This window comes from Gossypium arboreum, chromosome 12 (assembly GCF_025698485.1).
Source record: "Gossypium arboreum isolate Shixiya-1 chromosome 12, ASM2569848v2, whole genome shotgun sequence".
Taxonomy (NCBI): domain Eukaryota; kingdom Viridiplantae; phylum Streptophyta; class Magnoliopsida; order Malvales; family Malvaceae; genus Gossypium; species Gossypium arboreum.
In genome coordinates, this window is record NC_069081.1 from 60710865 (window position 1) to 60855043 (window position 144179).

The window sequence follows — 144179 nt, forward strand, 5'->3', positions numbered from 1 at the left end:
CTAACTTTAATTCCATTAAGACTCGCAGGAGGGATCTCAACCTCAATAGGTAACACGACTTCCATTCCGTAAGCCGAGAGAAAGGAGTTGCTCCGTAGATGTTCGCGGATGTGCGATATGCAAACAAAGCAAATGGAAGCTTCTCGTGCCAATCTTTATATGTCTCGCTTATTTTCCCAATGATCCTCTTAATATTTTTATTGGTCGCTTCAATGACCCGTTCATCTTTAGGCGATAGGGCGAGGAGTTATGATGCTTTATTTGGAACTGCTCACACACTTCTTTCATCATCTTATTGTTCAAATTCGTGGCATTATCTGAAATGATTCTTTCAGGCAAACCATACCGGCAAATGATTTCCTTTTTCAAAAACCTGCAAACTGCAGTCCTCGTCACATTGGCAAACGAAGCGGCATCTATCCATTTTGTGAAGTAATCAATGACCACAAAAACGAATCGATGTCCATTTGATGCTTTTGGAGAAATTGGCCCTATGACATCCATGCCCCACATAGAAAAAGGCCACGGAGAAGTCATGACATGAAGGGGTGAAGGGCTACATGAATTTTATCGCCATAGATTTGACATTTGTGGCATTTTCGCAAAATTGATTCGGTCATTTTCCATTGTCGACCAATAATAACCGAGTCTCATGATCTTTCGGCCATATTGAAACCATTGGCATGCGTTTATAAATTCCCTCATGGACCTCTTCAAGTATTTTTCGGCTTCAACATCATCCACACATCTCAAAAGCATCGATCCTTTCCTCTTTTATCTGAGATATCCCCATCAAGAACAAATCCATTGCCATTCTTCTAATTGTTTTTTATCGTTCTCATTCGCTTGTTCGGGATACCTTTGATTCTTGATATATTCTAAGATATCATGGAACCAAGGCCGTCCGTCTACTTCTTTCTCAATGCTACAACAATTGTGCGGGGACCTCGTATATGCTCATTTTGAGGGCATTATTTCGCTTCTCTACTTGCTTTGAACATTGAAGCCAAAGTGGCGGGGCATCACCGATTGGTTCTCTTCTCGTGGGAAGTAATGAAAAGCTATTTCTTTGAATTCCTTGATCAATCCAACCACTAAATCATTGTACTTAATCAATTTTGAGTCCCTCACTTCCCACTCTCCACGGATTTGGTAAATCACTAGGGTGAGTCCCGTACACCTCCAAGATCTTGATGTTTCGTTCGATAGTCGCACGAAGACCCATGATCTGAGCCTCATATTCTGCGATATTATTGGTACGAAGAAGTTCGATCTTGTGGTGAGCGGATAATGATTCCCGTCTGGTGATACCAGGATTGCTCCAATTCCATGCCCTAAAGCATTTGACGCACCATCAAAGCACATCTTCCATGACTTCTCTTTGATGACTCAGATTCTATTTCTGTGATGCATATTAAGTTTTCGTCTGGGAAATCGAATCTTAAAGGCTCATATTCCTCTGTCGTTCGAGTTGCTAAGAAGTCAGCTATTGTGCTCCCTTTTATCGACTTTTGACTTACATAGGCAATGTCATATTCCGAAAGGAGGATCTGCCATCGTGCCATTCTTCCTGATAGTGCCGGCGATTCCATCACGTATTTTATTGGGTCCAGCTTTGAAATTAGCCATGTCGTGTGATACAACATATATTGTCTGAGTCTCCGAGCTACCCAAACCAGAGTGCAACAATATTTCTCAATGGACGAATATTTTGCCTCATATTCAGTGAACTTTTTGCTGAGGTAGTAGATCGCTTTTTCTTTCTTTCCTGACTTGTCGTGTTGCCCCAGTACGTAACCCATTGAACTTTAGAACACAGTCAAATACAATATCAATGGTCTTCCAGGAGTTGGCGGTACTAGCACTGGAGGACTGGACAAATATTGTTTTATCTTATCAAAGGCTACCTGGCATTCCTCGTTCCATTCTTCCGGGTTATGTTTTGGAAGAAGCAGAAAGATTGGGTCGCATTGGTTGGTAAGTTGAGCAATAAATCGGGCGATGTAGTTTAATCTCCCTAAAAATCCTCTAACTTCCTTTTGCGTCTTGTGGAGGTGGTAATTCTTGGATGGCTTTTATTTTATCTGGATCAACTTGATACCTCTTTCACTGACAATGAAGCCTAGCAACTTTCCCGAGGTAGCCCCAAACGTACATTTGGCCGGATTGAGCCTTAGCTGGAACTTTCTCATTTTGTCGAACAATTTCTTCAGGTTCACTACATGCTCTTCCTCCCCTCGGGATTTAGCAATCATATCGTAGACGTAGACCTCTATTTCCTTATGCATCATGTCATGGAATAACGTTACCATAGCCCTCGATATGTTGCTCCAAAGATTCTTTAACCCAAATGGCATCACCTTGTAGCGAATGTTCCCCACATTGTTACGAAGGTAGTTTTCTCCATATCCTCAGGGGCCATCTTGATCTGATTATACCCCGAGAATCCGTCCATGAAAGAAAACAATGAATGTTTTGCTGTGTTATCCACCAACATATCAATGAGTGGTAAGGGAAAATTATGTTTAGGACTTGCTCGATTCAGGTCACGATAATCCACGCACATTCGTACTTTGCCATCTTTCTTTGGTATCGGGACTATGTTAGCCACCCATTCTGGATATTTGGAGGCTTGTAGGAAGCCAGCATCAAATTGCTTCTTGACTTCCACTTTTATCTTCAACAACATCTCAAACCTCATCCGTCTTAGCTTTTGTTGAATGGGCTTGCATTCTGGCTTTAATGGGAGCTTATGGACCGCTATATCTTCATCCAATCCTGGCATGTCCTGATATGACCATAAGAATACATATTTGTATTCGCGGAGCAAAACAATCAAATTATGCCTAGTGCCCCTTGAAATAGAAGTCCCAATCTTCACTTCTTGCCTCCTTTCTTCAGTTCCCAGATTTATTATTTCAACAGATTCTTGATGAGGCAAAATCTGTTCATCCTCTTGTTCCACCATTCTTAGCAAATCAGGAGACGAGACATAGTCTTCAGCGTTTTCTTCGGCTTCGAATTCTCCTAAACAAACAGCCTTCTCAAAATCAATTTCGTGTCTCAGAACGGGTTTGTTCATGCTGTTGACATCTGAGCACCTGAAAGTTGAATGGAAAAGGGAACTATAGAGGGGCATCCAAGTATTGAAACCAACAAACGAAATGTTATGGCATAGGATGAGGCAAATGTAAGGATTGGCTATGACATGAGAAAATGATTATGAAATTAGTGATAATGTGAAAGATTATGACGAAATGCATCTTCATTGATATTCATTTGAATGATAAAGAGCGAATGCAGGCTCTTACAAAAGAATTCTATTATATCTAAGGACATAACAGAATGTTAACGTTTGAGCATTACTCTGAAGACTTATAAACTACAAGAAGGTCCTCGGTAGTCTAATTGTTCAACATGAAACCAGGAGGACAAGGGCGTATCCTCGAGGCGTCTTTACTCACATCACCCCTTTGTCAATAACATTTATATCGACATTTTGAAGACCCTTTTCAATTAACCATAGCGTGTTTCGTGGACTATCTTGTCCAGGGTACATCATTCCCGCAGATGTAAATGTTTTTGACAAAGGAGGGTACTCTATTGGTTCCCATTCTGGTTCTCGGCCCAAAGTTCTTGCAATCCTTCTTTCCTGATTTTTTTCACTGTCTTCTTCTTTGGCGCATGTCATTTGGAACCCCAAACCGTATCGGGCCTGTGGTGCATCGGCTTTAAAGCCCGACTATTCCTTGCGATATCTCCTAAACCTCTTCTCGCCGAGCTCCCTTCCCTCATCAATTTGACACCCATTCTAGTATTTCTCGGCGCTTTGGTACCGAATTGCTTTCCCTCAACGACAAAAGTGGCATTGACAAATTCAAGGGATCGGAAGGAACATTCCAATGCGTCTTTGTTCACTTCAAGCACGGTGCATCAGCGAGAGACAGATCTGACGGTGTCTTCTTCTCCCTCGACAGTGACCAAACAACCGTCCATGATAAATTTCACCTTTTGATGGAGGGATGATGGGACTGCTCCAGCAGAATGGATCCAAGGTCTTCCCAAGAGAAAATTGTATGATGGTGTAATGTCCATGACTTGAAACTCAACATCGTATATGTAGGGACCCACTTCTAGAGGGATCTCGATTTTTTCCCATAACTTCTTGTCTTGTTCCATCGAATGCCCTTCTGTAGAATGGCAGGGCTTTAGATAGGACAAATCTATCGGCATCCTGGAAAGTGTGGCCAATGGCATAACATTTAACACTGACCCATTATCGATGAGCACGTTCGGTATTATGTAGCCCTTGCAGCGAGTCGTGATATGCAGCGCTTTCACTGAGCCTCTACCATTGGGCGATATTTCATCATCACTAAAAGAAATGAAATTATCCGCATTCAAGTTGTTCATCCATCTAGCCGCTTTTTCAACGGATACATTGTTTGCCACATAAGCTTGATTTAACACTTTCAGCAGAGCGTTTGGTGTGGTTTCGAATTCAACAGAGAGATATCTGAGATTCGTGACCGGTCGCTTACTCAATTATTCTACCACTATGCTTGATAAATTTTAAGAATTCACATGCTTCCTCCTCGTCCACGTGATTTTTAGCTTCTTGTTCAGCGCAGATTTCATGCTCATCATCGATCCACGTGCATCGGTGCTTTTCCTTTCTGTTTCAAGTCATTTTTCTTCTTTATCTCCTTGAATAACATCTTCCACTAAGAGTGAAATGACCTATTTCCCGACGTTTCCAATCATGGCTTTGGGCTTTTCATCTTGGTGTGACAATATTAACGTCATATTTCCATGGTAATGCTTTATTGTCCTTGTAAGGAAAGGAGACGGTACTTTGATTATCATTTTGGTTTCACCACTCTTTCATCGCATCGTAATAAATTACTAACAGGTTGATCGGTATTATAAGGGGACTCGATGATCGCTATCGAGGCGATACTTCTCTTTCATTAGTCTCTTCCCTTTTGTTAAGGGCCTTAATCTCCTTATTATCCATCCGGTCTTGAAGCAACCTTTTAAATTCCTCACACGATCGAATGTCGTATCCCACAATTCCATGGAAATTGCAAAACTTTGACCTTCTTCTCCGAGAATTCTATCGGGGTGACAAAGTAATCCTTTCTTAACTAGTACCTCCAGATTCTCTGCGGAGGTGTTTTTATTCGATAACCCATCTTGACTTTCCATTCGTCCGGTTTCCCCACTATGCTCATATCCCTTTCGGTATGGTTAGGGAATGGGTTCCCGATTGCATTCTTGGCACTATCGAATCACAGGATACCGCATCAATGAGTCCCTGAACTCTTCTCTTAAAGGCTAGGCAGTTTTCCGTGGAATGTCCCTGGTTTCCCGTATGGTATGCACAACTAGTGAATTGTATGTTTTAACCTCGTGACGAGTATGGAATATGCAATGAATGAATGAATGCATAAATGAATGCATGAATGTTAAATGAATGTCAGTCATGAATGAATATGCAAAAATTTGGTGTTAATTTCAAGATAGCCCCTATTTAGGCATTTCCTTAATCAAAGGAGTATTACACAACGTTTGGTCACTCGTATAATTGACTCCTCCATTAGAAACCCGTTTTTGGCAACCAATCTCTAATCAACACCTTCCTAACAAGATGCCTTCGATGCATGATGAAAAATAAAAATACAGACAAACGACCTTGGTTAGCGCAACACATATAAACAGAGAAAAAGCTGTGGAAAATCTAACAAATTAAGCTACTTGGTCCAGTGGACTCGATTCCCTTGCTTAGAAAGCACAAATGTAAAAGAAATAGAAGGTAAGATGTGCTTTTCCGTGTACTTATTTCGGTGACTACTAAGCGAGCGGAGGTTCGGCATGGCTCTAGTTAGGTGGCTCGTATAGTTTATTATATGCGGTTTTGGTCTAGATAGGTACTCGAATTGTCCGTCTTGTCATCTGCTAAGATTAGTACAAGCCTCGATCATAACCCATCACGAGCTCACGAGTTCAATTCGAGGATTACATTTACTTATGCCTATGCGGAGGGACAAGTTAACTCACGAAAGCATAAGTCATATGTAACCCAAAAGTATTCACTAGCTCATGTGGAGGGACGAGTTAACTCACGAAGGCGTGCGTTTACTTTCACTTAAGCGGACGGAGCCGGGTAGAGAGCTCATGTTATGCGAAAATGCAAGTGCACGGTGTGTGGGGAAAAACTCATAAACCTTTACGTTTTACTTAAAGAAACTAAACCAAAATTAAAACCATAAAATTGAAAACCTAAAAACAACCAAATAACAAGTTAGAAGAAATATTTACAACATGATACAAATGCATGAATTTTGAAAGCGAGATTTTCGGATCACGACCAAATATTTACTTTGAACAAGGAAATTTGAAAATTTTGACAAAACGTGTTTAATTCGACTCGACTCGCAAGTTTTGTCCCCGATTGAGTCGCCAAATGTAGCGACGTAAAAAAAATTAGTTTCGCTTGGTCGCTAATTGTGGCGATTTAATAAACATTTGAAAACCAACTTTCGATTTTATTAACAAAGGAGTCGCCATCGATCCTTTTTATAGGTGTGATCGGACACCTAATAAAATTATTTTAAAACAAAAGAAGGCCAAATTTAGGTCTACGTGAAAGTCCGGAGAAAAATTGGGGTTCGGAGTCGATTCTGCGAGGAAGGTATTAGCACCCTCGTGGCGCCCAAAATTGGTATCTCATAAACATTTGTTGACTTGATTTTCAAAAATACGAGTTCAATATAATATTTAATCGTGATCCGATTGAAAAATGAGAATTTTAGTTTTCGATTTTTTTAGAAAGGGTGTCCTGTTTTTAACACAAGCCGGCAATTTCACCCAACATAGCGATGAAATCGATGGCTTAATATTAAATCGGTACATTGCCTTATTTTTGAAATTAATTAAAACATGAGAAAAAATATTCCTAAAGTGAGAAATTAAAATAGATAAAGGACCTAAAAAAATGATATCATTAATGAAAAATATTAACATGGAATACTAGAATATTAGAATAACAATAATAATGATATTTACAAAATAAAAACAAATCATGTACTAATAATAAAATAGGAAAAATGATATATTTGGTAATAATAATATAAAATAATAATATGTACATAAAAATACATATATATATATATGCATATAATAAAAGTATGTAATAATAATAATATCTACAATAAAAGAAAATATTAGGAAACGTACCTAAAAAATATATACATAAAAATTTACAACAATAATATAAAATAATGATATGTGCAAAAAAAAAATATATATATATATATATACATATGTACATAAAATATACACTAATATAATAATAGTTATAATAATACTAGCAATAGTAATAATTTATAATAATAATATATACACAATATGGTATTTAAAATATATATATATATATGTATATAATAGTATTTAAGAATATATACATAAGAAATATATAACTAATGGCATTAAAAATATATACATAATATATATAAAATACCTAAAAAAAGAAGGGGAAAGAAGAGAGAAGGGAGGGGAAAGGAAATCCGGCCAAGGGGGTCACTTGGTTGATTGTCGATCGCCATGTCGTCGATCATGCCATTGTGAAAAAATAAATTTTTTAACAATATATGTATATATAAAGAAAGAAAAAACAACACAAAAAAAAAAAAAAAATTGAAAGAAGAGGAAAAAGAAAAGATGCAACCTTTTTATTGATGTTTCTTTTGTGTTCAAAATTTGAAGGATTTTTGTGTTTTTTTCAATCTTTGTAAATCCCTCCTTTTTACATGATTTTTGAATGGCTTTTATAGCCATCTTTTACATGATTTTCTATTTTTTTTCTATTTTGTAGGTGGTGGTGGTAGACAATGGGAGGAAAAATGGGGCAAGTGGGAAAGTGGTTAGGTGGCTAGGTTTTTTATCTTTTTTGTTAGGTTTTTTTTTTCTTCTTTTTTTTTTTTGGGTTAGGTTTTTCTTTTTCTTTTTTTTTTCTTTGTTTTTTTTTTGGGTTAGGTTTTTTTTGGGGGGCTTAATGGGCTTTTGAATTGGGTTTGGGTAGATGTAAATGGGTCATGGGTTAAGGGTTTTAGTGGGTTTAGAGGTTTGGTTGGGTTTTCATATAATTGGGCTCGGGCAATTTGGGCTTCTACAACCGGTAAGATTTTCGGGGACGAAAATTTCTTAAGTGGGGGAGAGTTGTGACAGCCTTAAAACGACCCTAGTCGGAATGTGGTTTCGGGACCACAAAACCGAGGCATAAAAATGGTTTCATATTTATTTTATTGCCTATAATATGTGTTAACTCATGTGTGATATTTTTGATGTTTTGATTTAGAGTTATAAATGTGAATTTCACTAGAAAGGACCTAGTAGAAAACTTTGAAAGTATGATGGGGAAATGTGCGATGACTAGTTGATCATGCATGCAAAAATGAGAGGTTTGCATGTCAATTTCCCCTTTTATTTGCTAATGGCCGGCCATGACAAAGAATTATGGGCAAAACATGTCAAAAAAAAACATGTTGGGTGAATGCTTGATGTTAGAAATAATAAAATAAAGAGCATGGGCAAAGAAAGAAAAAAAATGGTCTCATCCATGCCCCCCCCTTTGCCGTGAATGAGAGAAAGAAAACAAAGAAAAAAAAAATGTGTGTGTTCATCCTTGAACATCTTTTGGCCGAAAATTGAAGGAAAAAGGGAAGAAGGGAGTGAAGCATTCGGCTACCTTAGGTCACTATTAAGGTAAGTTTGATGTTGTGCCATGAGATTCTTGCATGTGTTAGTTGTTAGCTTGAGCTCTACCTAGCCCATGGTCTAAACCTTGCTATGTGATGGAGATGACATTCGGTCATGGATGTATCATTCTTGCTTGGTGTTGATATTATGTTGATGAGATATTAAGTGATTTTTGTAAACCATGTTGAAATTTGATTTGTGGGGTGAGTATGGTTTTCGGCTATAAAAGATTAATAAGGGTGATGGTTGTGTTTTATGCTAAACTTAGATAAATAATGGTAGTTGCTTACATCTTGATATCTATGAGTTCCTTTCTTGGTTCTACCATAGACCCACGAAGTATATGTTTATTTGGTGTTGTTGGAGATTATGATAGAAGCTAATGAGTGAGAGTTTGATAGATACTATGAGGTTAAACTTCATGAGATTGTAAGCTTGTAATTTGGATGATGAAATTCATGCTTTGTGAAGGTAAATGGTGAGGAAGGAGCATTCGCCATGGTAGTAAGATGAAATGCAAAATGTTAGTATTTGATTACTAGTGTATAAATGCGTATTAGCTTTAGTCTTGAATTTGAAACAAGCGAGATATAATCAATACAAGTAACCATACTTGTAGGAAGTATTGAGCATAATTGGCCTCAACATGTACATGCATACTCGGCCACATGAGAAGATTAGTGTTGCATGCTTTCGGTTAGAGGCAAGCATAATGATGCCTTTATCTTGGTTAGGACAATCGGCTAAAAGGGATGTGGGTTAATATATTGAGTTGATGCATGATTTCACATGTATGTGACTTTAATGTCTAATGTATAAATATGGGCTAAGTGCCTTGTATTCCTCTTTTCGATGCTCAAATGATTAAGTCAATTTGTTTGTTTAATTAAGCTCAAGAGCAAAGGGGATCTAAATCCGATAAAGGGAAGGAAAAAGTGGTCGAATAGCCATCGAAATCGTTCGACAACATCCGAGGTAAGTTCTCGAGTAATGGAACTTAGATTATGATTTGATTAGATCATGCTCTTTGTGTGTGGCTATTGAGCCGAAATTACAAATGTGATAAGTGACTTGTGTTTGAATTTTGCTAATGAAAATGAAATACGAATGTGTCATGATTTATTGATAATTGTGCTTGGCTATTTGAATGATGTCCGGGCTAAGTCCCGAAGGCTTTGTGCTAAGTGACTATATCCGGACTAAGATCCGAAGGCGTTCGTGCGAGTTAATAAATCCGGGCCAAGCCCGAAGGCATTTGTGCAAGTTACTAAACCAGGGTTAAGTCCCGAAGGCATTCGTGCGAGTTACTATAACCGGCTTTGTCCGAAGGCATTTAATGCGAAGTCGTTATATCCGGTTAAATTCCGAAGGTACGTGATTCGAGAACGAGCGATCTTGCTGTAAAAATTTCAGTTAATACGCTTGAAAAATTCCAGCAATGAGGTATGTTCGTATGTGCTTGAAATTAGTTGATTCCTTGAATGATATTCGCTCGATCGAGTAATGAGCTTCCTAGTATTTGGCTAAGATGATCCCTTATGTATGAATATAGGGGTTGGAATGTGAAATAAGTATGATATTGAGAATTTGTGCATATGAAATTATCCGTTAGCTATATGAATGCTATGCTTTTGTTGTGCTGGAATCCCTTGCTCAAACTTACTAAGCATAAATTGCTTACTCCGTTTCTCTGTTTCTCTGTTTATAGATTTTGGCTCGTCAGATATCGGATTCGGGATCATCGAAGTCGAAGTCATCCACACTATCAAAGCCCTTTTGGTATTCTTTTAGTTGAAATTCTTTTAGTTGAACTCTGGATATGGCATGTATAGGACTACCCTTTGCTGTTTTTCAAGTACGTTTTGTGATGTATGTGTGTACAGCCATGCGAAAATGGCTCGTAAAAGTGGAGTTGGCATTAGACCATTTGTGTTTATGTATATATGTATGGTTTCATGATGTGACTATGGACTGGAATGGAAGTGTTGGGCAAATGATCAGCCATTGGAATGGCTAAATATGAGTATATGTGGACCTATGTATGACAAAACTCTAGTTGGTCCATGGAAACCACGAAATAGGTAAAGTTTACCTTGAAAACAGATGCTGACAGCAGTAGTGGTGTGGATTTGAAAAATCACTAAAATTTGTAGAAATGGAATTAAATAGTGAGTAAATTATGTAAATGAACCTTGATGAATCTACTTTCATATGGAATAAACGAAACGGTCATATGAGTTATATGTTAAGAGATATTAAAGTTCTCGTGAAATAGGGCCAGAACAGTTTCTGGATCCCCTGTTCCGACTTTGGAAATTCATTGTAAATTAACCAGAGATAATTAGGAGTCATGCCATATATGTATAGATTCCTATTTGAGTCTAGTTTCTATAGAAGCAAACAGCATCAGTATTGAAGCCCTGTTCAGGGAGATATCCAAGTCGTAATGCGCGAAGGTTAGTGTAGTCGATCCCTGTAAAAGGGGAGACTTTAACTAATAAACTGTACCAATTGGCCTGACCAAAAATTCTAGAAAAAAATATGTAGATGGAAATATGAGTCTAATTTCATGGAAAAATTAAGAAACTGATTTTCGAGCTTTGAAACTCAAGATATGATTTTTAAGGCGACAGTGATGCAGTAACCAGCTTGTCTGGAAAATTTTTAAATGGACTGTGAAATGATTAAGTTAAGTCTGTGTGCACCTTGTGTTCGACTCCGGTAACGGACTCGGGTACGGGGTGTTACATAGCTTACTCTGTGTGATTTCTGTTTGTTTTACAGTTATCGTAGCTACTGAAGGCTCGGGAATAGTCGAAGAATTGTCACCATACTATCGAACTCATTTTGGTACTTTTGAAAGTGTAAATATTTTTAAGTATGGCATGTATAGGCTAGAATGTCTATGTATTTAAGCTTTGATATGTATATATGTTATGCCATGAGAGTTGGCTAGCAAATGGTATGTTTTTGCTTAGTTTTGGTAAATGGTTTGTGATGCCAAATTGTGTATGCTTGTAAAGGTTATATGGCATTGTATGTGGTGGCCATTTTGAAATATTCCAAGTTGAGAAAATGGTAAATTTAAGCATGTTGGCTGAAAATTTTAGTATAAATGTTGTTTAATATTGCGGGTAGGAATGACCCAAAAAGGGGTGGCAAGTTGGCTTAAACCAAGCCTGTATTGTGCCACACGGTCAGGGAATACGGGCGTGCCTTGTGGCCATGTATGCAAAGCAGTAACCTCTTAAGATCACACGGTTAAGACATATGGGCGTGTCATATGGCCGTGGGCTTAAGTCAGTAGCCAGCTAAGTACCACACGGCCATGACACACGACCGTGTCTGTTGGTCGTGTGTAAAAGTCAGTATATATAATTTATTTTGGTACGACTGAATCACATGGGCGTGTCTGGTGCTCGTGTAAGGCACACGGCCTGGTCACATGGACGTGTGACCTCAACAGCATTGAAAATTTTTTCTAATTTTTGAAAATTCTAAATGTGTTCGATTTAGTTTCGATCTTTTCTAAAAGTATGTCTTAGGTCTTAGAGACCTCTATAAGGGATAAATTGTTGAATTGCTTATGCATTAATATTATGTGATATCCATGATTCTGTATTGATCTGTGATGTTATGTTTATCAGGTAATGCCCCTTACCTATTCCGACGACGGTTGCGGGATAGGGGAGTTACATTTTATTGGTATCAGAGCTATGATTTAGTCAGTTCTAGGACTACCATAGCGTATGTGAGTCTAGCTATACATGCCATATATCTGAAACTACGATAGTATGATGAATCCTGACATTGAAATGTGCTTTTATATATAGCAAATGAATCCTGAACGAGCCGTAGTAGACGATGTAGAAAGCGGTTACTGCTCTGTGTAAGGGGGATGCAAGGCGATTCTCGGCCAAACTCTAGTAGCCGTAAGGGTGAGGCTTAACAAGCCTTCTATCATATGATGAATGAATGGTTCACCCAATACATTAGAACCAATCCGGCTGTACAACAACCTCCACCCCTGGTTAATCCTTCTCAAATTCCTATTATGCCCTCAGTGAATCCAGTTCAGTTAAGTAGACCATCAGTTGATAAGATTAGAAAGTATAGGGCTAAAGAGTTCTGAGCTACAACGAATGATGATGCTGAAAGAGCTGAATTCTGGTTAGAGAATACAATACGAGTATTTGATGAAATGTCTCTGAATCCTGAGGAATGTGTAAAATGTGTCATTTCACTTTTGAGAGATACGGCGTACCATTGGTGGAAAACTTTAATATCTGTAGTTCCGAGTGAACGAGCTATTTGAGATTTCTTCCAAGCTGAATTTCGGAAGAAATACATTAGTCAGAGATTTATCGATCAGAAACGTAAAGAGTTCCTCAAGCTTAAACAAGGCCGTATGTCTGTTATTGAATACGAACGTGAATTTGTGAAATTGAGCCAGTATGCTCGAGAAGGTGTATCAAATGAAGCAATAATGTGCAAAAGGTTTGAAAATGGACTAAACGAAGACATCCGTCTATTAGTTGGGATTTTAGAGATTAAAGAAATGGTAGTGCTCGTTGAGCGAGCTTGTAAAGCCGAAGAATTAAGTAAATAGAAAAGAAAAGCTGATTCTGAAGCTAGAGATGTTAGAAAAAGATCTTCGAGTAGATTATTTCAGTCTGTGACAAAGAAATTCTGAGATGATCATAGCCATTCAAAGGCTAATGTAAGACATTTGAATCAAGATCGAGCTAGATCGTATTCGAATTTTAGAGCTCTTGCTACTTCTGTTGCAAGTGTCGGGAATGTCCGATCTGAGAAACTTGAATGTAAACACTGTGGTAAAAGACATCCGGGAAATTGTAAATTGAATAACCGAGCCTATTTCTGATGTGGATCTTTGGACCATTTTGTAAGAGATTGTTCTGAACCTGCTGAGCAAGGGAATGTACAGAATCTGAGACCGAGCAACACCTCAGCTAAAGGTAGACCTTCCAAAAATACAGAAAATGCAAGTGGTGGTCAAAGAGCTACTAGGAATACTACTATTAGATCTAAGGCCAGACCACCTGCCAGAGCCTATACTATTCGAGCTCTCGAGGAAGTTTCATCACCAGATTAGATTACGGGTACATTTACTCTCTATGATACTTCTGTGATTGCATTGATAAACCCTAGATCAATGTATTCTTATATTTGTATGAAATTAGTACACAGTAAGACTTTGCCTGTAGAGTCTACTAAATTCGTAATTAGAGTATCGAACCCCTTAGGCAAAAGTGTCTTGGTTGTTAAAGTCTGCAAGAATTGTCTGTTATTAATTTGAGATATCTATTTTCCTGCTGATCTGATGCTTTTTCCTTTAGACGAATTTGATATAATTCTAGAAACGGACTGTTTAACTTTGAACGATGCTATTGTGAATTGCAAATGAAAAGTCATTGATTTAAGGTGTAAGAATGATAAGATAATTCGAATTAAGTCTAGTGATAATGATAAGATAATTTGAATTGAGTCTAGTGATCTGAATGGACTACCAGTTGTGATATCTGCAATGAAAGCACGAAAATATGTGAAGAAAGGCTGTGAAGCCTACTTAGCTTATGTGTTAGACTCGAAAGTGAATGATAAGAAAGTCGAATCAGTGCCTGTTTTTTGTGAATTCTCTTAAGTGTTTCTTGAAGAACTACTGAGTTTGCCTCCAATTCGAGAAGTCTAGTTTGGCATTGAATTAGTACCTGGTACTACTCAGATTTTGATAGCTCCGTATAGAATGGCTTGGACCGAGTTAAAGGAATTAAAATCTCAGTTGTAAGAATTAACTGATCGAGGATTTGCTAGACCGAACTTTTCACCATGGGGTGCTCTTGTCCTGTTTGTGAAAAAGAAAGATGGCACAATGAGAATGTGTATTGATTACCGTCAACTTAACAAAGTGACTATAAAGAACAAATATCCTCTGCCCAAAATTGATGACTTATTCGATCAGTTGAAAGGTGTTACTGTGTTTCCAAAGATAGATCTAAGATCGGGTTACTATCAGTTGCGAGTAAAGGACTCTGACATTCCGAAAACTACTTTCAGAACGAGGTACGAGCATTATGAATTTTTAGTTATGCATTTCAGATTGACTAAAGCACCTGTTATCTTTATGAATTTGATGAATCGAATTTTCAGACCATATTTAGATCAATTTGTTGTGGTATTCATTGATGATATATTGATTTATTCACGTGATGAATCTGAACATGCCGATCATTTGAGAATAGTGCTACAGACTCTGCAAGATAAACAGTTGTATGCAAAGTTTAGTAAATGTGAGTTTTGGTTACGAGAAGTTGGTTTTTTGGGTTATATTGTATCAGCATTTGGTATCCGAGTTAATCCGAGCAAAATTTAAGCTATTTTGGATTGAAAACCTCCGAGGAATATTTCAAAAGGCCGTAGTTTTCTGGGACTTACTGTTACTATAGAAGATTCGTAAAAGGTTTCTCAATGATTGCGACTCCATTGACAAAACTACTCCAGAAAGATGTGAAATTTGAGTGGTCTGAAAAGTGTCAGAACAGCTTTGATCAGTTGAAAGCTTTATTAACTGAAGCTCTGGTTTTAGTACAACCTGAATCGGGTTAAGAATTTGTGATTTATAGTGATGCTTCGTTGATTGGTCTAGGATGTGTTCTAATGCAAGAAGGAAAAGTTATAGGTTATGCCTCGAGACAACTAAAGCCGCATGAAAAGAACTATCCGACTCACAACCTCGAGGTAGCTGCTATTGTGTTTGCCTTGAAGATTTAGAGTCACTATCTGTTTGGTGAGAAATGTCATGTGTTTTCTGATCATAAAAGTCTAAAGTATTTAATGACGCAAAAAGATTTGAATCTGTGACAGAGAAGATGGCTTGAATTACTAAAGGACTACGAACTTGTGATAGATTATCATCCGGGTAAAGCAAATGTTGTTACTAATGCCTTGAGTCAAAAATCGTTGTTTGCTTTGCGTGCGATAAATGCTCATTTGGTTCTGTCTGATGATGGTTCAGTTTTAGTTGAATTAAAAGCAAGACCCTTGTTTTTACAACAAATTATCGAAGCTCAAAAGGTTGATAATGAATTAATAAAAAAACAAGCTCAGTGTGATTCTAAATTCCGAGTTGATGTTGATGATTGTTTGAGATTCAGAAATAGACTTTGTGTTCCGAGAAATCCGGAATTAATTCAGACGATTTTGAGTGAAGCTCACAGTAGTTGTTTATCTGTACATCCGAGTAGTACGAAAATGTATAATGATCTGAAGCAACATTATTGATGGTCCGGAATGAAAAGAGATATCTCTGATTTTGTTTCTAAATGTTTAATCTGTCAGCAAGTAAATGCTGAACATCAAGTGCCATCTGGGTTATTACAACCGATTATGATCCGGAGCGGAAATGGGATCGAGTGACCATGGATTTTGTTTCGGGTTTGCCCCTGTCTCTGAGAAAGAAAGACGTAATTTGGGTTGTAGTTGATCGTTTGATGAAATCAGCTCATTTTATTTCGATTCGATTTGATTACTCACTCGATAAATTAGCTGAGTTATATATTTCTAATATCGTGAAACTGCATGGTTTACCATTGTCGATAGTGTCAGATAGAGACCCGAGATTTACATCGTGATTCTGGAAGAAATTGCAAGATGCTCTGGGTACTAAATTACATTTTAACACTACTTTTCATCCGCAAACAGATGGTCAATCTGAACGGATTATTCAGATATTCGAGGATATGTTGAGATGTTGCATCCTTGAGTTTAAAGGTACGTGGGAACAATATCTACCCTTGATTGAATTCACTTATAATAATAGCTTTCAATCGAGCATTAAAATGGCACCGTAGAAGCCTTATACTGTAGAAAGTGTAGAACTCCGTTATACTGGTCTGAGCTCAGTGAGAATAAGATTTACGGTATTAATCTAATAAAAGAAACAAAACAAAAAGTGAAAGTAATCCGAGATAGTCTGGAAGCTACCTCTGATCGTCAGAAATCTTATGCGGATTTAAAATGAAAAGATATCGAATTTGAGATCGGTGATAAAGTGTTTCTAAAAGTATCTCCGTGGAAGAAACTGTTCCGATTTCATAAAAAAGGCAAGTTGAGTCCGAGGTTCAATGGACTGTATGAAATCATCGAGCGAGTTGGGCCGGTTGCTTATAGATTGAGGCTACCAGCTGAGTTAGAAAAGATACATAATGTGTTTCATGTATCGATGCTTTGAGGATACAGATCCGATCCTTCGCATATAATTTCCCTGTCTGATATTGAAATCCAATCTGATATGACTTATGAAGAAAAGCCGATTTGTATTTTAGCTCGTGAGGTTAAAGAGTTACGAAATAAGAAAATTCCATTAGTTAAAGTGGTGTGGCATCGACACAGTGTTGAAGAGACCTCGTGGGAGTCTGAATATTTTATGAGACAACAATATCTGAATTTGTTTAATGGTAAGATTTTCAGGGACAAAAATCCCTAAAGGGGGAGAATTGTAACAGTCCTGTTGTGACCCTAGTCAGAATAGTTGTTTTGGGATCATAAATCTGAGTCTGAAAAATATTTTAATATTATTTTCTATGTCCATGATGAATGAATTTGCATCTGTGAAATTTCTGTGATTTAGTTTATCTATTTTCGTACTGAATATTGAAAAAAAAAGATCTAATCACGTAAAGTGTAAAAGCTGTGTGCTAGATATTAAAAGTACCTATTTGATTTGGCTTATTTAAGTGAGGGTCCTCGCATGTCAAATTTACCATTTATGTTAATGGTGGACAAGTATGGACATGCAGTTGGTAGGTTTTAATGTTTATTAGTCAAAAGCAAAATGAAAAAATGTTTATTAAAGTTGTTATAATAAAATGAAAACATGAAATTGGCCATTATTATCATGCATATAGCTGATTATATTAAGAAAATAGAAAGAATAAGACCATCCTAGGGTTCGGTCATTGATTTGGTTGATTAAGGTATGTACTTTGGTCCATTTTTGATAATTTTTACGTTTCTGTAATTGTTGCTTCGTGTTCTTCAAAACCCATGTCTGAATTTCTATTCTGTTAAAGATTATGAAATGTGCCATTGATGATTATATGAGTTTTTTAATGTTTTTATATGGATTATGAAAGATATATGTGATATTATCATGCTTTGTTCTTGAATTTTTGATGGAATAGAACTATTTGGGCTAATTTGTGAAAATGAGGTTTTGAAGGACTAAATTGTAAATTAAATATGGTATTTGGGCTTGTATGAAAGCTATGTATATTTGGCCAAGCTATAGTCTTGGTGAATTTTGCATATTTGTGATTTTGTGAAAAATGGATTAAATTGTCAAAGTGTGAAAATGTAAGGGCTAGAATACAAAATGCCCTAAATATGTGTATATGGATTGAATTGAATGAAATGAATGGTTGATTTGGTTGAATTTGAATTGTATTAGATCAAGAACAAAGAAAATCGGACTTAGATCGAGGAAAGTCCAAAATAGTCGAATAGTCGACTCGTTTCCGTCCGAAATTTGTACGAGGTAAGTCAAAATACAATTACATTTTAAATTGATTTAATGTTGTATATACTAGTTATAATCTGTATTGGACAGCTGTGAGAGCCTGATGAATGAATTCCGAGTAAATTTCGATAATATGCTAGTATCTGAAAAGCTCTGTTGTTTCTAAAAGAACGTTGTCATCGATCTGAGATATCGTGTAAGACCATGTCTGGGACACAGGCCTCGATTTGAGATTTAGGTGTAAGACCATGTCTGGGACATCGGCATCGTATCTAAATTCGTGTAAGACCCTGTCTGAGACAGAGGCATCGACACTGAATTACATGTAAGACCACGTCTGAAACGTTGGCGTTGTACCCGTTTATGAGTATATGTATCGTTTCTGAACCGTCTGATCATAGAATACGACATATGGGAATGAATATATGAAATGTATAATCTATACAGGTACGTTTGTATCGTACTAAATTTCTGAATATGGAAGACTCTGTTTCTGTGAAATAATGAATGCAAAGTATGTATGAAATCATGGAAATGAAACATGACATGTATACAAGCAAATGAGCATAGTTAGGCTCATGAACTATTCTGTGAAATGGCTATGAATTCTTGTTGTTGATTTGTACTTTATATGCTTTAATAGTTAAATCAATTGTATTTGGCTTACTAAGCTCTTTGTAGCTTACTTTGTGTGATTTCTGTCTGTTTTGTAATTATCGTAACTACTGACGGCTCGGGAATAATTGAGGAATTGTCACCATACTATCGAACTTATTTTGGTACTTTTGAAAGTGTAAATATTTTTAAGTATGGCATGTATAAGTTAGAATGTCTATGTATTTAAGCTTTGATATGTATATATGTTATGCCATGAGAGTTGGCTAGCAAATGGTATGTTTGTGCTTAGTTTTGGTAAATGGTTTGTGATGCCAAATTATGTATGCTTGTAAAGGTTATATCGCCTTGTATGTGGTGTCCATTTTGAAATATGCCAAGTTGAGAAAATGGTAAGTTTAAGCATGTTGGCTGAAAATTTTAGTATAAATGTTGTTTAGTATTGTTGGTAGGAATGACCCAAAAAGAGGTAGCAAGTTGGCTTAAACCAAGCCTGTATTGTGCCACACGGTCAGGGAACACGGGCGTGCCTTGTGGCCCTGTATGCAAAATAGTAACCTCCTAAGATCACACAGGTAAGACATATGGGCGTGTCATATGGCCGTGGGCTTAAGTCAGTAGCTAGCTAAGTATCACACGGCCATGGCACTATGTAAAAGTCAGTATATATACTCTGTTTTGGCACGACTGGATCACATGAGCGTGTCTGGTGCCCGTGTAAGGCACACGGCCTGGTCACACGGGCGTGTGACCTCAACAAAATTGAAAATTTTTTCTAATTTCTGAAAATTCTGAATGTGTTCGGTTTAGTTTCTATCTTTTCTAAAAGTATGTCTTAGGTCTTGGAGACCTCCATAACGGATGAATTCCTGAATTGCTTATGCATTAATATTATGTGATATCCGTGACTCTGTATTGATCTGTGATGTTCATGCATGCAGTAATGCCCTTACCTATTCCTATGACGGTTCCCGGATATGGGGTGTTACACAAATACCAAAATTAAGAAAAAGTACCAAAAACATGAGGGAATACAAAAATTATGAGAAAATACTAAAATTTAGAAATTACCAAAAACTATAAGAGAATACAAAATTTATGAGAAAGTACAAAAAGTTATGAAGGAATATAAAAAAAAAGAAAAAGTACAAAAATATGTTGTAATACCAGAAATTATGAGAAAATACAAAATTTATGAGAAAATACTAAAATTATAAGGAATACTAAAAATTTGAGGAAGTAAAGAAAAAAAAGTAATACCAAAAATTATGATGAGATACCAAATTTGGTTTGTCTTAATAAATTTGTTTTATTTATTTAATTATTCATTTTTAAAACTATGATGAAATATTATTTTCCTTACCAAATGTTGCTGAAAATATAATAATTTAAAAGTCATCAATTTTTTCGTTACAAAATCTTATTAAAATTTTTAATATTTAAAAATAATATTTTTACTCCAAAATATTATCTCGTATCAAATCTTGATTTCAAAATCATACCAAAAATTTTGAGTAAATGCAAGAAATTATGACAATATATAAAAAATGAAATAATACCAAAAATTATAAAAATATACCAATATTATGAAAAATATCATAAATTATGAAAGTATACCACTTATTAACTTATAACATTTTTCTTTTTAATAAGTTGTTTAATTTTTAATTATATATCACTAATTAAATTTATTAAATCATTTATTTTGATTTATATAATATTACTTATAATAATTAGAATAGGAGGAATATCATCCATACTCTATTTTAATAAATTGATGGAATAAAAAGTATGAAATTTTGATGATTTCAAATTTGGATTTGATGGTTTTGGTAGTGATGGCAATTTCGAGAAGGAAAGATGAGAGGAAATTAGTGAAGTGGGGAAGACTTGCACCTAATAAAGCAAATGAAAAGGACTTCCATTGAAGATCTCCATGCAATATGAATAAAACCATCTTGATGGAACATTTTCATTTAATGAATGTCATCATTTAATTTCCCAATTTAAGACTATTACAATTCCAACTACTCCCAAACAATAATTATTCTCAACCAGGCAACTCTTTGTTTAATAATAAATTATTAGCAATAATTAACAAAAATGCTTTTGCTATTAAATCAATTTTCAAACTTTGTTTATTCATTACTTTCACTAGATTGAATTAAAATATTGTTATTTTTCTAGAATTTGACATACTTGGTATGCGGATGAAAATTATTATTTTTAAATAATTCTATCTTATAAAAAAATACATTTATTCAGAAAAAAAAGGTGGGGTTGTTTTAAAAGAAAAGATATGTGAGAGTTATTTTTTGGGGTAAAATCGTTTCTTTCAAGTAAAACTGGACAAATTCTTTTCAAGTAGATGGTTATTTTTAAAATAAATTGAAAAAATCACAAATAGGAAAGTCATGAATACTTTTAATTTTACTTTTAAATAATAAATGTACATATATATTTTTAAAATCAAGCTTAATTACAGGCTTTATAAATGTTTAAATATAATTCTAGAAAATACTTTTAAAATGTTGATTTAGACTTGGCAAAAAAAAAAGTGTTAGGGAATTTTAAGATTATAAATTCATGTTTGATGGATTTTCATGATTTTTGTTCAAATTAGAATTATTCTAATTATATTAATTATGATTATTATTATTATAATTGTAATTATAATTAATTTTAAAAAAATTATTTTAAGATACTTACTAATAAATTTTAAATAATGACAAGAAATGTGGTACTTATCTCATAAAAGAAAAAAAAAAGCCATAAATCAAATTACCCAAAATTGTATTCAACATCTTAATATCAATAGCTTCCAAAGTGTGGAAGAAAAGAAAATTGACAATCTTTGAGTGACCAAATTTGTGACAGGAAAAAAGTAAAAGGGAAAATAATTATTTAGTGTAAGAGTGCGTGATATGCTATCATGTCATGTATGTTTGGATATAGCATAAGGGACATATCATGTTTGTCATCTCTTTGGCTTTTTATGAAAGTCAACCTTTGGATAACAGCTATGTTTCTTATGGAATGACTTTCTTCACTTAAATATTGTCCATATATTAATATTAATTTTTTACACTCTCTTATTTTTCATGGTTATAGTAATTGGTCTCTTCTTCACAACTATGAATTTTGAGGTACATTTCACAACATTATGTGACTCACTCAAGTTGCTTTTCACATGATTTATTTTTCAAAAAAAAAATTGTAGTTTATTAAAAGTTGTTTTCCTAAACTACTAAATTAAGTATGCTCTACATTTTATGCTATCCAAATAATTAAGTAGTTATCTATAATATATATATTAGTTTTAAGAAACTTTTGAACCAATTGATTATGTTTTGTTGTTTATTATATGATTGGTTTCATCATTTTAAATATTTTTTATTATTTATAAGATTTATCAAATTTATAAATAAGAAAAAATATGATAGTTATACATAAGATTTTTATTATGTTAAAACACTTTTGTTAAAAAACTTATATAATAATAAATAAAATGATAAATTTTATAGTAAATTATTATTTTTCCATTACAAAAATTAAAAAGAAAAATTATATTACTTTACTTTTAAATAGAAAATTTTAATTATTTATATTTAATAAATAATTTTTTCATATATTAAAATTTATAAATAATACAGTTATATAATCCAATGTAATATAGTATATTTATATTAATGATATATTATGTCTTATTTATTAGCTATTAAAAAATTAAAATTGAATAGTGTAAAGTGTTTATTCCCCGCCCCTCCCCCAAAAAAAAGTGTATAGTGTTAATTTATGATATATAAGTTTTATATTATAAAAATGTTTTAATAGTGGTTAGTGTAACCTCCCAACTCGGCTTAGATCTTAGTTTCAAATTCGGGAGATTATATTGACTATTAAAATAGCCTAGTAGAACTATCGAATTTAAAAATGATCATTTTAAATATTTGTTTATTTTAGAAGAAAATTTAGCCTCTTTTTAGAAAAATTCAAAAGTTATTAAAAAAACGATTAAGTTTAACATTTTCTTTTTAACGGTGTCCACCTTTGAAAACAACTACCTTTTCAAATTATTTACTTAACAAAACACATGCACAACTTAGTAGCGGAAAAGTGATATTAACGTGATTTTTAATGGAAACCATGTTTCATGCATAATTAAATTAAAATTCATATTCTAATAGCATAAATGATTTAAATGTCATGCATGCCTTAAATAAAAACCTGAAAACTAAAGCTCATGCCACAATTTAAAGTAAGGAAGTTTCAAATAACAAGAATTATAAAACAATAAGTCTAAAATCCTTACTTTTATATAAAAACAATAAACCGAGCCAAGTCCTCCAAGTGCTTAGTCTGTGTCCTAACCTTGAAGATTATTTTTAAAGATGGAAATAAAAGGGGAGTGAGCTATGAAAGCACAGTGTGCGTTCCATCACAAGCAAAATAAGAGCAAACTATAAACAAGGCACATTGATTTAACAATTTCGAAAATAAACACAATCACAAAATACTTCAGATTAACAATTTTTCACATAAAACACTTCACTTCATTATCTCAGAATTTCAAATAATAACAATCGAATGACAATTCAGAATATCGGTATTTCAGTTCAACTCAGCACAAGAATAATTAATGCAATGATTATTCAAACAGAAACACTGTTCATAGAACAATTCAAAAAAGTAATTTCAACATAGCAATGTTTCAGAGCACTCAACAATGTACATTTATATATATGTATCATCTTAAAAATTTCCAAATTTGAATGCTCATGTTTTATGAATGTCATACAGTTTTAATTTAACACCTCAATAGAAGTTCCCCAAAACTCTTCTACCTTTACACCACGTTGTGGATAAACCACTTATTGTTGTGGATGAACTATTGGTTTTTTTTAAAAAAAAAAGCATGGAAGAACAACCGGGTTTTTTGCAGACAAGCCACCACTAGGTTGTGGATGCACAATACATTTGTAGATTAAAACTACTTGTATGGTGTGGATAAACCACTAGGTTATGAATGCAAATGGGTTTGCAGATAAAAGTTGCTAATACTGTATAGATAAACCTGTAACACCCCAAACCCGTGACCGTCACCGGATTTGACCACGTGGTGTTACCGGTCTTACTTCCCTTATTACTCTCTTTGCAATATTTGATTGCTGTTCCAGGCAGGCTAGCTAACTGCGTCACTATCGCCTTAAAAATCATATCTCGAGTTTCAAAACTCGGAAACTGATTCTGTAAATTTTCCCTGAATTTAGACTCATATATCTATCCATGGATTTATTTCTAGAATTTTTGGTAGGGCCAATTGGTACAGTTTATTAGTTAAAGTCGCCCATGTTACAGGGGTCGACTACACTGACCTTCGCACATTACGACCTGGATATCTTCTCGTACAGAGCTTCAATGCTCATTCCGTTTGTTTCTAATGAAACTAGACTCAAAGGGGAATCTGAAAATATAAGGCACGACTTCCAATTCCTTCTGGATAATTTATGGTAAATTTTCAAAGTCGAGACAGGGGATCCAGAAACCGTTCTGGCCCTGTCTCACGAGAACTTTAATATCTCTCAGTATACTGCTCATATGGTTGTTTCGTTTCATCCATATGAAAATACATTCATCAAGGTTCAATTTCATAATTTATTCACTATTTAATTCTACTTATACTATTTTTAGTGATTTTTCAATCTCATATCACTGCTGCTGTCCGCAACAGTTACTGCAGTAGACTATGCCAATTTCATGAATCTTTCCTTGACCTTACTAATCATCCATCATACATGACACAAATTATGGCCACCTTATCAAAATTAAAGTTTCTAAGACTCGTGGCTATAGGTTCTAGCATCCCACTCAACGACCACATAGGCCATTTTTCACATGGCTTAAAGTTTACAACCCACAATTCAACAAAACATAATAGCCTATACATGCCAAATGTTCTCCTAGTTCAACTACGAAGACAATACCAAAAGATTTCCAGCCGGTGTGATGACTTCAACGACGGTTCCAAGCACGCAAACAATACGAGTCCAAGAGACCTAAAATGGGTGACAAGAAAACAGCGAGTGAGTTTATAACTCAGTAAGTCATAAGCATTTAACAACCATCCATTGATAAAGTTATCACAACATGAAAGAATAAACGAGGCTAGGTACTCATCCATATCGAAACTATACCATAATTCCTCGGACCTTTCGGTTCAATCTCATACCCAGTCATACATCCACATTTCATATTCTATACAATAAGATATTTGAGGCACTTTACACACCAACTCATTCACACCACAATCATACAATTGCAATCATCACATAGATCTAAAGCTTACCAAGCTCAACCCCGAGCATGAACGTATTTCCTATTCGTCATGAGCTCAAGGTACTTACCGATCCGCTATCCATACTCAACTCGATGGAGACACACCTCCATATAATTGTTCGATCGGAGATATATATATATATATATATATATAGAATACGCACACACAGTGCTTAATACTCGATTTCGCACACTTAGTGCCATGCGATTTAAGCCCGCACATAGTGCCATACCCTTGAGCTCGCACACCCAAAGGTCAGTATATTTCCAGCATGCACACTTAGTGCCATATATTTCCAGCATGCACACTTAGTGCCATATATTTCCAGCATGCACACTTAGTGCTAATCTCGTCACCGTATCCATTTATACCCGCACACTTAGTGCCGAGACCAATACTTTAAGCATTTTACTACCTTTATACATTCAACAATGGCATCATTCCATACACATACATTTCCATTTACACATCAACTCATTAAACACAATTGCATATATATTATGATCATTTAAATCAATACCAAATATATGCTTAATGACTTACCTTATATTGGATGAAACGATTTCCGATCGGCTACTCGATTATCTTTGCTTTGCCTTTGTTTGATTTTCCCCTTTGATGTCTTGATCTAGAATAAATACATTTAGTAGTAAATTTTTTTATTCTAATGTACAACATCATGAATCAACTCAACCGAATTATCTCTATCACCCGAACTAAAATTCGCACCTTAACTTCATCTCATTACCCCTTAAAGTCCGAATGCACACATACACAATTTATATACAAATTTCATCCTCACAATGTATATAATTCATTCGCCATTCACCACTCACCTAACAAAACTTCATATCAAATTTCCATGACCGATCACACCTATACTTACATTCCATATAGCGAACATTACTTGTATATGTACCTATAAATTAAATGTGAGAATTTAGCAAAGTTACCTTTGAAAGACTCACCGAACAACATGGAAATGTCCAGCTTTGGACAGCATTGAATTTTCAAATGAGACATGCATTAAACTTAACCGAATTTGTCATAAAATTTACAATATTGGACAGCATGTAAAAGCAAATTAAGGCAGCATAATAAGATAGTCACAATTGCACACGTCAACACATATTTGAGCAGCCATACCACACCATTTACTTCACCATTTAGCCACGGTTTCCGAGAGCAAATTAATCCACACTCACCAAACAAAACTATCAAAATCTTACATGCATGTCGCATGCAACAACAATCTCAAGCATCGCAACACTTAAAACCGAACAGCTTAGGAAGAAATATAAAATATTTGCAAAGAACGAGAAAATTCCTCCAAGATGGAAATCACCTATTTGATTTGCTCCATTGTATTTCTCTATTATTGCTTCCTCTTCTTCTTCTAGTTATAACAATTGCAAAAGAAAGAAAACATGAACACTCCTTCTTCTTCTCAAGTCATGGTAATTGTAACAAAAATGAGAATGGATGAACAACAAGGATTTTTTCTTTTTCTTCCTCAACTCACGGCAATGGGGGGACATTCACCATTCTCTTCTTTTTTTTTTTTTATTTCTTTACTACTAGCTTTCTATTTTATTGTTTCCTACATACATCACTAGCCTAACATGTTGGAAACATGTTTCCCTTGCCCATCACTCTTGTCATGGCCGGCCATTAGCTAATATCAAAGGGGAATTTGACATGCAAGTCCACCCCTTTGATTACATGCACTAATAGGCCACTTACATTTGCCTAGCACATTTCTAAGTTTTCTCACATAAGTCCTAATCACAAAAATTCATCTACAATTAAGCAAAATCCAAACATGAAATTTTCACACATTCATATTCACATATTCTAGACAATAAATATTACGTTCCAACATTTCGGTGACTCGGTTTAGTGGTCCCGAAACCACTTCCCGACTAGGGTCAATTTTGGGCTGTCACAAAACCACTCGATTTTGAATGCACAATGGGTTTGCAGATAAAAGTTGTTAATATGGTGTGGATAAATCACTCAATAGTGTGGATAAACTGCTCAAACGGTGCAGATAAACTGCTCAAATGGTGTGGATATACCAATCAACAGTGCAGATAAGCTACTCATACTTCCTCCATTCATATCGTCCCACCCCTTGCAATGCAATATGCCATACTTATAACAGATCAATGCGGTAATATGCTTATAACATATCGAAATAGTAGCAATTAATATGCTTATAAAAAATCAATTAAGTACCAAATAATATGCTTTAATTAGATCAATTCAGTATCAAATAATATGCTTTAATCAAATCAATTTAGTAGCTAACGACATGTTTATCATGTCTGTTTATCATGTGATCGGTTTAATGGTATAAGGCATTCCATAAGTACAATCACAAATATAATACAATAGACATTAGAGTCGCTCACTTTTCATGCAAAACTATGAAAACCATATGAACTCGGTCCATCAAATCATAGATTCTAATATAACTCATACTATCAGGAACCTAATTGCATAAGCAAAACACTAAAATAGTTCGGGAACCATTCAAGGATTAATTTGCACAAAATACAAAATTATGGGTAAAACTATAAAATTTAAGAAACAAAGGACACGTGGCTGTGTGAAAACCGCAAAATTAAGCTACAGGGGAGACATGGCCATGTGGCAGGCCATGTAAAAGGGTCCAGGCCGTGTGAGAAGTGTAACACCCCTAACCCGTATCCGTCGCCGGAATAGTGTTACGGAGTGTTACTAGAGTTTCCAGAACATTTACAGATAATTCATGTTGAATTTTATTCAATTACTGAATTTACTCATAACGTCCCTTAAAATGGACCCTCGAGGCCCAAAAGAGTATTAGAATTGAATCGGGACTAAATCAGGAACTTAGGGAATTTTTCACAAAATTTCAAAAATTTTTCAAGATGCAAGGCTTACACGCTCGTGTGACCCTAGGACACGCCCATGCTGTAGGCCGTGTTCGACCCCGTGTAACTCTCTGATTTGTGCACACAGCCAGCCAAATGCTCGTGTGCTAGGCCGCGTGGTTAATTAATTTTTTTCGAAATTAGGTGCAGGTTTCACACGGTTGAGACACACGTCTGTATCTCTACCGTGCTTAATTCTGACCATTCTATTTCTCAAATTTAAGGTGCAGGGGACACACGACCTATCCACACGCCCATGTACCAGGCCGTGTGTCTACCCATGTGGACAAAATAAAGCCATTTCCAGCTTCATTGCTCACCCAAAATTCATACCAATGACCTACACTAAAACTTACATCCAAATACCAACCAATTCAAGCATTGGACTCAAGTAAATTTTAACATCTAAATATGATATAACACTGCATACACATATGTTTATAATCTTACCTTGTTTTAACCTAGGCATTAACATCATTTGATCACATATTCTTAACATAACACATGTGTGTTTATCATAATAACCTACTTTATAATACCAAAATAAACCATTACTAGTCATTCTAATGGCTAGGTTACAAACATCATTTTCAAGCCAACAATGGCCAAGTTAACCTATACATGCCAGTATATCAAAATGACTTTTACTATATATATACCCAAAATAAGATAGTGCATAGTGTAATGATGCTCCAACCTATCTCCAACCTTCGCGGGCTTTCGAGCGCTATAAAACAGGGAAAATAAAACCTATTAAGTATTACATGATTAGTAAGTTCGCATAACAAGAATTAAAACTTACCAATTTATATTTATTAACATTAAGCATTCAATAACATGCTTTTTCATCAATTTGGAAAATTTATCTAAACACATACACTCAATCAAACAAGTTGCATAAATGTTCACATATGCATCTATTAAGCTTAGATGAGCTCATCATACTATATTCTTTCCAGCCATCTTTCATTTTGTCTCATAATTCTCATATCATGTAAAGTATCTTATCCGTTGAATCATTGAAATTCTGATGGATATTCAAACAGTACACTCAAGGTGTATAATTTAATAACCCGCCAATTCATATTCAAGAGTACCCATTAGGGCACTTAATCGAAAAACACACTCTTGAGCCACATAACATATAATAGGATTACCAGTCCAGGCTAAATCCTAATTGTAACATATGCTCGAGAGAGATTATATCAAGATTACTAGTTTGGGCTAAATCCTTTCAGAAATGAGGTCAAAGGATTACTTGTCCATGCTAAATCCCGTCAGCAACAAATGCAGAACCTCATTCAATAAGGGAAATCACATTTATCCATCGAAATCCAATATTCAAATGGAACTTAACCCTTTTTCCAACAGTTTCAAGCACGCATTCAATTCTTGTATTGTAACATCCAAATAATGTACATAAATATAAATCACATTCTATACAAATACAACATTCAATTAAACATATTTACATGCTCAATTGAGTTACACGAATTTACCTCGACACTTGTTCTCGTATATAAATATACTAATCCGAAACTTTCTCTTTTCCTCGAACTAGCTTCAAATTTGTTTTATTCGGATCTATATAAATGAATTAATTCATCAATTTATCATATTTCATTTTCAAGTGGTCTCAATTTACATCCTAGGCAAAATTACCATTTTTTCCCCAACCTTTCCATAAATTCTAATTTCGTCCCTAGGCTCGGAAAATGAAATTTATGCAATTTAGACCCCATTCCAAGCCTAACCAAAATTTCACTATAAAATTTACAGCACATGTATTCTATAAACTTCAGAGTTTTTCTTCAATTTTCACAACTTTACATTTTAGTCCCTAAATCATGTTTTCATAAAAAATCACTTTGTAAAAGTTGTTTATCCATCAAAAACCTTTCATTTTATACCATAAATTTCAAATTTTCAGCATATTCATCCATAACATAATTTCCATACTTTGATAACTTTTTAAATTGATCCCCTAAATAGATAGATTAAGCTATCCCGATTTCAAAAAATATCAAAATTACTAAAAACGGGACAAGAAAACTTACCCAATTAAGCCAAGCAAGTTTCTTCTCTCTCTCCTAGGGTTTCCATGTATTTTGGGGATGAAGGTGACATAAAATAAGATGATAATCTCTTTTTAATTATTTATCATCTTTTAATTATTTTCATTTCCAATTTAGTCCTTAGCCTTTTCTAATTTTTCCATGAATGAATCATCAAAAATATCTACTAACTTTTCTTTAATGGTTTAATTACCATATAAGGACCTTAAGTTTTGAATTCCATGGCTATTTGATCCTTCTACCTACTAGGATCCAACTTTTGCATTTTATGCAATTTAGTCCTTTTCCATAATTAAGCACTTAATCGATAAAATTTTCTTATCAGAATTTCCACATGACATTCTTATCAAAATACTATCCATGCAAAAATATGAAAATAAATTTTCTTTTCGGCTCGAATTTGTGGTCTTGAAACCACTGTTCCGATTTCACTGAAAAATAGGATGTTATAAGAAGCAAAATAACCTAGGGTTTCAATGGCACATGGTCATGTGGGAGGCTGTGCGGTCCACACGGGTGGTCCACATGCTCGTGTGTTTGGTCATGTGGTCTTATTCTGAGGCTCAATTTTTTCCCCAATACCGTAAGCACAGACGGCATCCCTTGCAGTCAAATTTGATGTGACGTACCTAAAATAGGTCTTTCAAATAACAAATTTGCATGAATTAACAATAGGTATCAAGGTTTGTCAAGATTATTGAAAAATTTAGTGAGAACTGAGAAAGATCGTTCAATCGATCTAAAGATTAACATTGGATATAAATTCTATAAAAATTTGGGATCTAATAAAGGGAAACAAAATGTACTTATCAATTCTTGGGAAGGATTGTGATTCTATTGATGATATTCTAAAATCGGTGGAAAGAACGATTGGATGAAAAACGTTTTAGATTGGGAAAGCAAAATAATTATCAACAATTAAGATGAAAATATGGTGTAAAGAGAAAATAAATAAAAATATGGAGAGAAATTCTATAAGGATTTGAAAAGGGCAATATGAAAATCTAATTAGGAAAAGAAGATAAAAAAAAATGGTAGAGTTCTAGTTCAAATAGGAGTAGGGAGGACTAAATAGCTAGGGTTTTCAAACTTTGAGGGGTTGTGTGGTAAATTACCAAATTTGGCCGAAATTAAAATGTAAATGGGGAAGGGTGCATGATTCAAACTTGGGAAAAAAGAGAAAGTAAGTAGAACACTTAACCATTGAGTTGCTACCCACACTTGTTTATTTTCTACTACATTTAATATATATTCTAGAGTGACTTTCATCGTAGTTTGTTGAAAATTAAAAGAAATGAAATGAAAGAAGCGTGAATAAAAGCTAGGACTTCTAGGAAATACACTAGCAACTTAACCAACAAGCCTTTTCAATTATTTGATTATTCATTTCATTTAACCCCCTATATTTTGGGGCGTTACATGTAGACATTTTTTTATTAGTATTGTATTTGAATTACCAAAATTATCTATATATTTCAATTATGTTTATTATTTATTATTTTAAATAATATTATTTTACATTAATTACATGAAATAAAATTATATTTTAATAAATTACAAATTTTATATAACACCCCTAACTCGTATCCGTCGCCGAAAAAAGGTTTTAGAGCATTACTTAACAACCCATTTTCAGTGAAATCGGAATAGTGGTTTTGGGACCACAAATTTGAGCCAGAAAGAAAATTTATTTTAATACTATTGCATGGTTTGCATTATGATAGGAATGTCATATGAAAATTCTGATAAGAAAATTTTACCGATCATGTGTTTAATTATGAAAAGGACCAAATTGCATAAAATGCAAAAGTTGAATTCTAGTAACTAAAAGGATCAAATAGCTATGGAATTCAAAATAAGAGGTCTTTATATGATAATTAGACCATTAAAGAAAAGTTAGTAGATATTTTTGGTGATTCATCCATGGAAAAATTAGAAAAGGCTAAGGACTAAATTGGAAATCAAAATAATTAAAAGATGATAATAGAAAATATCATCTTATTTTTCATCATCTCCCCCAAAATTTTCATGGAAACCTTAGGAGAGAGAAAGGAAACTAATCAAGCTTAATTAGGTATGTTTTCTTGTCCTATTTTTAGTAATTTTTATAATTTTGAGATCGGGATAGTTTAATCTATCTATTTTAGGGATTAATTTGAAAAGATATCAAAGTATAGAAATTTTTTCATGGATGAATATGCTGAAAATTTGAAACTTATGGTAGAAAATAAAAGGTTGTTAATAGATAAATAACTTTTACAAAGAGAATTTTGATGAAATCATGATTTTGGGACTAAATTGAAAAGTGGTAAAACCCATGGAAAAATTTTGAATTTTTTGAAGTACAAGTACTTTAAATGTTATATAAAAAATTTAGTTATGCTTGGAATAAGGATTAAATTGCATGAATTTCATTTTTCGAGCCTAGGGATGAAATTAGAATTTATGAAAAGTATATGGGCAAAATGGTAATTTTGCCTAGAGAGTAAATTGAATCCAATTGAATATGAATTGTATTAAATTGATGATTAAATTCATTTATAGAGATCCGAAAAGACCAAAAACGGAATTGGATCGAGGAAAACAAAAAGTTTCGAATTAGTAGAATTTGTATACGAACAAGTATCGAGGTAAGTTCGTGTAACTAAATTGTGTACATTTATATGTTTGAATTAAATGTTGTATATGTGAATTGTATAATTGTCATGTACATGAAATTAATTGAATATCTGATAGTGCCTAATAAATATCAAATCCGGTTTGAATAAATGAAAGTCGATGGATACATGATTTCTTGTATTGGTTGTAGTCTAGCATATGTTGTAGACACACCATAGCTCGAAATAGCATCCCATTATTAGCCCTCTCGAGATTCTCGTTATATTGTTTAGTGATCTTTCCATTATAGCTCTTCAGAGCGTCCCGATAGGTTGTGATCCTACATTTTTTATGGACACGCCTTAGCTCTTATGAGCATCCCGATTAAAGGTTCTTTGTGAACTTCCCGTTAAATTGTATCTTTGTGAGCTTCTCGATAATGCTAACTTGAACTTCCCGATATTGGCTATCCAGAGCTTCCAGATATGGTTATTTGTGAACGTTCCCGATTATGGCTCTTATGAGCTTCTCATTAAATAACCCAGATAAACTTCCCAATAGGCTCTTTATGAGCTTCCTGAAATGGCTCTGTGTGAGCTTCCAGTTATAAGGCTCGAGAGTGTGCTTCCCGATTATGTGCCCTAATTGGGTACCCTTGGAAATGAATTGACGAATTATAATAATGTACACTAAAGTGTACAATATGAATATATCCATCGATATTTCAAATAAATTTAACGGGTAAAGTTCTGATATGACTAAACTGAAATTGAAATGATTTTTCATTAAAGCGTACATGTAACATGGAAAATTGTTATTGAAAGCATATGTATATTAAAGACATTAAATGATGAGCTCATCCATTTTCTTAGTATTATATGAATTACTTGACTAATATGATCGATTGAAGTTGTGTTTTTAGGCTATAAACCAAATTGCTTGGATGTATTATTGTATACTTATCTTAAATGTAAAAATATGGTAAGCTAAATTCCTGTTATACGAACTTACTAAGCATTAAATGCTTACTAGGTTTTCTTTTCTCTGTTTTATAGTACTCGGAAGCTCGTAAAAGTTGGAGATCGGTCGGAGTGTCATCACACTATCCTCCAGCTTGTTTTGGTATAAAAAGTAATCTTATTTTGATATAATGGCATGTATAGGTTAACTTGGTCTATGTTGGCATGTAAATAGTTGTTTGTAACTTAGCAATTGGAATGACTAAAATTGGATTTTTTTGGTATGCTATTATAAGGTTATATATTTATCATGTTTAGCTTATATGTATGTGGTTTGGTTAAATTGAAGTAGGGTAAAATATAAATTATTACAAGAAGGTAAGTTTGATCATATGAATATTTGATACTATTTCATACATGTTAATAATTTTTGCTTGATTTATATGACTTGAATTGGTTGGCAAATGTTTGCAAATGTTATTGTAGGTTGAAGGTTAAATTTGGGTGAGAAATAAGGTTAAGAAATTGTTTTATTTTGTCCACGGGTAGACACACGGGCGTGTGTCTTGACCGTGTGTGAGACATACGGCTTGGCACATAGGCGTATGATTTGGCCGTGTGTCTCTTGCATCTTAAAAATTTTGAAACAGAATGTTCAGAATTGGGCACACGGGCAGAGACACGGGCGTGTGTCTCAGTCGTGTGTGATACACGGCCTAGAACACGGGCGTCTGTCTTGGCCGTGTGAAACCTACACCTAATTTTTGAAAATTAAATTGACCACACGGCCTAGCACACGGGCATGTGGCAGGCCGTATGGCACAAGTCAGAGAGTTACACGGGTAAGGACACGGGTTGGGATACGACCGTGTGCCTCCCATTGAATGCCCACACGGCTTGAGACATGGGCATGTCACTTGGCCGTGTGAACCACACGGCCTACTCATATGGGCGTGTGACCCCTGTATTAAATAAAATTTTTTAAATTTCGCGAAAAATTCTCTGAGATTTTAATTGAGTCCCAACTTGATTCTAATGTTTAAATTGGGCCTCGAGGGTCCATTCAAGGGACAGTATGATTATTTTCGGATATAAATAGTAAATGATATGAATTATCTGTATTTGTTCTGTAAACTCTGGTAATGCTCTATAACCTTGTTCTGGCAATGATTACGGGTTAGAGGTGTTACAATTACTGAGTAAACATAACCTAAATCATTCATTTCAAAAAATTTCAATAATCATAATATAACCCATCATTAAACATGCATACCGTCATTCATTCAAGCCCTCGAGGCTTTAGAATCACTTTAGAAATGATTTGGGACTAAATTGAGAACATTTAAAAAATTTAGGAAAAAGTTAGAAAAATTTCAACTGCAGGGGTCATACACCCATGTGACCAGGCAGTATACCTCACACGGCTGAGAGACACGCCCTTGTGGCCAAGCCGTGTAACTCTCTAACTTGGGTCACACACCCATGTGTGTTGCCTGTGTGTGACACTAGGGGTGAGCAAAATTTGATTCGATTCGAAAAACTCAATAAATTTTTCAAATTTTGAATTAAATAGTTCGAGTTATTTGAGTTAATCAAGTTATTTGGATCAACTCGAATAAAAAATTAAGTTTTTAGTTTGACTCGAATATGAATTACACAATTCGAGTTGTCCGAAAATCCGAATAAGAAAAGACAAAACTACTCCATTTCGATAATGTTTACCTTTTCTAAAGTTAAAAGTCAAAACCATTAAGTTAAAAGGCAAAATTACGTTATTTTGATAAATGTTTAGTCATTAAGTTAAAAGGCAAAACCATTATATTGTTTATGTAGTTAAATAATTTTGTACTTCGTTTGCTAGTTAAATAATCAGTTTATGTAAACACAACATTAAGTATAAATAATAAGATTTGTTAACTCGACTTGACTTGACTCTAACTATTTTAACTCAATTCGATCTGATATGAAAAAAATTCAAATTGAGTTCCATTGCTAAAATAGGATTTTTCAACTCGACTAACTCAAAATTTTTTAACTTGATTCGACTCGACTCGATCAAGTACTCACTCCTATGTGACACACGCCCGTGTGGCCAGACCATTGTGCACCCAAAAGTACCTTAAAACTTAAGTTATCATTTCCTACTTACTTGGGCACTAAGTAACTCAATTACCAATCATTTAACCTATTCAAAACACGATTCAACATTCCCAAAATACACCAAATTCATCACCTAATATGCTTAACCAATGTACCCTCATGGTACCACATGTTACATCATCAAAACATATCATCCATGCATCATTCAAATCAAAGTCATGCCAAAATCAATCAATTTGACCTACCTTATATCTACCTAAAAGATCAAACTTAAATTCACAAACACCTAACAAGTCTTGGTTCAAATCAACATGCCAAATTATGACTTCAAATACAAACATATATTTATATACTCAAACCAACCTTATACTTATAGCCTCATTTACAATCCATCCACAAAATAACTATTAACTAAGGCACTCTAGGTATATGCAATCACAAAAGGTAAACATCACCACATTTGATATCGGGATTGTTGTTGGATGCTGAGTTGGGGATCAAAAGAGAAGTACCTAACCTGCGCACAGAAAACAAAACCGTACACTGAGTATAACTCAGTGATGTTTCTATAATCCAAACATTTAAAGACATAAAGATAAATAATGCTCAATATGAATTGTATAATCCTTGATGATGATTCACTTAACTAACTAAAATCACGACAAAGGTAAGCACACCTATCGAATAATAGTATAGCGGGTGAGTCAGGAATATCGTATCCACGAGGACTAAAAGTACTAGTACTTACTATCTTTCTATTATCTAGCCAGTAAATTGAAGAAGTTTGTTTTAAATTTGAAATTATCTAAACTAATTATTAAGAATTCAACAAAGAATAAAGTAAGAAAATAATCAAATAAACCAATGAGAGAGACAATACCTAGGAAAGACTCCACATAGACTTCACTTATTATTCTGAATCTAAATTAAACGATTTATTCACTTGCCTTGATCGTAGAAATCCCTAAATTATATTAATATCTTTTTCGAGAGTAAAAATAACTAAATCTAGGTTGATTAATTGAAATCTCTTTCTAATAAAAACCCCATTTGTCAGATTAACTCAATTTATGGATCCCCTATTAGATTTGACTCTAATCTGGAAGATTTATGTCGTCCTATTTCTAGGATTGCATGCAACTCCACTCAATTATGCCAGATCTACTCTCAAACAGGGACTTTTGCTCCACTAAATTAAGCACATCAATCATGAATTAATATCCTGAAAACATTAAAACATGGAATAAGTACACATATTTGAAATCAAGAAATCAAGTATTTATCATGTAATTCAAAAAATTAAATAACAAGATCTGTCATAGGTTTCATCTTCCCTAGGTATCTAGAGAATTTAGTTCATACTTTGGGAAGAAAACATCTCAAAATTAGGAAAACAACATAACATAAAGAAACCCAAAAACTTCTAGAGAAGTTGACTAGAGATCTTCAATCTTGAAGGAGGTCCTGCTTCTGAGTTGATTCCGACAGTGTTCTTCGAGTAATTTCTTCGTTCTACTCTGCGTGCTCCCTTAGGTCTTTTTCTAGTGTGTATTTATAGATTTTAGAATGCTCAGAAACCCTAAAAATTGGCCTTTACCACATGTTTGGGAAATAAGGAGCAATATAGACACGAGCTGGCACATGGGCGTGTGGCTAGCCCATGTGGGAATAGCCAGGCCGTGTGGATCTTGAAAGTAGCTTGTTTTGTCCGATTTTGGCTCATTTTCTACTCCTTTTGCTCCCCTATGCTCTCCTAAGTATAGAAACTTGAAATTAAAGGATTAGGAGCATCAAATTCACTAAATTAAATAATAAATCATCCAAAAATGCATCAAGAATGAGATTAAAATATGTTACTTTTATGGCTTATCAAATATCCTGACACTTAAGCGTTTGCTTGTCCTCAAGCAAAATCCTTAGCTCACAATTAAAATTAAACTTTCTCAATTCATAATTCTCATCAATAATGTTTTATCATAATTCACAAATAATCATACATTGGTAATTCAACTAAAAGAGCACTAAAGATGCAAACAATCCAAGTCATACATTTTTAAAGCATGAAAACATAGGTATTTCCCCTTATCTAAGTAATTTCCTTTAATTCAAAATTGACAAGAATTGACATCCTCACTAAAGATTCACTCAAATCATTCAAAGTGTTTAAGGTTCACAAATTAAACACTCAAAAGTCAAACATGAAAAATCATTACCATAGGCTTACATGAAATTCAAATCTCCACCACTATAAAATGAGATGATACACAAATCAAAAGGTATTTAAAGGGTTGTAATGGGGCTTGGGTTAAAGGTGTGGATAAAGGCTGAAATAGAGGGTTAGAATCGAGATCAAATTGACAATTTACCTAACTAGAAAAATAAACTAATACTGAATAATTACATCAATTGAAAACTTATCAATAATAACACGAGCTTCTTCTCAAAATATGAAATTAACCGTTTAAGCTCAAATAACATAGAACTAGTAATAATTAAAATAAATGTACATATTTATTTATTTATTTTTCACTTTTTTTTGTTTTTTTAGTAATGGATAAAAATAAATAATTAACAACTGAAACAAAAGAACATAGTTTGGCAACTAACCAAATCATATCTCAACAAAAAGGGAGTCAACACAATAGGAAAAATTCTCAATGAATCAAAAAGAATGAGTTACGGGTTAATATTAAGGGTAGATCAAGAAACGATTTATTAGGCTCAAAGGGGTTCATTAAGGGTTAATTATAAAGGTAGGCTTTTTGGGATAAGTGGGTTAAAACCTAGGTGTCTTTATCATCTCAGTATATCTAATCAAAGGTGTGGTCTCGACATGTATAATCGAAGCAAGTTCTAGAATAACCAATTAGTATTGACACACTCATAACCAATAATAAAGTGAGCAAGAAAAGTGTATGCTTTAAAAGCTCAAAATCTCACAAAAATTATGGTTTTTGATATCAATCTTGCAAATCTCAAACTTCAAGGTAATACCTCAATTTAGGGAAACAACCTTGCAATTTTTTTATTCTGAAAATAGACTTATTATGCTTGATTCTCTAATGTATTAAACTTTAAACAATTAATGCACAATTACCTATGAATTTAATCTAAAACATATCAATAAAAATCACAAATCAATAAGAATTCATTCTAATAGTAAAATGAGAAAATTACTTGAACACAAGACATCATTCAGGGATTTTCTAATAATCATATATATAACCTCCCCAAACTTAAGATGTACATTGTCCTCAATGTACAAAAATAGATAATCATATTAGAAACAAAATTATAAGAGAAGGAGAGAATTGAAACCGCCTTGAATATTGGATGAAATGCCCAAAATAGTGAAAAGTGGAATAGTAGATAAATAGAGATGTAGTACATGATTTTGAGGAACTGATAAGAAAATAAATACAATGTTGAATAAGATTAAAGGGTTACTCGATTAGAAACAACCATAATAAATAAAATATAGTTCAAAATAGAAAAGAGAAAAAAAGTCTAGGAAAATACAAATAAATAGAAAAATAAAAATAAAAACTAATAGGAAAAATAAAAATAAAAGAAAATAAAATTAAATGGACTCAATGGTCCTAGTCATCAGATGTATTAGCATTGTGAGTCCTTGGCATTGGAGGAGTAATATGGAAATGCTGACAAATCTGCTGTAGTGTCCCATCAATACTGTCGAACCTCTGAAAGCAGTACTGACGGAAGCTAGTGAACTCTTCGGCGGATACTCCTCGGAAGCTAGCAGCAGAAGGAACAGGTTGGTGACTTGAAGGTGGAGGCGGTGGTGGGTCCTCGTGATAGGGAGTGTAACACCCCTTACCCATTTTGATGGCGGGAACCGAGCTAAAACATTAACATTCACACAAAACTGGCCATAAAATTTCATTCAAATTTTAAAACTTTTCAATTTCATGCAAATTGTCCCTTATAAGGGCTTACGAGGCCCAAAACATACATCGAAGGTAGTCCGAGACTAAACTAAGGACTTTAGAAAATTTTGGGATAACTTAGAAAAATTTCCTACTTTCGGGAGTCACACGCCTGTATGGGTAGGCCTTGTGGTTACACACGCTTGTGTGGCTTGGGACATGCCCGTGTCCTCAGCCTGTGTAACATTTTGACTATGACGTCATCATATAATTAGGGTCACACGGCCAAGTCATACGCTCATGTGCTTAGGCCGTGTGGCAAAATAAATTCTCGAAATTAAGTACAGACTTTACACGGCCTGGGCACACGCCCATGTTCTAAGGCCGTGCCTGCCACACGGCTGAGACACATGGCCGTGTCTCTGGTCGTGTGTTTACTACTGGGCATTTTGTTTGCATTAATTAGGGTGTAGAGGACACACGGTCTAACCACACGCCCATGGGGCAGACCGTGTGTTACACACGGCCTAGACACACGCTCGTGTGTCTACTCGTGTGGACAAATTTAGGCTATTTTCCAAGCTATTTTTCACCCTTAAATGCTCATTTGCTTATTCAACTAAGATGGCATGCAACCTAGTATATTTGGTCACTTGAGAACTCATAAAACATGATTATTCCATGCCTTTGTAATGACAACATGACACTTATCCAAAACATCATACTTTCATATGGCATTTCACACAAATTTCATATTCATTCATTCGGCTAACCCTACTTTTAAATTACCTAATCATTCCATAGATTTGACATACTTATTAACCATGATTTATTCACTTAGCACATGTGCCATTCATCACACATCTCATCCATAAACAAACACATCAAACATCAAAATATTGCATGCATGTATAATTGATTAGGGTTACAACCCAGATGATCAATATGGACCATATCACATGACCATATACAAAATAAATCAAATATTTCCATAAGCCAACACATTTGACTAGTCCAATATGACATATAACAAAAAGACCAAGTCCCTATACATGCCATACTCAAAATATTGAGACTAACTATACCCCAAATGTCCAGTTGATAGTGTGATCGGGCCTCCGACGTCCTTCGATCCCCGAGTTGGCTTGGCGATACTATAAGAAAGTAAGAAATGGTGGGGAGTAAGCATAAATCTTAGTAAGTTCACATGCAAATAAATAGCAACATGATCATATATATAAATATACATTAATGACATAACTTAGATTTACTTAAGTGTTATCATGAATTCATAGATATAACTCAAATTTGTAAACATAACTTACGCATTTTCAATCTTACAAAACATTCATCACATATCGAGCTCATTTAGATGAGTTTATCGTACATACTTGTACCAAGTCAAATCACATTGTCATATTCTCTCTTCATTGATTTACTTGTCGATTAACTCACAAGTTTACCCGTTGAACACTAGGAATATTATTGGATATGCGGAAGACTTGCACATAGTGCACCAAATGTAACCACATGCTACCTCATATCACAATCACATATTACTCACTCACGAGCTACTTATGGGCCTGCTCACACAAGCTGACAGCTAGGACGTAATTACTCGGACTGCTCACACAAGCTGATAGGTACCCACAACATATGCCGGGCTACCCAGCCATCGGTAGGACGTACAAGACCAGCACCTGGATTCACATATCACATATACACACATATTCATGAGCTCATATCCACATAGTTCCTAGTGACATGTCACATTGTATCCTAAACTCTTCCTAAGGTTCAAACGGGATTTTCTCAACATCTTATGTTCGTCGAATTCATTCACAATCTCGTGCTCATAGGTTACAACATCATTCATACACTTGACGTAATAAGTAATCATATAAACTCATACATTAACAAAATATTAAAAACATGATATACCATTGCATTATTTACACATGAACTTACCTCGGTACAAAATATGGATAATTTATACGATTTAGTCCAAAATCTTGTTCTTTCCCCGGTCTAGGTTAGGACTCCATTTTTCTTGATCTATAATAGCAAACTTAGCTCATTTAATCATCACATTGTTCAAAGTAATCCATAAAATAAAATTTGGAAAAATTACAATTTTTCCCCTAAACTTTTATATAATTACAACTTAGTCTCTAGGCTCGTAAAATGAAATGTGTTCATTTTCTTTGATACCCAAGCCTAGCTAAACTTATAACACACTCATATCAGCCCATATTTTCTTTCAAATCAGATTTTTAACCACTTATTTTACAACTTTTACAAAAAGGTCCTTTTTAGGTGTTTTCATGAAAAATCACATAGTAGAAAATGTTTATGACACACTAAACTCTCATATTCCTCCACTAATCATTAAAATACATGCATGTCACATATGGGTAAATTTTCATACATAAGCCCTACTTCAAAATAAGGGTGGAAATAGGTAAATCAAGCTATGAGGACTTCAAAAATGTAAAGAATATTAAAAACGAGGCTCGGGAGCACTTACAATCAAGCTTGAAAGTTGAAATAAACCCTAGCTATGGTGTCTTGAGAGTTTCAGCCAAGCATGAAGAAGATGAGCATATTTTTTCTTTGATTTTTCCCTTTTTATTCTTTTAATTACCAAATGACTAAAATGCCTTTAGGGTCTTTCTTTTAAATTTTTCCCACACGTCCATTTTTGTCCAAACTTTTAAAAATTGGTTAAATTGCTAATTAGAACCTTCTACTTTATAATCTGAAGCGATTTCATGCTCAAAGCTTCTAGAACACAAGTTTTGCATCCTATTCAATTTGGTCCCTAAAGTTCAATTGGACATTTTATGCATAGAATTTCTTCATGAAACTTGCGCACAAGCATGTAATCATATCATAGTCCTCATGAAATCATAAAATAATTATTTCTATTTCATATTTGTGGTATCAAAACCACTATTTTTACTAGGCCCTAATTCGAGATGTTATAGGGAGGAACATCATTAGTGAAGTCCTCGGGTTCATTCTGAGCATCAGAATGAAACAATTGGTACTGAGGAGGATCCACTCTGCAATGCTGTTCGATCATCCTCATGTATATCATGCTCGAGATGCCCTGAGGTGACATTTGGTCGACTAGTGTGAATGTAGAGGACTGCTCCGGTGTGTCGCGGAGATCGAAGTGTAGAGCAAGGCAAGTCACGTAAGGGCCTAAGCAGATATGGCCCTTCCTGTGGTGGTCAGTATGATGGTAGAAGGATAGAGCGATAAAGTACACCAAATCAATGATATGGCCGATGGCCGTGCTCCATAAAATGTAAGCTTCATGAGTGCTAACGACTTCGGTGCTCTCTCTCTGACCTGTCAATGTGTGACCTAAAAGAGCGTGAATGTACCGTAAAGCTGGAGAGAGAGAAGTCACCTTCGAGCTACTCGCATAATATTGTGTCTGACTCCCTATAAGCTTAGTCCAACAACGAGATGGAGAATAATGGATGTGCCGATGAAATTGAAGGAAGCCCTCGGTGCTTATAAAGTCATCTGTGTAGAGTCTCATGGTCGCATCGAACTCGGGGATGCTCATATGGCACACCAAACCACCAAGTCGAAAATTGATGGTGCCTGGCTCGTCATGAACTATCATAACCTACTGAACTAGAAACGTCGAGCAGAACTCCAATGTTAACTCCATGTAGGTGGGCTCGATGATGGCAAAAAATTTATCCCACAGAGCTGTGGTGATAATGGTGTGCATGTCATCAGCAAGTCGAACCTGCTATAACGCGGCCCAATCAATGTAGCGACTTAGGCCGAGTGGTCATACGTGAAGGAGCTGATATAAATCCTCTTGGGGGCCTACCGCAAATCGGAGAAAAAGATGGCGAGCTTCAGCAGATGTGCTCGAGGAGGAGGTTGCATCGGGACCTTTCCACTTTTTTAAAGCAGGGACAACAACCTTATATTTGCCTCATGTGTTCGTGATGATGTGCCTGAAATAAAGCTCTCAAATAAGTTAGATTTACAAACCAACATAAAAAATAGGTTAATAGAAGATCAAATTCAAAGTGGAGCTCAACAATTAGACTATTAAAGAGATATATTGTTAATAGTATAAAACTAAATGCTAATATCAAACAAAAGTGTAATAAGACTAACTAAAGTTGATAGGAATCAATATTAAAATAAAGTATGAAAAGTAGAAAAAATGAAACCAACTAAAAATCAACTAAATATATAATCCTGTTGAGGGAAAATAAAATAAACTAATAACACTATCCAAGAACTAAATCAAGAATAAATTCAACATCAAGCAGTAAAAGCAACTAAATCAATAAGAGCTATAAAGCCAAAAGAAGCAGTAACACTAATAAAAGTAAAATAATATGGAATTAGTTATGAGAAATAGTAATAATAATTATAATAATGATAAAATAATTAAAGAAACCAATAAAATAAAGTCAAATAGTGGGAACTGATGGTGGTTGTGCGGTGGTTGGAGGATTGTACAGCGGTCGATCGAGGGAGAGGGAGGAGCTGAGAGGGTCGAGTTTGGTTGGGGGAGAAGGAAAGGGAGAGGGTCGTGGGGGAGACATACACAAATGGTGGTATTGGCATGGGGGTTGTGTTGAGCATGCAAAGAGAAGGATGAGTGGGGTGGCAGAAGAGGATGAGAAGGTGACGCGAGACTAAGGAAGAGAGGTGGTGGTCGTGCGGCTTGGGGAAGAAAAGGGGAAAGGGTCGTTGGGTGGAGGTGTTGCTGTTGTGAGTAGAAGGAGGGCCGAGGGAGGGTATGTGCAAGGGAGTGACCGGCGAGGGAGAGGGATGGTGAATGGCAGCCCGAGTGGAGGGGCATGGGGGTGTTACGGAGACTAGGGTTGGGAAGTTTGAGAAGAAGACAAAAAATAAAAACTGAAAAGGAATTAGGGATTTAAAAAGGTGACACGGTCGTACGAGGCTCGTGTTGGGCCACACGGCCGTGCCACACACCCGTGTGGTTTTCTGTTTAGCCCGTGCGTGTTTAATATTTTTTACCCAGTCTTCACACGGCCATGTGCAATCTCCTTCGCTTCTCCCATGCCCGTGTAATTTCCCACATGCTCGTGTGGCACAGTCTTGTCTCGCACACGGCAGTGTGCCTTGCCCGTGTAACTCTCTGACTTTGTTTAAATTTGAAACATTAAGCTATAGGTTTCACACAGCCTAGGACACACCCGTGTGTATAGGCCGTGTGGTCCACACTGCCGTGCCACACGCCCGTGTGGACTATTTTAAGCTGTGTCTCTGTCAATTTTTAAAAAAAATTAAGTCCTAGGATTCATACGGCCAAGGACAAGCCTGTGTGTCTAGGCCGTGTAGATCACACTACCGTGTCGCATGGCCATGTAACTTACTATCAATTTTCGTAAAATTTAAAAACTAAGTTAAAAGATCCACACGGCCTAGGACACACCTGTGTGTCCAGGTTGTGTGGGTTTTAAAAACCATTTTTTTATTTTTTTAAATTAATTGGTTTTAAAAATATCATGAGATAAAATTAGTAAATTAGGAATGTTAACGCTCGGGTTGCCTCCCGAGAAGTGCTTATTTAAAGTTTAAGCTCGACTTACCTCGTATTCATACGGTCATGGTGGTTCACGGAGTTGAAACTCCTCTTTCTCGCTGTCAATTCTTTTATTCAAATAGGTTTTAAGTTGAGTAATATTTACCTTAAAAGTGCTGAAATTAGAATGAGTTACCTTGACTGTACTGTATGGGAAGACATCGGGTACCGTAAAGGGAGTTGTTCCGTTCTCGTTAAGCTTTGAAGTAGCAATTCGAGGGTTAGTGTTATCTAACAGTACCTGGTCCCCAACCTTGAAGTGGTTCATTCCATCCTTAAGCTCGTCATGAGGTCGCTTCAGTTTTTCATATTGTATTCTCGATTTCTCTTTGACATGTGTCCACCATTCATCTAGTTCATCGATTTGAAGCCTTCGTTCTTCATGAGTTGTTCTGTTTTTGTCGCTTGAGCTGGACCATGGCTCCATCACGTTTTTTCAAGGAATTTCCTGCAAAGAAGGTTGAGCCACAAGGTTACTCACATTAACAGAACTCATATAAATTATCTTGATTACTAGATAACTTAGCAAAATCATGAGCTTGGAGTTTAATCGTGTTATCACCTACACGAAGTATTAATTCACCTGTACCGACATCAATAATTGTTCTAGCAGTTGCTAAAAAGGTCATCCTAAAATTAAAAGTACGTCACTATCCTCATCCATGTCTAAGACAACAAAGTCGACTGGGAATATGAATTTATCAATTTTAACAAGCATGTCTTCAACAATACCCTTAGGAAATCTAATGATTCTATCTACCAATTGAATGCTCATCCTAGTTTGTTTAGGTTCCCGAAGACCTAGTTGTTTAAACATTTTATAGGGCATGACATTTATACTCGCCTCTAAGTCAGCTAAAGCATTATTAACACTTAAACTACCAATTACCAAGGAATAGTAAAACTCCCTGAATCTTTCAATTTGTTGGGTAGTTTATTCTGTAAGATAGCTGAGTAAACTGCATTTAGTTCCACATGCGACGAATCATCTAACTTCCGCTTGTTTGCTAAAATCTCCTTTAAAAATTTTACAGAATTGGGCATCTGTGAAAGAGCTTTAATAAACGGTAAGTTAATATGTAACTTTTTCAACAGTTTAAGGAATTTACCGAATTGTAATTTGTGTGGTCTTTCCTTATCGCATCTAGATATGGCATATGAGGTTTATATTCCTTACTTACCGCCTTTTGTAAACTGTGGTTCACCTCAACCTTACCTTGACTTACCACACTTTTTTGCCTTAATTCTGGTTCAGGTTCAACTAACCCTTCTGCATCTCGAACAGTAATTGCGTGAAGCTACTCTCTTGGGCTAGTTTCGGTATTACTAGGCAAGCTACCTTGTGGTCTCTCTAAAATTAGCTTAGCAAGCTAACTTATCTGGTTCTCAAGTCCTTGAATTAATGCTTGTTGATTTTTAAGTGCTATTTTGGTGTTTTGGAAATGAGTTTTTGACACCAAAATGAATTTCGTCAGCATCTCTTCAAGGTTCGGCTTCTTCTCTTACGGGTAAGGATGTTTTTGAAAGCTTGGAGGGGGTTGTGATGTTTAATTTCTTTGACCACCCAAGAGAAATTAGGATGGTTCCTCTAACCTGCATTATAAGTGCTATTATATGGATTATTTTGAGGTCTAGAATTGTTACCCATATAGTTGAGTTGTTCGTCCTCTGTGCTAGAGCTATAGGATAGGCGATTTAGATTGTTCATCCCTCCTCCATTCGTGTCACACTGCATCACCAGATGTACCTGTGTAGAACCATTCCATCAATCTTTTTACTCAAAAGTTCTACGTGATTCGACAACATGGTGACTGCATCAACGTTAAAAACAACGGCTGCTTTTATCAGTTTTGTTCTCATGACTTGCCACTGATAATTATTCAGTGACATCTCCTCTATAAACTCATAAGTCACTTCAAGTGTTTTGTTATTTAGAGTCCCACCAGCGGCTGTATCGATCAATTGCCTAGTTGAGGGGTTCAAACCATTGTAGAAGGTTTGAACTTGTAGCCATAGATATAACTTATGGTGAGGGCACCTTCTCATTAAGTCCTTATACCTTTCCCATGCATCATATAAAGTCTCTAAATCCATTTGCACGAAGGAAGAGATATCATTCCTCAGCTTGGCTGTCTTGGCTGGTGGAAAATACTTTAACAAGAAATTTTTGGTCATTTGCTCCCATGTAGTGATAGAATCTCGTAGTAGGGAGTTCAACCACTGTTTAGCCTTATTCCTCAATGAGAAGGGAAATAACCGCAGGCGAATGGCATCATCAGAAACACCATTTATCTTAAAAGTGTCGTAGAATTCTAGGAAACTAGCCAAATGAGTATTTGGGTCTTCATCCTGCAAACCATAAAACTGAACAAACTGTTGAATCATTTGAATAGTGTTAGGTTTTAGTTCAAAATTATTTGCAGCAATAGTAGATCTAACAATACTCGATTCAGCCCCAGTTAAATTGGGTTTGGCATAGTCATACATGGTACAAGGAGAAGGATTTGTGGCAACTACAAAAGGTAGCTGATTATTCTGATGATTTGTGGCAACTATAGAAGGTAGCTGATTATTCTGATTTTCAGTTATCTCCTCAGTAATATTAATGATTTCCTCTTACTCTTCCACTGTACTTTGTCGGCTCTGCCTTACCTCTCTATGATTTTTCTGAGCTATACTTTCGATCTCACTATCAAATACGAGAGGTCCTGACGGGTTTCTTCTAGTCATATACTAAAGGAACTTGCCAAAAGCAAACAAAAAGAAAAATTAGTAAACAGAATTAAACTAAAAAAAATAAAAAAAGTAAAAAAAATGGCTAAAGTAATAAAAATTAAGTGTTCCTAATATTTAGTTCCTGGCAACGGAGCCAAAAACTTGATGATGATTCACTTAACTAACTAAGACAACGACAAAGGCAAGCGCACCTATCGAATAATAGTATAGCTGGTGAGTTAGGAATATTGTATCCATGAGGACTAAAAGTACTAGTATTACTATCTTTCTATTATCTAGCTGGTAAATTGAAGAAGTTTATTTTAAATCTAAAATTATCTAAACTAATTATTAAGAACTCAGCAGAGAATAAAGTAAGAAAATAATCGAATAAACCAATGAGAGAGACAATACCCAGGAAAGGCTCCACCTAGACTTCACTTATTATTCTAAATCTGAATTAAATGATTTATTCACTTGCCTTGATCCGTAGAAATCCCTAAATTATATTAATATTTCTTTTGAGAGTAAAAATAACTGACTCTAGGTTGATTAATTGAAATCTCTTTCTAATTAAAACCCCTTTTGTCGCATTAACTCGATCTATGGATTCCCCTATTAGATTTAACTCTAATCCGGTAGATTTATGTCGTCCTATTTCTTGGATTGCATGCAACTCTACTCAATTATGCCAAATTTGCTCTTAAACAGGGACTTTTACTCCACTGAATTAAGTACGTCAATCATGAATTAATATCCTGAAAGCATTAAAACATGGAATAAGTACACATATTTGAGATCAAGAAATCAAGTATTTATCATGTAATTCAGAAAATTAAATAACAAGATCCGTCATAGGTTTCTCCCTAGGTATCTAGAGAATTTAGTTCATACTTTGGGAGGAAAACATCTCAAAATTAGGAAAACAACAAAACATAAAGAAACCCAAAAACTTTTAGAGAAGTTGACTGGAGATCTTCAATCTTCAAGGAGATCCTACTTCTGAGTTGATTCTGACAGCGTTTTTCGAGTAATTTCCTCGTTCTACTCTGCGTGCTCCCTTAGGTCTTTTTCTAGTGTGTATTTATAGACATTAGAATGCTCAGAAACCCTAAAAATTGGCTTTTTTCTGCGTGTTTGGAAAACAGGGAGCGGTATCGACACAAACTGGAACATAGGCATGTGGTAAGCCCGTATGGTTAACACAGGTGTGTGCTGAGCCGGTGTGGGAATGAACAGGCCATGTCAAGAATACCACATTACTATCGAGAATGAGATTAAAATATATTACTTTTATAGCTTATCAATCACATTGCTATCTAACAAGCAATTGTAATTTATCACCATCTCAATTTCATGCATAATACCACATTATTTCATGATTTGCTCAACTTCACAAATATTCTTCCATTAGTTGGTTTAATATATAACTCAATTAATATCACTTTCCATAAAAATAGCATTTCATAAATCATTCAACAATTCTTTTTTAACAATGGCATAAACCAACTATATTCAATCCATGAGTACATTACTCATATATCTCATTTATGATCACAACATTTCCACTTTTCATATATCAATCCACTTTTCCATTTCCAATTCACATATTTTTCCATTTCAATGTCGATCATAAAACTTTATTATTTAATTATTGATGGTCACTAAACTAACTAAAAATTTGACTAAGGCAAGTGCACCTATCGAACAGTAGTATAGTTATGGTGAGACCGAAAATATCGTATCCACAAGGACTAAAAGTACTAGTAATTACTATCTTTTTATTATTTAGCCTAAAAATTAAAAGAATGTTTTTAACTAAAACTAATTATCTAATTAATTAAGAACGCGATAGAAGTAAAAGTTGGAAAAAACTTTTTGGAAAATCGATAGAGAAGGCAATACCCAAGGAAGAATCCACCTAGACTTCACTATTTACTTTTGAATTAGACGATTTATTCACTTGACTTAATCCGTAGAAATCCCTGATTTATGTTATTATCTCTCTCGAGACTAAAAACAACTGACTCTAAATTGATTAACTGAAATCTCTTTCTAATTAAAACCCCTATTGTCGCATTAACTCGACCTATGGATTCCCTTATTAGATTTGACTCTAATCCGATAGATTTATGTCGTCCTATCTCTAGGATTGCATGCAATTCCACTTAACTATGAAGGATCTACTCTTAAATAGGGACTCTTGCTCCACTGAATAAGCACATCAAAAACCAAAATTAATATCCTGGAATATTAAAGTAAGGGTTAAAACTCACAATTAAGAATAAAAACAAGTATTTATCATATAATTCAAATAGTAATAAAATTCGTCTTAGGTTTCATCTCCCTTAGGTATTTAAGGAGTTTACTTCATAATAATGGAAAACATCTCAAGATTGGGAAAACAACAAAACATAAAGAACCCAAAGAACTTCTAAGGAAATTGAATGGAGATCTTTAGTCTTGAAGTAGATCCTGCTTCCGAGCTGATTTCGATGGCTGTCCTTGAGTATTTTTTGCCTTCTACTCTGCGTGGCCCCTTTGATCCTCTTCTAGGGTATTTATATAGACTTTGGAATGCCCAAAATAGCTCAAAATTAGCCTTTTCCGAATAGAATTAGACTTTGGCTCGATAGGGACACGGCCGTGTGCCACGCACGTGTGAAGCTGCTCAGGCGGTGTGCAATTCTGACTTGGTTTAATGTCGACACGACCATGACACACGGGCGTATGGCCTGCCCGTGTGTCACACACGGGCATGTGGATTACCCGTGTGGAAGTGCCTAGGCCGTGTGAAACACTGAATTAGGCCCAATTTGTCCGTTCTTAGCTCATTTCTCGCTCTTTTTGCTATCCTAAGCTCTCCTGAGTATAAAACATGAAATTAATGGATTAGGAGCATCAAATTCATTAAATCTTATAATAATCCTTCCAAAAATATGCCAAGCATAGGGTAAAAACATGTATATATTATGGTTTATCAATTACCCCTATTAACACGACTTGAACTCGGACAGATACACGGATCCAACCAACACACCAATTTGGCACCTAGTGCCTAATCGGATAAATACAAAGTAATAACTGTAGCCAGCGTTATATAAATTGACACCCAGTGTCTTATCGGTTAAACCGAAGCAAATTGGCACCCAGTGCCTCATCGACTCGAAGTCGAAGAGATCCCTGAACTTTTCTTATCTTATGGCATGCCATCTATATCCGACTCTGCCCGATACAGTTAATAGGGTTTCATTTCACTTTTCAACTATAATCAATATCCAATTCTCATATTTGCACATTATCATATTTACGCATATATTCATGTCAATTCAAATAATTAATACATTCATAATGTATATACCAATTCAATCCATTTCAATCAGCTATAATTTCAATTCACTTTCAAAGTGCCAAAATACTCACATCAACCACTTACCATATGCCTTAAATCAAAATACAACAATTAACAACATGGTTCGAATTTATAGAAATACAAACCGTGGATTCCGAGCTATTTGACGTTGATTTTATCCTTCCCCTTTTTAGTCTATAATTCTGGTACGACGTTAGCTACAGAATTAAAATAATTAAAATGCATTAATACAACACAATTCAATTTCACATTGAATATTTCAATTTTTACTCAAAATATTTGCTTAAATTCCAATTTAGTCCCTAAATCGAGACTAATTTTTATTCTTCACATTTAATTCTATATTTTTATACTACTTTAAGCTAAATTTATCTCCCTATTTTGAAGTAAACCCTTAAATTTTGAATTTTAACAATTTAGTCTCTATTACTCAAAATTTACAATTTGTTCTACAATTTAATCCTTTTCCATTTCTAGCTTAAAACCTATCAATTAAATAACGATACTAAAACTATTCAACAATAACAATATCTAAAATCTTAATCGATGTTAAAATTTCGCCATGAATCGGGTAATACTTAATACTAAGATTCCAAAAATATAAAAATTATAAGAAAATATACTAAATTAACTAACCGATTGAAGTTTGAAACTTAAGGTCCCTATGCATTAGCCCTTCTTCTCTTCTTTCTTTTTCATTCTTTTATTTTCTATTTAATTGCATGCTTTCTATCATCAAATTTCACTTTCTTTTCATTAATTATACTTTAATATTATATAAACATAAATATTTTTAACTTTTAATTTATTAACTATTATAATATATATAATAAGTTTACATATAAATAATATATGTACTTCATAATGCCGTCCACTAAACAAGAGAAATGTATATTCGCCACTTTAGTCCCTTAATAAATTTTTAATTTATATTTCAACTTTTACCCTATACGTAATTTAATCCTTACATAATAATAGTTCTTAATTCATGCAAATTCACTTAACCAAAATCTAATTAACTACACAACTAACTTCAGAAATTTTAACTTTATAAATATTTTTAATAAATATTTACGAGTCGATTCTGAGAATGGAGACACGAGAATGCACTTTTGACATCCCTAACTATTGAGTCGTAACATTTTAAATACATTGAATTATGTACATTACATATAATATTAGAAACTAATATATATAATCACGAGTTTAGATAATTTTTGAACTAATTAAAATATATTTTATTATTTATTATATTATTACATCAACGTTCGAATAATATTTTATTTTTATTTATTAAATTTAATATTAAAAGTGTTTTTTAAAGATGAAGTTATACACTTTCACTATAATTTAAAATTATTTAAGTTACAATTTGACATTTTAATAATATAAAAGTAAGATTTACCAATGATTAACCTTCAACATTTAGATATCGACAATTTAAGTGTTTTATTGAGTTGATATCACTCTCAACCGGTCAATAATTTGGTTAAAAATTACGAAAAATATTATTTCGTAATTAAAATAATTTATGTTATTGGAGGATGCTTTAGTCTTTTCATTTAAAAAATTAATAAAATATACATATGGTGGGATTTAAACTTAAACCAATTACATTAGTTAAACTTTTAATTTACCACTAACCAAAAACTTTATTTTAATATTTTTATACGTTTTAATTTTATTATAAACACTTTATTACCTCTATCAATTGTATATATATTAATAATTTATTTAATTGAGTTGGTGTCACAAGTTAACTCGACACCAACTCTATGATAAACATTTTGGTCTGTATTTTTAAACACATTTGTGTTCTAAATTTGTGGTTTCTACATCCATACTATGTGATAGGATTTCTAGTATTCATTAATTAGTAATTAGTATTCCTCATTAGTAATTAGTATTTAAATTTTTATTTTTGTAATATTCTAATTTTAAAAATAATTAATATATTTTAATTTTATTCAAATAATATTATTTTACAGTAATCACATGAAATAAAAATTTATTATTTAATGAGTTAATAGATAGACACATAAAATCACGTGAAACAATTGTGACATTAAGAACTAGTTTTAAATTAGACGTTGATCAAATTATTATTTTGTATAAATTAAAAAAAGAATTTATTAAAATATAGTTGAATACAAAATAAAAGTTAAGCATGAACTTATTTTGTTGTGATAAATTTATAAGAATGTATTTGGTGTCGATTATAATGTTTATCTTTAGCGGTGTGATTTCCATGCAAGCTAAAATTTCTGCCATTAGATCTTAAAAGTAAATTTGAAGTATCCATTTATAAACCTTGGTTGATGGCAAAAAACATTGGTGTCACAACATCAACACATTGGTGTCGTGACCTTAGCTCTAGTTTAGGTTTCGATTCTCATTCTTGTATCAATTAAGTGGATGAAAAAAACTCTCTAACAAAGTGCACGAGGGTTTAGATATCTTCAAAAAATCCTTAATGAATCATCTATAAAAACCTGTATTGTAACACCCCGTACCCGAGTCCGCTGCCGGAGTCGGACACGAGAGGTTAACAGCTTAAACCATTCACTTTCACAGTCCATTTTAAAAATTTTCCAGGCAGTTGGCTAACTGCGTCACTGTCATTTTAAAAATCATATCTTGAGTTCCAAAACTCGAAAACCAGTTTCGTAATTTTTCCCTGAAACTAGACTCATATATGCATCTACAAATTTTGTTCTAGAATTTTTGGTCAGGCCAATTAGTACAGTTTATTAGTTAAAGTCTCCCCCGTTACAGGGTATGACTACACTGACCTTCATGCATTACGACCTGGATATCTCCCTGTACAGGGCTTCAATACTGATTCCGTTTGTTTCTATAGAAACTAGACTCAAAGAGGAATCTATAAATATATGGAATGACTCCTAATTATCTCTGGTTAATTTACAATGAATTTCCAAAGTCGGAACAGGGAATCCAGAAACCGTTCTGGCCCTGTTTCACGAAAACCTAAATATCTCTTAACATACAACTCATATGACCGTTTTGTTTCTTCCATATGAAAGTAGATTCATCAAGGTTCATTTACATAATTTATTCACTATTTAATTCCATTCCTACTATTTTTAGTGATTTTTCACATCTACATCACTGCAGCTGTCAACCTCTGTCCTTAAGGTAGATTTTACCTACTTCATAATTTCCTTGATTCAACTAGCCCTTTTAGCATACATGGCACAAAAGATGATCACGATTAACCATTCCAAGGGCTAATCGATTCCAAACATTTCCACATCTCTTAATGAACAACATACAAAATGATTATGATACCATGCCAAAGTGTATACAAGCCATTTTCGCATGGCTATCCAAATTTATACAAAATCAAAGGGTCTATGACCAACAAACGAAAGAGTAGTCCTATACATTAACCAAAATATCCTCTCACTACTAGTCTATTCTACACATGCCATAAGATATTCCAAAACATAGCAGTACCAAACAATGGATAGTGATAGTGTGACTAGTTGTCGACGATCCCGAGCCTGTAGCCGCAATGAGACCTATAAGGCGAGGAAACAGAATAAGCAGAGTAAGCATTACAATGCTTAGTAAGTTTTAAGCAGTGTCAACAGATAACAATCAAATTATAACATAGTTGTTCGTATTTTTATTTCACTCTTCCTTCGGGCATACCATCCCTTTACCGAATATGCACATCTTATCATATACAATAGGCAGATAAACTCTCACATAAAAGTGAGCTCATGTGACATAGATATATCGTATGATTTCACATAACCTCTCACACAAATCCGATGTCACATAATCATAGGAATAGTCCCATAGATTGCTCTCGTATGCATCATATATAAACTTGGAGTACATACCTGCTTAACCTTTCGCATTGCGTATATTTATAAGCAATTCTTATTACGAAGTCTTACCCGGACATAATCTCCACACGTAGTCATCGGGTCGTGCCCGGATATAATCTCCACATGTAGTCATCGGGTCTCACCCGGAACATATTTCCAAGTTTCATGTACACTTAATCACATGTTACAACATTCACATTAGCCATTCAGCTTTACCACATATATATATACACTTTCACATTCATCACGTCGGCCATTAGGCCTTATCACATATATATACATTTTCACATTCATCACATCGGCCATTAGGCCTTATCACATATATATACCTTTTCACATTCATCACATCGGCCTAATGGCCTTATCACATATATATATACATTTTCACATTCATCACGTCGGCCATTAGGCCTTATCACATATATATACACTTTCACATTCATCACGTCGGCCATTAGGCCTTATCACACATATATATACATTTTCACATTCATCACATCGGCCATTAGGCCTTATCACATATATTATTATGTACAGACTTGGTTTTGGCCGAATCTACATCAATCATTTTCCAACGAATAATTCAATTTCACGCCATACTATCATTTCATATTCGAATACTCATAAACTTACAATTTCACAAATTTTGATATCAAAGATCCATCTAACACTCATGTATCATTTTACAATATCACAATTTAGAATTCAAGTATGGGATCAATCAATAGCTTATGAGCAACTAAAACAAGTTTTTATCCATGTTTACAACAAAATCACATATTCGCTACGAGCTGTTTTCCTGAGCAATGGTCACTAAATTATTTATACCCGGAGCTACAAGACTCAAAATCACTTGCCGTTAATTTTCTCAGAATATAGACTCATATATCTTCCATCCATGAAATTTTCAGAATTTTTGGTTTGGCCAATCAATACCAGATTTTTCTTAAAGTTTCCCCTGTTTCACTGTTTGACTAATCTGACCACTCTTCGCTACGAATCAAATTTTTCATTGTACAGAATTCATAATGTGTTCTATTTGATTCCATTTGAAACTAGACTCATTAAGGAGTCTAAGCATATAAATCTTATCTTATAACCATTTTTGTACAAATCATAATGATTTTACAAAAACAGAACAGGGGATTTCGGAGTCATTCCGACACTGTCCCGCACAACTTTAAATATCTCTTTATAGGACATTTCTTTGCTTCCACGGTCTCTTTTATAAGAAACTAGACCAACTAAGCTTTGATTACATATTTTATTCAGCATATAATTCCACACCAACAATTTATAGTGATTTTCTAAAATCACATTACTGCTGCTGTCCAAGCAAATTATTACAATTTGCTCTTAAATTTCCAAGTCCAAACACTTATGAACTTACCATTTGGGTTTAAGACATATCATGGCCACATCATATCTTATTAAATCAACTCATTATGTCCTATTATGATTGAATTTACTCAACGTTTAATCACTTAAAACTTACCTCGGGAGTGGTCGACGATTAGATATCCACGGCTATTCGTTTACTTTCTCTTTTCCCCTATCCGGCTTTGATCCTCTAAGCTCTCGAGCTAAATCAAACAATTTACTTCCCAATCAAACACAATCACACGGCATCCATATACATTTTAGAACCATTCTTAACATATTTACTACTCATTTACAAACAAAATACTCATATCACATTTATAAAACTACCTTTCATAAACACTATGTATAAATATGCATTTCTTCACTATTTACTAAGTCAAGCCAAACCACATGATTTATTAATCGTTAATATATATATATACAACCCTTTACCATTTCCAAAATACATATGCATGGCCAACCTTTTAACCATATATTCGGTCATAAAATTTATTCTTTAATAATTCAACCAATTTCACAATTTAAATCAAAACTAATTGCATCATTTATAACCGTACCTAAATGAACATCAATTAGTATACAAAACATATTCATATGTTAATATCTCAAACCTTACCATAACAACCAATATGCAAGATATCACATATACATAACTTAGCTTATGAAAACATATGTATTACATCATAAACACATCTTTTACCAATTACCTCACTTAAGCCAAATTTTTTATAATCAACCACAAAAAAAATATACCACAAATCACACTTCCAAAATGAGCTACTTCCATGGCGATTATACTTCATCATTAACATATCTCATTTTCGGATCATATAATCAACATTTGTTCAAGACATCAAACCTCTTTAATTTCGGCTATTACTAATATAAACATTCACAAATCATATTCTTAGGAAGACCGATTTCTTTCCATAACACATTTATCATCAATACTTAGATGAAACAACCAAAATCCCTTCCTTTATACCATAGTCGAATGCTCCAATCATCCATCAAAATTACAAATTTTAGCATGGGCTAAGTAAGAACCATGATTATTTACCTAAAACAAGTTAAAATTTCACAATTAGACATAATATACTAACCTTTTTAATGACTCAAGTGACCACAAATTCTTCCCCTCCTTTGTTTCTTCTATCTGGCCATGTTGAACAACAAAGAAAGGATTTTGTTTTTCCTCCCCTTTCTCTAGTCACGGCAATGGGGAGTAAGGGGGAGACAACTTTGGTTTCTCCTCCCACTCCCCTCGTATTTTATTATTCTTCCCAAACATATTAGCATAAAATGTCTATAATATGTTTTACCCCATAGCATGGCTGGCCACCATCTAGATTTTTGGCTAATTTGACATGCAAACCCTTCTTTTATACAACATGCATTAATAGGTCCTTATAGATTAACCTATCGCATTTCAAAAGTGTCACACATAAGTCCTATTACTAAATTCACATGCAATCGACTAAATCAAAGCTTAAAACTTTCACACATTCATATTCACATATAATAAACATAAAATATGACGGCTAATTGTTTTTATGACTCGGTCTTGTGGTCCCGAAACCACTTTTCGACTAGGATCAAATTAGGGGTGTCACATGTATGACTTAAAAAACTTCTAATACCCCTGACTCTGGTGGGAGGTGGAAATTTTTCATCACTTCAATTTTTGCTCTGTCCACTTCAATTCCTCTTTGTGATATCTTATGCCCAGGATAATTCCTTCATGAACCAAGAAGTGGCATTTTTCCTAATTTAAAACAAGATTTGTTTCTTCACAACGGCACAGAACCAACTCTAAATACAATCCTCAAAATCATTCCCGAGCATAGAAAAATCATCCATGAAGACTTCAAGAAAATTTTCCACCATGTCAGAGAATATGGCCATCAAATAAAATTGGAAATTTGTCGGGCCATTACATAACCTGAACGACATCTATCTGAACACAAAATTACCATATGAACATGTGAAAGTTGTCTTCTTTTGGTCATTGGGAGCTATGGTAATTTGATTATATCCTGAATAACTATCTAAAAAAATAGTAGAAAACTTTCCCAGCTAATCTATCCCACATCTGATTAATGAATGGTAAGGGAAAATGGTCCTTCCTTGTTGCCTTGTTAAGCTTGCAATAATCCATACATATTCTGTATCTTGTGACAGTGAAAATTGGTATGAGTCCGTTGTTGTCATTACTTACCATTGTCACACCTCCTTTCTTCGGTACACATTGTACAAGACTCACCCATAAGTTATATGAAATCCAGTAAATGATGCCAACATCAAGCTACTTAATAATCTCTTTCTTGAGAACTTCTTTCGTGATAGAATTTAGTCTTCTGTACTGTTCAATCAAATTGATAGGGTAATCCTCCAGCAAAATCTTATGCATGCAGAATGCAAGGTTAATTCCCTTTATATCAGCCAAGGTCCATCCTAATTCCTTCTAAAATCGCCAAAGAACTTCTAACAACCTTGCCTCTTGTTCGGGTGCCAGCTCCACAGAAATTACTACTGGTAAAGTACTATTGTTGCCCAAATATATATACTTCAAATGATGCGGCAACGATTTTAACTTCAGTCTAAGAGGTTCCTCTATAGAAGGTTTTAGAGGATTGAAAGGTCGATTTGATAAATACAAAGTTTCAAACTTCTTCCCTGGTCTATCCATTATCTACTTGGCTGCCGTAAATTCACCAAATTCCTCAAAATTTATTGAATCACTCTGTTCAAGTGAGTCTTTGTCACTATCAGAATCGTTTGTGGCAACATTTGGTGAACTCCTCCACTACTGTTCCTATCAACCCAATGGCATGGCATTCATCATTAACATCAGCACATTTCAAAGCATTAAATACATTACAGGTAACCTGTTGATCATTTACCCTCATGGTTAGCTCGTTTTTCTACACATCAATTAACGTCCTGCCAGTAGCAAGAAAAGGTCTTCCAAGGATAATTGACACATCTTGGTCAGTTTCACATTCTAAAATAAGAAAATCCACAAGAAAGATAAATTTATCTACTCTTACTAGCATATCTTCAATTTTACCTTCCGGATGCGTGCAGGATCGGTCAACTAGTTGCAACACAATCGTAGTAGGTCTTGCTTTTCCAATTCCTAGCTTCCAAAAAATAGACATAGGCATTAGATTTATACTCGCTCCTAGATCACATAATGCCTTACCAATATAATCATTTTCAATTGAACATGGGATAGTGAAACTCCCAAGACCTTCAACTTCAAAGGTAATTTATTTATCAACATTGCTGTGTACCCTTCAGTGAGAACTCCCAAATTCTCCCAATCTACGCTTCTTTGACAATATATCTTTCATAAATTTCACGTAGTTGGGCATTTGCTTCAAAGCTTCAACTAGCGATATGTTGATATAGAGTTGCTTTAATACCTCCAAAAATCTTTTAAACTAAATATATTATTTAGAATTGTGAAATTGTTGAGGAAAAGGTAAAGGTGGTCATCCTTCAGGTTGCTAATATTGTTTTCTCGTGGCATTCTTATGGACAACTTGATCTGATTCTGCCACAACATTTTACTGTTTATCCATTTTAGATTTAGTATGATTTTCAATTGACTCCCAGCTCTTTACCTAGTTGTTATTCAAGTTATCATCTCTTTCCAGGGCATCTTAAGCAATGTTATCCAGGTGAGTTTTGCTTCTAAGAGTGATGGCCTTGTACTGCTCATTCCCTTGTGTTCTTGAATTCTTAGTATCACTTGGCAATACCCGCTTCTAAGAGTGATGGCTATATATTCCTCCAGCAGGACTTCAATAGATGATGGTGATGATGATGATGAAACCGATGCCTAACCTTACTGAACATTTTGCCTCAGCATAGGTTGATTATAACCAGGTGGTGCACTGATGGCACTCTACCTTGTTGTATTGGTAAAATTCCCCGGACCTTGATTATTCGAACTAAATTTTTGATGTTTCTTCCACCCAGGATTATACGTGTTGGAATATGGGTTATTGTTCTGGTTGAAATTACCCATGTAGCAAACGAATGTTGGGTTTGATAGGCATTCGTCAAACACATAGTCTTCACCACAATAAACACATGGTAGTTCGACTGATTTCATCTCCTAGACTACAGTCAGTCTTTTCATTATTTTGATCATGTTAGCTAAAGAAGATTCTTGGGCTATCAACAAAGTGATTGCATCCAGCTGTATAGTACCAGCAGCTCTCTTACCCGTCCCAACTCTTGTGGTAGGATATTAATAATCATTGTTGACAATCTTTTCCAGAATCTCATATACTTTATTATAAGATTTATTTAACAAAGTACCATTGGCAGAAGCATCAACTACCATTGTCATATGTGCATTCAACCCATTATAGAATATCTCTATTTGAGTCTAGTGTTGAAATCTATGCATCGAAAATTTCCAAATTAAGTCATTAAATCATTCTCAAACTTCATATAGTGTTTCATCCTCTGATTGCCAAAAAGATTTGATGTCATTTCTAAGCTTGGCATTCATATTTGGGGGATTATACCATAGAAAAAACCTCTGGCAAAGATCATTCTATGATGCCACTGTCCTCGACAACAAAGCATTCAACCATGCTCTCGTACAATCTCTTAAAGAATATGGAAACAATTTAAGCCGCAAGGCGTCTTCGGGCACACCTTGTTATCTAATCGAGTCACAAACCTTTAAAAAAAAGTCATAAATGCAGTCTTGGATCTTCAATGGGCAATCCACTGAACTGTTTTACTATTTGCAGCATCTGAAACATTATCGATTTCAGCTCAAATTGCTGAGCCTATATTTGTGGTCTGACTATACCTAGATTCAGGTAATCCAAAATTGGCATAACATGCTCTCGGATTGGTCTATGTCAATCATCTATCACCCCACCAACATGAGGTTTGGTGCCCTGACCATTCAAATTATAATTCATACTTGGTATCACCCTTTAGCATCTTGACCATTTGAATTATCATTGAGACTGAGATCATTCCCTTTCCTAGCTATTTTTCGCAGTTCTTTCCACTTTCTTCGTAAAGTTCTTTCGATCTTTGGTAAAAAGGATTTTCTTTGTTAGTAGGAATGTCTCTTCTCATGCACTGATGGCAAACCTGTAAAAATTTAATTAAACAAAGTTAAATAAAACTAATAGAATTAAGTAAAGTAACTAAACCGAATTACACCAATTTGCTGATCCCCAGCAACGGTGCCGAAAAATTTTTGCGTGTGAATTTGATATACGAATTGTGCAAATATACACGTTAAATCAAGTAATAAAGTGATAAGTGAGATCGTCTCTATAAGGACCAGATTATGTATAGAAATGGTCAAGTTATGATAATGAGTAATGTTATGGCAAAACCAATTTAAGTAAGCAGTGGTAAATTAAAATAGTAAGGATGTGTGCGAAATGCATATTAACTAATACTGGAAATTGCTAAGATAAAAGTAAAAATGCAGCGACAATTATGAGAATAATTACGTGAATAAAATACGAAGGAATAAATAAATAACTAAGAATGCTATGAAAAAGATACTGCGACAAAGGATAGAAGGTCTACGATGTTGACTTGGAAGGTTGGGACTATTAAGAATCTACCTTTATTTCAGTAATACCTCAGCAATATCATACTCAACCTACTTCTCAGAAGAGACCTAAAATTACCTGCTTCTTTCGAAAGCAAGATCTCAAGTTACCCGGCTTGTGCCTATAGGCCTTAGCACGGTACCTTGCACTATTTTGTCTTTATTCTATACAAATGCTGCTCTATGTCTAAAGTCTACAGTAAGTATCCAATCGAATACCCGCTTGTAACATTCAATTTTAGTTCAACTACTCCAACCATTTTAGAATTAGATTAAGTTTATGGGCATATTGCGCACTCATCTATGTCTAGGGAATGTACGCATACAATTGGGAAATAAAAAATAATTGAATGAAATAGTATATTAAATCAAATATATGCTTCAACCATTAAAGAAAATAAAAGTTTTCATCATGTAATCCCAACTCTATGAAATTTAGCTAATGGGTTGGAAATTAAAATTCAAGTTCAAAATAACACCCAACATTATTTCGATCAACTCAATTCAAGGGAGAACATATTAAGAAAAAATGGAAGAACTTAGGAAGATGGTTGTCACCAAACAATCCACCATCCAGCACCACAGTGTCCTGTGGTGGTTTAGAGGGACTGCATTCAATTTCCTCATTCCGTTTCTACTCTGCGTGCCCTCTATTGTTGCCTTCAGATCTCCATACCCTTTAGGATTTCCACTTTTTGCTTTTTATAAGCTTATCATCCTAGGATAGCTCCAACATCCTATGATATCCTCTCCTCTTTTTTAGGTAGATTTTTCTGGTACAAGTAGAGTTGGGGTGAGACTGGTATGTGTCGAGTGTTAACTCAGTCATCTTCCTAAAATTGCCACGGCATGCAATGTGGCAAACTGTCAATGTAACATCCTGAATTAGGGCCCAGTCGGAACAGTGGTTTTGAGACCATAAAATCTGATATAGAAATAATTATTTTATGATTTTTATAAGGTTTATGATATGTGTGTATGATTGTGTGAAAATTTCATGAAGGAATTCTATGTGAAAAGTGCTTAATTTGACTTTAAGGACTAAATTGAATAAATTGTAAAACTTGATTTCTAGAAGTTTTTAACATGAAATTGAATTGGATCATTAACTAGAGGTCCTTAAATAGTAATTTGACCAAGTTCTAAAAATTTGGACAAAAATGGACATGCATGGTAAAAATTCCAAAGAAAAGCTTTAGGGGTAATTTGGTCATTTAATGATTAAATGGACTAAAAGACAAATTAAAAGCCAAAATTTGTCCATCCTCTACCCCATGGTTGTGTGAACCAAGGAGAACACCATGGCTAGGGCTTTCAACTTCCAAGCTCAATAGTAAGTGTTTTCAAGCCCCGTTTTTGATGTTCTTTGCATTTTTTAAGTCCCCGTGACATGATCTACTCATTTCTACCATGTAACTAGGGTTCATGTTTAAAAATTCACCCATGCATGATATGTTAGTATTTTGAAGATTAATGAAAGAATATGAAAGATTGAAATATGTTTAACAACTTTTACTAGGTGATTTTTCATGAAAACATCTAAAAAGGAATAAAATGTAAAAGCCGTAAAATGGATAGTAAATGTGTGGAATGAAAGAGAAATGTGGGCTACCACAAGAGTAATAAAGGTTAGGCTAGGCTTAAAGTACAAGAAAAATGAACACATTTCATCTAAATTATAAATATGTGAAAATTTAGGGGTAAAAATGCAAATTTGTAATAGTATGATTTTTGGGTCAATTTGAATAATGTGAGTAATATATAAGCTATATTTGAAATTTTAGATCAAGAAAACTGAAATTCAAGCTTAAATCGAGAAAGTACGAAATTATGAACTAAAATGGAATAATTAGCTGTGCTCGGATTCTAGGTAAGTTTGTATGATAATAATAATGCAATGTTATGTTTGAATTATATTTCTTACTATTATTGCATATATTGTATGATTTAATATATTGGAAAAGTTAATGGAATGGTGTATATGATGCAGAAATGTGACATGAAAGAATATTACATGAAATGCAAGAAAATGATGATCCAAGACAGGTGATATATGAAACATGTGATATATGTTATGTAAACTCCTAAAAGCTTATTTTTTATTTGAGTTATACCTTATTATGCTATGAATGGGAAATTGGTACTATTGTAAGCATGAATGATATTATGGTCGCTATCCACGACGTCACGAGCAAGTGCAATAGAGGTGCAATGTGCAAGTGAGAAAAATCTCACTTGAACCTTAGGAATAGTCTAGGATACAAGTGACATGTCACTAGGAATTAAGAAGTCCAAACTTGTTGAGTGGTCTGGGTTCGTAATATATGTGGCATCCGAGCTCGAGGAGTAGTCCGAGTTCATAATGGATGCGATCCATGTGATTGAGTCCTGGGTAATGGTCTTGTGTGTCCTACCGATGGCTAGGTAATCCTTGAGTGGTAGGATACCTGACAACTTTTGTGAGCAGCCCCTGTAGTTACACCTTGACCGATAGCTTTTATGAACAGGCCTGTGAGTAGCTCCATTACGAGCGTTACAGGATATGAGGTAGCTTTGGTTATGTATGTATATATGGCACTTATATGCAAGTTTTTTGCTTATATAATAGTATTCCGAGTGTTCAACAGGTAATGTAATGGATGTGATGAAAGTCCCAAGGAGGGCATGTTAAAGAAGGTATGGTTATGTGATATACTACGAGAGAGTACAGGTATGTACGCTAAACTCATGAGTAATGCCTTGATGAATAATGACTTATGGTGAGAAAGTTTATGCATATGTATATATATGAACATATGATAAGTATACAAAAAGGCTTGAATGATGAATAACCTTTATGGTTATGTTATTATGTCATTGTGTAATTGAAAATGGAATCCATGAAATGGTGAGTTCATAATTAGTTGAAAATGAACTTATTATAGTTATCATTATATTGCACTAAAACAATTTTGGACAGCAGTAGTCTGACTTTGAAAATCCACCAAAAATTGTGGAAATTGAATTAGAGGAAACGGTGTAAGCAAACGAATTTCGTATTATGAGATATTTGAATTTTTGTGAGACACAGTCCGAGTGATTTTGGACTCCCTTATCTTAACTTTGGAAAATCATAAAAAATTGTACAAGAGTAATTTTGCGTTAGAATTCATATGACTAAATCCTTAATGAGTCTATTTTCAAGAGAAATAGATGAGAACATTATCTGAATTCCTACTATAAGATAATTAATTTTTAGTAAAGAAAGGTCAAAGCTGTCAAACAACATAACAGGGGTAACTTTGAAGAATAAACTATACTTATTGGCTAATCTATAAATTCTAAAAATTTTATGGTAAGAAGATATGTAAGTCTAGTTTCAGGGAAAATTAGCAAATCTTAATTTAGAGTTCTGTAGCTCTCTCTCTATATAATTTATTAACTATGACTTAAGAAGACAGCTTGACTGGAATATGAGCAAATAGTGGAATGATGTATAATTTCGATTGTGTTGCCATGAGAACATGTTGTAAGAATTTGGAAAAAGCACATTAATAAATTGCTTATTATTATTTTCCTACAGGCTTACTAAGCTATAAAGCTTACTCCTCTCTTTTCCATTTCTTTTAGTGTTGTCAGGTTAGCTCGAGGTTGGAGATCGTCGGAGGCAACATCACACTATCAAATTATCAAGCTGGGGTATTAATAAATCTTAAGTGTTTTCAAGTGAGTGGAATGTATAGAGACTTAGTACTTTATGATATGTGTTTCATGATTTGGCCAATTGAGTTGGCTTATAATGATTCATTTGTATAGAGCTATGAGATATGACTTATATTTGATCACTGGGTTGTAAACCTAATTGATTTTGCTTGACTGTTCTAATGTCTCGATGATGTGCATGTTGTGATGGCTTGATATCGATGGATGTATGATATGTTATGTATATTCAATGGATGAACTTTGATCAATAGATGTGACCATATTCTTAGTATAAAAGTGTAAATTTAGAGTAAGTTAATGATGTAAATGAAGATAACAACGCCAAATGAAAATGGTTTTGTATGTCTAGACTTGATATAGAATGAGTATGAGAAACAAAAGTATGATGACATGCAAATATTATGTTTGTAACTTAATTGAAGATGTTTAATCATTGAATGGATGCCATGTTATATGTCATTGATGTTGTATAAGTGTGTGAGGGATTATGGTTGACCCAGGCTTGGAAAATAACCTAAGTGTTGGCCACACGGGCAGAGACACGACTGTATGTCTCAGCCGTGTGGAGGACACGGCCTAGCACACAGGCATGTGACTTGGCCGTGTGACCCTTATTTGTTGATGACACAGGGAGTTACACGGGCTGAGGACATGGGCGTGTGTGACCACACGGCCTAATCCACACGGGCGTGTGACTCTCTAAACATGGAAAATTTCTCTAAGTGTTATAAAATTTTTAGAAGCTCTCGGTTAGTCCCAAATCACCCCCGATGTATGTTTTAGGTCTCGTAGGCTCGTATAAGGGATGATATGCATGTGTTTGAATGTTTTTGATTGGTTGAAATTTTATGGTTCGGTTTTACATGTATGTCTATGTTTAAGTCCAGTAATGCCTTGAACCCTATCCCGGCATCGGATACGGGTAAGGGGTGTTACATTTAGTGGTATCAAAGCTAAGGTTTAGTCAGTTCTCAAACTAACCTAGCATGCATGAGAGTCTAGCTATACATGCCACAAATCTGTGATAGTGTGATGTCTCCCGACACGAATGAGAACCATCTTGTTTGGACAGAGGTACTTTCCAACCAAGCTACACTGACCATGTTGAATGTGATGCCAAGGTATTCAAGTAAAGTACAGTTATGATGATCCTAAACTTAGAAAAGTACAAATAAAAGTTCATGTTGCAATGAGTATCCATGCTTGTTTAATGTTCATATGAATGAAATGACACGTATATGATACAGTGCGAGATGAAAGTTTTTATTGTGATATACTTATCCATGCTTGTTTGGTGCTCATATGATGCTATGTGCATGGCTTGTTTGATTGAATGAATGGGATAAGTAACGTTATTCAGAATCCATAGAATGCATGCATAAGTGCACTGTTTAAATAAGATAATTGGGAAGCTCATGTCATACAAATGTGAATAATAGTTTGCCTGAAGTGAATGTTATGTTTGTGAAACTATTGCTATAATAAGACATAGTGCTATATGCATATACGTATGAGAGACGAGTTAGGGACTTTACAACCCCAACCCTTTACCAGAGTGGTGTCTATAAAGGATTTTATGAGATTTGTGGGATAAGCTCACAAGTGTGAAACCAAAGAGTTAAACTGTAGAATGATTATAAATATGGATAGAATTTGTAAATGAGTTGATAAGTAAAGACAAAACTAGAAAGGTATCAGATTGATTTAAAGATTATTCGATTTACGAAACATCACAATGAGAGAAGAACTTAATGTTGGTAAATCGACTTATTCAGACACGATGTTGAGAGGATCTAGTAATTGGAATTCCTTCTGAACTTATTTTCTTCAATGAAAGGAATAATGCGGAATAGTATTTGAAGGGTAAGATATCTGAGTGTAACAGTTATGGCTGGACAAATTTCGGGAGCTTCTTCTGAGGTATTTTATATGTTTAATTGTTCTGGGGATTATTCCTATGGCTATTGCTCTTCTGATAAAATCCTTGTTCTATGGGAATGCTTTCTAATCATGATGCATAGCCGAAAGTATTGATAGTCTGACTGGTATATAATCTGTATTGCTCTATTTCCCTCTGGCATTTTATTACATTTCATCTATTGGGATTTTATGAGGTATTACACCTGATGTTATGATTCTGTTTCTTCTAATTGATGTTCTGTTCGATGCATATATGGGAAGGTATATTATCCTTGTTGCATTTAATTCCTGTGGGTTGGATTGATGTATTCTTCTGAACTTCTTTTCTCTGAGGAATTATCGAGATTCTTCATATTTTTCTTATGATCGTTGTTCTGGGACTTTCATTATGATATTGTATCTTAGATTTTTTTATCTTGGATTTTTTTGTCCTGGACTTCTTTATCTTGGTTTTCATGTCATCTCTATTCCATAAATTTTCAATTGTGGCTCATATCTAAAGTGTGTTCTTTGGCCTATGATAACTATGTTAATTATGATCATGCTACCAGTTGGTTATAGTAACGTGGTGATTTTGATATCTGGATTTCTCTAAATCTTCGTGAAAAATTTAACATCAGCAAGGACATAAGTGGTGAAAATGCGAGTTTCAATTGGTATGGTGGAATTCTTTTCTCAAGTAAGTTAATCGAAGTTGATGCCTTCAATTGAGATATCCTTGTTACTTGATTAATACATTTGAAATGGTTTTTGATTAGCATGATAAATGAACTTTGAATGATTACATATTGAATCGTTCTATCGACTGGAAGAGAGGATTTCATGAAATGTCATTTATTGATGATTAATACCGACTTGGTTGTTCAATTAGTGTTAGTTATTGTTTGAAAGATTAAATGAGATATTCATGTCCGGGAATAAAATTTCATTTCTTTACAGGTAAAAGACGGTTAGTCTAAATGAAAAGTGTATATTTCCTAGTAGACTTTGATATGATTTAAAGTTGCTACGAATGATAAAGTTATCGCCCTGTGAAAGTTGAACAGCCTATTGCATATTAGTAAAGTTTGGAACAGACAAGAACATTGTTAATCAAAACACTAGACTTGGTTTAGCCTACATCGGGCAAGAAATTCTTGATTTTTTAGTGATGCATCATTAAACAGATTGTGATGCGTTTTAAGATTAAAAGGCAATGTGATAGCTCAACGTATCCAATGTTATAGTCAAATCTGAGTATTTGATAGCATAGATGATTAAAGTTGTTAAAAGATGATTAGATAGTCATTGTATGGTCTTCGAGAAAACCAAAATACAGTCACTAGGGCTTGGACAGAAAATCCAGAGTTGATGCAAAAAGTCACAAGAAAACTCACAGGAGTAATGTATTGGTGTTCGAGTTTGGAACTCGACATTTTTTATCTTTGTGCTCGAATACATTAAATGTTATCAGGATTAAAGTCGAATATCAGGTAATGTCAGAACGATTCTCGCCTGTGGTGGTAATTGAATGGAAATGAGAATGAGATTACTATGGATTTCATATCAGGATCATTCCTATCTTTGAAAGAGAAAGATGTTGTATGGCTTGATGTTAAGTATTTGATGAATCTGCAAATCATGACAGTATGTACTAAATTTTCGCTCATCAGACTTATGGAATTAAGTATCTTTGAGATTGTTGAATTTCTTAAAATGCTAGTTTTTGTTAATCGGACTGAGATCCGAGATTTATATTGTGAATTATTGAGAAAGCTAAATGAGGTTCTGAAATTTTATTGAAGGCTAGAGGTTGAATTAGCAAATCGTCCGACTGCATAAAATTGTAGAGAGTATAAGGCCATGATAATTGGGCTAGCTATGCCATTTAAATTCGGAAGGATTCAAGTATGTTTTGTCTGTATATACTATGACAGTATGGATCAGACCTTTGAGTACATGAATTCCCCAATAGAGATCAAGATTTAGTTGATGTGTTGTATAGCGAAGAATTACTCATGACTTTAGTATGGTAAATTAAAGAGCTAAGGATTAAGCATAGCCTGAGTAAAAGTTCTTTAGCAATGATTATGAGATAGTGGAGTTTATGTGAAAACCAAACCATTCTTCTGGTAAGATTTTCGAGGACGAAAATCCCTAAAATGGGGGAGAGTTGTAACATCCCGAATTAGGGCCTAGTCAAAACAGTGGTTTCGAGACCACAAAATTGGATATAAAAATAATTATTTTATGATTTTTATAAGGTTTATGATATGTGTGTATGATTGTGTGAAAATTTCATGATGAAATTCTATGTGAAAAGTGCTTAATTTAACTTTAAAGACTAAATTGAATAAATTGTAAAACTTGAGTTCTAAAAGTTTTTAACATGAAATTGAATTGGATCATTAATTAGAGGTCCTTGAATAGTAATATGACTAAGTTCTAAAAATTTAGACAAAAATAGACAAGCATGGTAAAAATTCCAAAGAAAGGCTTTAGGGGTAATTTGGTCATTTAGTGATTAAATGGACTAAAACACAAATTAAAAGCCAAAATTTGTCCATCTTCTACCCCATGGCTGTGTGAACCAAGGAGAACACCACGGCTAGGGTTTTCAAGCTTCCAAGCTCAATAGTAAGTGTTTTCAAGCCCCTTTTTTATGTTCTTTGCATTTTTGAAGTCCCCGTGACATGATCTACTCATTTTTTCCTTTTAACTAGGGTTCATGTTTAAAAATTCACCCATGCATGATATGTTAGTATTTTTAAGATTAATGAAAGAATATGAAAGATTGAAGTATGTTTAACAACTTTTACTAGGTTATTTTTCATGAAAACACATAAAAAGGACTAAAATGTAAAATTTGTAAAATGGGTAGTAAATGTGTGGAATGAAAGAGAAATGTGGGCTGCCACAAGAGTAATAAAGGTTTGGCTAGGCTTAAAGTACAAGAAAAATGAACACATTTCATTTTACGTGCCTAGGGGCTAAATTGCAAATATGTAAAAGTTTAGGGGTAAAAATGAAAATTTGTAAAAGTATGATTTTGGGGTCAATTTGAATAATGTGAGTAATAAATAAGCTATATTTGAAATGTTAGATCAAGAAAACTGAGATTTGGGCTTAAATTGGAAAAGTACGAGATTATGGACTAAAATGGAATAATTAGCTGTGCTTGAATTCGAGGTAAGTTCGTATGATAATAATAATGCAATGTTATGTTTGAATTATATTTCTTACTATTATTGCATATATTGTATGATTTAATATATTGGAAAAGTTGATGGAATGGTGTATATGATGCGGAAATGTGACATGGAAGAATATTACATGAAATGCAAGAAAATGATGATAAATGACAAGTGATATATGAAACATGTGATATATGTTATGTAAACTCCTAAAAGCTTATTTGCTATTTGAGTTGTGCCTTATTATGCTATGAATGGGCAATTGGTACTATTGTAAGCATGAATGATAGTATGGTCGCTATCCACGACGTCGTGAGCAACTGCAATAGAGGTGCAATGTGCAAGTGAGAAAAATCCCGTTTGAACCTTAGAAACAATTTAGGATACAAGTGACATGTTACTAGGAATTAAGAAGTCCGAACTATTTGAGTGGTCTAGGTTCGTGATATATGTGAGCATCCGAGCTCGTTGAGTGGTCCGAGTTCATAATGGATGTGATACATGTGATTGAGTTCCGGATAATGGTCTTGTGTGTCGAACCGGTGACTAGGTAATCCTTGAGTGGTTGGATACCTGACAACTTTTGTAAGTAGCCCGTGTAGTTACACCTTGATCGATAGCTTTTATGAGCAGGCCCGTGAGTAGCTCCATTTTGAGCATTACATGATATGAGGTAGCTTTGGCTACGTATGTATATGTGGCACTTTTGTGCAAGTTTTCTGCGTATACAATAGTATTATGAGTGCTCAACGGGTAACGCAATGGATGTGATGAAAGTCCTGAGGAGGGCATGTTAAAGAAGGGATGGTTATGTGATATACTACGAGTGAGTACAGGTATGTACGCTAAACTCATGAGTAATGCATTGATGAAGAATGACTTTTGGTGAGAAAGTTTATGCATATGTGTGACAGCCCTAATTTGACCCTAGTCGGAATGTGGTTTCGGGACCACAAAACCGAGTCATAAAATTTAGTTAAAATTTTATTTGCATACCTTATATGTGTGGTAGTACTTGTATAAAAATTTGATGTTTTAATTTTTATCTTAGGAATGTGAATCTTGCTTGAAAGGATTTAGTTGAGAGACTTAGAAAATTTTGATAGGTAAATAAGTAAGGACCAAATAGTATTGAAATATGAAAATTTGGGTTTGCATGTCAAAATGCCCAAATTATGTTGAGTGGCCTACCAAGCATGGCTTCATTCTTCCAAGATTATGTTGTTTATTATTTAATATTGGTAAGTAATTAAAATAGAGGAGAAATAAAGATTAATAATAAGAAAATAAACAAAAAAAAAGGGTATGTTCATCCTTGCTATCCTTTAGTGAAAAACCAAGTAAAAGAAAGAGAGAAAAGCTTTGGAGAAGTTCGCCATACTTGTATCTAGGTTGAGGTATGTTGAAGTTATTCCTTTAAATTCATGTATATTTTTGGTTGTTAGTTTGAATTCTATCTATCCCATGGTTGGATTTGGGGTTGTTGGAGAGTTGGGATTTGACAAAGAAGCTTAAAATTTTAGTTGATACCTTGATGCTATTAACATGTTAGTTATATGGATGTGCTAAGTTGCTTGTTATGTTAGCATGAAAGTTGAAGTTGTTAAGTCATTTTGTTGGAGGTGCCGAATTTAGGACTAAGAAGAGAATGAGTATTCTGCTAACATAGTTGAAAGGGATGTTGCCGATTTTTAGATTTAGATTATGGGAGTGGCTATAATGGGCATTAAGATGTTGAACTTAAGAAATGTAGTCACATGTGGATTTATATGATACTACAAATAGAGGTGAAGCTATGCTAGATTGGGAAAAAGTCGATCAAGTGTGCATGAGAAGAATTTAGGTGTTTAGATGATGTTATAGATGACATTGTACATGTATATATATATTCGGCCATCAAAGTGAGTATGTAGGTGATGTTGAATCAAATTTTTGGTGCACATTCGGTTATGTATATATATATATATATATATACACAAGTATGCCCATTCGTGATGTTACCTTTAATTATGTGTATAATCGACTAAATGGGTAATTAGTAAGAGTGGTTGCCGAATATACAAACATACATATGCATGTGTAATTGAATTATAAATGTTTAGCAAGATGATTAAACTAGTTAATTTATTTATTAAGTCCGAGAAGTTAAAGAAGGGGAATCAAGCAAGGGCAAAGCCAAGGACATCGAGTAGTCGGGTCGGAACCGTCATACCCAACACAAGGTAAGTCCTTAAGCATTTTTTGTGAGAACTCCTTGGATAGATATTTTTCAAAGTGATTCTCCTACTTATTAATATGACCATATGTACAATTTGAGTTAAGTAAATTGCTTTACCATGATGAAACAACGTAGGGCACTATGTGTGCAAAATTATGTGGCACTATGTGTGCCGATTGGGAGGTTGAAGCATGAGGGAATCTCAAATGCACTATGTGTGCGATTTACTATGGCACTATGTGTGCGATTTACTATGGCACTATGTGTGCGAACATAATAAGCACTATGTGTGCAACATTCGGTTGTTGATATAAATTGTGCATGAACGAGGTAAGTGATTGAGCTACTAACTAAATATCGAAATTGAGGTTGTGCGGTGTATGCATAAATTTATCTAGTGCATCGTTGTTCCAAACTTGAGGAAATGGTTCTAAATCGATTGGGCTAACTTGGCATTTGATTTGATTGAAGGACTTGGCATGAGATCGAACCAAAAATTTAAGAAATTGTAGCATAGTTTGTTATGGTTGGAAAAATTGATTTTGTATTATTTGTTTTTCACTTATGATTATTATTGTTGGACGGTAGAGTAGTGCTTATGACTTATTGAGTTATGTACTCATTTGGTGTGCTTATTCGTTGCTTATTTAGGTTCTTGATCCATTTTGTGTGCTCGGGACCGTCGTCGAAGTCATCACACCGGCTAGCAACTTTTGGTATTTTCTTCTTAGTTGGTCTAGGAGAACATTTCGGCATGTATAGGCTATTATGTTTGTTTGAAATTTGGTATGTAACCTTTTAGCCATGCGAAAATGGCATAAATATTCGGTTGGATTTGGTTTTATGATGTTTGGTCACAAGTCTTAGTAATTCAGTTTTGGTTGAGTATTGGTTGAGGTCTACTCGATTATTACGCCATATGTCGTGGCTGATTTATTTTCGGTGCTATACTCATGATATGGCTATAGTGTAGTAGGGAGATGGTCGGTGATGATTAGCCTCTGGCATGGCTAGTCATGGTCATAATTGGTGACATGTATGATGAATTATTAGTTAGACCAAGGAAAATCATGAAATAGGCATAGTTCACTCTAGTAACAGATGCAAACAGCAGCAGTGATGTGAGATTGAAAAATCACTAAAAATAGTAGAAATGAAATTAAATAATGAATAAATTATGTAATTGAAGATCGATGAGTCTGTTTTCATACGGAAGAAGCGAAACTACCATATGAGCTATATGTTAAGAGATGTTTAAATTCTCGCGAAGCAGGGCCAGAGCGATTTCTGGATCCCCTGTTCTGACTTAGGAAATTTACCATAAATTTTATCGAGATAATTAGAGGTCATACCTTATATGTACAGATTCATCATCAAGTCTAGTTTTATTAGAGACAAACGGTATAGGCATTGAAGCCTTGTACAGGGAGATATTTAAGTTGAAATGCACAGAGGTCAGTATAGTCAAACCTTGAAATAGGGGAGACTTTAATGAATAAACTGTACTAATTGTCCCAACCAAAAATTCTACAAAAATTCTACCATATAGATATATGAGTCTAGTTTCAGGAAAAATTTACGGAATTGGATTTTGAGTTTCAGAACTCAAGATATGATTTTCAAAGCGACTACGATACAGTTAGCCAGCATGCCTGGAAAAAAAATTGGGGGAAAGAAATGAAGTAAGCTCGGTAACACCTCGTGTTCGATTTTTGGTAACGGCCACGGGATCGGGGTGTTACATTTCATTGGTATCAGAGCTATGGTTTAGTCGGTTCTAGGACTACCATAGCGCGTATGAGTCTAGCTATACATGCCTTAATGTTAGTGCTTAATAATGTGATGACTTCTGACGGTTAAAATTTTTGTTTTGATTAGCAAATGGAACCCGGGGTAGAGAGACCCTTAGCGGATGACGTTGAAAGTGTAGTGGCTGCTCCTGCGCAAGGGACACCGCCTGTTGAACGTCAGTCATCTGCAAATAATCAAGATGAGGGGGCAAAACAAGCCTTCTTCACCATGATGAATGAGTGGGTCGCGCAATATGCCCGAACCAATTCGGTGTCCAACCATTCCGAATTTGAATAATCCACCCCAAGAGCCCGTAATGCCATCGATTCTTGATCCCGTGAGGCTAAGTAAACCACCAGAGACTTGATTAGGAAGCGGGGCTGAGGAGTTCAAGGCCATAGTTCTTGATGATGCCGAAAGGGCCGAGTTCGCTTGATAACACCATTCGGTGTTTGATGAACTATCATGCACACCGATGAATGTCTAAAGTGTGCTATATCCTTGTTGTGAGACTCACTTACTATTGGTGGAGGACTTTGATTTCCATAGTCCCAAACGAACGAGTTACTTGGGATTTCTTTCAAACGAATTTCGAAAGAAATATATTAGTCAACGGTTCATCGATCAAAAACGTAAGGAATTCTTGGAACTCAAGTAAGGCCGTATGACAGTATCTGAATACGAACATGAGTTCGTAAGACTCAGTCGGTATGCCCGGGAGTGTGTGGCCGATGAGGTTTCTAAGTGCAAAAGATTTGAAGAAGGATTGAATGAAGATTTAAAGCTACTAGTGGGTATTTTAGAGATAAAGGAGTTCGTAACACTAGTCGAACGAGCCTGCAAGGCGGAAGAACTTGGAAAGGAGAAGAAGAAGGCTGAATTTGAAGCTAGAGACTATCGTAAAAGATCGACGGGTAAAGCTCCATTCTCGGCTGTAAAGAAGTTCAGGGAGGGCACTAGTAAGTCGAGGACGACTGCGGGAATTTCCATCAGAGCACGACCATCGACGGACTCCCGAGCTACTTCGGTAGCTAGTGTGGGCAATAATCGTCAAGAGAAACCTGAATGCCCCCAATGTGGAAGACGACACCTAGGTGAATGTTGGGGTAAGTCTACTAACAGGGCTCATTACGGATGCGGTTCAAGGACCACTTCATTAGAGATTGCACGAGCTTAATGAGAAGAATAAGATGCAAGGTGCAAGACCTAGTGGAGTGACAACTAGAGGTAGGCCACCGAGAATTTTAGGAGGTAGGGGTGGTAGTCGAGAGGGCCTCTCGATACTACTGTTCGATCCGAGACCCGTACTCTGCTAGAGCATATGCCATTCGCAGACGAGAGGAGGCATCCTCCCTTATGTTATCACCGTACTTTCACTCTCTTTGATACTAGTGTGATTGCGTTGATTGACCTCGGCTCTACTCATTCATATGTATGTGAAACCTTAGCATCCAAAAAGACTCTACCGTTGAGTCTCTCGAGGTCGTAATTCAGTGTCAAACCCTTTGGGTCAATACGTACTTGTTGATAAAGTGTGTAAGAGATGCCCTTTAATAATCCAAGAATCTGTTTTTCGGCCGATTTGATGCTTTTGCCGTTTGACGAATTCGATGTTATTCTTGGTATGGATTGGTTGACCGTACATAATGCAAGGTGAACTGTAAAAGGAAAACCATTGATTTGAGAAGTGCAAATAATGAGGTAGTCCGAGTTGAGTCTCTTGATTTAAAGGGGTACCAAATGATAATATCTTCAATGACCGCCGAGATATATGTGAAAAGGGGTGTGAAACATACCTTGCGTATGTATTTGATAGCAAAAAGGCGGAAAGGAAACTTGAATCAGTACCAGTGGTTTGTGAGTATTCAGATGTTTTTCCTGAGGGGTTACCGGGGTTGCCACCGGCTCGAGAAGTGGAATTCGGCATCGAAATTGTACCTGGTACCACGCCAATCTCAATAGCCCCGTATCGTATGGCATTAACGGAATTAAAGGAATTGAAAGTTCAATTGCAAGAATTGATGGATAGAGGTTTCGCTCGACCGAGTTTTTCTCCATAGGGCGCACCCGTATTGTTTGTGAAAAAGAAGGATGGAACCATGAGATTGTGCATCGACTATCGTCAGTTGAATAAAGTGACCATAAAGAATAAATACCCGTTGCCACGTATTGATGATTTGTTTGATCAATTAAAGGGAGCCTCAGTATTTTCCAAGATAGATTTGAGATCTGGTTATTATTAGTTGAGGGTTCGAGACTCGGACATACCCAAAACCGCTTTTAGAACGAGGTACGGTCACTACGAATTCTTTGTGATGCCGTTTGGGCTCATTAATGCCCCTGCGGTATTTATGGATTTAATGAATCGAGTATTCAGGCCATACTTGGATCGATTTGTGGTTTTATTGATGATATTTTAGTTTACTCACAAGGTGAAGCCGAACACGCCGAGCATTTGAGGTTAGTATTACAGATTTTGCGAGACTAGCAGTTATACACAAAATTCAGTAAATGTGAATTTTGGTTGAAAGAGGTTAGCTTTTTGGGGCACGTGGTGTCCGCATCGGGTGTTAGAGTGGATCCGAACAAAATTTCGGCCATACTCGATTGGAAACCTCCGAGGAATGTTACTGAAGTTAGGAGTTTTTTGGGACTTGCCGGATACTACCGACGGTTTGTAAGGGGTTTCTCGATGATAGCTGCACCGTTGACAAAACTACTCCAAAAAGATGTTGAGTTTGAATGGACAGAAAACTGTCAGAAAAGTTTCGATCGACTAAAGACCTGTTTAACCGAAGCTCCAGTGCTAGTACAATGAGTCCGGCAAAGAATTTGTCATTTATAGTGATGCATCCTTACTTGGGCTAGGTTGTGTGTTGATGCAAGAAGGTCGAGTTGTGGCTTACGCGTCGAGACAATTAAAACAGCATGAGAGAAACTATCCGACCCATGACCTTGAATTAGCGGCCATAGTGTTCGCCTTGAAAATATGGCGGCATTACTTGTTTGGAGAAAGGTGTTATATTTATTCGGACCACAAGAGTCTTAAATATTTGATGACTCAAAGAGATCTAAATCTGCGACAAAGACGTTGGCTTGAGTTGTTGAAAGACTATGAACTTGTCATTGATTATCACCCAGGGAGGGCTAACGTGGTGGCCGATGCTTTGAGTCGTAAAGCAATGTTTGCTTTGAGAGCGATGGATGCTCACCTATCTGTTTCGCCCGATGAGGTGCTAGTAGTTGAATTAAAGGCCAAACCATTATTGATTCATCAAATACTTGAATCCCAGAAAGTCGACACTGAATTGGTCGCTAAACGAGCTGAATGTGCCTCGAATGAGGAATCAGAGTTTCGGATTGACAACAATAATTGCTTGATGTTCAAGGGTCGGTTATGTGTTCCAAGAAATTTGAAACTTATTTCGATGATTTTGAATGAGGCTCATAGTGGCTGAATGTCTATCCACCCGGGTAGTACTAAAATGTACAACGATCTGAAACGTCAATTTTGGTGGCCAGGTATGAAACGAGACATTTCTGAATTTGTTTCAAGGTGTTTGATATGTTAACAAGTAAAAGCGGAGCACCAAGTGCCATCGGGATTACTTCGGCCAATCATGATACCCGAATGGAAATGGGATCGAGTGACAATGGACTTTGTATCTAGGTTACCTTTGACTCAGAGTAAGAAAGACTCGGTCTGGGTTATTGTTGATAGATTGACCAAGTCTGCTCATTTTATCCCTGTCCGTACAGATTTTTCGCTCGATAAATTGGCAGAATTATACATCTCCCAAATTGTTCGATTGCATGGGGTACCTATTTCTATCGTGTCGGATAGAGACCCAAGATTTACATCGCGATTTTAGAGGAAGTTACAAGAAGCGTTGGGTACTAAGATGCATTTTAGCACCGCATTTCATCCCCAGACTGATGGCCAATCTGAACGAATAATTCAGATACTCGAGGATATGTTGAGATGTTGCGTCTTAGAGTTTTGTGGTTCATGGGAAAGATATTTGCCTTTGATTGAATTCGCTTACAACAATAGTTTTCAATCAAGCATTAAGATGGCACCTTACGAGGCTTTATACGGTCGTAAATGCCGTACCCCATTATTTTGGACTGAACTTAGCGAAAGTAAAATCTTTGGGGTTGATTTGATTAAGGATGCTGAGCAGAAAGTTCGAGTAATTCGTGAAAGTTTGAAAGCTGCTTCGGATCGCCAGAAGTTGTATGCGGATTTCAAAAGAAAAGACATTGAATATCAGGTTGGAGACAAAGTATTTCTCAAAGTTTCACCCTAGAAGAAGGTGCTTAGATTCGGTCATAAGGGCAAATTGAGTCCGAGGTTCATCGGTCCGTATGAAGTATCCGAACGAGTTGGACCAGTCGCATACCGATTAATTTTGCCCCCTGAGCTCGAAAAGATTCACAACGTTTTTCATGTCTCGATGCTTCGACGATATAGGTCCGATCCATCGCACGTAATCACTCCATCTGAGATCGAGATTCAGCCTAATTTGAGTTATGAAGAAGAGCCGATTCGCATTTTGATGCGTGAAGTAAAAGAGTTGCGAAATAAGAAAAATCCCATTAGTGAAGATGTTGTGGCATAAACACGGAATCGAAGAAGCCACTTGGGAACTTGAGGACTTTATGAAGGATCGTTATCCGAACTTATTCATCGGTAAGATTTTCGGGACGAAAATTCCTTATGTGGGGGAGAGTTGTGACAGCCCTAATTTGACCCTAGTCGGAATGTGGTTTCGGGACCACAAAACCGAGTCATAAAATTTAGTTAAAATTTTATTTGCATACCTTATATGTGTGGTAGTACTTGTATAAAAATTTGATGTTTTAATTTTATCTTAGGAATGTGAATCTTGCTTGAAAGGATTTAGTTGAGAGACTTAGAAAATTTTGATAGGTAAATAAGTAAGGACCAAATAGTATTGAAATATGAAAATTTGGGTTTGCATGTCAAAATGCCCAAATTATGTTGAGTGGCCGGCCAAGCATGGCTTCATTCTTCCAAGATTATGTTGTTTATTATTTAATATTGGTAAGTAATTAAAATAGAGGAGAAATAAAGATTAATAATAAGAAAATGAACAAAAAAAAGGGTGTGTTCATCCTTGCTATCCTTTAGCCGAAAAACCAAGTAAAAGAAAGAGATAAAAGCTTTGGAGAAGTTCGCCATACTTGTATCTAGGTTGAGGTATGTTGAAGTTATTCCTTTAAATTCATGTATATTTTTGGTTGTTAGTTTGAATTCTATCTATCCCATGGTTGGATTTGGGGTTCTTTGGAGAGTTGGGATTTGACAAAGAAGCTTAAAAATTTTAGTTGATACCTTGATGCTATTAACATGTTAGTTATATGGATGTGCTAAGTTGCTTGTTATGTTAGCATGAAAGTTGAAGTTGTTAAGTCATTTTGTTGGAGGTGCGAATTTAGGACTAAGAAGAGAATGAGTATTCGGCTAACATAGTTGAAAGGGGATGTTGCCGATTTTTAGATTTAGATTATGGGAGTGGCTATAATGGGCATTAAGATGTTGAACTTAAGAAATGTAGTCACATGTGGATTTATATGATACTACAAATAGAGGTGAAGCTATGCTAGATTGGGAAAAAGTCGATCAAGTGTGCATGAGAAGAATTTAGGTGTTTAGATGATGTTATAGATGACATTGTACATGTATATATATATTCGCCATCAAAGTGAGTATGTAGGTGATGTTGAATCAAATTTTGGTGCACATTCGGTTATGTATATATATATATATATACACAAGTATGCCCATTCGTGATGTTACCTTTAATTATGTGTATAATCGACTAAATGGGTAATTAGTAAGAGTGGTTGCCGAATATACAAACATATATATGCATGTGTAATTGAATTATAAATGTTTAGCAAGATGATTAAACTAGTTAATTTATTTATTAAGCCCGAGAAGTTAAAGAAGGGAATCAAGCAAGGGCAAAGCCAAGGACATCGAGTAGCCGGTCGGAACCGTCATACCCAACACAAGGTAAGTCCTTAAGCACTTTTTGTGAGAACTCCTTGGATAGATATTTTTCAAAGTGATTCTCCTACTTATTAATATGACCATATGTACAATTTGAGTTAAGTAAATTGCTTTACCATGATGAAACAACGTAGGGCACTATGTGTGCAAAATTATGTGGCACTATGTGTGCCGATTGGGAGGTTGAAGCATGAGGGAATCTCAAATGCACTATGTGTGCGATTTACTATGGCACTATGTGTGCGATTTACTATGGCACTATGTGTGCGAACATAATAAGCACTATGTGTGCGAACATAATAAGCACTACGTGTGCAACATTCGGTTGTTGATATAAATTGTGCATGAACGAGGTAAGTGATTGAGCTACTAACTAAATATCGAAATTGAGGTTGTGCGGTGTATGCATAAATTTATCTAGTGCATCGTTGTTCCAAACTTGAGGAAATGGATCTAAATCGATTGGGCTGACTTGGCATTTGATTTGATTGAAGGACTTGGCATGAGATCGAACCAAAAATTTAAGAAATTGTAGCATAGTTTGTTATGGTTGGAAAAATTGATTTTGTATTATTTGTTTTTCACTTATGATTATTATTGTTGGACGGTAGAGTAGTGCTTATGACTTACTGAGTTATGTACTCATTTGATGTGCTTATTCGTTGCTTATTTAGGTTCTTGATCCATTTTGTGTGCTCGGGACCGTCGTCGAAGTCATCACACCGGCTAGCAACTTTTGGTATTTTCTTCTTAGTTGGTCTAGGAGAACATTTCGGTATGTATAGGCTATTATGTTTGTTTGAAATTTGGTATGTAACCTTTTAGCCATGCGAAAATGGCATAAATATTCGGTTGGATTTGGTTTTATGATGTTTGGTCACAAGTCTTAGTAATTCGGTTTTGGTTGAGTATTGGTTGAGGTCTACTCGATTATTACGCCATATGTCGTGGCTGATTTATTTTCGGTGCTATACTCATGATATGGCTATAGTGTAGTAGAGAGATGGTCGGTGATGATTAGCCTCTGGCATGGCTAGTCATGGTCATAATTGGTGACATGTATGATGAATTATTAGTTAGACCAAGGAAAATCATGAAATAGGCATAGTTCACTCTAGTAACAGATGCAAACAGCAGCAGTGATGTGAGATTGAAAAATCACTAAAAATAGTAGAAATGAAATTAAATAATGAATAAATTATGTAATTGAAGATCGATGAGTCTATTTTCATACGGAAGAAGCGAAACGACCATATGAGCTATATGTTAAGAGATGTTTAAATTCTCGCGAAGCAGGGCCAGAGCGATTTCTGGATCCCCTGTTATGACTTAGGAAATTTACCATAAATTTTATCGAGATAATTAGAGGTCGTACCTTATATGTACAGATTCATCATTGAGTCTAGTTTCATTAGAGATAAACGGTATAGGCATTGAAGCCCTGTACAGGGAGATATTTAAGTTGAAATGCACAGAGGTCAGTATAGTCAAACATTGAAATAGGGGAGACTTTAATGAATAAACTGTACTAATTGGCCCAACCAAAAATTCTACAAAAATTCTACCATATAGATATATGAGTCTAGTTTCAGGGAAAATTTTTCAGAATTGGATTTTGAGTTTCAGAACTCAAGATATGATTTTTAAAGCGACTACGATACAGTTAGCCAGCATGCCTGGAAAAAAAAAATTTGAGGGAAATAAATGAAGTAAGCTCGGTAACACCTCGTGTTCGATTTCCGGTAACGGCCACGGGATCGGGCTGTTACAATATGTATATATATGAACATATGATAAGTATAAAAAAAGGCCTGAATGATGAATAATATTTATGGTTATGTTATTATGTCATTGTGTAATTGAACATGAAATCCATGAAATGGTGAGTTCATGATTAGTTGAAAATGAACTTATGATAGTTATCATTATATTGCACTAAAACAGTTTTGGATAGCAGCAGTAGTCCGACTTTGAAAATCCACTAAAAATTGTCAGAATTGAATTAGAGATTGAATAAGATATGATATTAAATCTTATTGAGTCTAATTTTACATAGAGGAAACTATGTAAGCAAAAGAATTTTGTATTATGAAATATTTGAATTTTTGTGAGATAGAGTCAAAGTGATTCCGGACTCCCCTGTCTTATCTTTGGAAAATCACTAAAATTTGTACAAGAATAATTATGATTTATAATTTGTATAAATAAATCCTCAATGAGTCTATTGTCAATAGAAATAGACAGTAACATTATCTAATTCCCATACTATTAGATAATTAATTTTTAGTAAAGAAAGGTTGAAGCTGTGAAACAGCAAAATGAGGTAACTTTGAAGAATAAACTGTACTTATTGGCTAATCTATAAATTATGTAAATTTAATGGTAAGAATATATGTGAGTCTAGTTTCAGAGAAAATTAGCAGATATTAATTTGGAGTTCTGTAGCTACATATATAAATAATTTAGTAACTATGATTCGAGAAGATAGCTTGACTGGATTATGAGCAAATAGTGGAATTATGTATAATTTCGATTGTGTTGCCATGAGAACATGTTGTAAGAATTTGGCAAAAGTAGGTTAATAAATTGATTATTATTATTTTCGTACGGTCTTACTAAGCTATAAAGCTTACCCCTCTCTTTTCCATTTCTTTTAGTGTTGTCAGGTTAGCTCGAGGTTGGGATCATTGGAGGCAGCATCACACTATCAAATTATCAAGCTCGGATATTAATAAATCTTAAGTGTTTTCAAGTGAGTGTCATGTATAGAGACTTAGTACTTTACAATATGTATGTCATGATTTGGCCAATTGAGTTGGCTTATAATGATTCATTTGTATAGAGCCATTAGATATGGCTTATATTTGATCATTGGGTTGTAAACCTAATTGATTTTGCTTGACTGTTCTAATGTCTCGATGATGTGCATGTTGTGATGGCTTGATATCGATAGATGTATGATATGGTATGTATATTCAATGGATGAACTTTGATCAATAGATGTAACCGTATTCTTAGTATAAAAGTGTAAATTTAGAGTAAGTTAATGATGTAAATGAAGATAATAGGGCCAAATGAATATGGTTTAGTATGCCTAGACTTGATATAGAATGAGTACGAGAAACACAAGTATGATGACATGAAAATGTTATGTTTGTAACTTAATTGAAGATGTTTAATCATTAAATGGATGCCATGTTATATGTCCTTAATGTTGTATAAGTGTGTGAGGGATCATGGTTGACCCAGGCTTGGAAAATAGCCTAAGTGTTGGCCACACGGGCAGAGACATGATCGTATTTCTCAGCCGTGTGAAGGACACAACCTAGCACATGGGCGTGTGACTTGGCCGTGTGACCCTTATTTGTTAAAGACGTCATAAACAGAGAGTTACACGGGCTGAGGACACGCGTGTGTGACCACACGGCCTAATCCACATGGGCATGTGACTCTCTAAACATGGAAAATTTCTCTATGAGTAGTAAAATTTTTAGAAGTTCTCGGTTTAGTCCCGAACCACCCTGATGTATGTTTTGGGTCTCGTAGGCCCCTATAAGGGACGATATGCATGTGTTTGAATGTTTTTGATTGGTTGAAATTTTATGCCCGATTTTACATGTTTGTGTATGTTTAAGTCTGGTAATGCCTCAAAACCTGTCCCGACGTCGGATACAAGTAAGGGGTGTTACAGTCCAACCTTTTGCCCCAACAAACCTTTACTCTTTTATTTCTTTCTCTGCATCCTACACCTGCCAAACGACCAAGCACAACCCTTCCACACGCTATTAAAAGTATCTAACCTGTAAACATGGTCCAAGCTCCCAATGCAATTGATAAAAATACTAATAAAATACCCTAAAATGCCACTAAATGTACCCAAGTACAAACAATCAGCTAGGTATAAAGGTATAAAATTTAACTGTTTTCAAGAATTATCAGTGATCCAACCCGATTCAGTTTTTCTATTTCCAAAATAAAATTTAATATTTATATATAAAATAATTTTCTTATCCCTATTTTACCCCTAGCAAAATTTTGACAATTTTACCCCTATTAAAATTTTCACGATTTTGCCTCTAGTAAAATTTTGAGAAAATATGTTAATATTTCACAACTCAACATGTCCACTATGACCGAATGACTTATTATTATTTTCGAGCTTAAAAATAGTCTAAAAATATAAACACATTCTTCCAATCATTTTTTAAGTAATCCATATAGGATTGGAAATATATCATTTCCATTTCCATTTTTGGAAACCTACATTCATTTCCAAATGATTCCATTTCTCCATTTCGGGGAAAACCATAATCATTCCTAAATGTTTCCCATTTCTCTTCTTCTATTCATTTCGTTCATTTTCATTCAAACACACAATTCATTTTCGGTTTCAACGAGCTAGCGGAAGGACCGACTGGACATATGTAGTTGAGGCTTAAATGATTTATAATTAAGTTCTGACTTTTCACCTATTAATTATAAACTCATTTAGTCACAAAGTCATTCCACTATAGTATCATACTGAGCTCTCCCCAATAACATACCATTACGAAAACAAATACTAAGTGCTCATCCAATGATCTTGTCATAAGTTTTTTACCCTCATAAGATATCCTTGATCTTTTTGGGATAATATCTCTTCTGCCAATATGATCTTATTTTATCTCATGGGAACCGTTACATTTTTCGTCATAAAAAGTCAGTCACTATCAAATAGTGATCAAGGCATCCATCACAAAGACAGATGACTCGTGACCACGTTTACTTTTCATCAACCATATAATGTCAATGAGAGGATATCATTTACCCATTATTTGGGCTATGAATTTCATTGTTTTGAATGACACTGTATACTACAGAAGTCGTACACCCAATGCACTAGCTTTTGATTCAGTATGTATTTAAACTTAGGCTTTTACTTACATAAAAGTGTACGAGTCATGCATACATAGTCTGCCATCCACTCGGGATTTAGGTATACAACACTATGAATATCACAAGTGAATAAATACATAAACGAATTTAGGATCTATTTTGCTTAGGTCCTGTCCGATTTATTGTCAGTTACATCTATGTCTCTATCTTCTGGAAGTCATCTGTTACAATGCCCAAAACAAGACATCTCCTCAATTGGACTTGATAGATGGCATATTAGTCTTTTAAACGATTTGCTCATTTCTGATTAAATAAGGATATGTTTAGGTTCGTCAACTAATACAAGTTGTACCACTTAGTATTAGTTAAACATTTAGACAACCAATGTAACACCCTAAACCCGACTTCGTCATCGGATTAGGGTTATGGAGCATTACCGTACAATTAGAACAATAATGTCATTTAACAATAATTACATAAAAATCATCATAAACTTAGCAAACATATACCTTTGGGCCTAAAACCGAGCCTTTGAGGCCCTAAAAATAATTTAGAAACAATTCGGGACTAATTTGAAACAAATCAAAAAATTTAGGAAAAAGTTGAAATTTTTGAAAACAAGGGTTACATGGCTGTGTGACATAGCCCAGACCGTGTGGTATTCAAACAATGGAACACACAGTCATGTCCCAGCTCATGTCTTAAACCGTGTAACTCACTGAGTTAGGTCACACGCCTGTTTTGTAAATCGTGTAACCCTTTGACTTGTGTCACACGATCATGTCCCAGGTCGTGTGATAGACCGTGTAATTCACTAACTTGACATACACAACCATGTCTTAGGCCGTGTGATACTCACACATGAAATAATAAATGACACATGGTTGTGTGATAGCCCGTGTCCTAGGCCGTGTGCTCCATAATTTGACCCAAAAAACTAGCCATTTTAAGACCAAAACTTACCAATCATCCACTCCATTTGTGCATAAATTCAATAGACCTAAACACCTTTCAAATACATATAAACATACCAATTCAATCAACCTATTTCACCTAACCAATATGCCATTCAAAAGCACCACATTTACACCAAAACAACTTTAATCAAAACAACGCTATAATGCCACATCTCAAGCACAAAACACAATCAACTTAGCTACCTAATGACATCAATTATAACCTTTCACTTTTCATAATAAACATACCAAAAGGACCATATATTAAAAAATACTTAAAAATGACCCAAAGTCATAAACTTGCCAAAGCATTAAAAGTCTTTCAAACAAAATATATACTCCAAAAGCATATCCATACGAAATTGATCATTAACACATTCAACCATTATATAAAGTCATATACATGACGTTTATAACCTTGGCCAAAATGACTCAAAAACTACCGGGGTGATTGCTGGATAGTCTGATAGTACTCTGACTAGCTTCCAACCATCGAGCTTCCGATAATCTACGAAACAAAGGAAAATAATTTTATAAGCAACTAGTGCTTAGTAAGCTCGTATAAACTCAAACATAACTTACCATTCTTAAACTCAATTCAGAAAATGTACATAACATCTTTACTATACCCATAACTTAATACAATCCTATAAGCATCACCAAACTCATAAATTAGCAGGTTCATGTATGATGCATATAGAAAATCAACCATTTCACAAATGAATCTTCATGAATATAACATTCATCACATAATCATTTAGTTCCCTTCAATTCATTTGCATTCATCCTAAATTTACCTTTTATAAGATTATAAGCAATTATCCATTTGTACACATGCCTTGCCAATGACCTTTACTTACCTGTTGAACCATCTAGAATTTCATTAGATATCCAGGAATTCTCACACATAGTGTGCCTTTCCATATAATCGTAACCTTTCCTTTGCAATAGTACTCACACGAGCTGTGAAATGGGCCTGCTCACATGAGCTGTGAAAAATCTACAGCAAATGCAGGACCTCAGCCATCGGTAGGACATTCAAGACCAGCACCCGAAATATGAAATCTGTAACACCCCAAACCCATATTCAATGCCGAAACTGGGTACAAGGCATTACTGGACTTAGATCGCAAACAAACATACAATTTCGAGTCATAAATTTTCATCCAAAATAAAACCATTTGTATTCAATCATAAAGTCCCTAATACGAGCCTACGAGGCCCAACACATGCTTTGGAAGTGATTCGGAACTAAACCGAGAACTTAAGAAATATTTTACAAAAACATAGAAAAATTTTGCTATGAACAGGGGTCACACGCCTGTGTCCCTAACTCGTGTAACTCTCTGTTTTGCAAAGCATGAACAAATTGAAGTCACACATCCAAGCCACACGCCAGTGTGGTGGGCTTAATTTATTTTCACAAAATAGGTGCAGGGGACACACAGCCAAAATACATACCCATAGGGCAAGCCGTGTGTCACACACACCCGTGTGTCTACCAGTGTGGACAAAATAAAGGCTATTTACCAAGCCATTTGTCACCCTCATTTGCACATACATACCACAATCTTAATGGCATAAATCATGGCATATTTAGGCAACCAAAACATCCACAAACAAGGCCAAATCATGTCATTCCATTATCCACACTCAGCATATTTGCAACATCATATTTTGCCAAACCAAATCGTACCAACTCACATTCTACAAGTTCCAATATGGCTACCAATAACATGCATAATTTTACTTAGTTTTCCTAGCATACCAATGAGCCAATTTGTGATAGCCCTAAATTGACCCTAGTCGGAAAGCGGTTTCGGGACCGCTAAACCGAGTCACCAAATTATTTGGATGTGATATTTATGGTATAAAATATGTGAATATGAATGTGCGAAAATCTTAAGCTTCGATTTAGTAAATTGCATGTGAATTTAGTCAAAAGGACTTGTGTGACACTTTTGAAATGTGATAGGCTAATCTACAAGGATCTAATAGTGCATGTAAACAAAAAGGAGAACTTGCATGTCAAATTCCCCCTTTTTAATTGCTAGTGGCTGGCCATGACAAAGGATGATGGGCAAAACATGTCATAGACATGTTTTGTTGGTGCATCATGGGTGGAAAAATAAATTAAAGAGCATGGGCAAAGAAAGAAAAAAAATGGTCTCATCCATGCTCCCCCCTCCCCTTGCCGTGAATGGAAAAAAGAAAACAAAGAAGAAAAAAAAAATGTTCATCCTTTGATTCATCTTTTGGCCGAAAATTTGAAGGAAAAAGGGAAGAAGGGAGTGAAGCATTCGCTATCCTAGGTCACTATTAAGGTAAGTTTGATGTTTTGCCATGAGATTCATGTATATTTTAGTAGTTAGCTTGAGTTCTAACTAGCCATGGTTCCAATCCTTACTATGTCATGGAGATGATATTCGGCTAAGGTAAGATTGTGTTGATATCATTTGCATGCTAAAAGTGAAGCTTTGTAATGGTGCATGTGATGGTGTATTGATGATGAATGTGTTATGGAAAGAAATAGGTCTTCCTAAGAATATATTTGTGAATGTTTATATTAGTAATAGCGAAATTAAAGAAGTTTGATGTCTTGAACAAATGTTGATTATATGATTCAAAATGAGATATGTCAATGATGAAGTATAATCGGCCATGGAGGTAGCTCATTTTGGAAGTGTGATTGTGGTCTATTTTCTTTGTGATTGATTATAAAAAATTTGGCTTAAGTGAGGTAATTGGTAAAAGATGTGTTTATGATGTAATACATATGTTCTCATAAGCTAAGTTATGTATATGTGATATCTTGCATATTGGTTGTTATGGTAAGGTTTGAGATATTGACGATGAATATGTTTTGTTTGTGGTTCGGCAACTAATGGTTAAGTTGTTAAGTTACATGCTTGAGTAGTAAATATGTTAAGAATGGTTCTAAAATGTATACGGATGCCGTGTGATGGTGTTTGATTGGGAAGTAAATTGTTTGATTTAGCTCAAGAGCCTAGAGGATCAAAGTCGGATAAGGGAAAAGAGGAAGTAAACGAATAGCCGTGGATATCTAGTCGTCGACCACTTTCGAGGTAAGTTTTAAGCGATAAATCGTTGAGTAAATTCAATCATAATAGGGCATAATGAGTTGATTTGATAAGATATGATGTGGCCATGATATGTCTTAAACCCAAATGGTAAGTTCATAAGTGTTTGGACTTGGAAATTTAAGAGCAAATTGTAATAAATTGCTTGGACAGCAGCAATAAGGTGATTTTAGAAAATCACTATAAATTGTTGGTGTGGAATTATAGGCTGAATAAAATATGTAATCAAATCTTAGTTGGTCTAGTTTCTTATAAAAGAGACCGTGGAAGCAAAGAAATTTCCTATAAAGAGATATTTAATGTTGTGCGACACAGTGTCGGAATGACTCCAAAATCCCTATTCTGTTTTTGGAAAATCATTATAATTCGTACAAAATGGTTATGAGATAAGATTTATATGCTTAGACTCCTTAATGAGTCTAGTTTCAAATGGAGTCAAATAGAACACATTATGAATTCTGTACAATGAAAAATTTGATTCGTAGTGAAGAGTGGTCAGATTAGTCAAACAGTGAAACAGGGGAAACTTTAAGAAAAATCTGGTATTGATTGGCCAAACCTAAAATTCTGAAAATTTTATGGGTGGAAGATACATGAGTCTACATTCGGGAAAAATTAACGGCAATTGATTTTGAGTTTTGTAGCTCCAGTTATAAACAACTTAGTGACTGTTGGTCAGAAAAACTGCTTGTAGTGAATATGTGATTTTGTTGTAAACTTTGATGAAACTATTTGAGTTGCTTATAAGCTATTGCTGAAATTGATGTACAAGAAAAATATGAACTATGTATGATATACATATATGTGTGATAAGGCCGAATGGCCAATGCGATGAATGTGTAAGTGTATGTATATGTGATAAGGCCTAATGGCCGATGTGATGAATGTGAAAGTGTATGTATATGTGATGAGGCCTAATGGCCGATGTGGTGAATGTGAAAGTGTATGTATAAGTGATGAGGCCTAATGGCCGATGTGGTGAATGTGAAAGTGTATGGATATGTGATAAGGCCTAATGGCCGATGTGGTGAATGTGAAAGTGTATGTATATGTGATAAGGCCTAATGGCTAATGTAAAATATATGTGTGATATGCATATGTGGTAAAGCCGAATGGCTAATGTGAATGTTGTAACATGTGATTAAATGTACATGAAACTTGGAATATGTTCCGGGTGAGACCCGATGACTACGTGTGGAGATTATGACCGGGTAAGACCCGATGACTACGTGTGGAGATTATGACCGGGTAAGACCCGATGACTACGTGTGGAGATTATGTCCGGGTAAGACTTCTTTTATAAGAATTGCTTATAAAAATACGCAATGCGAAAGGTTAAACAGGTATGTACTCCAAGCTTATATGTGAGCTTGATTTAAACTAAACCATAAGGTAGTTATGTGATGTATACGAGAGCAATCTATGAGACTATTCCTATGATTATGATGAGATGTGCATATTTGGATAAAGGGGGTGGTATGCCCAAAGGAAGAGTGAAATAAAAATACGAACAACTATGTTATAACTTGATTGTTATCTGTTGACAGTGCTTGAAACTTACTAAGCATTGTAATGCTTACTCCGTGTACTTTGTTTCCTCTGTTTTATAGATCTCATTTGGAAGCTACAGGCTCGGGGATCGTCAACAACTAGTCACACTATCACTATCCACCGCTTTGGTACTGCTATGTTTTGGAATATCTTATGGCATGTATAGAATAGACTAGTAGTGAGAGGATATCTTGGTTAATGTATAGGACTACCCTTTTGGTGTAGGTCATGTACCCTTCGGTTTTGTGTAAATTCGGATAGCCATGCGAAAATGGCTTAGATATACTTTGATCATAGCATTATAATCGTTGTATGTTGTTTGTCAAGAGGTATGGAAATGTTGGTAACGGTTAGCCATGGGAATGGTCATTCATGATCACTTTTGGTATATGTATGACAAACTCTAGTTGATCCATGGAGGATCATGAAATAGGTAAAGTTTACCTTAAAAATAGATGCTGGTAGCAGCAGTGACGTGAATGTGAAAAATCACTAAAAATAGTAGAAAGGGAATTAAATAGTGAATAAATTATGTAGTCGAACCTTGATGAATCTATTTTCATAGGAAAGTAACGAAACAATCATATGAACAGTATGTTAAGAGATATTTAAGTTTTCGTGAGACAGGGCCAGAACGGTTTCTGGATTCCCTGTTCCGACTTTAGAAATTCATTGTAAATTATCCAGAGATAATTAGGAGTCATGCCATATATGTATAGATTCCTCTTTGAGTCTAGTTTCTATAGAAACAAACGGCATCAGTATTGAAGCCCTGTACAGGGAGATATCCAATTCGTAACGCACGAAGGTCAGTGTAGTCGATCCCTGCAACAGGGGAGAATTTAACTAATAAATTGTATTAATTAGCCTGACCAATAATTCTAGAAAAAAATTTGTAGATGTATATATGAGTCTAGTTTCAGGGAAAAATTACAAAACTGGTTTTCGAGTTTTGGAACTCAAGATATTATTTTTAAAGTGATAGTGACGCAGTTAGCTAACTGCCTGGAAAATTTTTAAAATGGACTGTGAAAGTGAATGGTTTAAGCCGTTAACCCCTCGTGTCCGATTCCGGCAGCGGACTCGGGTACGGGGTGTTACAATTTTATTGGTATCAGAGCTACGGTTTAGTCGATTCTAGGACTAACGTAGCACGCGTGAGTCTATTTATACATGCCATAAAGTGATAAAATGATAGTGTGATGATTTTTGACTATTAAAATGTGGTTGCTGTATTGTAATGAATCTTGATCCCGATCGAGCTGTAGCAAGCTTCTGACTATGAGAATTTGTGATATAACTTCACTTAGATACGCCTAAATTATTAAGTTGATCAGGTACGTATCATGTACTCGTATTTGAATTTCGATTTGGATTGAACTAAGGGTATAAGCGATGCAATGTTGAAAGAGTTTTATGACTATAAATGTGATTTTTGTATGTGGCTATGGAACTGGAAGTTGAGTGGTCGATAAGCATGTTGTGTTTGTATTCAAGTAATGTAAATGATATACAAATGTGTATTGCTATATGTGTATATGTACATGAGAATTGAGAGTGATGTATCCGGACTAAGTTCCGAAGAGCAATCATACTAGTGGCGTGTATTCGCCTTCGTGCCTAGTAGGCTTCGTCTTTGGTAATTTGAGCAAAGTTTAAGTGTTCATTTCTATACTGAATTCAAACTTAAATGAGATGATATGTTTAAAAAGTGTACATATATGATGTTTTATAGACTTGGTTAAGTCCTTTCAATGGGTTATAACGAATGAATATGGGCATTACGTAGCGAATGATTGAGGCACTATGTGTGCGAGATCGATGTCGAGGCACTATGTGTGCGAGATCAATGTCGAGGCACTATGTGTGCGAGATCGAATCGAGGCACTATGTGTGCAAGATCAGTAATTGAGGCACTGTGTGTGCGAGTTTTTCAACAGAGCACTAAGTGTGTGAAATGAGACTCATGTAAGACCTCGTCTGGGACGAAGGCATTGGTTTGAGATAATGTGTAAGACCATGCTTGGGACATGGCATCGGCTCGAGATGTGAGAATATGTAAGACCATGTCTAGGATATGGCATTGTAAGAGCTATATGTGCTTGAATTAGTTGAGCCCTTACAAGTAAGTATTCGCTCAGTTGATAAACGAGCTACCGGCCTTTGGCTAAATTGATCTTTTGTGTATGAACATAAGGGTTGGTAATGTGAAGTAAGTTCTTGAGTGAATAGAGCTTAAATTATGATTTGATTAGATCATGTTTTAAGCAAATCGAAATCACGCTCTTGGTGTGTGGCTATTGAGCCGAAATTGTAAATATGATGAGTGTCTTGTGTTGGAGCTTTGGTAATGAGAATGTAATAAGAATGTGTATTGATTTGTTGATATATGTGCTTGGTTATTCGAATGGTATCCGGGCTAAGTCCCGAAGGCTTTTGTGCTAAGTTACTAAATCCGGGCTAATTCCCGAAGGCAATTGTGCGAATAACTATAACCGGGCTATGTCCCGAGGACAATCGAGCGAGTCGCTATATCCGGTTAAATCCCGAAGGGACGTGATTCGGAAATGAGCAATCTTGCTGTAAAAATTTCAATTAATACGCTTGCAAAAATTCCAGCAATGAGGTATGTTCGTATGTGCTGAATGAATTAAATGTTCAGGTGTGTGGAAGTTGAATATTGAGATACGACGGAGTTATAAAGGATATTTATTGGGATGTTTGAGTATATGTGTATTTTCGCCGGAGTTACGACTTATACATGGATGAAAATGTGGGTTACAAATATGTAGGTTGATGATGTGAATTATACATGTTAGTATGTGCTTGATATGTGTTTGAAATGCAATTGTGAATTAAATTAAGTGATTATTGCTTATGAAATCAAGGAAATGAGATATATGTGCATACTTGTAGAAATGTTTATGTATTTGTTTTGAGATAAGAAAATGATTTTATAGATCGATGTGAAATCAATAATGAATTACAATTGCTATCGATGAGCTAATGTTTATATGAATATAATTCAATAAGAGGACGTTATTCTAAACTATGCATCGGTAGAAATTTTCGGGACGAAAATTTCTTAAGTGGGGGAGAGTTGTGACAGCCCTAAAGTGACCCTAGTCGGAAAGCGGTTTCGGGACCGCTAAACCGAGTCACCAAATTATTTGGATGTGATATTTATGGTATAAAATATGTGAATATGAATGTGCGAAAATCTTAAGCTTCGATTTAGTAAATTGCATGTGAATTTAGTCAAAAGGACTTGTGTGACACTTTTGAAATGTGATAGGCTAATCTACAAGGATCTAATAGTGCATGTAAACAAAAGGAGAACTTGCATGTCAAATTCCCCTTTTAATTGCTAGTGGCTGGCCATGACAAAGGATGATGGGCAAAACATGTCATAGACATGTTTTGTTGGTGCATCATGGGTGGAAAAATAAATTAAAGAGCATGGGCAAAGAAAGAAAAAATGGTCTCATCCATGCTCCCCCTTCCCCTTGCCGTGAATGGAAAAAAGAAAACAAAGAAGAAAAAAAAAATGTTCATCCTTTGATTCATCTTTTGGCCGAAAATTTGAAGGAAAAAGGGAAGAAGGGAGTGAAGCATTCGGCTATCCTAGGTCACTATTAAGGTAAGTTTGATGTTTTGCCATGAGATTCATGTATATTTTAGTAGTTAGCTTGAGTTCTAACTAGCCATGGTTCCAATCCTTACTACGTCATGGAGATGATATTCGCTAAGGTAAGATTGTGTTGATATCATTTGCATGCTAAAAGTGAAGCTTTGTAATGGTGCATGTGATGGTGTATTGATGATGAATGTGTTATGGAAAGAAATCGGTCTTCCTAAGAATATATTTGTGAATGTTTATATTAGTAATAGCCAAAATTAAAGAGGTTTGATGTCTTGAACAAATGTTGATTATATGATTCGAAAATGAGATATGTCAATGATGAAGTATAATCGGCCATGGAGGTATCTCATTTTGGAAGTGTGATTGTGGTATATTTTCTTTGTGATTGATTATAAAAAAATTTGGCTTAAGTGAGGTAATTGGTAAAAGATGTGTTTATGATGTAATACTTATGTTCTCATAAGCTAAGTTATGTATATGTGATATCTTGCATATTGGTTGTTATGGCAAGGTTTGAGATATTGACGTATGAATATGTTTTGTTTGTGGTTCGGCAACTAATGGTTAAGTTGTTAAGTTACATGCTTGAGTAGTAAATATGTTAAGAATGGTTCTAAATTGTATATGGATGCCGTGTGATGGTGTTTGATTGGGAAGTAAATTGTTTGATTTAGCTCAAGAGCCTAGAGGATCAAAGTCGGATAAGGGAAAAGAGGAAGTAAACGAATAGCCGTGGATATCTAGTCGTCGACTACTTTCGAGGTAAGTTTTAAGCGATAAATCGTTGAGTAAATTCAATCATAATAGCGCATAATGAGTTGATTTGATAAGATATGATGTGGCCATGATATGTCTTAAACCCAAATGGTAAGTTCATAAGTGTTTGGACTTGGAAATTTAAGAGCAAATTGTAATAAATTGCTTGGACAGCAGCAATAAGGTGATTTTAGAAAATCACTATAAATTGTTGGTGTGGAATTATAGGCTGAATAAAATATGTAATCAAATCTTAGTTGGTCTAGTTTCTTATAAAAGAGACCGTGGAAGCAAAGAAATTTCCTATAAAGAGATATTTAATGTTGTACGGGACAGTGTCGGAATGACTCCAAAATCCCCTATTCTGTTTTTGGAAAATCATTATAATTCGTACAAAAATGGTTATGAGATAAGATTTATATGCTTAGACTCCTTAATGAGTCTAGTTTCAAATGGAGTCAAATAGAACACATTATGAATTCTGTACAATGAAAAATTTGATTCGTAGTGAAGAGTGGTCAGATTAGTCAAAAAGTGAAACAGGGGAAAGTTTAAGAAAAATCTGGTATTGATTGGCCAAACCTAAAATTCTGAAAATTTTATGGGTGGAAGATACATGAGTCTACATTCGGGAAAAATTAACGGCAATTGATTTTGAGTTTTGTACCTCCAGTTATAAACAACTTAGTGACTGTTGGTCAGAAAAACTGCTTGTAGTGAATATGTGATTTTGTTGTAAACTTTGATGAAACTATTTGAGTTGCTTATAAGCTATTGCTGAAATTGATGTACAAGAAAAATATGAACTATGTATGATATACATATATGTGTGATAAGGCCGAATGGCCAATGCGATGAATGTGAAAGTGTATGTATATGTGATAAGGCCGAATGGCCGATGTGATGAATGTGAAAGTGTATGTATATGTGATGAGGCCTAATGGCCGATGTGGTGAATGTGAAAGTGTATGCATATGTGATGAGGCCTAATGGCCGATGTGGTGAATGTGAAAGTGTATGTATATGTGATAAGGCCTAATGGCCGATGTGGTGAATGTGAAAGTGTATGTATATGTGATAAGGCCTAATGGCTAATGTAAAATATATGTGTGATATGCATATGTGGTAAAGCCGAATGGCTAATGTGAATGTTGTAACATGTGATTAAATGTACATGAAACTTGAAATATGCTCCGGGTGAGACCCGATGACTACGTGTGGAGATTATGACCGGGTAAGACCCGATGACTACGTGTGGAGATTATGACCGAGTAAGACCCGATGACTACGTGTGGAGATTATGTCCAGGTAAGACTTCTTTTATAAGAATTGCTTATAAAAATACGCAATGCGAAAGGTTAAACAGGTATGTACTCCAAGCTTATATGTGAGCTTGATTTAAACTAAACCATAAGGTAGTTATGTGATGTATACGAGAGCAATCTATGAGACTATTCCTATGATTATGATGAGATGTGCATATTTGGATAAAGGGGGTGGTATGCCCAAAGGAAGAGTGAAATAAAAATACGAACAACTATGTTATAACTTGATTGTTATCTGTTGACACTTGCTTGAAACTTACTAAGCATTGTAATGCTTACTCAGTGTACTTTGTTTCCTCTGTTTTATAGATCTCATTTGGAAGCTACAGGCTCGGGGATCGTCAACAACTAGTCACACTATCACTATCCACCGTTTGGTACTGCTATGTTTTGGAATATCTTATGGCATGTATAGAATAGACTAGTAGTGAGAGGATATCTTGGTTAATATATAGGACTACCCTTTTGGTGTAGGTCATGTACCCTTCGGTTTTGTGTAAATTCGGATAGCCATGCGAAAATGGCTTAGATATACTTTGATCATAGCATTATAATCGTTGTATGTTGTTTGTCAAGAGGTATGGAAATGTTGGTAACGGTTAGCCATGGGAATGGTTATTCATGATCACTTTTGGTATATGTATGACAAACTCTAGTTGATCCATGGAGGATCATGAAATAGGTAAAGTTTACCTTAAAAATAGATGCTGGTAGCAGCAGTGACATGAATGTGAAAAATCACAAAAAATAGTAGAAATGGAATTAAATAGTGAATAAATTATGTAGTCGAACCTTGATGAATCTATTTTCGTAGGAAAGTAACGAAACAATCATATGAATAGTATGTTAAGAGATATTTAAGTTTTCGTGAGACAGGGCCAGAACGGTTTCTGGATTCCCTGTGCCAACTTTGGAAATTCATTGTAAATTATCCAGAGATAATTAGGAGTCATGCCATATATGTATAGATTCCTCTTTGAGTCTAGTTTCTATAGAAACAAACGGCATCAGTATTGAAGCCCTGTACAGGGAGATATCCAATTCGTAACGCACGAAGGTCAGTGTAGTCGATCCCTGCAACAGGGGAGAATTTAACTAATAAACTGTACTAATTAGCCTGACCAATAATTCTAGAAAAAAATTTGTAGATGGATATATGAGTCTAGTTTCAGGGAAAAATTACGAAACTGGTTTTCGAGTTTTGGAACTCAAGATATGATTTTTAAAGTGATAGTGACGCAGTTAGCTAACTGCCTGGAAAATTTTAAAATGGACTGTGAAAGTGAATGGTTTAAGCCGTTAACCCTCGTGTCCGATTCCGACAGCGGACTCGAGTGCGGGTGTTACAATTTTATTGGTATCGAGCTACGGTTTAGTCAATTCTAGGACTAACGTAGTACGCGTGAGTCTATTTATACATGCCATAAAGTGATAAAATGATAGTGTGATGATTTCGACTATTAAAATGTGGTTCTTTGTATTGTAATGAATCTTGATCCCGATCGAGTGTAGCAAGCTTCGACTATGAGAATTTGTGATATAACTTCACTTAGATACGCCTAAATTATTAAGTTGATCAGGTACGTATCATGTACTCGTATTTGAATTTCGATTTGGATTGAACTAAGGGTATAAGCGATGAGGATAAAGTGAGCTGACTTAGTCAGTCTATCAACAACAACCCAAATCGCATCCTTCTTACTTGCGGACAATGGCAGTCCGGACACAAAATCCATTGTGACTCGATCCCATTTCCACTCGGGTATCTTGATCGGCTGAAGTAATCCTGAAGGCACTTGATGTTCCGCTTTCACTTGTTGACATATTAAACATCTCGAAACAAAGTCGGAGATATCTCGTTTCATACCATGCCACCAAAACCGACGTTTCAAATCGTTGTACATCTTCGTACTCCCCGGGTGAATTGACATTCGGCTACAATGGGCTTCGTTCAGAATCATCCAAATGAGTTCCGAATTCCTTGGAACACACAAACGACTTCTGAACCTCAAACAATCATCATCATCAATTTGAAACTCCGATTCCTTGTTCGGAACCCACTCAGCCCGTTTTGCAACCAATTCATCATCGACTTTCTGAGCTTCACGAATTTGATGAATCAATAATGGTTTGGCTTTTAATTCAGCTACTAACACATTGTCGGGTAGAAACGCACAAGTGTACATTCATCGCTTCGCAGCGAACAGGTGATTTTCGCTTAAGGCGTCGCAACCACATTAGCCTTTCCGGGTGATAATCAATGACCAGCTCATAATCTTTCAACAACTCAAGCCAACGCCTTTGTCGTAGATTCAAGTCTCTTTGAATCATCAAATATTTGAGACTTTTTTTATCCGAAAATACATGGCACTTCTCACCAAATAAGTAATGTCGCCATATTTTCAAGGCGAATACGATGGCAGCTAATTTGAGATCATGGGTCGGATAATTCTTCTCATGTGGCTTTAATTGTCTCGACGCATAGGCCACAACTCGACCCTCTTGCATCATTATGCAACCTAACCCAAGTAAGGAGGCGTCGCTATAGATGACAAACTCTTTGCCTGATTCGGGCTGCACTAAAATTGGAGCTTCCGTGAAATAAGTTTTCAGTTGATCAAAACTTTTCTGACATTTTTCCGTCCATTCGAACTTAACATCTTTTGAAGTAGCCGTCATGGGTGTGGCTATCATCGAGAATCCTTTTACAAACCGTCGGTAGTAACCGCAAGTCCCAAAAAGCTCGAACCTCGAGAATATTTCTGGAGGCTTCTAGTTAAGTATGGTTGAAATTTTGCTCGGCCGACTCGAATACCGATCGATACCACATGACCCAAGAAGCTAACCTCTCTAACCGAACTCACACTTGCTGAACTTAGCATATAATCGCTTATCCCGTAAAATTTGCAACACTAATCTCGGTGTTCAAAGATGTTCGGTCTCATCTCTTGAATAGACCAAGATGTCATCAATGAACACAACTACGAACCGGTCCAAATCTTCGCTCAAGATCCGATTCATCAAATCCATAAATCTCGGGGCATTAGTGAGCCCGAACGGCATCACTAAGAACTCGTAGTGACCGTACCTCATTCGAAAGAAGTTTTGGGTACGTCCAAATCTCGAATCCATATCGATAATAACCCGATCTCAAATCTATCTTTGAAAACACCGAGGCTCCCTTTAGTTGATCAAACAAATCATCAATACGCTGATAACGGATATTTATTCTTTATCGTCACTTTATTCACCGACGATAGTCAATGCACAACCTCATGGTTCCGTCCTTCTTTTCCACAAACAATCTTGGTGCACCCCAAGGTGAGAAACTTGGTCGAGCGAAACCTCTATCCGTCAATTCTTGCAACTGAGCTTTCAACTCCTTTAACTCGGTTGGTGCCATATGATACGGAGCTATCGAAATTGGCGTAGTCCCCAGACAAGCTCAATACCAAATCAGTATCTCCCGAGCAGTGGCAAACCCAGTAATTCTTCGGAAAAACATCCGGTATTCACAAACCACCAGCACAGATTCGGGTTTTATTTCTAACTCCTTATCATCAAGTACATACACAAGGTATGCTTCGCACCCCTTTCTTACATATTTCTGGGCCAACATTGATGATATTACAGCTGGCAACCCCTTTAGGTCCGTAGACTCAACTCGGATCATCTCGTTATTTGCGCACCTCAAATCCATAGTCTTGCTTTTGCAATTCACAACCACATCATGCACGATCAACCAATCTAAACCGAGGATAATATCAAATTCGTCAAACGGCAACAGTATCAGGTCCGCTGGAAAACAGGAACCTCGAATTACTAGGGGGCATTTCTTACACACTTTGTCGACAAGCACGTAACGACCCAAGGGATTTGACACCCGAATTACGAACTCAGTAGACTCAATAGGTAAAGTCTTACTGGATGCTAAGGTTTCACAGATATAAGAATGAGTAGAACCAGGGTCAATCAAAGCAATCACATTAGTATCAAAGAGAGTGAAAGTACCGGTAATAACATCTGGCGAGGAAGCATCCTCACGTGCGCGTATGGCATAAGCCCTAGCAGGAGCGCGAGCCTCGGATCTGGTTGTAGCATCTCTAGATCCTCTCTAACCACCACTAGCATTGCCCGTATTTCTAGATGGTCTACCTCGAGCAGTGGTAGCACCCGGTTTCCCACTCTGATCTACATTCTGTTCAGACAACCTTGGGCAATCTTTAATGAAGTGGTCAACTGATCCGCACTTGTAACAGGAGTGGTCACGGAATCTACAACTTCGAATGCCATTTGCCACAATGTCGACACTCCGCTTCGTCTCGACGTTCATTCCCAACACCGGCGGCATCAAGTGCCTCGTGTACCCACGGGGTCGATCACAATCTCGTCTAAAAAAGACCGAAGTGCCTCTAGACCGGCCCACATCATCACGAAATTTCTTCGATGCCTGTTGAAGAGACTTTCCCGAGGATCTTTTACGAAACTCTCTAGTTCCCACATCCACTTTTTGTTTTTCTTTTCTAAGCTCTTCGGCTTTACAAGCTCGCTCGACAAGTACTACGAACTCTCGTATTTCAAGAATGCCAACGAACATTTTTATATGTTCATTCAGCCCATCCTCGAAGCGTTTACACATGATAGCCTCGGACGAAATACATTCCCGAGCGTATCTACTAAGTCTAACAAATTTTTGCTCGTAATCAGTAACTGACATAGAACCTTGCTTAAGCTAGAGAAATTCCTTCCATTTTTGATCAACAAATCTCTGACTGATATACTTTTTCCGAAACTCAGTTTGGAAAAACTCCCAAGTTACTTGCTCTCGGGGCACAACAGAAGTCAGAGTACTCCACCAATAGTAGGCAGAATCGCGTAGCAAGGAGATAGTACACTTTAGGCATTCATCGGGTGTACAAGATAGCTCATCGAGTACCCGGATAGTGTTGTCCAACCAAAATTCAGCTTGCTCCGCATCGTCGCTATCCGTAGCTTTAAATTCAGTAGCTCCATGTTTTCGGATTCTGTCAACTAGGGGCTTATTTGACCTTATTTGGTCAGTTACCAGAGGTATTGTAGGTGCGGGGGTGGTATTTGTCGGGAATGGAGGTTGTGGAATAGCCGTATTAGTTCGAATGTATTGGTTGAACCAATCATTCATCACGCTATAAAAAGCTTGCCTAGCCTCATCATTCGAATTACTAGCATTAGGTTGAGAGTCCGCCGACGCTGTCCCTTGTGCGGGAGCAGGCGCTACACTCTCAAGATCATCAGCTACCGCTCGGTCGGGATCGGGATCCATTACTATAAATAAACACATTTGCAAATGTCAGAAATCACCACACTATCAAATAATCACATAAAATGGCATGTATAGCTAGACCCAAACGCATTACGGTAGTCCTAGAATCGACTAAACCGTAGCTCTGATACCAATAAAATTGTAACACCCCGTACTCGAGTCCGTTACCGGAGTCGAACACAAGGTGCACACAGACTTAATTATTTTCACAGTCCATTTAAAATTTTCCAGACAAGCTGGTTACTGCATCACTGTCGCCTTAAAAATCATATCTTGAGTTTCAAAGCTCGAAAATCAGTTTTGTAATTTTTTCCTGAAATTAGACTCATATGTGCATCTACATATTTTTTTCTAGAATTTTTGGTCAGGCCAATTAGTACAGTTTATTAGTTAAAGTCTCCCCTGTTACAGGGATCGACTACACTGACCTTCGCGGATTACGACTTGAATATCTCCCTGTACAGGTCTTCAATACTGATCCCGTTTGTTTCTATAGAAACTAGACTCAAAGAGGAATCTATAAATATATGGCATGACTCCTAATTATCTCTGGTTAATTTATAGTGAATTTCCAAAGTCGGAACAGGGGATCCAGAAACCGTTCTGGCCCTGTTTCACGAGAACTTTAATATCTCTTAACATATAACTCATATAACTGTTTCGTTTCTTCCATATGGAAGTAGATTCATCAAGGTTCATTTACATAATTTATTCACTATTTAATTCCATTCCTAAAATTTTTAGTGATTTTTCAAATCCACACCACTGCTGCTGTCAGCATCTGTTTTCAAGGTAAACTTTACCTATTTCGTGGTTTCCATGGGCCAACTAGAGTTTTGTCATACATAGGTCCACATATAATCATATTTAGCCATTCCAATGGCTGATCATTTGCCCAACACTTCCATTCCAGTCCATAGTCACATCATGAAACCATACATATATACATAAACACAAATGGTCTAATGCCATACTCCACTTTTACGAGCCATTTTCGCATGGCTGTACACACATACATCACAAAACGTACTTGAAAAAAAAACAGCAAAGGGTAGTCCTATACATGCCATATCCAGAGTTCAACTAAAAGAGTACCAAAAGGGCTTTGATAGTGTGGATGACTTCGACTTCGATGATCCCGAATCCGATAGCTAACGAGCAAAATCTATAAAACAGAGAGCCAAAGCAACGGGGTAAGCATTTTAATGCTTAGTAAGTCTCAAGTAATGAAATCAGCCTTGACTAAAGTATTACATTCACATAGCTAAATGAATCACTTTAGTAATACACATTCTCATAATCATACTTGCTTCACACTTCATCAACATATACACACACAAGGTATCAACCTATCTAAGAGCCGAAAGTTCGTTAGTCGATTGAACGAATACTATTTCAAACGAATCGACTTTTCCGATGCACATGCAAACATACCTTATCGTTTGGGTTTTTCGAGTGTATTAATTGAATTTATTGCAGCACAAAACGCTCACCTTCAAACCAAGTTTCTTCAGAATTTAGCCGGATATAACCACAAGCACAATTGCCTTCGGGTCTTAACCCGGGTATAGCAACTCGCACAAATGCCTTCGGGTCTTAGCCCGGATATAACAACTCGCACAAATGCCTTCGGGTCTTAACCCAGATATAATCACTAGCATAAATGCCTTCGGGGCTTAGCCCGGGTATCATTCAATTGCTCACGCACACATATATCAAAAATCACGACACGTCCATATTTCATTTTCGTTACTAAGGCTCAAACACAAAACATTTATCAAACCTTTCCAATTTCGGCTCAATAGCCACACACAAAGAGCATGATTTCAATTGACTTTACAACGTAGTCCCTACGCACATTCGGCTATCCGCCATAATATGACAAATCATTTCAATATAATACAAGTAGGATCATTACTCGAAGACTTACCTCGGACGTGGTCGAGCGATTTTAACGGCTATTCGACTACTTTTTCCTTCCCTTTATCGGATTTAGCTCCCCTTTGCTCTTGAGCTTAATTTAACAAATAAATTGATTTAATCATTTGAGCATCGAAAGAGGAATTCAAGGTACTTAGCCCACATATTTTCATTAGACATTAAAGTCACATATGTACGGAAATTATGAATCAAACTCAACACATTAGTTAGTACTCTCCTTAGTCAATTTTCTAAGCCAAGAATAGGCATCAATATGCTTGCCTCTAACCGAATGCATGCACACCAATCCCCTCATGTGGCGAATATGCATGTCCATGTTGAGGCCAATTATACACTTAATACCACACATAAACGGCATACATTTTACCAACTAACGCATTCCATATTGTAACTCAATATGCATCAACCATTTACTTCATAACCAAAACATCATCATATGAAAATATATACCTTGAGATAGTATATATGTCATACCAATACATCAAGTGCAAATATATATATATATATGCTAGAGCCGAATCTCAAAGTTGATTATAACTAAACATGAACATAAATCCAAAACACAAATCTTACCTACCATGCAATAAGCATAAATTATACTTATGGATGTACCATGGCCGAATACATCACAACACCATACCATTTCAATTTTGGTCATGGTTAAACAAAGAACTTAATGTCTCACTCAAAAATGCTAAAAAGAAAGTCCAAGAGCCATCAATCCACCATCACATGTATCATTAGCAAGCTTCATATTTAACATGCAATGGCATTAACACAAAATCCACCTTGGCGAATACCATCCCCATGACATAGCAAGGATTTGAACCATGGCTAATAAGGACATCAAGTTAGCAACCAAAAACATGCATGAATCTCATGGCACAACATCAAACATACCTTAATCTTGATACAAGTATGGCCAAACCTCTTCCTAATCCTCTTCCAAACCAAACATGAAGCAAAAACTCCTCCTTCTTCCTTAGAATTTTCGCCAAGAGAGAATGAAAAGGATGAACAAATTTTTTTCTTTTTCTTCAACTCACGGCAAGGGGAAACACTCACCATTCTCTGTTTTTTTTTCTTCCCTTTCATTATTCAATTCCCATGCTCATTATTTTATTTTTTTCTTACATACACCATTGTCACAACATGTTTTATGACATGTTTTTGCCCATAATCCCTTGTCATGGTCGGCCACTAGCTATTAGGGGGGGAAATTTGACATGCAAGTCCTCCCTTTTGATTACATGCACTATTAGGTCCTTATAGATTAGCCTATCACATTTCAAAAGTGTCACACAAGTCCTAATAACTGAATTCACATGAAATCGACTAAATCGAAGCTTGAAATTTTCACACATTCATAAATACATATTATAGACAATAAATATTACGCTCAAACATTTCGGTGACTCGGTTTAGCGGTCCCAAAACCACTTCCCGACTAGGGTCAATTTTGGGCTGTCACAACTCTCCCCCACTTAAGAAATTTTCGTCCCCGAAAATCTTACCGGTAAATAGGTTTGGGTATCGCTCTTTCATAGAGTTCTCGGGTTCTCAAGTAGGTTCTTCCATCCCGTGTTTGAGCCATAACACTTTTACTAACGGAACCCTTTTGTTTCGCAACTCCTTCACTTCACGAGCTAGGATACGAATCGGTTCTTCTTCATAACTCATATCGGCTTGAATTACGACCTCTGATGGACTAATTATGTGCGATGGATCAGATCTATACCGTCGAAGCATCGAAACATAAAAGACGTCGTGAATCTTCTCAAGTTCAGGAGGCAAAATCAATCGATATGCAACTGGACCGACTCGTTCGGAGACTTCATATGGCCCGATGAACCTCAGACTCAATTTGCCTTTATGGCCAGATCTGAGTATCTTTTTCCAAGGCGAAACTTTAAGAAACACTTTATCTCCCACCTGATACTCAATGTCTTTTCGTTTCAAATCTGCGTACGATTTCTGACGATCTGCGGCTGTCTTTAGACTTTCACGGATTACTTTTACTTTCTGTTCAGCATCTTTAATCAAGTCCACTCCGAAAATTTTACTTTCACCGAGCTCGGTCCAAAACAATGGTGTACGGCATTTACGACCGTACAAAGCCTCGTAAAGTGCCATCTTAATACTTGATTGAAAACTATTGTTGTAAGCGAATTCAATCAGAGGTAAATACCATTCCCATGAACCACTGAACTCGAGGATGCAACATCTCAACATATCCTCAAGTATCTGAATTATCCGCTCGGATTGACCATCGGTTTGTGGATGAAAAGCGGTGCTAAAATGCAGCTTGGTACCCAAAGCTTCTTGCAATTTCTTCCAAAATCACGAGGTGAATCTCGGATCTCTATCCGACACAATAGAAATCGGTACCCCGTGTAATCTCACAATCTGAGAAACGTACAATTCAGCGGGTTTATCCAATGGAAAATCCGTACGCACGAGGATAAAGTGAGCTGACTTAGTCAGTCTATCAACAACAACCCAAATCGCATCCTTCTTACTTGTGGACAATGGCAGTCCGGACACAAAGTCCATTGTGACTCGATCCCATTTCCACTCGGGTATCTTGATCGGCTGAAGTAATCCTGAAGGCACTTGATGTTCCGCTTTCACTTGTTGACATATTAAACATCTCGAAACAAAGTCGGAGATGTCTCGTTTCATACCATGCCACCAAAACCGACGTTTCAAATCGTTGTACATCTTCAGACTCCGGGTGAATTGACATTCGGCTACAATGGGCTTCGTTCAGAATCATCCAAATGAGTTCAATTCTTTGGAACACACAAACGACTTCGAACCTCAAACAATCATCATCATCAATTTGAAACTCCGATTCCTTGTTCGAACCCACTCACCCGTTTTGCAACCAATTCATCATCGACTTTACGAGCTTCACGAATTTGATGAATCAATAATGGTTTGGCTTTTAATTCAGCTACTAACACATTGTCGGGTAGAAACAGACAAGTGTACATTCATCGCTTCATAAAGCAAGCAGTGATTTTCGGCTTAAGGCGTCCGCAACCACATTAGCCTTTCCCGGGTGATAATCAATGACCAGCTCATAATCTTTCAACAACTCAAGCCAACGCTTTTGTCGAGATTCAAGTCTCTTTGAATCATCAAATATTTGAGACTTTTTTATCCGAAAATACATGGCACTTCTCACCAAATAAGTAATGTCGCCATATTTTCAAGGCGAATACGATGGCAGCTAATTTGAGATCATGGGTCGGATAATTCTTCTCATGTGGCTTTAATTGTCTCGACGCATAGGCCACAACTCGACCCTCTTGCATCAATATGCAACCTAACCCAAGTAAGGAGGCGTCGCTATAGATGACAAACTTTTGCCCGATTCGGCCGCACTAAAATTGAGCTTCCACAAATAAGTTTTCAGTTGATCAAAACTTTTCGACATTTTTCCGTCCATTCAACTTAACATCTTTTGAAGTAGCTTCGTCATGGGTGTGGCTATCATCGAGAATCCTTTTACAAACCGTCGGTAGTAACCCAAATCCCAAAAGCTCGAACCTCGAGAATATTTCTGAGGCTTCTAGTTAAGTATGGCTGAAATTTTGCTCGGTCGACTCGAATACCCGATGCGATACCACATGACCCAAGAAGCTAACCTCTCTAACCGAAAATCACACTTGCTGAACTTAGCATATAACCGCTTATCCCGTAAAATTTGCAACACTAATCTCGGTGTTCAGCATGTTCGGTCTCATCTCTTGAATAGACCAAGATGTCATCAATGAACACAACTACGAACCGGTCCAAATCTTCGTCGAAGATCCGATTCATCAAATCCATAAATCTGCGGGGGCATTAGTGAGCCCGAACGGCATCACTAAGAACTCGTAGTGACCGTACCTCATTCTGAAAGCAGTTTTGGGTACATCCGAATCTCGAATCCGCAACTGATAATAACCCGATCTCAAATCTATCTTTGAAAACACTGAGGCTCCCTTTAGTTGATCAAACAAATCATCAATACGCGGTAACGGATATTTATTCTTTATCGTCACTTTATTCAGCTGACGATAGTCAATGCACAACCTTATGGTTCCGTCCTTCTTTTCCACAAACAATACTGGTGCACCCCAAGGTGAGAAACTTGGTCGAGCGAAACCTCTATCCGTCAATTCTTGCAACTGAGCTTTCAACTCCTTTAACTCGGTTGGTGCCATACAATACGGAGCTATCGAAATTGGCGTAGTCCCCGGTACAAGCTCAATACCAAACTCTATCTCCCAAACAGGTGGCAAACCCGGTAATTCTTCGGGAAAAATATCCGGGTATTCACAAACCACCGCATGATTCGGTTTTATTTCTAACTCCTTATCATCAAGTACATACACAAGGTATGCTTCGCACCCCTTTCTTACATATTTCTGGGCCAACATTGATGATATTACAGCTGGCAACCTCTTTAAGTCCGTAGACTCAACTCGGATCATCTCGTTATTTGCGCACCTCAAATCCATAGTCTTGCTTTTGCAATTCACAACCGCATCATGCACGATCAACCAATCTAAACCGAGGATAATATCAAATTAAATCAAGCGGCAACGATGTCGGTCCATTGGAAAACAGGAACCTCGAATTAGTAGGGGGCATTTCTTACACACTTTGTCGACAAGCACGTAACGACCCAAGGGATTTGACACCCGAATTACGAACTCAGTAGACTCAATAGGTAAAGTCTTACTGGATGCTAAGGTTTCGCAGATATAAGAATGAGTAGAACCAGGGTCAATCAAAGCAATCACATTAGTATCAAAGAGAGTGAAAGTACCGGTAATAACATCTGGCAAGGAAGCATCCTCACGTGCGCGTATGCCATAAGCCCTAGCAGGAGCGCGAGCCTCGGATCTGGTTGTAGCATCTCTAGATCCTCTCTGACCACCACTAGCATTGCCCGTATTTCTAGACGGTCTACCTCGAGCGATGGTAGCGCCGGTTTCCCACTCGATCTACATTCTGCTCGCATAACCTTGGGCAATCTTTAATGAAGTGGTCAACGATCCGCACTTGTAACAGGAGTGGTCACGGAATCTACAACTTCCGAATGCCATTTGCCACAATATCGACACTCCGCTTACGTCTCGACGTTCATTCCCAACATTGGCGATCAAGTGCCTCGTATGCACAGGTCGATCACGATCTCGTCTAAAAAGGACCGAAGTGCCTCTAGACCGGCCCACATCATCACGAAATTTCTTCGATGCCTGTTGAAGAGACTTTCCCGAGGATCTTTTATGAAACTCTCCAGTTCCCACATCCACTTTTTGTTTTTCTTTTCTAAGCTCTTCGGCTTTACAAGCTCACTCGACAAGTACTACGAACTCTCGTATTTCAAGAATGCCAACGAACATTTTATATCTTCATTCAGCCCATCCTCGAAGCGTTTATACATGATAGCCTCGCATTTAAATACATTCCCGAACGTATCTACTAAGTCTAACAAATTTTGCTCGTAATCGATGGCGACATAGAACCTTGCTTAAGCTAGAGAAATTCCTTCCGTTTTTGATCAACAAATCTCTGACTGATATACTTTTTCCGAAACTCGGTTTGGAAAAACTCCCAAGTTACTTGTGTCGGGCACAATGTAAGTCGAGTACTCCACCAATAGTAGGCGTAATCGCGTAGCAAGGAGATAGTACACTTTAGGCATTCATCGGGTGTACAAGATAGCTCATCGAGTACTCGGATAGTGTTGTCCAACCAAAATTCAGCTTGCTCCGCATCGTCGCTATCCGTAGCTTTAAATTCAGTAGCTCCATGTTTTCGAATTCTGTCAACTGGGGGCTTATTTGACCTTATTTGGTCAGTTACCAGAGGTATTGTAGGTGCGGGGGTGGTATTTGTCGGGAATGGAGGTTGTGGAACAGCCGTATTAGTTCGAATGTATTGGTTGAACCAATCATTCATCACGCTATAAAAAGCTTGCCTAGCCTCATCATTCGGATTACTAGCATTAGGTTGAGAGTCCGCCGCATTGTCCCTTGTGCAGAGAGCAGCGCTACACTCTCAAGATCATCAGCTACCGCTCCGGTCGGAATCGGGATCCATTACTATAAATAAACACATTTGCAAATGTCGAAATCACCACACTATCAAATAATCACATAAAATGGCATGTATAGCTAGACCCAAACGCATTACGGTAGTCCTAGAATCGACTAAACCGTAGCTCGATACCAATAAAATTGTAACACCCGCACTCGAGTCTCACATTACAGAGTCGAACACAAGGTGCACACAGACTTAACTTAATTATTTTCACAAATCCATTTAAAATTTTCCGCACAAGTCGGTTATCGCATCACTGCCGCCTTAAAAATCATATCTTGAGTTTCAAAGCTCGAAAATCAGTTTTGTAATTTTTCCCAGAAATTAGACTCATATTTCCATCTACATATTTTTTTCTAGAATTTTGGTCGGGCCAATTAGTACAGTTTATTAGTTAAAGTCTCCCCTGTTACAGGGATCGACTACACTGACCTTCGCGCATTACGACTTGAATATCTCCCTGTATAGGGCTTTAATACTGATGCCGTTTGTTTCTATAGAAACTAGACTCGAAGAGGAATCTATACATATATGGTATGACTCCTAATTATCTCTGGTTAATTTATAGTGAATTTCCAAAGTCGGAACAGGGGATTTAGAAACCGTTCTGGCCCTGTTTCACGAGAACTTTAATATCTCTTAACATATAACTCATATAACTGTTTCTTTTCTTCCATATTTATTCACTATTTAATTCCATTCCTACAATTTTTAGTGATTTTTCAAATCCACACCACTGCTGCTGTCAGCATCTGTTTTCAAGGTAAACTTTACCTATTTCGTGGTTTCCATGGGCCAACTAGAGTTTTGTCATACATAGGTCCACATATAATCATATTTAGCCATTCCAATGGCTGATCATTTTCCCAACACTTCCATTCCAGTCCGTAGTCAAATCATGAAACCATACATATATACATAAACACAAATGGTCTAATGCCATACTCCACTTTTACGGCCATTTTCGCATGGTCATACACACATACATCACAAAACGTACTTGAAAAAAAAATAGCCAAGGGTAGTCCTATACATGCCATATCCAGAGTTCAACTAAAAGAGTACCAAAAGGGCTTTGATAGTGTGGATGACTTCGACTTCGATGATCCCGAATCCGATAGCTAACGAGCAAAATCTATAAAATAGAGAGCCAAAGCAACGGGTAAGCATTTTAATGCTTAGTAAGTCTCAAGTAATGAAATCAGCCTTGACTCGAAGAGGAATCTATACATATATGGTATGACTCCTAATTATCTCGGTTAATTTATAGTGAATTTCCAAAGTCGGAACAGGATTTAGAAACCGTTCGCCCTGCTTCACGAGAACTTTAATATCTCTTAACATATAACTCATATAACTGCTTTTTTTCTTCCATATTTATTCACTATTTAATTCCATTCCTACAATTTTAGTGATTTTTCAAATCCACACCACCTTCTTTGTCAACATCTGCTTTCAAGGTAAACTTTACCTATTTCGTGGTTTCCATGGGCCAACTAGAGTTTTGTCATACATAGGTCCACATATAATCATATTTAGCCATTCCAATGGCTGATCATTTTCCCAACACTTCCATTCCAAATCAGTAGTCAAATCATGAAACCATACATATATACATAAACACAAATGGTCTAATGCCATACTCCACTTTTACGAGCCATTTTCGCATGGTCAGTACACATACATCACAAAACGTACTTGAAAAAAAATAGCCAAGGGTAGTCCTATACATGCCATATCCGAGTTCAACTAAAAGAGTACCAAAAGGGCTTTGATAGTGTGGATGACTTCGACTTGATGATCCCGAATCCGATAGCTAACGAGCAAAATCTATAAAATAGAGAGCCAAAGCAACGGGTAAGCATTTTAATGCTTAGTAAGTCTCAAGTAATGAAATCACCTTGACTCAAGAGGAATCTATACATATATGGTATGACTCCTAATTATCTCTGGTTAATTTATAGTGAATTTCCAAAGTCGAACAGGGATTTAGAAACCGTTCGCCCTGCTCCACGAGAACTTTAATATCTCTTAACATATAACTCATATAACTGTTTCTTTTCTTCCATATTTATTCACTATTTAATTCCATTCCTACAATTTTAGTGATTTTCAAATCCACACCACCTTCTTTGTCAAGATCTGCTTTCAAGGTAAACTTTACCTATTTCGTGGTTTCCATGGGCCAACTAGAGTTTTGTCATACATAGGTCCACATATAATCATATTTAGCCATTCCAATGGCTGATCATTTTCCCAACACTTCCATTCCAAATCCGTAGTCAAATCATGAAACCATACATATATACATAAACACAAATGGTCTAATGCCATACTCCACTTTTACGAGCCATTTTCGCATGGCTGTACACACATACATCACAAAACGTACTTGAAAAAAAAATAGCCAAGGGTAGTCCTATACATGCCATATCCAGAGTTCAACTAAAAGAGTACCAAAAGGGCTTTGATAGTGTGGATGACTTCGACTTCGATGATCCCGAATCCGATAGCTAACGAGCAAAATCTATAAAATAGAGAGCCAAAGCAACGGGGTAAGCATTTTAATGCTTAGTAAGTCTCAAGTAATGAAATCAGCCTTGACTCGAAGAGGAATCTATACATATATGGTATGACTCCTAATTATCTCTGGTTAATTTATAGTGAATTTCCAAAGTCGAACAGGGATTTAGAAACCGTTCGCCCTCGTTTCACGAGAACTTTAATATCTCTTAACATATAACTCATATAACTGCTTTCTTTTCTTCCATATTTATTCACTATTTAATTCCATTCCTACAATTTTAGTGATTTTTCAAATCCACACCACTCTTCTTTGTTAGCATCTGTTTTCAAGGTAAACTTTACCTATTTCATGGTTTCCATGGGCCAACTAGAGTTTTGTCATACATAGGTCCACATATAATCATATTTAGCCATTCCAATGGCTGATCATTTTCCCAACACTTCCATTCCAATCAGTAGTCAAATCATGAAACCATACATATATACATAAACACAAATGGTCTAATGCCATACTCCACTTTTACGAGCCATTTTCGCATGGTCATACACACATACATCACAAAACGTACTTGAAAAAAAAAATAGCCAAGGGTAGTCCTATACATGCCATATCCGAGTTCAACTAAAAGAGTACCAAAAGGGCTTTGATAGTGTGGATGACTTCGACTTCGATGATCCCGAATCCGATAGCTAACGAGCAAAATCTATAAAATAGAGAGCCAAAGCAACGGGGTAAGCATTTTAATGCTTAGTAAGTCTCAAGTAATGAAATCAGCCTTGACTCGAAGAGGAATCTATACATATATGGTATGACTCCTAATTATCTCTGGTTAATTTATAGTGAATTTCCAAAGTCGGAACAGGGGATTTAGAAACCGTTCGCCCCTGCTTCACGAGAACTTTAATATCTCTTAACATATAACTCATATAACTGCTTTCTTTTCTTCCATATTTATTCACTATTTAATTCCATTCCTACAATTTTTAGTGATTTTTCAAATCCACACCACTTCTTTGTCAAGATCTGCTTTTCAAGGTAAACTTTACCTATTTCGTGGTTTCCATGGGCCAACTAGAGTTTTGTCATACATAGGTCCACATATAATCATATTTAGCCATTCCAATGGCTGATCATTTTCCCAACACTTCCATTCCAGTTCGTAGTCAAATCATGAAACCATACATATATACATAAACACAAATGGTCTAATGCCATACTCCACTTTTACGAGCCATTTTCGCATGGCTGTACACACATACATCACAAAACGTACTTGAAAAAAAAATAGCCAAGGGTAGTCCTATACATGCCATATCCAGAGTTCAACTAAAAGAGTACCAAAAGGGCTTTGATAGTGTGGATGACTTCGACTTCGATGATCCCGAATCCGATAGCTAACGAGCAAAATCTATAAAATAGAGAGCCAAAGCAACGGGGTAAGCATTTTAATGCTTAATAAGTCTCAAGTAATGAAATCAGCCTTGACTCGAAGAGGAATCTATACATATATGGTATGACTCCTAATTATCTCTGGTTAATTTATAGTGAATTTCCAAAGTCGGAACAGGGGATTTAGAAACCGTTCTGGCCCTGTTTCACGAGAACTTTAATATCTCTTAACATATAACTCATATAACTGTTTCTTTTCTTCCATATTTATTCACTATTTAATTCCATTCCTACAATTTTTAGTGATTTTTCAAATCCACACCACTCTTCTTTGTCAAGATCTGCTTTCAAGGTAAACTTTACCTATTTCGTGGTTTCCATGGGCCAACTAGAGTTTTGTCATACATAGGTCCACATATAATCATATTTAGCCATTCCAATGGCTGATCATTTTCCCAACACTTCCATTCCAAATCAGTAGTCAAATCATGAAACCATACATATATACATAAACACAAATGGTCTAATGCCATACTCCACTTTTACGAGCCATTTTCGCATGGTCACACACACATACATCACAAAACGTGCTTGAAAAAAAAATAGCCAAGGGTAGTCCTATACATGCCATATCCGAGTTCAACTAAAAGAGTACCAAAAGGGCTTTGATAGTGTGGATGACTTGACTTGATGATCCCGAATCCAATAGCTAACGAGCAAAATCTATAAAATAGAGAGCCAAAGCAACGGGGTAAGCATTTTAATGCTTAGTAAGTCTCAAGTAATGAAATCAGCCTTGACTAAAGTATTACATTCACATAGCTAAATGAATCACTTTAGTAATACACATTCTCATAATCATACTTGCTTCACACTTCATCAACATATACACACACAAGGTATCAACCTATCTAAGAGCCGAAAGTTCGTTAGTCGATTGAACGAATACTATTTCAAACGAATCGACTTTTCCGATGCACATGCAAACATACCTTATCGTTTGGGTTTTTCGAGCGTATTAATTGAATTTATTGCAGCACAAAACGCTCACCTTCAAACCAAGTTTCTTCGGAATTTAGCCGGATATAACCACAAGCACAATTGCCTTCGGGTCTTAACCCGGGTATAGCAACTCGCACAAATGCCTTCGGGTCTTAGCCCGGATATAACAACTCGCACAAATGCCTTCGGGTCTTAACCCGGATATAATCACTAGCATAAATGCCTTCGGGGCTTAGCCCGGGTATCATTCAATTGCTCACGCACACATATATCAAAAATCACGACACGTCCATATTTCATTTTCGTTACTAAGGCTCAAACACAAAACATTTATCAAACCTTTCCAATTTCGGCTCAATAGCCACACACAAAGAGCATGATTTCAATTGACTTTACAACGTAGTCCCTACGCACATTCGGCTATCCGCCATAATATGACAAATCATTTCAATATAATACAAGTAGGATCATTACTCGAAGACTTACCTCGGACGTGGTCGAGCGATTTCGACGGCTATTCGACTACTTTTTCCTTCCCTTTATCGGATTTAGCTCCCCTTTGCTCTTGAGCTTAATTTAACAAATAAATTGATTTAATCATTTGAGCATCGAAAGAGGAATTCAAGGTACTTTGCCTACATATTTTCATTAGACATTAAAGTCACATATGTACGGAAATTATGAATCAAACTCAACACATTAGTTAGTACTCTCCTTAGCCGAATTTTCTAAGCCAAGGATAGGCATCAATATGCTTGCCTCTAACCGAATGCATGCACACCAATCCCCCTCATGTGGCCGAATATGCATGTCCATGTTGAGGCCAATTATACACTTAATACCACACATAAACGGCATACATTTTACCAACTAACGCATTCCATATTGTAACTCAATATGCATCAACCATTTACTTCATAACCCAAACATCATCATATGAAAATATATACCTTGAGATAGTATATATGTCATACCAATACATCAAGTGCAAACATATATATATATATATATGCTAGAGCCGAATCTCAAAGTTGATTATAACTAAACATGAACATAAATCCAAAACACAAATCTTACCTACCATGCAATAAGCATAAATTATACTTATGGATGTACCATGGCCGAATACATCACAACACCATACCATTTCAATTTTGGTCATGGTTAAACAAAGAACTTAATGTCTCACTCAAAAATGCTAAAAAGAAAGTCCAAGAGCCATCAATCCACCATCACATGTATCATTAGCAAGCTTCATATTTAACATGCAATGGCATTAACACAAAATCTACCTTGGCGAATACCATCCCCATGACATAGCAAGGATTTGAACCATGGCTAATAAGGACATCAAGTTAGCAACCAAAACATGCATGAATCTCATGGCACAACATCAAACATACCTTAATCTTGGTACAAGTATGGCCAAACCTCTTCCTAATCCTCTTCCAAACCAAACATGAAGCAAAAACTCCCTCCTTCTTCCTTAGAATTTTCGGCCAAGAGAGAATGAAAAGGATGAACAAATTTTTTTTTCTCTTTTCTTCAACTCACGGCAAGGGGGGGGAAACACTCACCATTCTCTTTTTTTTTCTTCCCTTTCATTATTCAATTCCCATGCTCATTATTTTATTTTTTTCTTACATACACCATTGTCACAACATGTTTTATGACATGTTTTTGCCCATAATCCCTTGTCATGGCCGGCCACTAGCTATTAGGGGGGGAAATTTGACATGCAAGTCCTCCCTTTTGATTACATGCACTATTAGGTCCTTATAGATTAGCCTATCACATTTCAAAAGTGTCACACAAGTCCTAATAACTGAATTCACATGAAATCGACTAAATCGAAGCTTGAAATTTTCACACATTCATAAATACATATTATAGACAATAAATATTACGCTCAAACATTTCGGTGACTCGGTTTAGCGGTCCCGAAACCACTTTCTGACTAAGGTCAATTTTGGGCTGTCACACGGTCGACTAGCACAACAAATTCTTTCAACTCTAAAATCCCAACTAACAGTCTGATATCCTCATTCAACCCATCTTCGAATCTCTTACACATGATAGCCTCGGTGGAAACACATCCCTGAGCATACTTACTGAGCCTAACAAACTCTCACTCATGCTCATTCATAGACATACGGCTCTGTTTCAGCTCTAAGAACTCTTTGCGTTTCTGATCAATGAACCGTTGACTAATATATTTCTTTATGAACTCATCTTGAAAGAATTCTCAAGTAACCCTTTCTCTAGGTACCACTGATACTAGAGTATTCTACCATTGATATGCCAAGTCCCTCAGAAGTGATATAGCACATTTCAAGCACTGATCCGGTGTGCAAGAAAGCTTATCAAATACCCTGACAGAGTTATCAAGCCAAAACTCTGCTCTCTTGAGATCATCATCAACATTGGCTCTAAATTCTTCAGCCCCTTGTTTCTGAATCTTATCAACTAGAGGTTTGTTCAATCTTAACAATTCCACACCTTGGAGAGCTAAGGGAACTTGCTAGGGGTTAGGTGGGGGTGGAGGATGTAGGGCAGCTGGATTTGTTCGAACAAACTCGGCAAACCTCTCTAGCCTGTCCTCCTTGACTAACAGTTACTGGTCTACTTTCAGATGGCGTTGTCCCATGGGCAGGAGCCGGCACATTACTTTTAGTATCATTAGCTACCTCTGAGTTGGGATCCATTTACTAGATGAAAACATAATTTAAATTGTCAGGAGTCGTCACACTATCACAAATAATATATGGCATGTACAACTAGACTCTCACACACGCTACGTTAGTCTTAGAATCGACTAAACCTGGCTCTAATACCATTAAATGTAACACTCTCATACCCATATTCAATGCCGGAACAGGGTACGAGGAATTATCAAACTTACATCGCAAACAAACATACAATTTCGAGTCATAAATTTTTATCCAAATTAAAACCATTTGTATTCAATCATAAAGTCCCTAATACGAGCCTACGAGGCCCAACACATGCTTTGGAAGTGATTCAGGACTAAACCGAGAACTGAAGAAATTTTTTACAAAACTTAGAAAAATTTTGCCATGAAAAGAGGTCACACACTCGAGTCATTTGGGACACGCCCGTGTGGGCAGGCCGTGTGGCCACACACGCCCATGTCCCTAACTCGTATAACTCTCTATTTTGCAAAGAAAGAACAAATTGAAGTCACATGACCAAACCACACACCTGTGTGCTAAGCCATGTGGTTAATTAATTTTCACAAAGTAGGTGCAAACTTCATACGTTCGAGACACAAGCCCGTGCTTGACGCCGTGCCCCTCACACGGTTGAGACATACACACCTGTCTCTACCTATATGCTCAATTCTGAGCATTCTGTTTCTCAAAATTAAAGTGCAAGGGCACAAATTAAGGTATAGGGGACACACGATCAAAACACATGCCCGTAGGGCAAGCTGTGTGTCACACACGGCCTAGACACATGCCCGTGTGTCTACCTATGTAGACAAAATAAACGCTATTTACCAAGCCATTTGTCACCCTCATTTGCACATACACACCCACAATCTTAATGGCATAAATCATGGCATATTTAGGCAACCACAACATCCACAAACAAGGCCAAATCATGTCATTTCATTATCCACACTAACATATTTGCAACATCATATTTTGCCAAACCAAATCATACCAAACTCACATTCTACAAGTTCCAATATGGCTACCAATAACATGCATAATTTTACTTAGTTTTCCTAGCATACCAATGAGCCAATCTTAACCGTTCAACAACAAAACCATTAAGCCATATTCAACCATTTACCAAGCATTTATAAACCACATCACACAAGAGATAATTGCACATGCATGCATATATAAATATATATATGTTTACAACCAATTCAACCAAAATGAGCCAAGTTACATGGCCAAATACCAAAACAAGCCTATGACTATTACAAGCTAATACATTTGGCCAAATCGTGATGACATATATAATAAAATGATCAAGTCCCTATACATGCCATATTCTCAAATTTTTTTTAAAATCATCAGTACCCAAAATAACAGTTTGATAGTGTGATGCGAACTCCGATAATCTCCAACTTGAGCTAGCTTGGTGACATTATAAAACATGGAAAATAAAATAGAGTAAGCTATATAGCTTAGTAAGCTCGTTAGCTTAGTAAGCTCGTATGAAAGAAATAAGCAAACCTTACCATACATTAACATGCAAGTAATTTAACGTAAGATAATGTAATTTACCAAAATCTCATGATCATAATTCACTTCCATCAGAACTTACCTTGAAATCGTCATTTCACGAATTAAAAATCATAAGCTTTAAGTACATACCTGTACCATCTTGTAATAATTTCATACTTAGTATCATCGTCGTTATACCCAATGAACCACTCGAAATAATAATATCAGATACTCAGGAAAAACCTTGCACACAAGGTGCCATATATGTAGCCATTGCTACCTATATCTCATAACACATATATGGTCACTCTCGAGCCATTAACGGGCTTGCTCACACAAATTTTCAATCAAGACGTAGCTATTCGGTACAGCTCACACATGCTATCAAGTAACCGCAACATATGCCGATATACTCAACCACCGGTAGGACGTACAGGACCAGCACCCGGATCACATAACATAAAACCCTAGTGACATGTCACATGTATCCTAATCTATTCTTAAGGTTCGATTGGGATTTCTTGCTTGCCAAAACATTATCAAACGTGTCCGTAGAGTCATTACACAATTCATGAGGTATTAAAGCATTTAAAATACAATTATAATAAAGCTTATTTTACATACGAACTTACCTCGGTTGCAAAAACGACAAAAGGGATCTATTCGTCAATTACTTTATTTTTCCCCCGATCTAGACCCGAACTTCGTTTTCCTTGATCTATAATACCACATTTAACTTATTTAATCATCAAATTATTAAATTCAGCCCAAAAACACATTATGGCAAAATTTACATTTTTACCCTTAACTTTTCAACATTTTACAATTTAGTCCCTAGGCTCGTAAAATGAATTTCTTTCAATTTCATCACAACCCAAGCCTAGCTGAATATTATTTGTCCTCATAACAGCCCACATATTTCATTTATTCACACTTTTCTACACATTTTATAGACTTTTACAAATAAGTCCCTATTTAACGTTTTTTATTGAAAATCACTTTACAGACGTTGTTTAACTAACAACGAGCATGTATTTTCTACCAACAAACATCAAAATACACACATATTCAACTTGGGTAAAATTTTAGACTTTAAATTTCTTTCAAATTAGTCCTTGAAATAGCTAAATCAAGTTACAACGATCTCAAAAATATAAAAATCATTAAAAACGAGATAAGAATGGACTTGCAATCGAGCTTGAAAGCTTGGCCAAACCCTATCTATGTATTCCGTTGCAATTTTCGGCTATGGGGGACTAAATTGAAGAAGATGGACACTTTTATTTGTTAATTTTGTCTTTATTTACCAAATTACTAAAATACCTTTAATGCATAACTTTAAAATTTCTCCTAACCATGTCCATTTTTGTCGATCCTAATGTATAATGTTCTAATTGCCATTTAAGGACCTCTAATTAAAAGTTCATAACAATTTGACACCTTTAACTTATAGAATTCAAGTTTTGCACCTATTGCAATTTAGTTCTTCTAGTCAAATTGGGCACCCAATCGATACAATTTCTTAACGAAATTTTCACATTCTATCATGCTGTAGACCTTAAAATAGAAATAAAATAAATATTTCTTCTTCGGATTTGTGGTCCCGAAACCACTGTTTCGATTTGACTAAAAAATGGTCTGTTACAAAATCCCTAATGCAATGTCATTTGTATCCTAAGAATTCTTAAGGTTCAAACGAGATTATTTATCTATCAATTACTCAAAATGTCAATCTATTTATACATTCAAGTCAATTTGTAACCAATATAATATAATAGATAATCAATCAAACTATCATTAATAAGATTATAATTCATACGAACTTACCTTGATAATTATAGTAGCAAAAGTAGAGTTAGATATTAATCCAAAGCTTTCGCCTTTCCTCGATTTAAGTCCGATTATTTATCTTGATCTAAATAGATAATTTCGTTTAATTAAGTACTCCAATTCAATCTATAATTCATATTAATGTAAAATTATGAAATTATTCCTAATATTTTAACTTTTATACAACTTAGTCCTTAAGCCCATAACTTGAAAATTCACCGTTTTTCTAACCCAAAACATGTTTGCTAATTTTTCGCTATACCTATATCAATCCATATTTTTACTCATTTAACTCAATATTCATGAATTTATCATTTAAACAATTTAATCTCTAAACCCTAAATTTACTAAAATTCACTTAACAAACCATGTTCATTTAACCATCAAAATTAATAATCTATCTACTAACATCAAAACACATCAAATTCATTCATTGCAAATCCCTCAACCTTTAATAGCTTTGCAAATTAACCCTTGGGCTAGGTAGATTAAGCTAAAACGAGCTCAAAAACATAAAAATCATTGAAAACGGGTCATAAAATTAACATAAAAATCACTAAAAACGGGTCATGAAATCTTACCATGCATTACTCCTATGTTGGCCGAACCTTAAAACCATAAAAATGGTGTTTTATTTCTTCAATTTTGGTGAAAGAGAAGAATTTTAGGAAGATGACCCTATTTGCTTAATTTAGTTTAAGATTTATTTATTAATTACTAATTTACTCTTAGTTTTTTAGTTTACAAAATGAAAAAAATAAACCCATAATTGTCCATTAACCTTTCATATGGTATAAATACCATCTAAGTCCATTAATTTGCATTTCAATAGCCATTCAATCCATTTAACTATTAGAAACCAACTTTTGCATCTTTCACAATTTGGTCATTTTTACCTAATTAACCATTTAATCTTCAAAATTTCTTAAAAGAAATTTAATACTACCTTAAATTAACCCTATAAACATTAAATAAATATTAAAATAATAACTCACTTATCGGAGTCATGGTATCGAAATCACTATTTCTGACACCACTGAAATTGGGTTGTTACAACCAGCGAGCAACATTGAGGACAATAATACAAAGTATTAATGAAATTTATGAATAATTTTATTAACTAATCTATTTGAAAAATTACAAGTGTTCTTGGATGAAAATACTACACTTAGGGCACTAGATCCGGCAGTTGCCATAGTATAACTATGGCCTTACATGTTAGACCTCTTTATAGGTCATCATCCTGAAAGATCTTACCGTCGTCGTAGTGTAGCCCCATAAAGCCTACTAACCACTGTCACAGTGTTTTTCTCTATGGAACCTAATGATTGTCAATATTGTCTTATCATCTATCCACATTGATGCTCGAACATTGAAGTGTCTCCCCTCCCACAAGGCTCGGAGCTTCACACATCATGGTTAAGTAAAGAAATCCCGGATGGCGGAATCGAAATAGAATTCCAATTTTTCTTCTTTTTTTTTCCTATTCCTCCACCCATTCCTCCATTCGTTATCCTAACCTTAATGCTCAAACACTGCAATGTCCCCTCTGCAAAGCCCTAAGCTTCGCACAATATGGGTTTACATAGCAACACAATATGATAGTATTTAATAGAATCACCCTTTCCCAATCCTAACTCCATCTAACCCATTGGTATTTCATACTATTTTTCACATTTTATAACACACAAAAACAAGCATGTAAAAACTATTGAATTCAACCCAAATTCATGTTAACCATACAATATCCTAGAAATAGGGTATAGAAACTCACTTGATGCTTCTTCACTTTATCGACTTAGCTTACCAAACCATAGCTTCCATTCTGATATGATCCACCTCAGGGTGAGTCGAGTCGTATGCGAGTTTGCCCGATCGTTTACAAAGAAGTATCGTTTGGTTTGTTCAAAGGATGTTTTAAGTGAATAATGGCGGAAGCTAAGTAAAAAGGGTTCAAAGATGGGTTTATAGATATGAAGTTTATGTAGGTTCGGTTATAGAAAAATAATAAAAGGTGGAGATAAATAGAGTAATTGGATAACAAACAACAGATGTGAAATGAATTAATGGTTCGATTATGATGAAACGAAAGGATTGAATGGAATAGAATGAAAATGACCTCAAAAACAAACATGAACCAATATTAGAAAATATTGACCCAAATGCTTATAAGTTTTCAAGGTGGTCGGATGGAGAATAGGAGAACCTCGACCCGCTACTTAGCAAAGTAGGAACCTTGGTATAAGGGTGAACGCCACACTATTTGATAGTGATAAGTTCAGGATAAGAAGAAGGTAGGTTTACGCCACTAGTGACCTAGATAAGCCAATGAGTTCTTCAACGAAATATGAAAGAAAGAAATCTCACAAATTTCATATAAGTTCAATAATGTTTTAAACTAAGCAAAAATATCCCTTTACAAAGGCCGATTTCACCTATTTATAGTGATAAAATAGGCTAGCTGAATGGTCACAAACATTCAACTTAATGTGCCAATTCAAAACTAAAATTTAATTCAAATCTTTTCACATTCTTGAGCCAAATAACTCCAACCTTGAATTCACTTTAATTCAGCTAAATGAATGACTTTGAGTGCTTGAAAAATGACTCTTGAGTTAGCCCTTGGTCAGCCAAATGGACACCATCTTCTTAATCAGCTTCTTAATGATGTTTGAATGCTTGAAATAACCTTTGAAATGGCAAAAATGTCTGGTAGTGGAAAGGTTGCTGCCAAAATTAATTTGGATGATAAAATGCTCCTTAAACCTCCTTTAAATGATGTATAAAACATCCCTTATAACAGCCATTTCATTTGTAACTGAAAATGACTTAAAAAGTCACTTTATTTAATATGTAACAACCCTTGTAATGTAACAGTTATGACTTGAAAAGACTCCTGCAATAAATACATTAAAATGAGCTTATTAAACACATGTAAACACTTATTAAACATAACACACATTAATACTTAACTTAGGTAAATGAACTATGCATCAATTATTCCAACAACTAGTTAATTAAAGAAACATCATTAAATAAACTTAACTCATGCATCAATAAATAATCCTAGGAACTAGATTAATTAAAAGCAACACTTATTAAGTAAACTAAGATGAGTTGAATAAAAGTCCAGCAACTCATTTATTAAACTAAGATGCTTAAATGCATGGTTTGAAATGCAAAGTAAATGAACAAATGAGTACTTAATGCAAGACTTAATTTAATGATGCAGACTTATACTAACATGGGAGTTACATAATGCATGACTTTATTAAATACAGAACACATAATGCATGTCATAATTAAAATATGTAGATCAATAATGCATGACATTAACTAAAGATGCATTTAATTAAACAAGACATAATTAAAGACTAAAGTATTGAGCTGGATCGATCTCAAATGAGCTGAATTTGAGCTGGACGGAGCTCGTGAAGCTGGAAATGAAATGGGATCAACTTGCCAGCAATGCAAGGCTCAACTAAGGAGACTTGACTGACCGGGTTCGCTGGGCGCACTCCCATCATTCCCCCCTCTTTTAGGAAACTTATCCTCAAGTCGGGCTATTCATCTATTGAAAAATATTTCCTCTCGTTCAGCTTTCCTCGATCGAACGGGATAGAAGATATCACACAATCCTGGAAATGGTTTATCAATGGACAAGAAAGCACATCACCATCATAGATAAGTAACAGAGAGTTAAGACAAAAAAAACCTAAAGATAAACCGAATGCTAAGCAAAAGACATATTTAATCTTACCAAAATGACTTACCAATTTTGACAATGACAAGTGCAAAGTATTCAAATCCAAGTAGTTCTTATAGAATGTAGTCCAAAGATCATATGGCAATAATCTCATTTGGGCAAAGCAAACATACTTCAATTTATTGAAAAGTTTCATTATTCCATCAATGGAAACATGTGAATTCATTTGGATAAAAGGGTACTTAGTCATGAATGTTTGCAAAAAGTTAAGCATACTAATCCACATCCAAAACTTTTCAATATGTTTATTCAACAATAGAAATTCATGTGATTGTACACGCAAAGTGTACCATGGCCAACATATTTCAATCATTTGCTTATTATCCTGATTTGTGTTAACATTATGTCCATTGTCAAAATCCAACACAGATGAATCAATACTAGGCCAAAAACTACAATGAAACACATCATGATTCAAATAATTTCCAAACATCCAATCAACAAAATTTTCATCGTCATTTGAATGAAGCAAAGGTATTTGATAATTTTTAGAGACTTTACCTTGACGGCCTTTAGGAGAAGAAATATCATGAACATTTTTACCTTTTTCAATCAAAACAAATCTTTTCTCCTCAGAAAGGTAATGTAAAACAAACCTTTTACTTCGATCAATTTGAATGGACAATGAGGCACCACGACATCTCATGCTTCTCGAAGGGTGGAATTCACAAAAATGAGTGGAGTTAGTATTAACAAAAATAATGGGCTTAAATGAAAAAAATAAATCATAATCGAAATTGAATTCAAGTCCCATTACATAAGTCGACCTTACCTTGTCAAAATGAAACAAATCCTTTATGTGTGGCCAAGCAAAATGATTAGAGAATAAATCAAAATTGGAAACCAAATCATCAAATTTCATTTTCTTAACAAAAGTTCGAACATCAAGTAAACATAAGTTGAATGCAAAAGATGCAAAATACTTAAATGTTCCATAAAACAAATCTACATAACATATGCCAGGCTTGAACAAATGTACTTGATCATGAATTCCAACAGGCAACATGTTAGAAGAAAATATAATCAACTCACCACATGACTGAAATTCCACTCGAGCAATCAAAGAAGTGGTAAACATATAACTTCTCAAACATTCAAGTCCATCACATAATTCAAACCTTACTCAATCAATCAGGAGCATAGAGTTGGCAATACCAGACAGACCAATAAGCAAAGAATTACGCTTCAAGAATCTCAATCGAGAATAGAAATCAAGACATAGAGAGTTCGCACAAAAATTTAAGGATTTAACTTGAAGATAAAAATCAATCAGATGAAATGTTTCATGCAGAAACCTATCGCAAATCAACTGATCAGACATGTTTAAACAGAAAGGTTTAACATAAGAATTCAAAGATTTTAAGCGTTCAAAGTCGTCAAAAATTTTAAGTGAAAAACTTTTATCACAAATATACGCAATTTGCAAAAACTGAACCAATCCAAAAGAATCAACAGAATTGCCATTATAAGATATGTCATAGAAAATGCTTTTCATGGCAATTTTCAAAACAAGAGCATTAACTCCAAAAGATAGATAATAACTAACCAAATCAAAAGATGCAAGTCTTTCAAGAATTAAGTCATCAAAATCTTTATGAGCAACTTTGAAATCACACAGCCTTGATTCAATACACAAGGAATCCTTACCTTCCTTACCTTTGATCACAGGTGTATGGTTGTCATTCACATACTTACCTTTCTCGAATAACCTAAAACTCTGCTGGTTTGGAAGGTAGTGAAGTTGGAATTGGTCGAACAAATTCTAGGAACCTGAAAAATAATACCACAAGAAGATCGAACATGTGGGTTAGTGGAAATGATCCTCGCTTGTTCTTGCTCGCTATCTTTTTCACTCAATTGGTTTTCTTCGAAAACGATCACTTCTTCCATTCTTTCTTTTATCTCAATTTCTTTTTCCACTTTTTTTTTCACTCTCAAAATCTTTTTCAATTTCTTTTTCAGTCTCAATCTCATTTTATTTTTCATTTTATTTTTGTTTTTCAAAGGCTTTTTCGAGCTCTTTCAAAATCCTCTCATTTTCTCTCTTACTCGCCTCTTGCCTCTCTTTTATTTCTTTTTATTTTTCTTCTTTTCCTTTTCTCGTTTTCTTTTTACAAGAAGATACAAACGAATCATGAAAACAATGATTTTGTTCAATAGAAGAAAGATTATTTGCATAAGAATCTTGATCAATGCTTCATGAAAAATACTCCAAGTAGGATTTCTTTAAAGATTGGAAAGAGGTATGTCTATCTCTTTGGATGTCATCTTGGACAGGTTCAAAATCGAGGTCAGGCTCTCGTCGTCTTAAATTCCTTGAAGAAAAGAAATCTCGATTGAAATCTCTTGGTCTCGAAGTCGATGACGAATAGGAATCATAATGGAAATCTTTTCTCGAATAATCATTAAATGTATGTCTTCGTGATATTCTTGATTCCACTTTCTGACTTGAAGACATTCGTTCCCATTGGTCTCTTTTCTTCATACGGTCTAATCTCTCATACAATGTATCAAATTTATAATTCACCATTCTTTGCATTTCTTGCACCAAATGTTGAAACTCTGATTTAGTAAATTCTTCGTGAGACATGATGTTATTGCTGGAAAGAAAATTTGTTAGACAAAACCAAAAGTAAATTCCTCACAACAAAATCTTACTATTCACTCGAAAAGGAAAATTGATGGGTTTCACTCACGCTCGTTTTTTCACTCTTTACAGACTTTTACCTCCGCTCGAATAGTCTCACACGCTCGTGCCTTTTACCACTCAAACTTTCTTTCGTAATTTCGTATTTGGACTTGCCAAGGCTTTATTGTAGGCTTAAGGGTCGATTTCAAATGGTTCAACAAAGGATTATGATGATGGATTAAAGGTTGGCTAGAAGAAGATGGAAATGGTTTTGAAGTGTGCCGTTGGGGTAGGGGGTGAATGGTAGAAAACGAATGTACCTGATCGGGATGACAAGAAAAGTATCAATAAAAAGAGAATAAAATTTAACACACTTCTTTTTTTTTAAATTTTTTTACTTACCAACTGACTTCTGGTGATGCTACGAATGTCAGTACTCCTTGTTTTAATAGCTCTGATACCAAATGATACGATCTGCCTCTGGGTGAGTCGAGTCGTATGCGAGTTTGCCCGATTGTCTATAAAGAAGTATCATTCGGTTTGTTCAAAGGATGTTTTAAGTGAATAATGGCGGAAGCTATGTAAAAAGGGTTCAAAGATAGGTTTATGGATATAAAGTTTATGTAGGTTCAGTTATAGAAAAATAATAAAAGATGGAGATAAATATAGTAATTGGATAACAAACAACAGATGTGAAGTGAATTAATGGTTCGATTATGATGAAACGAAAGGATGGAATGGAATAGAATGAAAATGATCTCAAAAACAAACACAAACCAATATTAAAAAATATTGACCCAAATGCTTATAAGTTTTCAAGGTGGTCGAATAGAGAATAAGAGAACCTCGACCCGCTACTTAGCAAAGTAGGAACCTTGGTATAAGGGTGAACGCCACACTATTTGATAGTAATAAGTTCAGGATAAGAAGAAGGTAGGTTTACGCCACTAGTGACCTAGATAAGCCAATGAGTTCTTCAATAAAATATGAAAGAAAGAAATCTCACAAATTTCATATAAGTTCAATAATGTTTTAAACTAAGCAAAAGGATCCCTTTACAAAGGCCGATTTCACCTATTTTTATTGCTAAAATAGGCTACCTGAATGTTCACAAACATTCAACTTAATGTGCCAATTAAAAACTGCAATTTAATTCAAATCTTTTCACATTCTTGAGCCAAAACCTTGAATTCACTTTAATTTAGCTAAATGAATGACTTTGAGTGCTTGAAAAATGACTCTTGAGTTAGCCCTTGGTCAGCCAAATGGACACCATCTTCTTAATCAGCTTCTTAATGATGTTTGAATGCTTGAAATAACCTTTGAAATGGCAAAAAGGGCTGGTAATGGAAAGGTTGCTTCCAAAATTAATTTGGATGATAAAATGCTCCTTAAACCTCCTTTAAATGATGTATAAAACATCCCTTGCAATAGCCACTTCATTTGTAACCGAAAATGACTTAAAAAGTCACTTTATTTAATATGTAACAACCAACCCTTGTAATGTAACGGTTATGACTTGAAAAGACTCCTGCAATAAATACATTAAAATGAGCTTATTAAACACATGTAAACACTTATTAAACATAACACACATTAATACTTAACTTAGGTAAATAAACTATGCATCATATTCCAGCAACTAGTTAATTAAAGAAACATCATTAAATAAACTTAGCTCATGCATCAATAAATAATCCTAGGAACTAAATTAATTAAAAGCAACACTTATTAAGTTAACTAAGATGAGTTGAATAAATGTCCAGCAAGTCATTTATTAAACTAAGATGCTTAAATGCTTGGTTTGAAATGCAAACTAAATGAACAAATGAGTACTTACTGCAAGACTTAATTTAATGATGTAGACTTATACTAACATGGGAGTTACATAATGCATGACTTTATTAAATGCAGAACATATAATGCATGTCATAATTAAAATATGTAGATCAATAATGCATGACATTAACTAAAGATGCATTTAATTAAACAAGACATAATTAAAGACTAAAGTATTGAGCTGGATTGATCTCAAATGAGCTGAATTTGAACTGGACGGAGCTCGTGGAGCTGGAAATGAACTAGGATCAACTTGCCTGCAATGCAAGGCTCAACTAAGGAGACTTGACTGACGGGGTTCACTAGGCGCGCTCGCATCACATTCTCCTCGTAGCTAAGCATGACAACCAAAATCATGAATTAGGTTCAGTATTCTCAGCTTAGAACTCAATTTTCTAAAAACATGCAAAACCCCTAGAATGGTTCTAAAAACCCTTATCTTTTTGCTTTCTATATCTTACGTACACTGAATGACTTAGAACATTACTAGCTCAATGGATTCTCTACTTTTCTGACTCAAACCCTTGAATTTCTGCTCCATAAAGAGCTTCCCGTAATAATCCCGTCTTCGAAGCAATGATGAAGATAAATGAAAGGAAGAAAATGAAACAGAATTGAGATGAATCCCCTCCTGGAAGACACTTGTTAGCTATTTATAGCCCTTCTCACATGGTCTTCAACCATGTAAAATCCACCCATTGACAATCATTGTGTCTCCTACTAAGGGATCCGTTGGTTCTAATCTAATCGAACCAGACTTAGACCTCAGCCCTATCCAATTTCAGTTACTATTTTTTTATATTTTCCAATAGACGCCCCCAACTTATGACTTCTTTCAATTTAACCCCCTATTGTTCCTAATTTCCGGACTTAAAAGAAACCGGGTGTGATAAGCCTTTCTCAAACTAGTATAATAACATATTTAGTCCTCAATACTTACATATTCTATTAATTTGATCTTAATTCTAAATAGTTCAATATTATAATAGATGTTGATAATGGTAATAGAATGATCGCAAAAATAAAGAAAAATAATAGCACGCATATTTTACAAGGAAACCCTTCCAGAAAAAACTATAGGCAGAGGAGAAGAAATTTACTAATATTGGAAAAACCGAATGGTCCAAGAAGAGTTTTGACTACATTTATTTAATGGTTGAAAAACCTTATTCTAATCAATGTCAAATACAAGAAGTGTAGTGCTATATGGATTATACTTGTGCGGCATGATCCCCTTGTTTAGCCACTATATTTTATTTTTTTAACAAGAATTCGGGTCACACAATTCTAACATTCAATAAATTTAACTCTTCAAAGTTATAAATTCTACCAACTTGCTCCTCAAACTTTTTAATTTAACCTTTCAACTTTTAAAATAGAGGCATTCCACATCTATAATTTGTAAAACTGAAAGAAGAAAAAAAATTCTTTCAACTAACGAGCCATTTTTCAAGCCAAATTTTAATACCAATAAGTGTATCTTGAAACTTTATTTTCTTTTTTCTTTTCATTAATTTTATTCTAAATATAATGTTTTATAACCCTTTGATTGATAAAATTTTGGCTAAAGAAAATGGAAAAATATTTAAAAAAACACTTTAGATTTACTCTTGTTGTTAACAATATGATATTTCCTTCAAGGTACATAGAAATAGTCATTGAATTTGGCCTTTGAAATTGAAAATTAAATCTAGAGTTAAAAATATGTCTTTAAAAATCCAATTGTTCAATAAATAATTATATAAGAAAATTTATGAGCATTTAATTTTTCATAAGAAAGAAAAACGAAAGAATTAATTGAATTTCTTTTTGTTAAATTGTTAATGATTTTTCAATTTTATAAACTGATTAAGAGATTATTATTTTGAATATTTATTTTTGATTTTAAATTCACAATAAGCAATATGTATTACTAATAATTTGATTTTAGTAACATATAATTTACCAAATTAATTATAAACTAAAATTATGCTAGTCAAAGTGAAATTGATTGTTTATAAATATTAAATTATTTATATAATTATATTACATATTATATTTTTATATTTTATATTATTTTTAATAGTGTTTAGTTAATTTTAATACAAAATTCTTAAAATATAAATAAAAAGGATTATGCATTGAATTGGATAATGTCAACCATAAATAAAACAATTAATAGATATGGAATGCCTCTATTTTAAAAGCTGAAAGCTTTGGCTAGAAATTATGATAATCAAATTGATAGAATTCATAAAAATAAAGTGTTAAATTTATTAAATTATTTAAAATTAAAATTAATTTGATAGAATAAGTAAATATTAATGACCAAATATATTATTATACAGAAAAAGTTTTTATTATCAATTTAACCCCAAGTAATCAAAACAGAAAGGAAGTCACTTAACAAATAATAGGAGAAAACGTGGCCAAAGTTATTACAAACTAGGGAAAAACCTAAAGCAATAGCCAACGAGGAACGGCTTAGTTGTATTAGCTACCAGTTTAAATGGGAGTTGCAAAATACATTACGAAGTTAGGTCAAAAAGATATTTAATAATTCATATTATTTAGGAAAAAAATATTAACATTTCTTTGATTTTGGGAAGTGGGAGAGAAATGGGTGGACTTAAATTCTTCAATATAATATAATGGATGATGAATCCATGATTATGATCGATTTCAAATAAAAAGAATAGAAATGATGAAAAGTGAGAACATTCAATTTAATTCTAGAACATTGACAATTAACGTATTTGAAATTTAAGAAGAATTCATATTTGACTTAAATAGTATGATCATTAATACCACATTACGAGCTTAAAAGATTAAATCTCATTAACTAAAACATAAATATATATCATTTTAATTTTATTTTCTATCAATAATTAAAAATAAAATAAATTATATATTTCAATTTACTCCATTTATAGTTAGAACTTTTAAAATGATATTATTGAGAATTAAAATAATATTAACTATTAAATTAAAATAAATGATTTTAAGTGTTTGATTTTGTATTGATCTTACTTTATTAAAATAAAATCAAACGTCATCCAATCTTTCCTTTCTTTATTTCTTTCTAATGTGCAATTGAAGTATTAGGGTGAAAAAAAAATTGGATAACCTTTTCTTTTATATTTACTTTTTTTTAAGAAAAAATTAAAATGGAAAGCAAGAGATTAGAGTTATTAAGATTAATCAATTTGGGTTTTAGGTATTTTTTTTTCTTGATTAAAAAAATTGGTCGACCATTTCATTGTAAAAATTTTGGAATTTTTTTCTTGGTTGACTTTAAGTACTCAAAGAATTTCAAGCATAAAAATTTAAAACTTACCTCACTTTTCTTATGATATGCTTGAAATTTTTAAAGTATTTGAAATGAACCAAGAAAAAAAATATTAATATTTTTAGAATGAAACGGTCAACCAATTTTTCAATAAAAAAACAAATACCTAATAATTGATTAACCTTAATAACTCTAATCTCTTACTTTTCATTCCAACATTTTTGCTTAAATAAAAAAGAAGAAAGTAAATTTGAAACCCTAAATATTATTTTTTTGATATTATGCATGTCCATTTTACGGTCCATGTTCAAGGTTCATGGCTGCCCCTCCCAACAATGTTGTCTCCAAAGTTCAAACCTACATTCTCCCCTTGGGAGTGTAATGTGCCATCAAAGCTATGTTTGATAATTCACTATCATCATCAATGAGATCAAGTCCTATGGAAAGACTTATCCCAATGAAGAAGTAGTGCAGAAAATGCTTAGAAGTTTGTCAATATCTTAGGATGCCAAAGTTACATGCATAGAGGAAACAAAAAATTTGGAGACTCTTTCCTTAGATGAGTTAATTGGTTCTTTGCTCATTCATGAAATGAGGCTCAAAGGAGTGAATAAAAGAGAAGAAAAAGTTAAAAAGAAGAAGGTTGGTATTGCCCTTAAGTCTACAATAGAATAAGGGAATTCTAGTAATGATGTGGATGAACATCTAGAGATGACAATGTTTGCCTTATGACCATCGATGAACCAAAGGTAAATTCTATGTCATTTATTTTAAATTCTTATTCTTTTGATGAGTTGTAATATGCTTATGATGAATTACACTTGGAGTAATATAAAGAAACTATTTCAAAACTAAAAGAGGAAAATAATTTAATCTCCAAAGTCAAGCATGAACTTGAAAGTAAAATAAATAATATGCAAGCTAGTATAAATGACTTTGAGAAAAAGAATTTTGACTTGCATAATTTGTTTTCTAAAGTTCATGATAATCATCAAAAGTAACTTGAGTTGCTTAAGAGTGAAAAATGTCCCACTCTAACAAAGTTTTACGAAAAAGATATTTTATAGTGGAAAGCTAAAAAAAAGTCAAAACTAGCTCTAATTTCTATAAACATAGAGGTCCCCTAAGTTTTTACAAAGGGACTAAAATTTGTAACACCCCAAAATAGGGCCTAAAAATTTTAAGGGTATTTTAGGGATTTTAGCCTTAGTGTGTTCGGAATTTTGCGACATGGTTTACCTGTAATGTTTTTACTATGGTTTTTAGAAAATTAAATCAATTTTTGAAAAAGATTTTTAAATACCTTTAATTTTTTAAAAAAGGACTGATTTGTAAAAGAGTAAAAACTTAGAGTTTTTAAGATGCAATTAGACCAGATTTTAAAATCCAACATAAAAACCCCCAATTTATAGTTTTATTTTCACGTTAGTCTCTCATACTTGTGTCGTCCATAGTTTTCCTAACTCTTCCAGTTGATTTTGAATTTCAAATCCTAATTCTTTTTTATTTCTATCATCTCTTAAGTTATAAATCTCCTCGTAAGTTAAGAAAAAAAACCAAAAAACACCATAGTTTTCTCCATTATCATGCTTTCGGGTTTTTTGGGTTTTTGATCAAACACTTAGTTTTTCATCATCTAAGGTAAGTGTTCAACTCCTCAATAGTTGTAAATGTTATTTAGTCTTTAAAATAAGTTTTTAGCCATTAAATTGCATGTTTTGAATAAAAACCAAAAAGTTGCTCGTTAATGGTGGATTTCAAAATTTTGAGTAAAAATGTGGTTTCAAAGTATTTTTCCATTGGTTTTGATGTAATTAAAAGGTTTCTAAACTTACTTTGAAGTTTCACTAAAAAATTCTTAAGTTTTAATGAATTTTCAGAAAATAGCCAAAAACATATCTAAAAGTCGATACCATGAATTGAGTAGTTTTGTGTAGTTTAAAGGTTAAGAATTAGTCGTTGATAAATAATTAGATGAAATAAACTTGTTTTAGGTGAAAAAGTTAAGTGTAGATCGAGATATTTGGATTTCAAATTGGTTATGTTAAAGGTTTCGACTACATGAAAACATAGCTTAGGCTTATGTTTTTTATTACTTGTGGTGAGTCCTTAGCTAATTTTTGAATATATTGTTGTGTGAATTATTGTGTTGAAGCTTCGGATTCATTAGGACCTTCTACGAGTAGAGATAAAGGCATGGAAAAGATAGTTTGAGCTTTCGACTTTTTGGCGAAAGCGTAATTGGTGAGTGTTTGGAATAATTGCTTGTGGACATGATTCAATACGTTATTTGGGAATTTAGTAGTAGCCTAAACCCCTACTCTAAATTCCGATTGTAAGCTTTCTCAAACCTACGTTATCTTGTGAACAATGTGTTTATACGTTATCTTGTGAACAATGTGTTTATGTGTTTATGAATATGTAAATTAAGATGAGATGCTATAACATGTGATATGTGGTTATGATAACCGTTGTGAAAATGCAAATGCGTACATGTTATGCATATGTTAAATGTTAGTGATAGTGTTTTGTTAAAGATGCAAATATGCAATGATAGTACATGGATAATCGATAAGTGATATGTGTTTGATTTCAGATATTTGGGTTTTGTGATCTTGAAATCGTTGGATATAGTTCGCATGCCATAGGATTGTGAGTATTCACTTATGTGTACAGTGATTTTGGGCGTTAAGGCCTTGGGACATGTTGGAGGGATAACGGAATGTCAGCTAAGCTCCATTCAGAGGGACATGTAAGGGGAATTAAGGAGAGTGTTAGCTTTATGCTTCACTTTTGGGACATGTTTGACTCTATGAGTCTATGTGGTGTGTTGGAGATCCGTGTATTTGATGAGTGATGATAGAGCTCACTTTTATGTTTCATAGCTCAAGTGCCAAATTATCTTAAATTATGAATATGTGTTTATTGTGATATATGTTTATGTGACATGTGACCATTATGCAATTTATCTATAAACATGTTTTTGAGTTTTGTGACGTATGCTTAAATATTATATGATTATATGTGTAATGTGATATATGCTTAAAAATGAATATGTTTACCATGTAAAAGAACTAGTAATAATGCACGAGTAAGTACAATATGACACTATAGTTGGAACTATTGAGGTTATGTTATATGGTTGTTTCGTTGATGCTTGATGAATTGTTTGCATTATGGTTATTCTAAGCATCCACTGAGTTTGTTAAGCTCACCCACTCATTTCTTAAAACCCTTGCAGAGTAGTTAAGTGCCGATGTGAGCGGTGTGGATTCCGAGGGGTGATCTAAGCAAGGCGTTAGCTTTATTTCATAGGTGTTATTAATTTGTTTGTGTTTTAGGGAAATAAAGGCAATGTGGTAGAATTGCTACATGAATTTTTCCATGATATTTTGGATGTTTCCATAGTTTATTGTTCTTAGGATTTAAAGATTTGAATCGTGATATGTTGATTATTTCTTGGACTTATTCTCAATGTTTGAAACTATTATTGTAGTCATTTTGATGTTTATTTGATGATGATATGATAGCATGGTGAATTGGTACAAGTTGGAATGACTTATATACTTAAAAATATTGTATTTTTCTGGTCTAAAGTAGAGGTATCGATATTCATGTTATAAAAATGATACCTCTATGATTTTGAGATGCACAGGAAGTCGGAATCATAAATTGGTATCGATACCATATCGTGAGTATCAATACTCGGGGTAATTTTATAGATACTTTTACAAAGGTACTGATATTCTCCGAGACTTTGATTTTAGACGAGAAACAAAATACTAATTTGGTACCAATTTTGCAACTAGTATCGATATCGTACCAGGAAAATATCGATACCCTTATCCTAGTATCTATACCTATGTGATTGTCTTGGAAATTTTGCTAAGTGATCCTAATGCATGTTCAATTATTACTATAAGTTTATTTGAAGTATGTTTGGCATGTTCTAATGATGATTGATATATGTTTGACTAAAAATTTATAAGATCACCGATAATGTAACACCCCTTACCCGTATCTGTCACCGGAATAGGGTACGAGGTATTAACAAATTATAGTATATACTATTAAACAAAACCCAACAAAAATATGGCGTGCAATTTGATCATTATAACATATGCCATTAACAATACAAACCAAATTCAAAGGCTTCGTACAAAATGATTAGTTTGATACTATAAGTAGTAATTTGAACCTAGACAATTATGACACGTAACAAAATAACTAAGTCTGTTATACATGCCATATTTCAAAATGTTGAGTTCAGATACCAAGAGTATTGATAGTGCGGGCAGATCTTCTACGATCTCTGACTCCTGTGCTAGCTGGACGACACTATAAGACAAAGGAGAGAAAAGAAAGTAAGCTTATAGCTTAGTAAGTAAGTATATAAATAACAAATAAGAAATCTAATATGTTTACAACATAACTCAATTATATCATATTTTTAATTTTATTGTTTACTCCAATTTGATCAAGCTGTCCCTCCTGCGTCATGATCACTAAATAAATTATAACTCGAGTTACGAAACTCAAAATTCAAATCCGTAAAATTTTCCTAAATCTAGACTCATAAAAATTATTACTAATTTTTTTCTAGAATTTTTGGTTCAGCCAATTAGTACAGTTTATTAGTTAAAGTTTCCCCTGTTACACAGCTCAACTGATCTGACCTCTGTTCATTACGAATTGAATTTCTCTCAGTAAAAAATTAAAATAACCATGAAACCTGTTTCATTTAAAAATAGATTCAATAAGGAATTTATTAATATAAACTATATTTCTTAATTTGTTTTGTACAATTTTTAATGATTTTTCAAAGTTGAAACAGGGGATTTAATAGTCATCCTGAGCAAGTCTCACACAATTGTAAATATCTCAAAATATAGAATTCCTTTGCTTTCTCTGTTTCTTTTATATGAAAATAGACTCATTAAGATTTAATTTCACATCTCATTCAACCTCTAATTAAATTCCTTCTATTTTTGGTGAATTTTCAAAATCACGTTACTGCTACTGTCCAAAACAGTTTTAATGCTAATTTCATTCTTTCACACATTCTTTATACTAACCTCATTTTAACTTACATATATATATACTACAAATCATTTTCATCACATTTCATACATCACAAGTGTAGGTCTATGACTACAATGTCACCACAAAACCATCCCGTTGAACAATTCGGAAAAATCCTCGATACTTGATAGTTTCAGCACACAGCCCCACCATCATATCTCATTTAATTCGGCTCTCTTGTACACATGATGAACACTTAGTACCACTCATGCGACCTAGCCGATTTATCTCGTAGCTCTCTTGTCTACATGGTGTCCTTCACTTGGAATCACTCATGCACCTAGCTACATTTATCTCTCACGCACCTCTCTTGTCTACATGGGATACATCCCGTATCACACATGTGACCTAGCTACATTTATCTCTCACGTAGCTCTCTTGTCTACATGGGATACATCCCGTATCACACATGTGACCTAGCTACTATATAGTATCTCGTAGCCTTCTTGTACACATGATGTGCACTCGGCACCATACATGTGACCTAGCTACGCTCCCTCTATTGTATTCGATTTTTCCGAATGTTCAACCGGGATCTCTCTCTCTATTATTTATTTCCATTCTTTCAATAGTCGATTTATACTTCAACATCAGCTAATATATATATATAATAGGCTGAAATATAAAAATGTAAATGAAATTAATGTATTATTTATATACAAACCTACCTCGGTGCAAAATATGGGAATTTTGCAATTTACTCCAAAACTTTCTCCTTTCCTCGTTCGAGGTCGATTCCACGCCTTTCTTGATCTATAACAACATATTTAGCTCATTTAACACTCAAACTATTTATTTGAATCCAAAAATCACATTATACAAAAATTACATTTTTGCCCCCTAACTTTTACAAAATTATGATTTTTCCCCAAGGCTCGAAAATTTAATTTCAGCCCTTATTCTTATGTTTAATGACCTACTGATCATTTTTCTCTTCTATGGCAACATCAAATTCTCACTCTAACACATAGTTATGAACAATAGGTATTTTTATCGATTTTGCCGTTTTGCTCGTTTTCGTTAAAAATCGCTTAGAAAAGATCGTTCCCCTAACTTCAAACATTCATATTCTACCATCAAACAACAAAATACATGCCTATCATTCATGGGTAAATTTTTAAACATAAACCCTAACTCGAACTAATGGTAGAAATAAGTAAACCGAGCTACGAGGACTTCAAAAATGTGAAGAACATTAAAAACGGGGCTTGAATTCACTTACTATGAAGCTTGAAAGTTGAAGAAACCCTAGCTATGGAGGAGAGAAATTTTCAGCAGCAGCTAATGAAGATGATAACCAATTTTGTGTTATTTTTCCCATTTTATTTCATTTAATATGCAAATGACCAAAATGCCCTTACTACTAAACTTTCAAAAAAATTCCCTCCATGTCCAACTTTTGTCCATAACTTAAGAATGGGTCAAATTGCTATTTAAGACCTCCTAATTAATATCCCAAAGCAATTTCATACTAAAACTTCTAAAACACGAGTTTTACAATTTATTCGATTTAGTCCCTATTCTCAACTTAAGCGCGAAATGCATGAATTTTATCACGAAATTTTCATGAAATCATGAAATCATATCATAAACCCCAAAATAATTATAAAATGATTATTTCTATCTCGGATTTTTGGTCACGAAATCACTATTTCGATTAGGCCCTAATTCGGGTTGTCATAGATAAAGAGGATGATTTCTTAATAATGTGACAATTTACTATGAGTATGACATGAAACAGTGGTGTGGCATCCTGATATTCAGGCTTGGCGACCAGGCCGAGTATAGGGTGTTACAAAAATTATAGGAAAGATTATTAAAAGTGTATGGGTCCCTAAAGGACTCTATTTTAGTTCCTATAATTTCAGTCCCTTTAGTTCCTATAATCTTTCCTTTGTAAAAACTTAGGGGACCAAAATTATAAGGAAAGATTATAGGAACTAAAGGGACTAAAATTATAGGAACTAATGCTTATGGACCCAAAAGAATATAGGACCTAAATTATAACTAAAATTATAGGACCTAAATCTTCTTACATAGTGAGCATATTTTTGAATTAGATAAAGTTTGTGATGCATGTCTTAAGGGTAAACATAAAAAAGTTTCTTTTTAACCTATTAATGATGTATCAACTAGTAGAGTTCTCCAACTAATTCACATAGATTTTTGAATTAGATAAAGTTTGTGATGCATGTCTTAAGGGTAAACATCAAAAAGTTTCTTTTTAACCTATTAATGATGTATCAACTAGTAGAGTTCTCCAACTAATTCACATAGATTAATTTGGTCCCATTAGGACAACTAGCTTGGGTGGAAAACAATATGTTTTTGTACTTGTTGATGACTATTTTAGATTTACTTAAGTTCTTAAGTACTAAAGATGATGCTTTAGAAAAATTTATCACATTTTCAAAAATAAATCAAAATAAAAAAGGTTACTCTATCACTAGTGTTAGAAGTGACCATGGAATCGAATTTCAAAATATTGATTTTGAAAAATTTGCAACTCAAATGGAATTAGCCATAATTTTTTTTGCACCTAGAACCCTCAACAAAATGAAGTTGTTGAGAGGAAAAATAGATCTTTATATGAAATAGCTAGAACCATGCTTTGTAAAAATAATTTACCAAAATATTTTTGGGCGAAAGCCACAAACACTACTTACATTGTAAATAGAGTGATTATTAGGTCTATTTTAAAGAAAAATCTATATGAATTTTTCAAAAATAAAAAGCCTAACATTAGTTACTCTCATCCTTTTGGATGCAAATATTTTGTTTTAAATAATGGAAAAGACAATATTGGTAAATTTGATGCAAAAAATGATGAAGTTGTCTTGGTTACTCTTTAAATTCTAAAGCCTTTCGAGTGTTTAACAAAATAACTTTAGTTGTAGAAGAGTCTATACATATTATTTTTTATGACTCTAACCTTCTTCTTAGAAATGATTCTTGTCTTGATGATAATGTAGAATTTTTTAATAATAATGATAAATTGGATCAATCATCAAGTGAGAATATTCAAGAAAAAACACAAGGTGCTCTAGAGGAGCTTACAATAGAGGAAAGGGAAGTCACTCATCCAAGAGCGTTCCATTATGTGAAAGATGATAAGATTTTGGGAGATCCATCCAAAGGAGTAACTACTAGATCTTCTCTTAGAAATACTTGTTATTGTGTTGCATTTATCTCATGCATTGATCCTAAAAATATCAAAGAAGCATTAAATGATGAATATTGGATATTCACTATGTAAGAACAGTTATATCAATTTGAGAGAAGTAAAGTATGGACCCTAATTAAAACAACTTTTGATAAATCTACTATAGGTACTAAATGAGTTTTCAGGAATAAGCTAAGCTAAATGAGAGTGGTAACATAGTGAGGAATATAATGAAATTTATGCTTCCGTAGCTAGGATGGAAGCCATTAGAATGTTTTTAGCTTTTGCATGTTTTAATGAGTTTAAACTATATCAAATGGATGTTAAAAGTTCTTTTCTAAATGGTTTTATAAATAAACAAAATGTATGTTGAACAACCGCCCGATTTTGAAGATTCAAAATTTTTGAATCATGTTTTCAAACTTTCAAAAGCTTTATATAGTTTAAAATAAGCTCCTAGAGCTTGGCATGAAATATTATCAAATTTCCTCATTGAAAATGGTTTTTGAAAAGGGAAGGTTGACACAACACTTTTTATCAAAAGAAAAGACAAAGATTTATTAGTAGTTCAAATTTATGTTGATGATATCATTTTGGTTCAACTAATGATCTTCTTTGTCAAGAATTCCCTAAGCTAATGCAAGGTGAATTTGAGATGAGCATGATAAGAGAACTAAATTACTTTTTGGGACTCCAAATCAAGCAAAGAAAGGATGACATCTTCATCAATCATGCTAAATACACAAAGGAAATGCTCAAGAATTTTGGGGTGGACACTCTCAAACCACAAGCGACTTCTATGAGCTCTTCTACAAAGCTTGACAAAGACGATGAAGGTAAATGTGTTGATTTAAAGTTATATAGGCCCATGATTGGCTTTTTGATTTATCTTACCACAAGTAGACTCGATATCATGTTTAGTGTTTGCTTTGTTCTAGATTTCAATCATGTCCTAAAGAATCACATTTACCAGATCTTAAGAGAATATTTAGATACCTTAGAGACACTCCTAATTTAGGCCTTTGGTATTCTAGAGACTCATCCTTTAGCTTGCATGCATTCTCGGATGTGAATTTTTAAGGATGCAAACTAGATAGGAAGAGCATCTTCAGTACTTGTCAATTCCTAGGCAACATGCTTGTATCATGGTTTTCAAAGAAACAAGATAGTGTTGTTTTGTCCACTACTAAAGCAGAACATATTTCTGTTTGTAGCTGTTGTACTCAAGTTTTATGGGTGAAACAACAACATATAGACTATGGAATTGATGTAGGTACCATTCCTATTAAATGTGACAATACTAGTGCTATTTTTCTCACTAAAAATTCCATCCAACATTCTAGAACTAAACATATTGAGATTAGACATCATTTCATTAGAGATCATTTCCATAAAGGAGAGATTATTCTAGAGTATGTTGACACCTTAAACCAATTAGCTAATATTTTTACAAAACCTTTAGACAAAGAAAGATTTTGGACACCTAGGAGAGAATTATGTATTACTACCTTACCTTAATTTTGTGTCCAAATGTTTTTTTTTTTTTTTGCATTTTGTTGTTTTCAAAATGTTATATGACTTAAAATTGCTTGCAAAAGTGTATGCATTATTATTATTACTTCTATATACAATTAGTTAAGGGGAGTTAATTGTTGCATGATTAATCTATTTTGATCAATATTTTCTAGCATAAAATTTTTGAATACCTTTGAATGTGCTCGCTTAGACTAAGTTTGATGAAAATGTTCAATTTTTCCATACCTCACAATTCTTTATGTTTCATATGCATCATATTTAATTTTGGCATATTCAAGCATATGAACTCATTAGGAATTGTTGTTAAGTCATCCTAAGTTAATATAGAACTAGTTAGAACTTAAAATTCATGTTGGGAAAATTCTCTGCACTTTGAAAAATAGTTTCAGCATTTGGTATCAATACCGATACAATTTTATTCATACCTTTTAAAATTATTGATACTTGTTTAAAAAGCATTGATACTCATGGGGTTTTTAAAGTACCTATAGTGTGTTTTTGAACTGATTCAGAAAAAAAAAAACCCTAAAGTTTTATTTTTTTTCTTTTTAAAACCCTCACAACCCATTCTTTAAAGTCTTCAATTTCTTCATCTTCTCTTTAAAATTAGGCTCAAATCAATCTACATTATCATCTTCTACAAGGATTCTTCAAGTTTGCTCTCACTTTTCACAATTTCAAAACAATTCTGAGGTAAAACTCTTATTTCCCTACTAAGAAACTTGTGGAATTCTTTTTAAATTGTTGATTAGAAATTCTATATTTTTAGGTTGATTTGGAACATATTTATGTGTTTTCATGTTGCTGGTTGCCTATTTTTAAACAAACTCTTAAAATTTTTCTTCAAACTTATTGCCCAATAAGTGTTTGATAATATTCCCCAACCAAAACTTTAAGTGTTAATAGAGTTATTCTTAACTAGTTAATTAGAATGTTAGTTAGGAAACACCCTCGTTCTGGTCTTTCATCTTCTTCTAGTGATTAACCCAATTCCTTTGATGATTGTTTTAGAGATAAAAATGACTCTTACAATTTTAATCAATATTTTCTAAAATGAAACGTTAATGTTTCTCGCACCCTTGATATCAAATTTTTTTGCCAAAATCAATTTTCTATTTCTTCAGACTTCAACCGAATGGCAGTTGATCAATTTTTCAAAATTCGTTCAATAATTCATGTTAATCTTGTTCAAGCATTTTATTCAAATGCTAGAATCAAACATGATGAGTTCGGT

At 34.9% G+C, this 144179-nt stretch overlaps 1 non-coding gene across 1 annotated transcript; it reads left to right on the forward strand.

Annotated features, from left to right (window-relative positions):
* Positions 1-47403: 47403 nt before the first annotated feature.
* Positions 47404-47510, forward strand: LOC128285944 (small nucleolar RNA R71). Its single transcript, XR_008276491.1, has one exon. It is a non-coding gene; the product is annotated as a small nucleolar RNA R71 (small nucleolar RNA).
* The last annotated feature ends 96669 nt before the right edge of the window (positions 47511-144179 follow it).